Here is a 105,000-nt window from a genome sequence, read left to right as displayed (position 1 = left end):
TAACCACACCCAAAACTAACCTGGCCACACCCTTTTCAACAGAGTAAATTTTACTAATACTACTTCGGCACAATACCTTGGTCTCCAGTTCTCCTATACTTGTTCTCATCAAGGTCGTCGAGTCGCCCTTATTCAGCAAGATAAGAGTTTGAGCTGACAATCTAATTAGCAAATAATTTTTTTGTTCAAGAATAGCGCACTCAGACTCCGCTTGATTTTTCCTTTATTGCATTAAATGGAGAAGGAGGAGAGTTATGTACATGTTGAATGAATGAATGAATTCCTTATTTATATTGCGCCCTTTCTATACAATATTCAAAGGCGCAATACCCCCCATCAATTTGATAGACACTACACAAAGATAGACCACAACACCGGGCACTACGGGCATGGTCAAATAGAACAGGATAACAGCGAGAGGAAACTGTGCCATTGGTCAAAGCTGATCAAGATTTGTGTAATTCAAAGCACAAAGGTGAAACAATGTAAGAAAGAGAAGAGAGAACACTTATCAATATATGTCCTGATCACCTCTCGTCGGAGGAATACGTTAATGAAGATAAGATATTAACCAGGAGTCAGCCTTTTTTAATCGCCACGATCATCATAATACCCACAGTGTAATCTCTCAAGTCAAATTTATTCTATGTTTTTCTCACGGAGTCAACCATGTTACTAGTCGTCAATTATGTCATAAAATGGCATTTTTTTTTCCGTTCTTTCTATTGCCTCTATTCTGTGGAAACAGTATAAATGAAAAGCGGTCAACCTGTATTAGGCGGTAATCCGGCCATTCTCCGTATGTGATCGCTAAATACGGGTTGGACTATACTAATGAAAGACGGAAATCAACAGATTTTGACTAAAAATAGCGTATAGATATTTCAAAACCATTTACTCCAATTCACATGGCAAGCTACAGTGGTGGAAAGCCACTGGGTGACAATGTGCTTGTCGCAATATCCTATGAAACGCTTCTGTTGCCTCATTAAATTACTCCTATGATTTATTCTTGAAAGATTTCTTTTCATATCAACGATAACCAGGCAGCTCTGTAGATTCTAAATACCAATTCCTGAAGGATAAAAATTTTCACCAAGAGAAATTCTTTCCTGGTGTACTTCCATCACATGAAACTAATTATGGAAAACATCATTACGTAATCAAGGTATTGCATAATCCTTGAAAGGTAGATCCATTAGTTTATTTGTCCTTACGAAGCAGAGAATGAAAAGAACTGAGCGTTGACTAATCTCGTGATGTATCTTTTTCCTTTTTTTAGTCTGAAAAACAGGTTTGAACAAAATTCGGAGAAATGCTAAGGGAAGTCGGGAAAATGATCATCTATATAAGACTCGTTGTATCAGAGGCTATTTAAAAATCTCTGAGATACCTGTGACTCTTGCACAATGTTTACATACATTTGGATGTCAAACTGATAATGCTTGAGTGCTTAATGTTGAGTGGTTTGGGAAAGAAACACCTTGCGATGTCAGTTTATGTCAGACTTGTTTGTGGTTCAGATATATCCTACATTACTCAGCAAGCATAGAGACAAGGTAACAGCGATTGTGGGTAGAATTTGCTCAGCTGGTTTGCAACGTGTGAATCCCTGACCTGAAAAAAGCATCAGTTATTAATTTGTATTGACTTTCCGCCAGTGAAACTGGTGATATCAAATTTGTTTTAGTCATGACTTCAAAAGGTCTATCTTGTAAATCATGTAAACTGGGGAGGCGTAACTGATGCTAAAACTAAAATAACATTCCATACGAATCCCTTTTCTTTCCGTATGTCAAACGCAAGATTCGGAGGTGACGTAACTCACAGTCTAAAGTCCACGGATTAAATTAAGAACAAGATATTACCCTTGCTCTCGATCTTGTCCCATTAGACTCACTGAGGAATGCGTTAGAGTATCTTAAGGGTGGAATCTTAGACGGCACCTTAATTACGACGAAGACATAACAGAGCTAAAAAAAAACTCTCTTATATCTTGGATTACTAATCCATGCTGTTAAGTCAAATATTGAGCAATTTAATCTCAAAAGCCTTAAGCAGTGTTTGACAAGCTGATCTCAATCTGGCTAAAACATTTTGACTAAAAATACACACCTGGGAAATTGAAAAAAAAAAAACAAATGGGAGAGTAGTAAACACTTTGAAGTGCTTAATGTAGTTTATAATTATCGACATTAAATCATTTGGTTCAACTTTTCCTTTGGAAATCATAAAGAACTTTACCAAATCGAAAGAGCATTTAAGGTGGCTCGTACCGGTTTTCATCTTTTTGATGGTTTGTAACTTTGAAAGAATACAACAGAAAGACTGACCAAGGCCAGTTGAACACTTTTACGGGGTTGAATTACATAATCATTGGTTATCCAAAAAAAAAGGGTCATTTCGTCACTAGCAGTTTCCATGGCAACGCTTTCATAGGCTTATTCAGACGCATTTTTTAGCTTGTGGCTTAAATAATTCGAAAACTAACCCGGTGACCCCCTGATTTTTTTCAGTGATTGCTTTTGGCACTTGAAAAGGAAAATGCACGAAGATTTTTAAAAAATTCTACCGAGCGGAGTTTCACAAATTTCGCAAATTTCGCAAATTTCCTTCCGTAGAATTTTATAGTTTTTTTTCTGATGATTCCTTTCGACGTTATTATCATATTGGAACAATAAAAAGACGGGGTCACCGGACTTGTTTTCGTGCAATAGCTTTCGTGAGTTTAGCAATTTCCACGCGCGCTCTCGCGCATTTAAAAATCTGGATTCTATAAGATCGACATTTGCTCATGATCTGTTTTAGCTACCGCTGACAAATGCGTGTGCTCGCGCGAGCACCTATGATCTGATGTTTACAGACGTTTACTGCTAAGAAAATCATTAAACAGCCGTTAAAGACAGCCTCCCGAGCTCATCTTAAAAATCCTACACATGACTTCTGGCTATATCATATTATCTTCCTTGAAGTTTCAAAGTCTTCTTCCACTTAAGGTAGATTATCCTTCACTTGAGTTCTCCTTTTTTCGCCGTCGCAAGATTTCATATCGGTTGAATACTTCTTTTAAATGTGAAGTGAAGCAACCTTCAAAGGTCAACAAAGGTACCACCCAAGGAAGTGTCAGCGGGCCGCACTTGTTCAATGTCTTTCTCAGTGATTTAGAGATACACTTGGACAATAAGAGCGTGCTTGTAAAATATGCAGATGATACAACCATTATCTCGCCTGTGATAGGTGATAATGACAATTCTATCGCACTGATTAATCAGTTTTCCCAGTGGTCTAGAAGTAATGGTATGTGTAGCAATCCATCTAAGTGCAAGGAAATCATTTTCCGCAAGAAAGGTTGTACAATAGAGTTTCCGATTGTGTCTGGAATACCACAGACAAAAGAGCTCACTATTTTAGGGGTAACATTTCAGGAAGATAGTAGGTTTATAACACATATTCTGGAAAAACTAATCAAAGCAAACAAGTGCCTGTTCATTTTAAGATCTTTAAGGAAAGAAGGGTACAATCAGGCCGAAGTAGACCATCTGTTTCTAAATCTAGTTCTACCAAATATATTATACGGGCTGTCCGTGTTTGGCGCTGTAAATTCCGAATTAACAACAATCCAATGTTTCTTAGATCGATGTTATAAGCGCAAGTATACAACCGACCACATTAATGTTTATGAATTGTTAGATCAACAGGACACACGTATCTTCAAGAATGTTTTTAATAATACAATACACCCTTTAAGAGCTATAATGCCAAAAAAGAAATCAACCAAGTACAATCTGAGGAAAGAGACAAGTCACTATCCTAAAATAAACACTGATAGGTTCAAAAACACGTTTGTCAATCGCTTAATTTTTAAACATAATCTAGTCTTATAATTTTTATCTTGATTTTCTCTGTAATTTATATATATAGCTTCTTTTAATGTTGTAACATAGGATATGTGATTATTTATCTTATGACTTAATAAAGATTCAATTCAATTCAAATTCAATTCAATTCTCCGAAAATCGTCTTCGTTATCTTAGTTTCTATCTCCTGCATTCACAGTGGCCGCTCAACACATCAAATGCAAGCTCTTAGGTAAACTTCCCACAAAAGTAGAAAAAATTCCCCGCGCTGCCATCTTTGTTTTGAATTTTCATCTTTTGATCACGCGCTTTTTTCCCACGTTTTTCTCGCGCGCGTCACGCAAGAGTGACCTGTTCCCCGCGCGAGGAAACTGGTACGAGCCACCTTAAGAAGAGCAAGAAGGTAAGTGTTTGTCAGTTATTACCATGTGGTAAATCTTCATTGAATGTTCACAAAGATCTAGTCGTTTCCGTTCTTTGAAATAGCTAGAGCAAAAGCAGGTACTGATAGATAGCGCGCCGTATCTAAATAGTGTAAAAAAAATTTACTCCCGTTTTCATTCCTTGGATTGGTCAGATCAAAAACACGGCGTTATGAAAAATAGGAAGACAGAGTTTAATGCAAACTTGCTTTCTTTTTTTCTTGTAAATAAGAGGAATTATTTCTAGTGTATTGAATCGCTTACCTTTTCAACAACTATATAATGTATACAATACAAACTGAGGGGCAAATAACATATAACAGTTAACAGTCTGCAACGTTTGGTATTTTGAACAAAATCCCCCCCCCCCCCCTGTACTAATTGTACCCGAAAGTTAAACACTGAGGACTTGTGGGAAAACGCACGCCTCCAAAGCGGTTATTATTCCCTCCAAATTGACAAAAAGGATGAAAACCAAACATATTGGATACTCACAGGATTTTTACTCATATATATATACAAAGGCTCAAAAAAATGCAGACAAGCTAAAATAACGCATCCGGCCTCACCGTATTGTTCTCACTTATTAGTCACGCATTAAAAGTCCGTCTCCGACAGACTAGGTGATCGATTCCGAGAACACCTTCGCAACTTATAAAGGAATGACAAGGGGGCATCAAAACCAGTCGCTAGACACCTAAGTCTCCCCAATCATCCTACGTAACATATGGCAGTCTGTGGCCTTTCCTTACTTTTAGTTTGTTCTGAAAGCTGCAAAGCTATAGCGAGGAAGTTTAATTTTCAAATCGGCACTCTTAATCCCCACGGTATCAACGAACGCTTTTCATTCAACCAGTTTAAACTTGTTTTTCTCCTTACCATGTTCTGACCAACAGCGCAGCTACGTGTCATGCATATAAACAGACACAAAATCCAAAAGAAGAACAATTTTGTGAATCAAATGCACTCATCGTAAAATTTTTATAATTGTATAAATTGCATTGCAAAAACAACCTCTCTATATTTCTCATCTAAGTATTTCTCCTACTGCTACTACTGTTGTTGTTGTTGTTGTTTTAAGATAGAATTAATGTTTTGTCATAATTCGTGTCGTGAAGACTTAATTGTTAGCCATTACAGCTTTCTCATTTTTAATTCTCCTCTTTTACAATTACATCTTGGAATATAACTTGCAGCCATATGTACTTATTGAATGGAACGGTTCAATAAGTATTTTATCATAGTACCACTGAATAAGTCTTCAAAATTCGAAAAGTTTGTTTTGACGTAGTCTGGCACGCGATGGAAAACCACCAAAAAACTTTTCCTTAATTTTTTCGAGTCGGATGAAGAAATTCACAATTCATCGAAAAACGTGACGCATTTTCTCATTTTTGTTCACTGCTATCAATCATGTTTTGCGCAACAGAAGATGACGGGTCTCTGTCTTTTTGCAACAAAGCCGTACCATTGACGGCTTTCGGATTATATGATAACTTTCTATTTCTCATCTTCGCGGCAGTGATCTAAATGTTTCTGTTTTTCATGGATTTTTTCCATATCATTTACTTTTCAATTAAAACTGTTGACGTAAAATAATTATTACAGGAATGCTTGTTCACCAAGCTTCGCGATGATACAGCTATCCGTGTTTCATGGAATGGAGCCCTTCGCGTGCATGGCTGCACAGGATGTTGCAAACGCTGGTATTTCACTTTCAACGGTGCTGAATGCTCGGGTCCCTTGCCAATTGATGGTTTTGTGTACCTGGGTGGAGTGTCAAAGCACGCAGATCCCCATCGTATCCGCCATATCGAGGGACACTGTACAAACGTTCATAAAGGCAAAGTGCGGGTGGGATTCTGTGTCGGTGATTGTAAAGGTTATGGAGACGCAGACGCTTACAGTGGCTGGAATTCAGCGTCCCGCATCTATGTTGCAGAAGTTCCAAAACCTCAGGAGTACTGATTCCAAAGCAATAGAAACTAGCCACTTGATTAAGGGAAGAGAATTCTCGAAATCTCTAAAGTCATTGCAGTTGCTGAACAAAATGTCAAATAATCAAAAAAGTTAAAAAAAAATTTTTTTCTTTCAGTTTTGTTTTTTTTCAGGGAAAAGGTAAATATTATTCGCCATTACCTTTATTTAACAACGCATAAGCTTTACCTCTTAAGCCCAAGCTAGAGGATAACGAATTTTTGCCGCGCAGTTTTTCTATCGTTTTCCGTTTGTTTTTCAGCCCTATTAGTTGATATTAAACGCAAAATTTTTGCTTTAAGACCACAAATTTTTTTTCACTTTGATTGTCACGGCAGAATAACGCACTCTGTTCAGTCACTTTCTTATTTGATTTTTATGGTGTTTTTTTGTGGTGTTTGGGATTTTTATACTGTGTTTCCTTTTCTCCGCTTCATCAAAACTATACGAAAATTCTCGAACATGATTGGTTTATCGCGAGACGGTGCACGCGTCGCGCTTGTAATGAGCAGTTGACGAGTCACACCCGAGGAATAGGCCTTTTGCAACACCATACTGGAGAGCAAGCACTCCAGTGATCTCAGACAAAATAGAGATCACAGAGGTCTGCATTCAAATAAAGAATACAGCGGATAACAAGTTAAAGGTATCCCAATTCGAGAAATCTTGTAAGTTTTAATCAACAGCTTCCTTGGAGTGTATCAGCGAAAAACGAATTCTGGTGTGATTTTGCTGCTGATACACTCCAGGGAAGCTATTAATTACTTCTTACTGGATTTCTCGAATTGGGATACCTTTTGACCTGTTATCAAATGTATTCTTTGTTTGAATGCAGACCTCTGTGACCTCTATATTGTCTGAGATCACTGAAGTGCTTGCTCTCCAGTATGGCGTTGCTATACGGTATCTAAGCACGTGATCTCTGACTGCAAAAGGCCTATTGGACAGTACGCGTCGTGTATGCGCGCTGTTGTTGTGTATTTCGCCGAGTTAACCATTTTTATGATTTTATGAAAACGTATAACTGATGGCTAGTTTGTTTCTCAAATGCTGTCATAGTTGTGATCTATTGGCAACAGGACTTTGTGGCGTCCAATTCTTTCGGGAGTGGTCGTTCGCCACTAAGTGGTCGTCTGATTTTGTTACTCACTGGTATGATTATTATACGTTATCGCATGATTTCGAGCGCAATTTGGGATAACTCAACACAAGTAAATTCTTCAAAGGCAAATTGCACAAGCCCAAAAGGCGAGTACAACTTTTTGTCTTTGAAAAACGTACGAGTGTTGATTTATTCCAAAATTACACGAGAAAGACTTGTGTGATTGTTTTTCAAAAATAAAGTTGGAAAAATTGACTCTGTTTTCCCCTAACAGCACTTGGTGCGACCGCTTGCCTTCGTATTGTTGCTGGAGTCGACGGGGTTTCCCGCATGAGTTCGCCTCGAGCTTTAAAACTTTCCGTCAGGAATAACTGACTACTTGTATTCGTTCTCAGTTAGGCTTTACTCAAGAGCGGTAACTGGTAAACGAAGGCAATCAAGTCCTTAAACTCCGAGAGAAGTTTGTTCAGGGCCTCCGGTTCCTTCGTTACTTCTACGCCAGTTTGCTTTCCTTTTGCTTTCGCGACTTTCCTGCCAGTCAATTTGATTTCAACTATCTGCACTGTTTGGGATAAATTGACACGTCCTTAACCAATGAGCAAGCTGAAATTTTTGCATGCATATTATAAGAGACCGAGTCCTATTTGCATTACTCCATTTTGTTACTCTAGTATCTCGTACACTGGTTCTTTCCGTTGCTGCTTGCTTGTACGTTGGTATCATGTGCACTTTTTCTATCACGTCTGTTTGATTGTTACGTTAGCATCTCGTGCACTGTTTCCTTCCTTTTCTCTTTGTTTGTTACGTTAGTATCTCGTGCTCTGTTTTTTCTTTTTCTCTTTGTTTATGTTTGCATCTCGTGTACTGTTTCTGTCCATACCTGTTTGACTGTTACGTAAGCATCTCGCGCACTGTTTCCCTTCCTTTTCTCTTTGTTTGTTACGTTAGCATCTCGTACACGGTTTTCTCTTTTTCTCTGTGTTTATTATGTTAATGTCTCGTGGACTGCTGTTTCTATCCATACCTGTGAGACTGTTACACTAATACCTCACAAACTGTTTCTTCCTTTTCTGTTTATTTGTCGAGTTAGTATCTCGTACACGGGTTTTATTTATTTACTTATTTATTACACTGTCATCGCACGCACTATTTGTCAAGGATTGTGAGGATCAAGGTATCTATGTATAAATTTTACTAACTCGTTCATCAGTATGAGAGAAACTTTTCATTGTACTGAGGTTGTTTTGGCAGTTTGGCCGTGATTAATTAATAAATTTTATTTTTATTGAGGGATGGCCTCAGCAGATAGATTACACCAAAAGTGAATTTATGGACCTTTTACCAGGAAAGGGAAAAGTGGCCGCTGTAGGGAGCTAGATTCAAGTGCATTATAGTACTGAACCTAAAACTAAAAAAAAAAGTCTTCCTTCATGATATAACAGCAAAAAATCTCATCACTTGGGTCAACACCTCGTTGAATATCCAAAAAATATTTCGCAGCAAATTGGGCGATGGGAAGATAGCTTTCGTTTGTTCACGCCTGGACAACCGCTATATAATCCAGGAGTAGAGAACGCATGAGCAGGTCGTCAACAACTCGGAGTTATCTGAATTTCCAGTGACTAGTATCTTTTACACAGCAAGAGGAGATCGATCGAGAGAGCAATTTGTGGAGTGAGGTTTCAGGTATGTCCCTGTTATGTCTGTCTTACAGTCAGGCTTTCTTTGCCTCCTGTAAAGTAGCGACATCAAACAAACGTTCAACCTTAAAAATTGTCTGAAGTTAGCTCGAAATGATTCTGCTAAAATTTGACACTAATTCTTTGTCGGTGCCTAAATTTTTCGGTTTCTTTCCTCAGAAAAGTTAACAGAAAAATACTCGATCACTTCTAAAAAAAAGTTCTGAATTTACATTTTATTTACGGTTACCATAGCACCGCTCCTTCCTCTGAAAACTCAACAAACAGTCCGCTGAACCCCTTTTTCTTTGTTGGATCGCAATCGAGATTCCATATCGAGTTTTTGACATAAAGCCTTTTGCAAAGTTTAACAAAATTCTGTACTGCTGATGCAGGGCCATCTTATAAGGCTACATCATACATTTTTATTATTGAAGGTTGCTCCGTATCTTCAAAGAATCTATAGCGAGGTAATTTTGTGCCACACCTCAACACCGACTGTGCATATACTTCAAATTTGAAACGAAGACATGATCACAAGTCAAATGTATAGAAACCAGAGCGAGCCTTTCTATTGCTACATCACTGTCGGTTAACTACTCGTAAAATATTGACACACCCAACTGCGCTTGCAAAAAGAATTAATAAGCGCTTTTGAAGGAAACTTGATTCCAAATCCACTGAGCGGGAGAAAAGTGATAAATCTTCTATTTCCTTTTTCAGCTTCTATAGAAATGTTTTTGGACAGTCATTCAGAGGCAACCTGTGTGGCCCTTAGAAACATACTTTATTAGATCCCACTCTCTGGCTAGAGTAATAACCACACTTTCCACAGAACTACAATAATGAAACTTAAGAATCTCCAAAAAAATCTATGTAAATCTGATCTATTAAGTGTCAATGATGAACGCCGCTACTTCATCAGTCCTCAGGAAATGTCAGCGTCGTGAAATAATCATCGTATGTCTCAGCTTTACGAATCACCTCATAGCAATCATCAGCCACACGCAAAATTTCTGCGTGTCTTAATATCCCGTTAAAATTGAAACTCAGTGCACGGCCGTACGCTCCTACGCTGTGAATGATGCACAGGTCACCAATCTCTGGATTTTCATTCAGATCTCGGTCGATGGCAATCTTGTCATAGTTCGCGCACAAGGAACCCACCACGTCGAACATTTTTCCTCTCTTGTTACCTTGGTAATTCGGGCATGCGTACAAAGGATCGTTCACAACCGTCTTGTAGTCAGGAAGATCTTTTCTCAAATGACTCGGAAGGACTTGATCCTTTACAATGGTGATGTAGTTGTACGCGCCAAGCAGGGGTGGCAACAGGATGTCTACAATGGAAGCATCCACGCCTAGGAAACGTTTGTACGTGTCCTTCATGTTTATTACACGTGAAACTAACCAGCCACAGTCACCAGTTAGCAATCCTCCACATTCGTACTTGATCTGTAGCGGGTGAAGATCACTTTGCGGCAACACAATTTGTTCGTACAAATGTTTCACACGGAGCCCGAGATCTTTCAGGTCGACAGGTTTCTCTTCGGGATGATTATTCACACCGATGCCACCACCCAAGTTGACAAACTCAACTGCGATTCCTGTCTCCTTCTTGATTTCCACTGCCAGTGAAAACATCATCCGAGCAATCTCGGCCAGATCCATGGCATTCAGAGAATGTGACACGATCATGGTGTGTAGACCGAAGCGTTCCACACCGTATGCCTTGCATTTCTTGAAGGCGGAGAACAACTGGGCTTTCGTCAGGCCAAACTTCGCCTCAGCAGGATCGCCGACACGCGTGTTGAATGAAATCTTGTGATGAGGACCTGGATTGTACCTGAATGCAACCACTTTGGGCATCTTTCCTTCTAACGCCTTCTTTAGGTTGTCGATTTGGGAAAAGTCGTCCAAGTTGACAATGGCTCCCAGGTCAACCGCCTTTCGGTAGGCATCAAATGCGGTGTTATTGGATGTAAACATGATGTCTTCGCCTTCAATTCCCAGTTTTTCACAGAGAATAAGTTCTGTCAGTGAGCTGCAATCCATTCCCATCCTACATTCCTCGTGCAGCATCTTCAAAATTATTGGGGTCGGCGTCGCTTTTACAGCAAAGTGATTCTTAAAACTCGATCCGGTCATCAATCGCACCCAAGCAAAGCTGTCGTTGAAGACCTTGGTTCCAGTCAGTATTTTCTCTTTGTCGTAGAGATAAAACGGGGTTTTATACTGAGAGGCCACTTTTCTGAGCTCGACCTCGCTGCAGGGCAAAGGTTTCTTACTCAGCTCTCCGATCTCATTGCTAAGGTTTTCCATCTCTGAGTCAAGTCTACATGGACAAGAAAGGTACACGTTAATTTGACATATATATAATCATGTAATATTTTACAACTGTTCATCCCATGTTGAGAGGTCAATTATTAGAAATGAAAGGTCTTAAGTTTGTTGGGACTTTAAAAATTACTTTTTGGAAAATGAAGAGTTGGCGAGGATGAATTTCAAACCGCATTTTTAAATTAATACTCGAAAACTGTGATTAATGACTGTAAATGTTCCTTTTCAAGTTAGAATTTGCTATTCTCGGGTTGATACACGCGCATGCGTTAAACACCAAACCAATATACCATAGTTTCTTGGTTATAAGGCGCACTCGGTTAAAAGACGCACCCCAAACTTGGCAACTTAGTCAAGCTAAGTTCCCAAACTGAAAATTACGTGAAAATACTCGGTTATAAGGCGCACCAAAAGGTTGAGAGCTAAAAAAAGGTGTGATGGATCTGAAAAAGTTTCATGGTTGCTCTGGCGATGAAAGCAAACGGCGAAAAACTCTCACCGAAAGTCGGCATCAAAGGTGATCGACAGCTGAATATCAACACGCCACTGAGAAAGTTTCACGGTTGCTCTCATTATCAACACGCCACCGAGAAAGTTTCACGGTTGCTCTGGTGATGAAAGCAAATGGCGAAAAACTCTCACCGAAAGTCATCTTCAAAGGTGTTCAACAGCTGAATATCAACACGCCACCGAGAATGCAAGTTTCTGTGCACAAAAAAGGCTGAATGGACGAAGAAGGTAGGTTTTATCTCCACGTCGTTTATTCAGAGAAGGAACTATTCGAGCGCGCGACAGAAACACAATTTTTGGAATTTAAAACGAGGTTCGAACGATTGTCTTGTTGTCATGGATATCATGTCACTGAACTTGTGCTATTAAAAACGTATGCGAATTTCCGGTTGTTTGCTTTTATATGGAAGTCGATTAGTGTTCTAAAGAAGTATTCCTTTATAATTCATAAGAATAAAGGATAGGATTCTACACAATCTTCGCTACACCTCAGACTGTAATGTATTTACTGCACGCTGGAATGTTATTTCACGAAGCGGTTTATTGATTTTAGCACAAAGAAGAGAATTGAAACAAAGAATGCTTTTGAAAAAGATTTCTTCAAACTTATGAATAACGGTGTACTTTTGGAAAAACAATGGAAAATTTGCGAAAGCGCGTGGACGTGAAACTAATCACAAACAAAAATATGCTCGCAAAGTATTGCCCGAAACCGACAAACATTGGAAGTAAAATCTTTGGTGAGAATCTTGTGGCTCCTCATAAGATCAAAGAAACGCTCGCTTTCAACAGACCGGCATATGCTGGGATGTGTATCCCTCGATTTGAGCAAGACGTTGGTGTATGATTTTTATTTTAATTACATACACCTTTAGTTGTTCGTTACTGTAACGTGTTCGCTAAGACAGACAGTGAAACACCAGAGAGTTGGTTATAACACAACATTTAATCTTGTAAGCCGAGTGCACATCAAGCGAGGCGAACGAATACATCCGGGAACTCAGATGTAAGGTAAACTGTATAAATTAAATCGAAATACATAAATTAACATCGTTACATCTTCCCCCGTTATTCAAAGAGGAAAGAATAAACAAGGAAAGAAAACTAAATCGTTTGTTAGAGTCATTGTTCGGAGAATATAAACAACATAGGTAAGTGTCAGCATGTATAGTCACGGAGGTATGCTGGTCTACGTAGGACTCTTCCCCGAGCGCTACGTCTTTCTGGACTCGTTACGTCATCAGCTGGAGGATTCGGTGTTGCTTGTGGCTTGACCATCTCTTGGGGGTTTGATTAAACGACTGGTGGTACCTGTTCCACTTTGGTCAGGGGCAGGGGACCATGACCTGAGTTAGGTATCTCTATGTCAAGAGGTGATTGTTTAGGGAGTTCGGCTGTGAGACGCAGGTGTCGGCGGTTCCTACGATACACCCGTCCGTCGTCAGTAGTAACTTGGTATGAGCGTATACCAACTTGTTTGGCAACCGTTGCTTGGGTCCATTGTTGTTTATATTTGGGTGGATGGATACGTACGGTGCTCCCTGGCTGAAGTGGCTGGAGTTCTTTGGTGCCATTGTTGTAATAGAAGGCTTGTTTGTTCTTCTGGGCCTGAAGAAGCTGGGAAGTGGTGTCAAATTCAGGTTGTGCTAGTAGTCGCCCAGAGGTAGGTAGGAGGGTTTTGGTACGGCGGCCAAAGAGGCGCTGAGCTGGAGACGCTCCTAGCCCTTCTGTGGGGGTGTTGCGAAAGTCAAGGAATCCCAAGTAGGGATCACTGCCAGCCTCTGAGGCTTTGAGCATGATTCGCTGCACAGTCTTCACCTCGTTTTCCGCCTTGCCATTTGACTGCGGGTAGGTGGGGGAGCTTGTTACATGATCAAACTCGTATAAATCTTTGAACGTCTGAAATTCCTGTGAGCTGAATTGGGGGCCATTGTCGCTTACTATCTTGTCCGGAATTCCATGTCTTGCCATATGAGGCTTGAGCTTTTCAATTACTTCTTTTGATGTCTTCCTCGCAAGTTTGTCCACTTCAAAGAAATGTGAGTAATAATCAGTGGTGACAAGGTAATCCTGGCCCTGGAGCTCAAAGAGATCAACGGCAAGGACCTGCCACGGTCTTGATGGTACTGGGTGTGAGATCATGGGCTCCCTCTGCTGCCCTTGGTGGTATGAATTGCAGACTTGGCAGTTGGAGACATGTTCTTCAATCTCTTTGTTCATACCAGGCCAGTAGAACGCTTCCCGTGCCCGTCTTAGGCATGCTTGTATTCCCAGATGACTGGAGTGTAGCTTTCTTTTGAGTTCAGCTCTCATCTGAAACGGTATGACAACACGGTCTCCTTTGAAAATGACTCCATTTTGGAGAGCAAGTTCTTCTTTGAATGGAAAGTAGTCTTGAACTTCCAGTGGGAGATAGAGCTTACTTTCTGGCCAGCCTTGTTTGATGACGCAAGCAAGGGTCTTGAGGATAGCGTCTTCTTGAGTAAGGTTTTGGATTTGGCGAAGAGTTTCGTCTTTGACCGGAAGATACTGTAGCATGTTCACTTGCTCTGCTTCTATCTCTGTTGGAGATCTAGTATCTGAGACTGTCATGACATCTTCCTGATCCTCAGTAGCTTCCTTAGGCGTCAGATACGCGCGACTCAGGGAATCAGCCATAAGAAGGGAGGTTCCCTTTTTGTAGGATACTTCAAACTCGTAGCGTTGGAGTCTAAGGAGCATTCGTTGTAGCCTTTTGGATGCGTTCAGGAGGCTTTTCTTGAAGATTGCCTCCAAGGGCTTGTGATCAGATTCGACCAGCACTTTCCTTCCATACAGGTAGGTTTCAAACTTCTCCATTCCGAATACTATGGCCAGTAACTCTTTTTCGATTTGCGCATACTGGACCCCTGTGGGGGTCAGGGACCTGGATGCATATGCGACCGGATGTCCGTCTTGCATGAGACATGCTCCCAGGCCATGCATAGAGGCATCACATTGTAGTGTGGGTGTGGCACTTGGGTCAAAGTATTTTAGGACTGGAGTCGTAGAAAGGATCTTCTTTGTCTCATCCAGGGCTGCACCATGAACCTGTTCATCCCATTGGAACTCGTTCTCGTTTTTGGTGGGCTCGCGTAGAGGAGTCGTGACCTCTGAAAGTCTTGGAGCAAACTTTTGCATGTAGTTAGTCATCCCTAAGAGACGTTGGATGCTCTGTTTGTCAGTCGGTGCTGGCATCTCTTTGATTGCCTTGACTTTTTCAGGGTCAGGTTGTAGCCCATCTGCAGAGAGCATGTGGCCCATGTAGGCCACTTCCTTAAGCCTAAGCTGCAGTTTTCCCCTGTTTAGCTTCACACCTTTTTCTCGGCATCGTTGGAGGAGAACAGTAAGCTTGTCGTCGTGGTCTTTTACTGCTTCATCATCGTTAGCTCCACATCCAAATACGAGGATGTCATCAGCGATCGCCTTGCATCCATTTAGCCCTGCTAATGCCTGATCCAGTCTTCGCTGGAATTCTTCAGTGGCCGGTGAGATCCCAAATGGCATTCGAAGCCATCTGTATCTTCCCCATGGAGTGCCAAATGTGGTTGCGTAACTACTTTCCTCGTCTAAGGACACGTGCCAAAACCCATTTTTAGCGTCTAACACAGTAAAGCATCTTGCGTTTGAGAGCTCAGGAAGGACATCCTCGATTGTCGGCAGAGAGTAGTGAATCCGTTTGAGGGCTCGGTTAAGTGGTTTGGGATCAACACACAGTCGAACATTGCCATTCTTCTTCATGGTGACGACAGTTGCTGATATCCAAGGGGTAGGGACATTTACTGGCGTGATGATATTAAGGTCTTCCAAGCGATTCATTTCCTCTTTTAGCTTTTCTTTAATGGCGATCGGCACCTTTCTTGTTGGGAGTTGGACTGGTGGTACGTTCGGGTCAATTTCCAGGTGGAGGTCACCTTCTAACTTTCCTTCTCCTCTGAATACATCGGCATATTCTTCGAGAATAGATTCCCTCGTAAGTGGTGTTTTGCTCTGCGATGGTTCTTCCGCTTGAAGAGCCATAATGTTTTGTCGGACCACAGATATGAGTTGCATTTGTTCACTGGCTCGTAAACCAAGCAGCGGCTTCCCTTTCCCCTTTACGACTACGAATCCACGCTATATTTTTTCCATTTCTGGGGTTCACAACTTGAACACGTTTCATGCCAATTGGCTTTTCCTCCGTTTTGTTATACATAACAAGAGTTACTTCTGTATTGTCCAGCAGGGGTAGGCTGTCTTCACCATATACTTCTTTGAAGGATTCTTCGGGTAAGATGTTCACTGTGGCACCAGTGTCCAGTTGGAATGGGACTTGGTGACCATTTAACAGCATTACCGCAAGCAGTTTGTCTTTATGATAAGGCTTTTCCACAGCACAGACTTGTTTCTTGACGTCGACACAAGTAACATATTCATCCAAGTCAGAATCTTCCACTGCATGCACTGGCCTGCGGACATGTCTTGGTGTGGGGCGTTTAGAGGACGTGGCCAAAGCGGATGGAGACAGTTTGGTTTTGCAGGCCACCGCAAAGTGGTTTTGAATTCCACATTTAGAGCATGTCTTACCCCATGCAGGACATTTAAGCTTGTTCCAAACATGTGTTTTGGCGCAGAACTTGCAGCGGATTTCTCTCTCTCTTATGGGGGGCGGAGGTGTCTTCTCGTTGGCCTGACTAATAGCGCTGACTTCCTCCTGATGAATCTCTTTCAGTTGTTGGCTTGCGGTCTCATATGATCTACAGATGTCAATGCATTCTTTCAGTGTGAGTTTGGAGACTTGTAGAAGCTTCTTGCGTGCTTGATAATCTCTTACTCCAATGACAATTCTGTCTCTTATTAGACTGTTTTCTAAAACTCCGAAGTTACATGTCTTAGCCAACGTGCGCAGTGCCGTGACGTAAGCATCCAGAGATTCGTTAGGCTCCTGGTCCCTTTTGTTAAATCGATATCTCTCGTATATTTCGTTTGTCTCTCCTATGCAATAATACTGTAGCTTTTGGAGAACAACATCAATGTCCTCCTTATCAGCTTCATCTGCAAATTCTAAGCCTTCGTACACATCTAGAGCATCTGAGCCAATACAGGTTAGTAGTGTGGCAGTCCTCAGATATTTGTTTGCGGTAGGGTTTTCAGGATCTTTTAAACGTGCAGCAATTTCATAGTTATTCCAGGCACGGTGGAATTTCTTCCAATTCGTCGCCAAATCCCCTGTAAGCTCCAATTTTGAGAGCAATGGGATGTTTATTGGGATTTCTACCAGACTTGGTTGTGCGACGGCTTCTTGCGCTTGTACAGAAGCGCCGCTACCCTCGGCCATACTTTGTATTTAGAAGTTAATAAGTTAGATTTCTTCAGCTGGGATTTCCTTCCGAAGACACAAGACAATTCCACTTACCGTTGTCTTTCGCTATTCTTTGTGACGAAGTTGTCGGGTGGCTATTGCGGAATACAGTAGAGACCGGAGACTATCCTTTAGAACTTGATAACAGTTCAGAGTTGTTCGACCACGTGTGTGCGAGTAGATTTCTCTCAAGAACGTTTTCCAGTGCACTGAGCGGTAATTCCTCTATGGCAACGGATTTAGGAACCAGGATCCCACTCCTGACACCATGTAACGTGTTCGCTAAGACAGACAGTGAAACACCAGAGACTCTAAACACAACATTTAATCTTGTAAGCCGAGTGCACATCAAGCGAGGCGAACGAATCCATCCGGGAACTCAGATGTAAGGTAAACTGTATAAATTAACTCGACATACATAAATTAACATCGTTACAGTTACGAGAAAATACGCATTCATTTGCGCTAAAAGGCGAACAGTTGCGTGAAAATACCATCATTATAAGAGACAGAAAAACATCATTTGCGGGTAAATCAGATTCAATAATGATTTTTGCATTTTAATCGACATTCTTATGCGTCATTGGTCAAACTAAAGAGAAAAAATATAATTTTATTTGGGTGTGGACAAAACCTGGCGTAGACCATGGCCTACCCTGTGGCCTACCCCTTGGCCTACCGGTGGTCAGATTTTTAAGAACATAAAAATAAAATCAGTAAGAGTCGAACGAATACGCTGGTGTACAATTATCTGTCTCTCAAAAGGGTATACTAAGAGGTAGCTGAAACGATTTTCAACGTCCGAGGGAACGAAACACTGCAAATATCACAGCACTCAACCATAACGGTAGGTTAAGGGGGAGGGGATTGGAGGGGCCAATATTGCGTGGTCGCAGAAGATATGCAAAATGGCGGCTTTATGATGCAGGCTGTCAGTAGTAGGCCCAGGGCGGGTTCTAGCGGATTTTGAAAATCGCCAGAATTACAGTCAAAATCCCAGTCAAAAATTCTAGTCAAATATTTTGACTGAATTGCCCCAGTCAAAAATTTCATATCACACCGATTCCAGCTCATTTCGGCGTACCTCTATCAAATCTCAGTCAAATTTACAGTCGAGATTTTTGACTGTAATTCTGGCGGAAATGGCCTAGAATAGCCTCTAAAATTTCTAGTCAAAATTCTGACGGAAATGCGTCAGAATTACAGTCAAATATTTTTAGAGGCTATTCTAGGCCATTTTGGCGCATCTCTGTCAAATCTCAGTCAAATCCTGATAATATCCTATTGCGTGTGTGTTTATTTTGTCTGGAAGAACGATTCGCTTGTCATCATCGGCGGACAAGACGACTTTGATGATCTCTTTCCTCGAAAAGCGTGTCTCATATGGCTTGTGTACTTTGTTGATCTCTTCCCTCGAAAAGCGTGTCTCATATTGCTTGAGTACTTTGGTTGATTGAAGGATTGGACACAGATCAATGATTGTCTCATCGATAAGTCTTACTTCATTGAGAAACGATGCATTGTCGAACGGTCTTCCTCTCAGATAAGACCGCAGTTCAGTCAAGATCTTCTCATAGGTTGTGAAGGCGAATTTGCTCATATCAATCTTTCCGTCAAACTTTTTTACATCGGTAAATGTTTTGAGAAGGAGACCAGCACCTGATATTGTAGCAAGCGGGATTGGATTCATGGTTACCCCTCCAGCTATCCCTCCGATAACAATTAGTAAAGTGCTTCCCAAGTTACAGAGAAGACTCTTTCGTTTAAAGTTCTTGAAGATCTTTCTCGAACACCACCACTTCTTGTGATAGTTTTTTTAAAGAGCTTTGAGTTCATCGATCTTCTCATCTCCTATAGAATAGTCAATGTGGTTAAAGTTGAAAATAGATACTTCAGTCATTTTATTATGAACACATCATAATAAAAAAAATTAGTAATTTTCACATCAAGGGGGAGCTCGAGGGGGTTTACCCTCTCGAATCAATCCTGCTTCACAATCATCAGATAGCTGTAATCCAGTCCATCGAGTTGTGTATTGCTGTTATCTGTCGCTATGCTCAGCGATGTGTTTGCTTGGAAATACAACAGAACGGTATTAGTCGTATTAGTCCAAGCACTTCTTGTGTTGGGCAGCGCCACCAATATACCGTTTGCTGTGTTCACGAACGAATTGCTCAAGATAAACTTGAGATGTGATAGATGTTGAGACTTGACACCGTCGATGTATGTAATCAGATAAGCACCAGCGTTATTGATTATGAGTTTTGTATTGTCTGATCTGTTCACTGTGAAATCAGCGTTATCACTCTGTGATACATTTGTGGTATGATCTGATGTTCCATTTACGTAAAATGTTACCTGTGATGCATTGTTATGAGCGCAGTTTCCTCGATACCAGATCTTTTTTGTTGCGTTTGTCAGCGCCGTCTTTGTCGCTTTCAAATCGATCTTTGTCTGTAAAGATGTTTGAATATCATCAACATATTTTTTCGTTACCGCTGAAGTGGCGACAGACGGTTGTTTTGCGAGAGTAAGCGCAGAATTTATTTGAACCCCACCACTCACAAAGCTGTACCAACTTGTCCAAACAGATTTCGGTACGCTGTTGTGATAACCCTTTGATCCATAGACTATCACCCAGATGGGAAGTTTCTGGTCGTAAGACTGGCCAGATTTGTTTTTGATCACTACGTCAAACATCAAATAATTAGGTGTTGCGTTACTCCATTTAGTCATGTGAATCAAGGCGACGATGTGATTTTCAAATCGATTGCTGCGCTGAGTAGAGATTGTTTCAACAGAAGATGTTGCTGTCAATGTCACACTGCTTGAATCGACTTTACTCGATTGCCAACAGAGTTCACAGACGACAGTGTATTCTGCCCGATCCGCTGGATACATATTTACACCAAAACGTGATGAATAATAACCCTTGGAAGTGTCGAGACTTAAATCAAACGGTTTTGTTCTGGGATTCGTGGGGTATAGAACAAGCTGGTCAGTGATCGGTTTTCCTGTTATATCATCTTCGTCAGAGAACTGACCGTTGCGACTCATGATGTAAGAGAGGTCGTTACTCAGCTGAGCTGGAGTTAAGTTGTGAGCCAATCGATCTTCGACGAATTTTTTGTTCACAAGATCGCTGTCGGCTGCGGCTGTATGACTAGAAGTGACTTTGTTGGCACCCATTGCAAGGTTTCCTGTCATTGTACCACCTGCCTTGCTCAGCTTTGTATCTGAATACTTTTTGCTCACAGCTTCATCATTATCTGAGAAGGTGTCTGGAAGGTTCACGATTTTACGTTTTCTAGCGTCTAAGATTTGTTTGTCGTCTATATTTTTAAAGCTTGGCACCGTCTTTTTCACATTGTCAACGTATTGTTGATTTGCATTCGAGAGAGTGGTAATATCGAGTAGACCTTTTAGATGTCTCTTTATTGACCCCGCTTCATATCGAGAAACGAGTGTGTTTGAATTTTCATAAGCAGCTTGTTGAGCAGTAGTCATACCCAGATATAGTTCTCTCTCTTTGAGTTAATCACATCGTTACCGTTTAGATCAATGTTGCTTGTCATCTTTTTACTCCCATCCAATAGCAAAACGGATGATGTATCTGCTTTACCGCTCAAACCGTTAATTACAGTCGATGAATCAGCTTTTTTCGCCAATTCGGTGTTCAGTTTGTTGAGATTTATCGCAGCTGTACCATTGAGAGGTTGATCAGACAGACCGCTGACCTGTCTATCGGCTCCATGTGAGCTGACGAATTTCAAAGCCTTGTGTAAATTGCCACCCTTTGTTTTGTCGAGATAGTTTGAAAGATCAATGTTTGAGCCGCCAGGTCCGGTAGGTCCTCTTGGCCCTCGTGCCCCTGTATCACCCTTTGGTCCTTGCGACCCTTGAGGTCCAACATCACCTTTATCACCTTTATCACCTTTATCACCTTTATCTCCCTTTGGACCAGCAGACCCTCTCAGCCCTTGCAGTCCTCTTGGTCCTCTTGGCCCTTGCGATCCTGTATCACCCTTTGGCCCTTGCGATCCTGTATCACCCTTTTCTCCTTTTGGTCCTACATCACCCTTTGATCCAGCAGGTCCTTGTGATCCTGTATCACCCTTTTCTCCTTTTGGTCCTTGCGACCTTGCGACCTCCAGCCACCACTTTGCCTCTTTGTTGGTTTCATTTTCAAGTCACCACCAGAGTGAAGAGCATTTGCAAGGTCTTGTTTCTGCTTTTTTGAAAGAGCGTCTACATACGGCAAAAGTTTCAGAATATTTGAATTTGGAATTATCATACCACCCGACTGACCGGCTCCAAGAATCTTATCGGTAGCAAAATTGCCCAGACTTGATAATGCTCCTGTAGCCAATCCTGGAAGAGCCTTTGTGGCAAGATTCATCGCTTTTGGAAGAAGTTTTGTACCAAGAGCGAGAAGTGAAGAGAAGAGACTGCCACCTTTTTGAGCAACTTTTGTCATTTGCGTCTTGCTGATTTTCAAATCAACTCCTTTCCCTGAATTTATTGCTTTTTTGATCTTCTTGATCTGTGTCTGTGTCAACATCATCTCGTCAGAACCGACCAATTCATCGTGTGAGAGACGTATAGTTATTGCCGATTTTTCGTTAAAAGCCTTGGCAAGTTTTCTTTTCTGATTATCAGAAAGAGTTACTCCATATGAGTAGTAGTTTGACATTTTTATTATGAATACTACATAATAAAAAAATTTTTTAAAAAATACAACTTTGCGTTTGCGTTTGCAAATTTTTCGAGGGGTTAGCCTCTCGATCTTTCCTCCCGCCTCATCCTTGAACATTCCAATAACTTTCTTGTTTACCCCACTCGGTATTCCAGAAGGGTGTTCTTTTGAAATGTTGCTCGTGTCAAACAGACGATCCACATCATTGATAATATCTTTGTAAAAATCTTCAGTCTGAATCTCATAGCAGAGAGAATCTGTGTCGGTGAAGAGAAGCTTTGCTTTGTCTTCATACTTGATTTTGATGTAGTTGTAATGAAAGTCGTACATCAATGTCTTGCTGATATCGAGGATGCACATTCCGAGATAGAGAGGTTTGTTGAAGGTAACTTGTGTCTTTCTCATTTCTATCGCACAGAGATTCTCAGAGAATATGGTGCAATGTTTGAAGTTCACTTTATTTGCCAACTTCTTCGCCTTATCTTCTGAGTTGACAAGTCTCACATCAACTCGGTTCCGAATGTTCTCCATCGTCTTGCCATATACAGAATTGTTCATGAGTTTGAAAAAGTCCTTCTCGAAATCATTATCGGCCTTGGTTCTCAAAGATGTATTCAAATCGATATACTTTTTCATCCAAGGACTTTCATTGAATCTAATGACGCGGTGAATCTTTCCAATCTTTATTCCAAGACTTCTATAAAGCTTCAAGGTTTCATGGTGAATGATGTACTTCTTCTTTTCATTCAAGGTGCAGACCAGCTTTTTCACTTTACCAATCAACAAGTTCTCAGGAGCGAGAGGGTAGTGGTCAAAGTAATCGTATAAATCTTTCTCAATGGGGAGTAAATCAACCTCAAGAATGCAGGGAAAATTCTCCCACCCCCCAAAGTCTTTTTCATCAACCCATTCGAAACCACCTGTCGGCAGACTCTTACTCATCGCCCAACCGTAGAGGTTGTTTGCATCGAGATACGTGATGAACTTTGAAGGTTGGGTGGAGTCAAATTTCTCTCCCATGTATTTGTTGTTGGCTTTTGAATGTCGTGTTGGAATCATTGAAATCCCACCACGAATACCTTTCTCAAACATATGCAACATGTTAACATCGCTCAACAACTCAAGCTTTATCTCAGTCATCTTGAGACAAGCATCCCAAGCCAAACCTGGTGCAGTGTAGTACCAACAAGGATCGAGATCGTAGTTTTTCTTGCAAACCTTCCGAAAGTTCTCAAACACATCACACAACAATAGAACATCACTTTTATTGTAAAGATTGTGATAGTCTCGCATCGTCTTCATTCCGAAGGTTTTCCACACTTTCAGCGCATGACAATAGTCTTCTTCAGAGATACCCCGACCACTTAACACAGAGAAGAAAGCTTCAATCTGTGGAAGTTGTGTTTCATTCATTTTAAAAATAGAATCCATCCATTCATAAGGATAGACACCCTTTCTCTTCAACAGTTCAAGCTTCTCTCCATCATAGTATTTTCCTGTATTCACTAAAGTGTCATCTTTTTTGACTAGGTTGTTGACAAGCTTGTCAAGACTAGAAGCCATGAATTTGAAGCTGTCAATAAATCTCAACTCTCTCTTAACCTCAACGACTTTTTCTTTCTTTTTGTCGAAAAACGTGTCAACCACAATGTTTTTTGTAAAGCTAATGTACTTTTCTTCGTTGTTGGGAATACAATTAATATCACCTTCTGAAACACCAAGATTTCTGACAAAGAGATGTGCATCATACCCCGCCAAGTTGTGAAAGACGACAGGAGTGAATTTTGGCCGTCGGAATCTCAGGTTGCAGCTGTTATGTGCTGCTCCTCGAAATTTACCGGTGTAATGACAATGATCACGAACTTTTTCCTCTCCCTCCTTGAAATCTTCTTCGCATAACCAACAACATGTTGCTTTTTCAAAGATTTCAACATCACTGTCTGTGAAGATCATCTCTTTTGAAGGATGGTTTTTGTATATTGCCTTAACCTCTTTTTCAAGCATGTTGACAAATATCTGTGCAACATCTTCATCCTCAGATGCTGCTGTGTACTCAACCAGTTTCGAATGTCTATCATCAAATGAACACTTAATATAGTAGCAAAAAGACACTGGAATATGTTGTTGCTTCTTCTCGGTGTAACACTCTTTAGGATTCGGTTGAACGGAGTGCAAAGGTTTAATGATCGATTCAAAATCGGCATAGATGACAAACGGCGTGTCCATCTTTTTGTGATGGTTTTTGAAAGAGAGAAAAGTTCCCTTCTTTGGCATCCTCTCTCTCACAGCCTCATGTTCTCCACAAAGTTCAATATGTGTATCAAGTAGTTTCTGAGAACCGAAATAATTGAGACATCTCCGACAAAAGAACTTTTTGTTCTTCTTCTTCGACAATTCACTCGATATGAGTCGACTCAAATCTTTGATGAGACAGTAATGCTTTTTCTCACCATCAGAGATCAAAAGAAGATCAATATGAATCTTGCTACTCTCGACCTTGCTCACTCTCAAGGGTTGGAGTCCTCCCTCATACAGGTAGACGTTGACGGCAATACCTGGATTCAATGTTTCAAAGCGGTGAATATCTTTCACCTCCATCGGAAACTCAATCCCACCCCATTTCAATTTTTCTGCCTGCTTTCTCAAAATCTTTGTGATACGCTCTTGGTCCTTTTTCACAGGATTCAAAGCTCTCGTAACACACCATTTGAAACATTCATCATCTTCATTCTTCATGTTTACGATGGCCTTCTTTTTTGCGAGATATGGTGATAGCTTAATGTATGAAGAGCCTTCCAAAGGAGTGTATTCCACCGTGTGCAAATCCAACCCCGCAATCGAATGTACAACCCAACCGCTTCCCTCTCTTGTAAACTTTGCCAAACTCTCCATCATTTTATCAACACATTTCTGATAAAGCTCTTCTCGATCGGTCTCTTGAAAGACAATCTCTACGAAAGATTTAAAATACGCAAGCTGTAGCACAGTCTCGCCCGTCGCAATGTTTGTCTTTGACATATTACACCTCAGAACGAGCGTCATCTTGATATTTTTCTGCGTTAATAGAAACTTGATAACGGTCGGTTTTACAGCCTGAAGAAAAGCTATCGGTCCATAACCCTCCACCCCATCAATTATGTACTGATTTGCAAACTTTTTCAATGAAGACTTGCTCTCAACAAGATTGAATTGGTGTTGGTCTCTTTGTTCATTGAGTTTGTTGATGTGTGTTTTGAAATCTTTCAACTTGTCATCAACCACCGCTCGTGGTGCAACCAACCCCTTCAACCATTTTCCCCAATTCCCTACCTTTTTCTTTCCCCATTCAACAACCTTTTCAATCTTTTTTCTCAGGTTGTTCTCAGACTTTTTGGGTTCATCGGTGTGTGATGCTTCACTCAAATGTGAATAACCTCTCAATCTTAGGTTTCTTTGAAGTGTATTCAAATGACGTCTTGCTATTGAATTCATTTTTTTATCTTAGTAAAGATTTTATTTAATTATCTTTTTTTTCCTCTTTAAATTCAATTTTTTTTTGATGATCCAGACTTTTATCAGGATTTGACTGAGATTTGACAGAGATGCGCCAAAATGGCCTAGAATAGCCTCTAAAATATTTGACTGTAATTCTGACGCATTTCCGCCAGAATTTTGACTAGAAATTTTAGAGGCTATTCTAGGCCATTTCCGCCAGAATTACAGTCAAAAATTTCGACTGTAAATTTGACTGAGATTTGATAGAGGTACGCCGAAATGAGCTGGAATCGGTGTGATATGAAATTTTTGACTGGGGCAATTCAGTCAAAATATTTGACTAGAATTTTTGACTGGGATTTTGACTGTAATTCTGGCGATTTTCAAAATCCGCTAGAACCCGCCAAGGCCCTACTGTCAGTTGGTAACATATAGTGGAGTGCTGGTGTAAAAATGTAATGAACGGCGTTATATCGGAGAGCATAAATATCCAGGTAAGAAAATGCACGCTAGAACCCGCCAAGGCCCTGCTGTCAGTTGGTAACATATAGTGGAGTGCTGGTGTAAAAATGTAATGAACGGCGTTATATCGGAGAGCATAAATATCCAGGTAAGAAAATGCAAACATTACGTGCCAGGCCAACTTTTTAAGTGCCCTCAAGTGCTGTAGAGTACTGAATTTGCAACGAGCACTCCGGGACACGCACACATCGCTGTCGTAAACATTACGCAAACTTTACTTGCTTTTCCAAAGAAAGGGTCAGTATTGCACTAATTTGAAAGGAGAGCTGACATGATGATGTTTGCCCAAAAGTTGCATTTAATTGGCATCTGTTCCTCGATTTCCTTATTCTTTCAGAAGGTTAAGAAATTTTGATCGGAATGTGGCCGCCAAAACAGCAGAAGAAAGTCGTTGGTAAGACAGTACTCAGGAAAACGTTGAAAGGCTTCCAGCAATGCTATCCTTTTAAAAATCTGACCACCGGTAGGCCATAGAGTAGGCCATAGGATAGGCCATGGCCTAGGCCAGGTTTTGTCCACACCCATTTCATTTGCGCTTAAGCTTACTTCCCACCTTCGCGGGTGTCCTTCGGGAAAATATTCGTACGCGCGCTAGTTTCAAGAAAACCCCAACAAACTATACATCAAAAGAAAGCTTAATACATGCAGTTTACGATAAAAATATATAATTTAGGCGATTTTTTTTTATTACGAGACTATCAGGAGCCGGTAAGGCGTGAAACGACCGAGGGTCCTTTCATTGAATTTATCGGGTATCGGATCTCGCTGTACGAGCAATATGGCTGCACAGTCTTATTCACGAGGCATCAATCAACAACTGTGTGTCAGGCTTTTCCGATATTCTGATTGGTTGTCCAGATATCCGTATCTAAAGTTAGAGTAGCTTAAAAAATGCGAGACGTGTTGCGTAAATGGACACCACGCTGAAAAATATTTGAAAACTGTTTTGGCAAAATTTCACGAAAATCGGTCCAATCTACCTACCCTATAAATTCGCTCAAAGTGGATGTATTCCTCTCAAAATCAAATGCGAGATTTTAGTTCTTAAAGGTTTGTAATCTACTAGCGCCACACCAAGAGATTATCTTGCCTCCTGAAACCGCGAACCAATGGGAACACAGGACCTCCTCACGTCAATGACAATGCATCAAGATTTTCCCGGGAAAAGTATCGCCTAGCAGTCACGTTTTTTTTTTTTTTTTTTTTATCTCACTCTGTTAAACGTTGAGTAATGGGCAAAACTGGCAAAGAAAAAACCCGCGGCAAAAAAGGTAAAGCTCGAGAACCTGATGAAAAGCAAAACAGCTAATACCCTTATCGCTGACAGGAGTTCTCTCGGGTAGGTTCATTCATGATTTCATACGATTTGAGGCGATTGGCTATGTTCTGTATGAGGGGGACTTCGGGATTTTCGGTTTTGCGGTTTTGAGTGCGGCTTTTTGGATCGGTTTTTCGGTTTTGGGGCCAAAAAGGTTCGGTTTTTCGGTTTTGATGTTCAGAGCGGTTTGCGAACTTTACGTGTTTTTGCATTCGGTTTTCGGTTTCCACGAAAACTCTGATGCGGTTTTCGGTTTTTGCTTTTTAACCCCTCTAAAGGTGAAAATGTAGCGGTTTTGTCAGGTTTGCATGCGGTTTTCGGTTTTGCGGCTTATTTTCGTGGGTTTTTCGGTTTTGGAGGTTTTTTTTCTCCGGTTTCGCGGTTTCCCAGAGGCCCCAATGCCCCCACCTGTATCAAGACCGGTACTTGCTTATTGAAAGGAAACTTCGTTTTTACCTCATGTTATGACGTAAGTCGTGCTATGGGGTTTAGGGTTTGGGGGCGAAATTCAATTAAAAGCTACTCACCCGCTTTGTTAGACATTAATTTACGCATAAACCTGGATTAAACACTTTTACTCCCCCTCCCCGTCAAGTTTACCTGTTCAAGGTCACGGTGTACGTATATTTGGGGGGTGGTACAAAGGCGAGAATATCAATGCTTTCAATAAGATTTGAAATAGGTGGCTACCTCGGTACAACACCCGCCGGAAAGAGACTTGATTGCGACTTAGCGTGGTGACTGTGACTTGAGCGCGGTGAAATATACCCCGTGATTCACAACAGAATACCCGCCGGAGCTCCGGCGGGTGCCGGGTCTTATTGAAAGCACTGCTGAATATGCCGAAGTACTTAAACAGATTCAAAATGGCATCCTGGCCTTTGAAGCGTGATGGTTTTTTGATACCAAACTTGATCAAAACATAAGTTTACCTGTTCAAAGTCCATCCCCATCCTTGATGATCACGTTTGCAGTGCTGCTGCAGGTCCTATCTGACTTTCGCATCTTGAGGTTACAATTGAGACACCGTAAGTGCACTTTTCTCGTCAATGTCACCTATCTTAGATTTGCAGTTGATGCAAATAAAAGATTTTCTAACATCAGCAGCAAAAACAGTTCCATCCCTCAAATTTGGACAATGCAAACCAGTGCCGGTATCTTAACTAATTCTTCACACATTCGCAATTTAAGACAATTTTTCTCCATCAAAACGATTGCAAACACAATAATTGTGCCAGCACGTGTTCCCCACGATCAAAAAAACTTTCCAAAGAAAGCCAGATCGCAGGTTACGTCAAGGGCGCCAAAAATTTATACCATGAGGTTGGTCAAAGGAGCCTTTGACTAACCTTATGTACGGCAAAGATAGATTTGATGGCGACCTCTTTGTTTGTAATTTGGATGCCAGCGTGGAGGAGTGCTAGGACTTGTTTTTTTTCTTGACTGGAATGGTGTCATTTTCTCTCCTCTTTGGGCCTGTTTTTTTCTTTTTCTTTGCCCGGGGACTCCTCTCTAATTTTGATTTCTGTTTTTTATCCATGAAAAAATACTTTGCACTAGCAGAGAACTTTCACGTCTGAATTTTGTCAGGTGCGCGATGTAAGCAAAATATGCAAATAACATGAAACTGCCGCGAACATTCCCCAATGGGGTTCAATGTCACCTATGTACGAGATGTCGCCCATGTACGAGATTATGACAACCTCCTCATTTATTAACTTTTATTTCAAAATACGTTTTCCTAAATAAGTCGGACGCTTTTTGAGATTTTAAAATTTTTCTTTTTGTAAACGTTAGGTAAAATGTCTAACTTCAATCTAGTCCAATAAATGACATTTATTACAGTGCGTTGAGTTCTCACTCGATGGGTGTTTGCCATCACCCGTTGCTGGGATTAGGTTTTTATTTCCCGCTTTACTGTAATTTGATTTGGTATTAAAAATAAACGGCCACTCAACTGAGTGGCCAAATTACGGCAAATAAAGGTTGTCCGTTTAATTCTCCCAGCAAACCGAGCTCACCCCTGGCAATGCACAGCGTACAACACTCGGTTATTGGCAAGCGAGCAAGAGGCATAAAAGAAAAAACGAATTTTTCAGCCTCTGAGGGTGGAAAGTAACCTTACATATTCAAGTCATTTACACCATCTTGAAAGTCAGTAGAGAAAAGACACAAACAAAATGGTGCATAAAGCATTCATTAACATTTTTCTCACACTCGGTTTGCAATTCAATGGCATTACTGGATGGCATTAGTATGAATAAGACAATTATTAATGCACTTGAACAAACAATTCAGTATTTTTTACATTCAATATGCAAGCAGCGATTTTCAATTGAACACCGAGTTTACCTGAATTTACATTCAGTAAATTTCGTTCAGTTTATTCGCTTTTTGAAGGTTTACTGACCTCGGGCAAAATGCCACGAATAAACAAAATATCACTCGAACACAAAGACAGAATCGTGAGAGGATTTGAGGATGAGGAAGAAGATTATCTTGGGGTATCTTGGAGTCACAGACGCCCTCTGAGTAAACCGATAAACGGCAAGAGGCTTTGTGGCGCGTTACATCAGAGAGGACAGGATTCAGGAAAGACCACGAGGAAGTAGAAACAACGTGCGCGTGGATGATGTGATGAGAGATTGCCCAGAGGAAATCCACCCGCTTGTTCATCACATCAAGTTTTTCAGTGTGTCCGCAGGGAGGGGCCTTGCAAGTTTCATTCAGAAGAGCATTCCGTCTAATGTCCTCGCCGCGGTGCGGTCATGGATCTGGGGTTTTAGTGGTAGTCGTCTCCTGAGTTCACTGTTCATCCGAGCAAGTGCGAGTAAACAGTTTTCGTTTATGATTTCCTTTAGGCAATCTCTCATCTCTTCGTCCACGCGCACTTTGTTTCTAACTCCTCGTGGTCTTTCCTGGATCCTGCCATCTCTGATGTAGCGCGCCACAAACGAATGAAATTTACTGAATATAAATTCAGGTAAACTCAGTGTTTAATTAAAAATCGCTACTTGAATGTTAGTTGAATGTTAGCGCAAATGAAAGAATATTTTTCTCTTTTGTTTGACGAATGACGCATAAAAATGCCCAAAACTGTCATTGAATGCTGATTAAATGTATTAATAGTTAATGAATCTGATTTACATGCAAATGATGTTTTTTGTCTCGAATGGTTATATTTTCACACAATTGTTCACCTTTGAACGTAAATTAATGTGTTTCTTCTTGTAATGAACAGCAAAAGGTGTAAAACATGGATAAGTACAATGACAAAGCCAAATTGTTATCCACAGACACCGACAGTATGACTCATGAAGTCGAAACAGATTGCTGATGGAATAAAGATAAATTCGAGAACAGTGATTATCCTGAGGATTCCAAATATTTCGACAAGACAAACAAGAAGGTGATCGGTAAGTTTAAAGACGAGGCTGCTTCAGTACCAATTGCTGAATTCTTCGGTTTGAGATCGAAAATGTGCAATTATTTGAAAGATGATAATAAAATTGGCAAGACCGCTAAAGGAATATAGAAGTAGGTAATCGATAAAGACATCAAACACACTGATTACAAAAATACCTTGTTCAACAGTACATAAATGTATCCCAAAATGAAGACCATCAGAAGCAACAAACATCAACTCGGAAGTTATGAACTGAACAAAGTATCATTGTCTCGCTTAGATTATAAACGGTTCATACATAGTGATGGCGTTTCAAGTTACGCCTCCGGACATTATCAGATATGTCATGTACAAAGCTCTCGCAATCCTGAGGCAATTAGAAATAAAGGTTTTAATGTAGTTTCCTTCGCGTAGGAAACCACACTTAGTATAGGCAGGAGCCCATTCTCCTGGTATAGGGAAAGTCCCGCAACAGTTTAACAAAGACGTTAATGTAGTTTCTTACGCGTAGGAAACCACACTCAGTTTTAAGTCATTGACATCAATTTGAAAATACAGTTCCATACATATTGTTTACAATGATCTTTCTTTTATTTCTTCAACAAAGTATTCAAAAAGTTTGTTGATTTCTTTTTATTATAAAGACACTGCTGAAATACCAGGATTTTTCCTATTACTAAAAAAATCATACCTTCATCGCGCGCAGTGAAGATACTATTTTTATCTTTCACGTGTGAGGATATTGGTGTCGCCATGGTTACTACCATGACAGGAGCCCATTACTTCCTGCCATGATTAGCTAATTACAAGAGAGCTTCTTACAAGAGAGATACTTACAGCACTCGAAGATAAAATTCGTATCCCCGCGCGGCCATGTAATATCCTGTATTTCTATTTTTTTTTTTCAATTATTTTAAGAAATTCATTGAGGATGAAATCTTCACAAACATGTACTCCTTTCTGAAATACTTCATCCTCTTCATTTTCATAGATGACGTCTTTTTTATCAAAATCGAAGAATTCTTTCACACACAATTATTGAAAGATGTTTTTACATCATCAATGAAAAAGTTTTTGAAATCATAAAGATAATCACAAGTGGTATTTGCAGAATAGAAAAATAGACCTTTATCATTCATAACCATTATATATTAGTTATATTGATTTTTAATATTCTATCCTATGAAAGAACTTGTAATGGCTCAAAAGTGTCTCTTCTGTTTTGAATGAGCATTTGCAGTTTCACAAGGTATTCTGCAGTTTTCCATAAAAAGAACAAATTCTTTTACACATTCATCATAATCATTTGAAAGAAGAGTGTTTGTAACCAAATTGTTTTTATTTCTTTAACAAATCTTTTTGAGCATCTGAGACAACACATCTATACTCTTTCGTGTAGCATTGTTCATGCAACACGAAAGAGCATACATTCAAGATTAAGTAAGATCGTTGATTTTAAAGATTTTCATTTTAAGGTAACATTTGCCTCAACAGTTAATTTTTGTGATCAAGAATATCTTTATTTTTAATGATATCTTATGCAGATTATATCACATATATTTCAAAAAATTTTATGATTATTAATTATTAGTAATCTTATTTTTATTTTGCCTTTATGTAAGTTAGTAATAGATATTAGTTTTAGGACTAGATTAAATGCACGACCCCATAAGCGCGAAGCTTTAAATACTTATCGTGTTAAAATAAAGTTGATGTTATGTTATGTTATGTTACAATTGTTATTAGGATTTTTAAATTCTTTTACAAAACCTTTGAAATCTTTATGGCAACAATTAATGATCAAATCAGGATTGCCTTTTGTATATCCTTTTTTATAAGAATCTATTCTTTTTTTAGAAGTATCTTGGTTTTCTCCACAAGCTGAAACTACTCTAACTTTGTTGTTATATTATTTTCTGATAAAATCGACAACTTTGTAGTGCAATTTTGTTTCATTTGTTATTTTCAACATATTGTTGTTAGGATTATCACACATTGAATTCACCATATTTTCTGATGGATGCAAGAACATCTTTAAAAACCCATTATTGAAAAGATTTTGCAGATTCATGTTTTCTTATTGCTTGTTTATAATCTTTATATCCTAATATTTTTGCAACATCTTTGCCAACAGACCGCAACAAACTTTGATCTCGCTGCATGAGCTGCATGCAACAGTAACCTGGTATCCGCTTCTTCTTGAGATGAGTCGAGATCAGTCAGACGTTCAACCACTCCGGATGACAACTGTTAGGTTTCTCTGCCACAGGTGACCGCGGGCGTCTTCCCTGATAATTTGTCTGTATACTTTTCCTTCTGCCATTCCTTAGTTACAAAGACTATCAATGCTTGCTTGTTACGTGAACGGCACAGGAATTTTCGGCATTGTTTGACCTTGTGATCAGCTTGGAGGTTATGAAACGCGCTTCCTGAACCTTCCCCTTTGTTCTCTCGTTCCGCGTTTTTTATTGAGTCGTCTCGGTAATCATCGAATACGACATCGAATCTGTCGCTCGAAGTGTCTTCGTTTAACGCCATGCTAAGTAGAGACTCGAAAATCTCAGCAAATGTTTTCTGGTCACCCTTTAGACGCTGAACTAAAGCCGTGCCATCTATCAAGCATGCTGAGGGTTAGGGAATAACATCTGCTGCTTGTACATTCTTCTGGAGTTCCTTTGCCAAGGAGGCTTTATTCGTCTTGCGCAACGTGCCATCTGGCTTAGCCAGTGTCCATGGGAGTGGTCCGAGAGGATGGGCGAGGACTTCATTCATCTACAAATTTATGCTCTCTGCGATAACAATCATTTGTGCAAACAATCTCCTCTCGGCTTTAAGAACAACTTCCTGGTTGCTAGAAGCTTTAACCTTTATCTTCTTGTTGAGATCAGTAAAGGTCTTGAGCTTGGCTTTCTTCAAGGTGTCGTGGAATTTTACATTTGGCGGATCACATTCGAGACGCTGTTTTCTGAAAGCTTTGTAAGCCTCTTCACCGACCTCTTTCGCTCGTAGCAGATCATCCTCTACTTCAGAAGAGGCGACTTTTCCGGTCGATAGACAGACAAGATCTTGAAGGTCGGGGTTGAAGGGATTTAGCCGCGTATCTTGTAGTAATAAAATTATGTTCTTAACGTCAGTTTCATCGCGCTTGATCCTTGAGCGCTGTAAGTCATTCTGTTTCGAAGAAGAGCTGTTGATATGCAGCATGTCCTTAAGTTGTCTGACGAACGTGCTTCGATATTCCACCACCAAACAGTACTTGCTTTTTGAAATGTCAAAACGACTTATTATAAGAAACAAGAAAATTCGAGCAGGTATCCTTCATTAGCCTACACTGGGTGCCATAGGCTCCATTATTCAAAGCCTGGTTGGGATAGTTTGAAAATGCTCTGACTGGTGAAAGTGAGTTTATTTAATGATCGAACCTCCATTCACCTCTCAAATTTTATTGCCAAAATTAAAAGCATCCTTAAGATATTAATAGTCATTTATTAATGTGCAATAATAATTGTTTTTTCTAGTTTCGATTTCTTTGTTAAAAAAAGATAATAAAATAGCGATAAACAAACACTCACAGTGACCTGCCTCAGTTGCAGTCGACATCTTGATTTTATCCATGATGCATTGCGATTACAGGCTCACACAACAAATTATTTCTTTGTTGTCGTTTTTCGAAAAATATCCAAATCTAACACAATAAAACTATAAAAAAAAACTTCTTTCTTATATTTTGATACCATAAATAAAGTTTTTACTTAGGCTCCATCATTCAAAGCCTGGTTGGTATAGTTTGAAAATGCTCTGACTGGTGAGCGAGTGAGTTTATTCAATGATCGAACCTCCATTCACCTCTCAAATGATTGTAATTTTTGGAAATATGTTTACTCTTTATTGCCAAAATTAAAAGCATCCTTAAGATATTAATAGTCATTTATTAATGTGAAATAATAATTGTTCCTTCTAGTTTCGATTTCTTTGTTAAAAAAGATAATAAAATAGCGATAGACAAACACTCACATGCCTCAGTTGCAGTCGGCATCTTGAATTTTACCCCTGATGCATTGCGATTACAAGCTCACACAACAAATTATTTCTTATGTTGTCGTTTTTTGAAAAATATCCAAATCTAACACAATAAAACTGTGAAAAGAGCTTCTTTCTTATATTTTGATACCATAAATAAAGTTTTTACTTCGAAAAATAAATTCCATAGCACTCTTAAAATTTAGCCTAGTTTTCATGCAAAACCGGGCTTTGAAGATATTTCAATGCTTCAAAAATACAAAAAAGCCACCAATTTTAGATTGATATCATGACTTTTTGGAATCACCGTTGGACAAGCTAAGCTTCAAATCCTTACCACTCTCGGCTGGTCCCTCGAATCGGTCCATTTGAGGGGTTCTGGCCCATGGACTACTAGTTTCTGTTTGCTATTTATATCAAATCTGTTGTTTGTCCCCATTTTGGCATCTCATCATATGGAATCTCATCAAGAGTTTTCACCATCTTTCTGTCACAATCACCTTTGTTATTTCCCCTGTCATAGTAGATGTCATGTTTTGCGACAATCTCATTGACCTTGTTCTACAGTTTCACGTGCCATTTTGTCACCTCTCTTTTTTTTTTTTTTCTAACTGTTCGTCAAGTGGATTGTATGGCCCCTTGTATTTTTGTTTACCAGGTATAAAACCAGCTTTTGGTCTTGGCAGCTTTCCTATCACTTTATGTATGTCCTATGCTCCTCCTCTCTGATAAAGTGGATTTGTTGGATCATTAACTGAACTTTGTCTCCAGAAAAGAAGCCTCATTCAGGCTTCGATGAGATTCAGCATTTATTTCATTAAAAAAGTGTGATCAGATTCCTCCACAGGAAAGAAGAAGCCTCTGAAATCTGCCGAATTCACGAAGTATGACTTTGTTGCCGAGTTGGTCGTGGTGTCCAACCTCTATTCGTGAAGAACAGTGTTCTCGTCTCTAATTCAAAAATCCCCCTTTCTTTCTTATTTGGTATATTTTTGTGGCAAAGTTGAGATTATTACAATTTGTGTCAGGATGTTGCTGCAAATTCCATTAATCGATCATTATTACAATATACCGAAGCCTTTAGTAAAAAATGCTCCAATACTTATTACAAAAATGCCGCAGCCGTTGTTACAAAATGCGCAAACTTTTAAAAAATTCTTCGTCACACACTGATATGGATCTCGTCGAAGCGTAAACCTTTTTCAGGCTTCTTTACTGAAATTACTACAACTGCAGCTCATCTGCGAAAGTCATTGCTTTACTTGTTCTTCCTCGTGGCTCCCAAAAAAATTAACAGCGAAGACGACTATATGAGCTTAATGCTGATATTCACATTTGGAATACCTAGAATCTTCCGAGAAACTCATTTTTTTTTTTCAATATCCATGTCGTACAATGCGTAGGATTGTAAAATTAATACTAAGAACAACATATCATGATATTCTGGGGATGAAGGTTCTCTTTCAGTTTTTCCTGTTTATACTCTCAGTTTTTTGTTTTGTTTTATTTTTATTACAACCGGGTAAATGTCGGGTTCTTTAGAAATCCATATTCACTTATTACAAAGTTTAGCGAGCCGTATCTCCTTGTTAGACAGACAGACAGTTTTTTTAACGTGGAGAAACACTTAGCTAGAAGCTAGTTTACAGGTTTGCCACCAAACAACTGAAAGAAATAATTCAAATTGAAAATAACATTATTAAGAATCCCAACTGGCCGAAGGCAAACCAGTTGGCTATATTACAAGCATGGCCGAGGATTTGAAACTCGGGGCTACCGTGAAACAAATCCAAGTAGTGGCCAGGGCGAGACTTGAACCCGGGAGCGGCGGATCGCAAGTCCGACACGCTGACCACTCGACCACGCTGCCTTCGCCAGCTGTTGATGAGAATACCTGTTATTATATTGCCCGCAATCGCTCTATCAAATTTCCAAGTATTTTATATCATATGTGAAGGCCGTCACCATCAGAAATGTTTAGCTTCTTTACTATATAAAGCAAATAGATTCCGTATTGCCGTTTGTTTGTTCGGTAACAAATCACGGATGACATCAGAATGTGGTAAAAATTTAAGTGGCTTTTTCTTTTTACCAGACGCGCGGAAACACAGTATTTGTTAAATGGAACACACCTGAACTCGCAGCGAAGCCGTACCGCATCAAAACACCTCTTCCCCGGTGCCACTTATAACAGACTATTTCACATTCTTAGTGACTAAATATGTTCTACATGTGTTTTAATAACAAAAAGGTTTTGATCCACCTCAGCCCAATTTTTCACACGTGGGAGTTGAAGAAATGCGTGAGAGACTGTTCTCTTCATGATATTGTGGAGGTAGAACACAGGCAGCCCAAGCTCACTACGAGAAAAGCGGACGTGACTCTTACCGTGTTGCGTAACGTTTTATATTTATAAAGATTTGTATGGGATGTTATCGGTTTGCCTTAAAAGAGAGAAAAAATGTCTTGTTTTGAAATAAAATGGGCTCACCTTATTGCCTTGTTGTTTTCTCTGTTGATTCCGAGCGTCTCAGGCCATTTTGAAGCGTTTTCGGCGAGTTAGCGCTATGTTGGTGTTCAACTGCTAAAAGAAAGACAAGGCAGGAAACCTATTTTAGAAGCGTCCGTCGCCCGAAGCGAATAATTCCGCCAAAAAATTTCCACCAGTCTCGATTCCTCCAGAAAATCAAAGCAGAGATGTTGCAGTTCCATTTTCCATTCACTCGATTCACAATTCCTCCCACAGATCTTTCACTAGCGATACTTTTATCTCCAGATCGATAGGCTTTCCAATTTCGAATTTGGCTGCTTGAAACGATCGCTGCCCGTTCGCCGATCGCACAGTATGTTGGGTAACAAAAATAAGCCCGGCGAGGGTAGCCAGCGGCCTGCAGTCCAAAAACAAACCCGTTAGCTCCCCTGGTCCCCTCGAGAGGTTTTGTCAAGACCGCATTGTTTTGATCGACCAATCAACATCGAATGGAAATGTGTTTACTAATTTAAATGTTACTTTGCTTTGATGACGTTGCTGTTTTGATCGTTGCTTTGATCTCGAATACAGACTCGTGAATACAGGATGGATCGTCATTGTTGATCTCATCCTCGAATTCGAATTCGCCGAAGTCATTATTTTTTTTGTTCCTGTTCTTTTTAACGTGATGACTTTATCGCTGGCATGGAAGGCATGGTAAGCTTTTAAAAATATAACTAACGAGGAAGACTAACTACGATACGTTCGAATTCTATCACGGATACAATAAAATATTACGAATACATGTACAATATGAACATATTTTGTTGTAGGTTGCTGCGGAACTTTGAACACTGTGAGGGAGGTCTCTTACGAATCAACGACATATTTTCTGATGCAGAGCAAGTGAAAGAAAATTTTTCCCGCCCTCCTAACTCGACATTTTTCGGGTTTGTAGGTTGTGTGTGCTTTTAAAGGCAGAAAATGGAGCTACGTTATTGGTGGAAACATGGCAACGAGAAAAACAAGAATAAATTAGTGGAATGAAAAGCGTTCGTTGATCCCTGTGGGATTTAGACTGCCGGTTTGAAAGATGAGCTTTTGTTCAAGAGTTTTACGGCTTTCCGTGCTACCTAAGTGTAAGGAAAGACCGCTGATTGCCATATGTTGCTTAGAATGATTAGGTAAATTAAAATGTCTAGCGACTGGTTTCGATGTGTCCTTGTCATTCTTTTCCACGTCTCGAAGGTGTTCTCGGAATCGGTCACTTAGTCTTCTGCCTGTTTCGCCGATGTCTATCTTTTTGCAATAAGTGCAAGTTATGCAATAGATTACATTGGCGGAGGTGCACGTGAAGTTCCCACTAATAACGTAGCTCCATTTTCTGCCTTTAAAAGCACACACAACCCACAATTCCTCTATTCGCTCCGACGAAGGGCTAACGCTCGAAACGTCAGCTTTTGTAATCGTTACGGTGGCCAATTTACCATTTCAACTTTGTTGATATATCCAAATTATTTGTTTAGTTAACAGTTATTCACGGGAAGTGGAGATGAAATAGAGGATATTACATGGCCGCTTGGGGATACGAATTTTATCTTCTCGTGCTGAAAGTATCTCTCACGAGTGAGCGCAGCTCACTCGTGAGAGATACTTTCAGCACGAGAAGATAAAATTCGTATCCCCAAGCGGTCATGTAATGCTCTGTTTATTATATAGATACTGATGAAATTTCCACATAAAAGACAACTTTTTTTATTCATTTTCGAAACAGCAATTGGGTAATTATGTTGGTAACCATGGCCACACCAATACACGTGAAAGATAAAAATAGTATCTTCGCTGCGCGCGGTGAAGATATTTTTTAGTAAAAGGAGAAATCCTGGTATTTCATCAGTATCTATATAATAAGTAGTAGATATTTACCGAGCTGCCAAGCGGCAAGTTAAATATACACCACTTTCAACGTCACTGAGGTGAGTAACTGCTTTAGCATATATCACACGGCTACCAAAAATTTAGTTTCATTTCTTCGATGTACCGAAAAATGGCCGAAAATTAAACTTTTGACGCGCGATTCTGTCTCTTCGGCTGCTCGGAGGTGAATAATACTTGCTATTCACTTCCGAGCCAGCCAATCAGCGTACGCGAAAAGCGATGTTCATTTGTTCGGTATATACTCTAAGTACGATACTGACGACATTCGGTTCTGATTCACAGAAACTAACCTTGCTATTCCTGAGCAAAGCTCTCGCCATACAGATCAACTGGCGTTCACCCACGGAGAAGTTTTCGCCATTTTCAGACACTGGTGCCATGAGCTGAGCAGGCAAACTGTCCACCTGAAATAGACGATCAAACAAAAACTGATGCATTTGCAGTAAATTACATCAACGTTCAACATGAATACAAACAGATACACCACAATAAGCGTGGCACATAAAACATATGTTAGGATGTCAGTTGAAACTATACTGTCAGTAAACCAAACAAGTTTAAGGTTAAAAATTAAAGTGGCAGTGTGCCACTGAACTGGGAAAATGTTGCCGGGGTAAGAGGCCGAGGCCACTGAACTGACATCGTATTTTTAAACTCCTAGTTAAGGAAGGTCACGCTTTATAGATATGGGCGACTCCTGGAAAGCACATACGCGGTGCATACGTGGCGGAATGGATAGTGTTTCACCTCTCAAGCGAAAGACGCTTGGATTTCGCTGTCGGATGATTTGCCAACTGAGCTACAGAGAACTCGTTGCTCACTGAGCCATAAATAATTCAGAATCGTCCTGTATACTGATAGCAATAGCAATCTTGAAATAATCTTTTGCGTGAATAGATTAAGGAAGATCGTAAATTTTAAGCTCACCTGTAGTACATCTTTCTTCAAGTTTCACAAAGTTAGAAAGAGACTACAAGAGCAATAGATGCCTAGAGGTAAAAGAAGCTCTTCGGAAAAAAAAAATCTGCCGGTTGCTTTTCAAGTGTTGTTGCTGTCTTAAGTAAAACAAACTGCCATCAAAGCCAATTATTTTCGGCTAAGTGCTCCATTTTCGATCAGCTCATGCAAATATTCGGACACTCAGCCGCTTCATTCTTTTACTCATAAACTCTGTTTGCAGAAAGGACCTACCATTTCTCGGAGATGTGCTCTCTCGAGGGCAGTCCATAGTTCACTGTCACTATGTTCCTTAAATGGATCCAAGTTGTACCTGAAAAGAAAAAAAATTGAATTTAAAAAGGAAAAAGTGAATGCTAAAACAGCGAAGGAAGGTATATTTTACCACAATTGGCATAATGTCGCAATCTCATTGGCCAATTCGCCGTTGTCGATGAGAGTCAGACAACGCTGCTCGCGTCAACATGTCACGCAACTTGTCATGCACTGAAAGAATCGTTTCATTTGACGTCGATTTTGTGGTAAAAAATTTGTCCACGACATTTTGACCATTGTGATGACGAATATCGTTGTCGATAAGAGTACAGACCATGCTAAACCACTGCAGATTTGTTCAATTTACCTGACAGTACCAACAAATAGCACCGGGTCCTGAGGGATAATTGATATCCTGGAGCGAAGATCTTCCAAACCTGGAAAAACACAAATCCAAGATGGTTTAAATATTTTGGGTTTTTCTGAGAGTCTGCAAGCCACTTAAAAGTGGTTATTTTCATTTCGTATCGTCTCTAAACTTAAAACTTTAATAATCAAAATGACAAACCCAATAGCTGTGCAACTTTCATAAAAGTTTACTAAAAGCCAAACAAGTCGTTTATTTAGTTCACCCAAACGCAATCCGTTCTTCTTTTTCCAATAGAACAACAATGAAAAAATACGAGCCCCACGCAAAATCGAACAAGTACAACGACCTCAACAAATTGCCGGATGATTTAAACCAGAGGTAGACAACGGAAGCATGACCTCAAAATATAAGCCAATACAAAAAACGCTGCAATTAAACCCTGACCAAACCTCTAGTTTATGGCGACTGAATAATTTACACTGTGTAATACCACTATTTAGACTTTTTTCATAAATGGCCGGCCTAACTGCTATCCTTGACAACAATTCAATTTTCACTCAAAAGCAAGGTCAAAGAGGGGGTTTTTTTGCATGCATGCATGCATGCACATATAAAAACAACAATCGTGTTCATTAGGAAAGAGGTTAAAGAAGACGAAGGGATCTACCGCTGACCGAGAAAAAGAAGGACATTTTTACGTTTTTCTACAACAAAAGTCATAATACGGTTTACAAATGTTCCACAAACCTATCTGACGTACGTCAACATCATCAATATGCATGCTGCCCTCTTCAGGCTCAACTAATCGCCATAGCAACACCCCGAGAGAGGATTTACCAGAACCTGTTCGTCCGACAATGCCAATCTTCTCACACTTCCGGATTTCAAAGTTGATGTCGTCCAACACCAGAGGCAAACCATCGCGATATCGCATCTGTTCAACATAAAACCTATCCTCAGTTTCATGGTGTTTTATAAAGGTAACAGAGTTACAAAGGCATTAGTCAGACGTTGTGTCATATGACTGAGCTCTTTCTGAAAATCGGGCCCTGGTAGTTCGAAGGTTGGATAACGTTAAAACTCTCTCCGATAGATAACGTTATACGTTTTTCTATCACTTGTCGTCCGGATAGCGATTTATCCGCCGGATAGCGTCATCCGCGCTTTACACAACTGGGCCCAGGTGATCAGTTGCCTACTGACAGAGAAATCTGTTATTGTAGACCTATTTTCCCATAAAGGTAAGGGGATGCCTGTCCAACGGAATGAATTTCTCTGTGTTGTTAGATTTCTAGACTATACCTGAGTATTGTGATACCCATTAATATCATATTATATCATATTGTACACCCATTTCGATCGGTTCTTACGCATGATCTATTGGAGGTTAGACGCATAGATAACGTCACCATTACCAAAATTGCTTTTTCATCACATGAAACAAATAGATTCCATGTTCCCGCAGGTCCGTCTAAAGTAATAAATATATCTTATTGACCAAGCGCGAGGGCCGTACTGGGAGAATATTGGCCCGAGGTCTTGACAGTACTGACCGAGCGCAGCGAGGTCCGTACAAAAAAGACCGAGGGCCGATATTCTTCCAGTACGGTCCCGAGCAAGCTTGGTTAATAAGAGATTTATTATACGAGTGAAGTTCGAAGGGACACAAGTGCGGTATCATTCGGGACCATTCGGGACAGTGCCCGGTCCAATACTGAGAGAATATTGACCGGCAATTGAGCATTTTGATTAGTTATTGGCCCTCTGACTTCTCGAGTCGTGTAATAAAACACGTTATCCATTTGACCATCAGATTTTCATTGCATTCTCTTTTGTGTTGATTTTAATTTGAGATTAGGCCTTATCCAGTTTTGGCTGTCTTAAGAATTTTTTTTCATCCAATTATTTCCAAATTGGACAGCGTGTAGTCCTTTTACATTTTACTAATAGAGGATACAAAAGGAGATGTATATTTTTCTGTAAATAGTTTGGCAGTAACACAGCGGGCCTCACTGAATTTACCAACCTCCGGCAGACTTCATGTAGGTTTTGTAAGTTTGAAATGTCACTGCTCCTTTAGCTCGATCTTCTTGTTGAATAAGTTTGCCAGCTGTGAAAGAAGGAAAAATGTTTAACAATTGTCACTATCGTAGTACAGAAAAATTGAGACTACGAAAATATTGGAATCTCAATCAATTCCCATTTCACGGGCTAATGCTCTCTGCGTGGCTGTTTCATACTTCTATTTGCTTACCTGCACAGAGAGAGGCATCATGCAAAAAATGCAGCGAAAACACTAAAGAGAACCCATCGCAGTACAAAAACTAAATTGGACAGTCTATTTTCGACGACCATAAAACCGTGCACTGAGTGAAAAGCCATGCAAGGCGATCATTCATTTCGAAACTCGTGATTTTATCTTTATCTAATGCTACCACAAGCAACCGGTTACCTTGCTCACGTCTCGCCTTTTCCTCCTCCTCTCTCCTAACAACTGCCTCAGCCTCCAGTCCACTCTTCTTCGAGCTTCGCCGTTTGGCACTGCCACGAGAACGTTTGCTAACTCGATTGTTCAGTTTGAAGGGTTCAAAGTTGCCATCGGTAAAACTGTCCCGAGTAGAAGTGTGTCTTTGACCTACTGAGAGTGTTCGTTCAACAAGTTTGCGGATGTCATCTGGTGATAATGGCGTGGTTGGACTATCTGCTTTTCGTTGCGCGTCAGGAATGGGAAGAAATGCGTCCTCTTCGTCTTCAAGCTCTTCTTCGACTTCTCTAATGAACAGGCGAATCAAAGTGGCAAATTCCTTTAAAAAGAAGAAGAAAAAATCAGTACTTACGTTAAGATTATTGTTTTTAGTCATCTGTTCCCACGAGTAGCTATTTGTAACTTTAATGGACACACTTAAAAACTATAATCACGAAAAAGCACTACTGAATTTGAAAACTGCTTAGTATTTGTGTGCGAGCAGAAGAGCTGTTACCCCATTGTTGCGTATAAGTTCCTCATAGGACCCTCTTTCAGCAATCTTGCCATTTTTCATGTATAACACGACATCGCACTGACTCAAGTACTGCAAACAAAGAATAAAACATGTAGTTAATATCGTAACACGATAACAGAACTAACTGAGGCTAACAAATGCCAACCTTTTCACAGAAAGTTCCCCACAGGCATATAAGTCAAAATCTTTATCTAAAGATTCTCTCTGTGTTTCAGTCCAGGGCTCTCAGTCGTTCTTGCGAGCAAAATTCAAGACTTATTTCAAGAAAATGGTTTCTTTTTCTGCCCACGCACTTTGAACACATAGAGAGAGCGATGCAATGTATACCTTACTTGAATATTTTATGGATTAACTCAATTTTGACTCTAACACATTTTATGTGAGATTCGACTTACTGATAAAAATTGTACTCTGAAATAAAGCAGTTGAAAATTTCCAACCAATTTTCCATTCCTCTCCAGTTCTGGAAAACCATATATGACAATCCCGTGACCTGCTTTGCCACATATGACAACACTGCAAAGTGACAGCCTAGAGTACCTGTAGCTGATGTGTTGCAAAAAGAATGGTTTTATTCCAAAGGGCTCCTTTGATACAGTGCTTGAAAATGTGCTGTCCAACATGCGCATCAACTGCACTCAGTGGATCATCCAACAAATATATATCCTGCATGGACACAAATAAGTCACAACCATAAATAAATATATCTTACTGGACGTTTTGTTGTGTAGTATCGCTGAGTATTTTTACGGGTCAAAATACTAATAACGAGTAAAATTTCTCAGCGATATGACACACCAAAACGTTTAATAAGTTATTTATTGTCCAACACGCCAAATTGTTACTTCAGTACGGGCGAATTTCGGGCTATTTATTAACGAAGAGTGCGTGGTAGATGTAAAGCGGAACGGAGCGTTGTCGTGTTAATGTTCCTAATTTCTTCAATAAATGATGGAATTTCATTTTCGTTCAACTGCTTTTCTTCGTTCGATTTATCTAATAAACTTGGATCAATATTCGCCAGCCATTCCGACTCTTTGTCGTCTGAAAAATAATTTCAACTGTCCGCCATTTTTTTCTTTTTTTGGACAAATACTGCGTGATATTTTCCCGGGGGGGGGGGGGAGGACTCCCATATGAAACACACGTGGATGCTCGTCGTCTCGCTTAGGGGTGTAAATTTTAGATTTTGGTCTCGCTTAGGTTGTTCCGGGCAAAGCGCCAATATTTTAAGTCGCCAAGGTCTCGTTTAGGGTTCCGCGAAGAAACACAGAATTATGCGAAGAGAAACAGAAGTCAAATTTTCTTTTTAACTTGTTTTGTTTACCGTATTACCTCTGTGATTTTAAATCAAAGATATCTACAAATAGTAGAGAGAATTATAATCCGATTAATGAGGTCTCTTATAGGGGTCGAAATTTGCTTAAGCCACGCCCAGATTGGTCTCCCTTAGGGGTCACAAAAAGCTTGAGCCACGCCCAGATGGTCTCCTTTAGGGGTCACAAAAAGCTTGAGCCACGCCCAGATGGTCTCCCTTAGGGGTCACAAAAAGCTTGAGCCATGCTCAGATGGTCTCCTTTAGGGGTCACAAAAAGCTTGAGCCACGCCCAGATGGTCTCCTTTAGGGGTTAAATTCAAAATTTCCGACGAGCATCCCTGTCTGTCTCATATGGGAGTCCCCTCCCCCCCCCCCCGGGGATATTTGTACTCGTCTTCGGCGTTATTTGTACTCTACGGAGTGTAATTGGATGACGAAAACTATACAAGTTTCACTTTTCAAAACAGAATGAACAGCTCACCATGTCATAGTATAGGGCTCTTGCTAAACTGATTCTCTGCTTCTGGCCTCCACTCAGGTTAATTCCGCGTTCCCCGATCTACAGCATGAAACAATGAAAAATCATCACAGGCGAGTGAAATTTGTTTGAGAGTCAAACATCAAAACCAAAGGTTATCACAACAACAGCACTAATCAAAGGAAAATGTCTAAACGAGGTAATTCTAACTCAAAGGAAACAAAAGCGAAGCGGTTTAAGGCGTGGGAAAACGCCGGGAACCGTTCAAATCTTGCGTCTGGTTGGTTGAGGGGTAACAAGAGGTTTAAAGACTAATCACAAAGCGAAATAAACATCATTTACAACGGATCATGATCACTTTCGCAATTTTGCTGTCAATTGAGCTACTACTCGTCACTTTATCTATCTCTTTGGGTTAAGTATCCATATCCCAAACTAAAAATCTCTTCCTTTCGACGTCCAACAAACTGGAGCCTACGCTTTTCAGAAAAGCCAGAAAAGCCTTTGAGGCAGCGGTCGTAAAACTTTATCACCTGTTAAAAAAATATTACCGAAACATTATAAAACACGGGAAGAAAGTAATTTTCACCTCCGTTTCATCACCATTGGGTAATATTTTAAGGTCCTGCTCCAAACTACAGGCAAAACGGGCCGTTTTATATCTGAAAGAAAAACGTGAAATAAAAATAAAATCGTCATCATCGCAGAACATTCATAAAACGAAGTCAGTTGGCGGTCACTTGAATTACTTTTTACTGAAAGCTGGAAAAAAAAGAGAGAAAAAAAAGGAACCAAATATCATATACCAATAATAAGGTTGTCTTTGTGGCTTGTAAGAACGCGATATCAAGTCGGTTCACTAACCTTGCATCATTATAAGGTTTACCCAACAAAATGTTCTCCTTCACTGTGGCATTCATGATCCACGCCTGTAACGCAAGCAATGAGCATGTTAGGTGCAATACCTCGGATAAGAAGCGAGTCAACTCTAGAATATAACATATCGTGAAAGATCACACATGTTTACGATTTTCCCCTGTGAGTGTCTCACAAATTATGAAAGTCTTTTACAAAAATCTAGTCACGTTACTCACGATGCACTAAACTGATGGTGGACTGAACCATCGCAAGAGTTATAAGACCGAATTAAGTTACGAGATGACTAGAAAGTACCGTAGAAGTAGATTGAGATATTAGATGGACAGGTTTATTGTTTTTACCCGCCAACCTTCACGTTAATGTAAAGGCTGGAGGTCAAACGGCACTGTTCTGTATTGGATGTACAGTCAGACGGTACTAACCTGTTCGGAAGGTACAGTCACATGGTACTCTTCTCAGTGTAGAGTACATACAATCACTTGGTACTCTTCTGCACAGTAGGTACAGTCACATGGTACTAACCTGTACAGGAGGTATAGTCAGACGGTACTAACCTGTTCAGAAGGTACAGTCACATGGTACTCTTCTCAGTGTAGAGTACATACAGTCACTTGGTACTCTTCTGTACAGTAGGTACAGCCACATGGTACTAACCTGTACAGGAGGTATAGTCAGACGGTACTAACCTGTTCAGAAGGTACAGTCACATAGTACTCTTCTCAGTGTAGAGTACATACAGTCACTTGGTACTCTTCTGTACAGTAGGTACAGCCACATGGTACTAACCTGTACGGGAGGTATAGTCAGACGGTACTAACCTGTTCAGAAGGTACAGTCACATGGTACTCTTCTCAGTGTAGAGTACATACAGTCACTTGGTACTCTTCTGTACAGTAGGTACAGCCACATGGTACTAACCTGTACAGGAGGTACAGTCAGACGGTACTAACCTGTTCAGAAGGTACAGTCACATGGTACTCTTCTCAGTGTAGAGTACATACAGTCACTTGGTACTCTTCTGTACAGTAGGTACAGTCACATGGTACTAACCTGTACAGGAGGTACAGTCAGACGGTACTAACCTGTTGAGCAACGTATGCAACGGATCCACCAATGGTTACATTCCCCTTCTGAATCCTCATCTGAAAAAGCAGCATGCATTAGATCCATGCATCTTGGACTATGTGATAACTAAGCGGTGCAATGAATTAGTACAACTTTATTTCATGCACTACAGCAGTTAAGACAAGGACCCCTTCCATTGAATGATCGAAAAAGCCCATCAGGTCTTATGTGTTAAGAGACACCCTCGGGTTTGGGTAAGTAATTTGGTTCGACGTCGATAATCTGTTTCACGAAGCTCATAAAGGGAAAATAAAAAATATCCTTTGGGTATTCCCTCGCAATATGTGACTACATTCTTCTGCAAGTAGATGAATGTTTAATCATGGAGAAGGAAGTGCTTCCTCTTTCGGGGCTCGATCTCGTTTGCCGTGATAGTCAATTTTAAACAGAGAGGAGTGGTGGACTAACGCTTAAGTCAAAGTAGCAATTCAACGAATGAAACAGACAGTGAAAGATTTTCTTGTCATCTTCTCCGGCTACTGGCAAGACTAACCTGGCCAAGGAGAGCTTGTAAAAGGGAGCTTTTACCACTTCCCACGCTTCCGCAAATACCAATCAATGTTTTCTGCAAAAAATAAGCATAAGCGAAAAATGGCTAAAAAAAAACGCAAAATAAGCCTGACGAGTCGGTAATTAAAACTTCGTAAAACGAATCCCGTGAAAGAGGTTATCAAGATACTGAAATAATAGAATGTCGGATACACAAAGATACCTTGTTGACAGTGAGATCGATGTCAAACAACGCTGGCTCTAATGTGGTCTGCACTTCAACAGGACCAGGACCACGCCCACGCCCACGGGGTCCACCCCGTGTAGTCACTTTCTTTCCATCATTGCTACGCCCTTCTTCAAGAAGCTTCAAACCTGCGTTTTCTGTAAATTATGCACCAATTTCAAGAAGTCAATTTTCAAACTTAAAAAAGGGTTCTTCAAGACCAGAGTTTCGAAAAACACAAAGTACTTTGCTCGAACTGGAACAGGCAATGCAGACATCAGTGATAACCGTTACCATAAATTATTTAATTTACTTAACGGAACATAGGAAATGACAGCAAAATCAATGTAACTGTCTCTTCTAAGGTGCATTCCTTTAATGGACTGAGTTTCTAATCCCTATGCTTCTTTTTATTGAGTGAACATGAAATACCGTTTTCTGCAATTTATTTCGGTTCCAAATTCCTTTCTTAGGCCCAGAAAATTTTCAAATTCAGAAATATGGGCTAAAGAACCAGGAAATTTTGTGCAGAAATGTTATGTCAACTTATCATCCTGACCGGTTTTTTCAGCACCTTCTCCGTTCTGTTCCTTAACCCCATTAGCATGCACCTATAATCCACAAACACGTATTTGACAAAGATTTCTTTGGGTAATGGAGCCCTCTACAAGACCCTATTTAAGACACGTCTTTTCTTAAATCCCAAACACTTCTTTTCATATCAATCAAACGGTACCTTGTCCCAGGCAAAGGTAGCTCCGGTTATTGACAGAGATACTTGAGGGTCTTTCAACAAAAGGCTGAAGTTCTTCCATTATCATCAAACTCTATAAATTTAATCAAACAACGAGTAAGCATTTGGTACGTAATGACTGGAATGGTGATGTGATTACACTCATCAGAAGGGCAAGAACATAAAAACAGTTAACTTTGCATTGTTGATTGTGCGTTTAACTTAATCGGGGTTTGTTTCGCTCTCTACATTTCCATGACATCGTTACATTTTTGGGATTAAACAATGAGCATGCTGATATTTTCATGTTCACTCAATAAAAACCTTCCAGTTCGATGTGAATAAAATAGATCATACTAGATTATCTGAGTGAGCTTACAAAAGATTATTTCCGATGCGCCCTTTGATAACATTGGATTACATTTACAACACTATGATGCATACCCGAAGTCTTTTCAGTGCAATCCTCCCTTCAGCCAGAGATCTTATCCCAAATGGTAAAATAGCCAAAGAAAATACCAAAATATTGAAGAGCGTCGTCACTGTGAATGCCTGGAGAAATGCACGTTATCGTAGTATCAATAAAATCTACGCTGTGGTAAAAGTGAAAAGTAATTCCCTCATACTAACCGCCATTCATTTTGACATATTATGGTGGAAGCTATACTTTTAAATAACGGCAGCAAAAACAGCCCAGCAATTGGGAAGGTACTGTAAGGAAAGCACTGTCTCTCAGGCGATGGGCTCCTTAAGCAAGAAAGATAAAACCCTTCCTGTGTTCTGATTGGCTGCCCCAGAAGATGAAATGGGTCTACTTATTTTTCTCCCCGATAGACATTTCTAACATCGCACTTCTAAGTAACCCTTTTTAAAGAAAAATTTTTCAGGCAGTTTCATCAGCAAAGGCGTCAACAAACTCGTCATTCCTTCATCTTATGTAGTGCAAATAATGAAAGGTGCGAATGCGTTTTGTAATTCACTATTATCAAAAAGTCTAATGCTTTGTTACTAAGCCTATTCAGTGATAATAGGAGGCTGTTGGCCAAATACAATTTTTTTTTAATCTTGATGTCTTAGTGGTGTCACACAAATGCAATATTGAGCACTTGCTTGGAACCTTTAAACAAACCCATGTAAGCAAGAAAACCAACACTTGTGAAGTAGTGAGATTAAATTAGTCAATTGTGAAGATTAATAATTAAATAATTATTAATTACTTGTGAAGTAGTGAGATTCTTGCCAGTAGCAACATGTACACTGAATGTTGCTACAGTGGCAATAGTTGGGACAATCAATGCCATGGCGATGTTTAATCTTTGAAGAAAAGCACCCTTCATGAGGTGCTCTCTTTCTTTATTACGAATACCTACAAAAACAAAGAATAAAAAGAAAATTGAGGATTTTTTAAATTCTTCAACCACATGTACATTATTGTACAGTATTGTACAGGGTCTGTATAGTGGCATCAACCGTTTTAATGTAATTTTCACTTTTATCGTTATTTGAGTTGCATTATTGTTAAATTGAGTAAGGTTTGTTTAAATGCTTTTTGATCTGACATGTCTGACGTGAAGGTACAGGTGTACCTGTAGGTTAAGTTATTGAGGATGACCAGCTATTTGAAAAATGTCCACATACATACCACTTATTGCTTTAGCAAATGACTTCTCCCAAGCATACATCTTGATAAGTTTGATACAATTCAATATTTCATTCATCATTCGGACCTAAAGATGAATAAAAAATAACATAGTTAAACCACTTCTGAATAGTCAAACTTAGAGACAAAGAAAATGTGCAGTAAGTTGGCAGTAGCACAAAAAGGCTACATAAATTGCTCTCTTCCTCAGGAATAAAATTAATGCAGGACAGGTTCATGCTTAAAGTAATTTTATATTCACAATCACTTTAAATCAGATGACTTGATATTTGATGAAATATAGAATTTTGCACTTACCCTCTGATCTGACACTTTCACTACTTTGGTGCGAAATTTTCCCTGAAGTTTACCAATAACAGCCTGAAAAGTAAAATTAACATATACATGTGACATTTTGTATTTCTTACCGAAAAAGCTGTCTCAACTTTCAGACAATATGCAACCACTTGCAGTCTAATGAGGGGAGTCAAAGACATAGGGGACACCTATATTATTTCATACTGCACCATACATCGAATGCAAATATGGCGTCCAATTTGAATTGCCATTGTTCTGGACTGACTAGCCTCGTCTTGACATCGAAATACAAAAGGATTATTACATGTGTGAGAGGCTAGCCTGTCCAGAACAATGGCAATTCAAATTGGACGCCATATTTGCACCCGGTGTATTAATTGTTTGATATTTTTTTTATTTTACCTGGACAGGAAAAAATAGAAGAAATATACCACATCCTATCAAAGCTGATGGCCCAATGTAAATAACTGTGTAGATGATTGTACAAGTGATAAGGACTGGAAAACCTGAAAAATTTAAAACCAAGAGTGTCTTGTCACAGCTGTAAATTTTAGTCAGCTTACAAGCTTGAAAGCTCATTGTCAGGCATATTATTCTGATTAAAGTATCAAAGGAGCAACTGGAAGTATAACAATTCCTCATAGGGTGGGATTCCAAAGGTTTCCCCCCCCCCCCCCATCCACTTCCACATTAGCATTTCATCCCGACAATTCTCTGACATACACCCATTTGTACTCATGAGCGGAGAGATATTGCCAGAGTAAGGTATCCTTACCAAGGACAGGGCACAGTGACTCAGCTTAAAGCTTGGATCTACTAAGTCAGCATGTTTCATACAATATCAACAACAGCAGCCCTGATTACATGGATCATAATCAATGAAAATAATTGTTAGGAGTCAAACTATAAATATTCGTCATGATAGATAATGCTTTCAGTAATTTTTATGACTTTCATGACCCAAACTTTAACTCCAAGGCCGAATTGTTCAAAGGTTGATTAGCACTAACCCAGGTTTCTTTATTTCTCTATTCAAGAGCCTTTTTAACATATTTGTCCCTATTCTTTTGAGACCATCCAATCATCAAATTGCAGGCAAAACTAATTGTACTGGATTTTTATTTTAAGCTTTAATATCTCAAATCAGATTTCACACTAACCCTGAGTTATCTTAGCCTAGTTTTGAACAACTCTCTCCCAGGAGTTACCAAGCATTAAAAATGCTGTTGTGAAAATTCAACCCAGCCCTTATATAAATGGCACACAAAAAAGTAGCAACTCAAAGCTTGAAATATTATTTTTACAGTTTGTGTAAAACAATGACCTATCATGATGGCACTAAATAATAAAGCAGTCATATCCAAATTAAACAATATACATTCTCACCAAAAACAAAGCTGCATAAGGTTACACCTTGATGGACTCTGTCTGCATCAGACGCACACAAGTTCACAAACTATATAACAAGGAGGAGTTATATGAATAAATAATCCTACACTTTTTTAAACATGCTTATGGTTGAAATGTAATTTTTGTGATTTGCAACAGAGAGATAATGTAGAGTGATTTTATTAGCCAATAAGCAAACCAACTAATATTTCTTAAGAATTCCTCAGATCATGTCTTTACTCCTGTGCAAATCTGTGGGATTAAGAAACGTCTTTTCTGATATTGATTCTCATTTATAACAAAATCTTTTTATTCCAGTAAAAAGAAACAACTATGGAAAGACTCAAGAAGTCATTCTTAGATTCACAGGGTAGGAATGTTTTCTTTTCACTTGTTTGTAGAAAAATAATAATAAAAAATAGGACTGTGGTTGTAAAATTAATGAGACAATATTTTTTCTCACACCTCTCCAATGGACCTGTCTCCTACGTTCCTCAGTTTTGACACCTTGTTGTAAACCATTGTTAGAATCATAGCCCTGGCTCTGGTTCCAGTGCGAGTATTTGTGAAAAATGACATTGACAAGAATACACTCCTTCCTACCTCTGCCAATAGGAGCCCAATAACCTACATGTAGACAACACACCTCATTGATATAAAAATGACAAAAAAATGGTAAAACTGTCTAGTTTATAGTCTGCTAAAACATTTGTGTTGGGTGATCACCTTACAATCGCTATGGACAGCTTTCTATTCTAATTAAGTTAAAGAGTTTACTTAAGTCTTAATTTTAAACTTTTTCCTTTTTTCCTTTTTTGCACTGTTGGCAAATATCCCAAACAAAAAAAGAATTAAAATTGAAATCCAGACTATTGTTAATGATCTAAGTACAACAAAACTATAATAATTATAAGAACTATATGTCACTGGACACCATGCATTCATGTAATTCTATTTTGGAGTGCTCAGCTCCATGATGGCCATTTTAGAACAGTCTAATTTCAGGCTTGTATGTCCATTTTCATCCACAAGAAGAAAAAGAAAAAGTCAGACTGGTCTTATAACCTACCCAACCAATTCCTTCTAGTTTTGATGATGAATCTTTTTCTTCTATATATTCCAGAATTTTACGCACAAAGATGGCCTACAGAATATAATTTTAAGGGGTTAGAATTCTATTTTAACAAAATGTAAACCATTTTCAAAAGCATAAGAATTATTTGAATCTAGGGCAAGCAAAAAAGAAAAGGGATATCAACATTTTTTGGGAAACTACAATCAAATTCAGTTACAAGGTTCTTTATATACACATAACTGGAGGCAGATATGTGAGAGTCCTCATTTTATTAAACTGCATTAGAAACTGTAAATAGTGTACATACACCAGAAAAGCTATTAATTTCTAATACCCTTCAAAGTATTCATAAAATAAATTAAAGCAGTTTTACTTACTGGGCCAAGGAAGCTGATAAGTTGGGAGAAAATTAGAAAGAAAATGCCAAAGAAGATCCTTGTTTTCACTCCTTTTCCAACAACTCTGACCATACTAGCATTATTAAGTCCCCTTTGTTTGACTTTTTCATCCCACAATCTCATCCCTCGCTAAAAGTTAACTTCTGCAGATTCATATGGGGAGATTTTATCAAAATCGTCCAACTGTAAAGATCCCTTGAATCCTCTGCGAATAACTGGAGTGGCCCATGTCAAGAACATCAATGACAAAAAGCCTGCTTCATCAATTGCTGGTTTAGAAGGATCCCTGAAACAAAAACAAGATCAACCAAATACTGTTTAACATCGATGTTCAGCCTACTCTCTACCAACTTTGTTTTTAACCCTTTGACTTTTAAGAATCTAATTTCTCCCTTCAATATCACCCTGAATCACATATTAAGGTCATGAGAATAAAGCAAATGATCAGTAACTAAAGAAGCTCTTGACTGTTAAACAAATTCTCCTTGTCAGCACCATAGGAAATGTATAGAGAACAGTATGGAGAATATGCATACTGATGTTAAGGTGAAAAGCATTTAAACTACAGGGGAATAAACTGGACTTTCAATCATTCACACAGCTTACACAGTGAGCCTTTACATATGCATGTTGTTAAAAAAATTGTGATGTCCATTTAGTTACTACACCTTATATCTTTTGCTCATTGTAAGCAATGTTCTTCCTCAATTTCAGCCCAACAGGTGAAGTGGTTTTCAAATGCAGGGTATAATTATACACAATAATAATAGGTCAACTTTCAATTATTCTAAGCACTTCCAGTTGTTCTGGTTCCAACCAGTAATTTTTGTTGTCATAATAATAACCAGCAATATTCAGCTAGTCCCCATTAAGAGCTTATTAAGGAAGCAGCTTTCATGATGTGACATCACAAGGTTAACCCGAATTACACCCTTACATCAGCATGCATATTCGCCATACTTTTCTCAATACACTTCCTTTGGTACTGACGAGGAGATTTTGTTCAACAATCAAAGCTTGTTAGGCTTGTAATCATTTCCTTTATTCTCATGGTCTTAATAAATGATTCTGCTGCATTACAGCAAGGAGAAATTACATGCCGGTCACTCAGGGTTTAAAAGGTTAATCCATAACATCAGGGTTTTGCTTTTGATGTACATGTCATTTTTGCCAGGTTTAGTAGCCAGCACCAGGTACAAAACATCAGCACAACTTTGGCCATAATAGTAAATTTCAACATGAAAAGAGTTTTAGGGGCTGGTAACTAGTGGTAATATTATCATGCTATATGCTTCAACAGAATGAAAATATTTGCAAGCCTGACTGACTTAAAATGGGAAAAACTATGCCCTCTGCTTTCCAAATGTGGCCTCTACTTTGAACTTACGATTAAAGGAGTATAGTTTTCTAATAACTAGACAAGACCTCCCACTATGAAATAAGTAAAATAAATGTAAATCTTTTGATCTTGTCACGCGAACATTACGACAAAGTGCAGATAATTCCAATGACGGTTTTTTTTTTTTTTTTGGGTATTGTGGGTTGCCTATTGATCGAAAAAAATGGGTTCTTTGTGAATCAGTTGCGATGAATTTTAGTATTGTTCAAAAGTATAAATCTATAGTAGATATTTACACCATTCACTCCCTTAAAGATAGAAAATATTCTACATGGTGTAACAGTAGTCATACGAGAGACATCGATATCGACAATATCAACACAAACATATACACAAACGAAAATGAAAAGATATTCAGTCAACCGGCAATTGATCCCTAATACATCGAAGAGATAAGGATATACTGTTCTTCAGTTGTTATGGGTTAGGACGTATTTTTACCTGCGAGCGAAGGGCAAGAAATGTTTCCAATTATACTTGGAAAGCCCTGTTTTCCTACAGGGTTCTTCATCGGGGTCATTTCCGCTCTGATTTCCTTCGCTGGTTCTGCCATCAACAACGGGTTCAATGCTGATCAACTCAACCGGTTTGTTTTGTTTCGCAGTGTCGTTGGTAAATTGAACCGCGGGCACCATGGGTTCTTCAGGTGAGTGTGTGTTCGAGGGACTTTGTCCTAGATCTTTGCTAAGATATGAGTCATTAGTTTCCTCAGAAGCCATGCTACTGGTTCCCAGAGATCACTCATAAATCATCGTCCAAATGTCTCATACTAACTGAAAATTTGCTGGTCCATCGATCGAACCTTTATGCTTTGCAGGCATTTTTGACCTAACCTGCTTGTCCCCGGCCACAGACATGTGGCTGATTAAATTCTGGAACGGAATGGAACGGTGATGAACACGATGGAACCGGGCGGACGGAATAGAAAGGTCGGGCGGAAAAAGTTTCGCGCATAAATAAAAGGGTGGTTTCCTGTTTAGAAAATTGTAATAAGGGAACTAGGGGTGACTTTGTGGGTCAAAAGGCGGATCCTTATCAGTGATTTGAGACGTAACTCAGTTGAGAAGTTCATTTAATTCATTGAATAACTGTAAATTTGGAAAACAACAACTTTGTGTTTCCTTTCTGAGGGCATGGTCATACTAGACGAAATTCAAATTTTTCCAATTTTTCTCAGATCGAGCTAATATCCTTTAATAGACCAAAAATTCACTGATTGGCAAATTCATTTATCACAAACCCATCTCGCTCTTACCTCTGTGGCAGATATGTCAGTTTCGACCAACATAAAGTGATGAACAACAACACGATAAGTGAACTGGTAAGAACAAGAACTTGGGCTTATGAAAATATTATGAAAAACAATTTGTCTCACAAGTGTTAATTGTTTTGAAAGATTTTACCGGTTTTGATATTCTCAATCGTTCAGCGTTCAATTTACTCGATAAAGTGAACTTTAACACTACTCTGGTATTGCTTGAACACTAATTGAAATATAAACGACGATTCTTTTCACTTATAAGAATGGTAAACATTACTGACTATGGTTTGGCGGGCGCATTACGACGATGAGTGTCGGGGGACGGCAAAGTATGAAATCCAACTGCACGTCAGTTATTTGCAGGTAAGAGAATTTTTCTCCATAATGTCGGATGCATGTTTTGATTATGCACAATTTTGTCGTTAAGAAAAAAACTTATCTCTGATCTTGCTTGTCCTGAGTTTTGATGAACTGATTTTAAAATTCCTTTGAGGAAACTGCTCACGGTTTCTAAGAGTTCAAACTGATTTTTTTATGGCCGATCTCTACATGTTCTTCATTGACGCAATGGTGAAAGCAAAATATTTTCACCCAGAAAGCAAAATATTTTCAAACAAGTAGTTTCAGTGGTCAGTTTGGGGAAATCCGTACAAATCCAAACAACTATTCGCTTCAGAACTATATTTCAAGACGTTTGAGTAATTTCTATGCATTTACTTGATCGCTTTCTTGTCTCATCGAGGGCGACTTTGCCAATTCTTTCCCACTTGGTAACCACTTTGATCGAGGGCTTTGATTGTGTCGTTAAAGGCCTCTCTGCTTTAATTCATATCTGTATATGGTTCTGTGTTGAAGCGTATATTACAGTTTCTTCCATCGCCAAAACCACGAAAATTATTGAAATGTTTATCAAATTTGACTACATAGCTACTGAAAATTACTAAATTTCTCCCTTGTTATTTTCCTGATCCGGCTAAAACAAAAGAAAAGAACTCGTCAAAGTCCATGTTTCGCATTTATTTCACTGGATTCGTTCAAACATCCTTTTTTTATATTTTTGTTGAACTAAAATGATTGAAAAAAATTGTTTGCCAGATCATGAGCCTTGCATGATATCAAGAAGAAAGAATTCTCTTTTTGTTTACTGGTGTAATTTACTTGGACAGTTGACGACGACACATTCAAATTAGGTCAATTAGTTTCAGTTTGACAGTTTGTTAACAGGAATTAATTCGCTTTCGAAATTGATTCGCCTGAACCAATTTTTTTATCAGTTTACCAGCCAGTGAAAATTTCTCAGTAGCTTGTCTGATCCAATCATTTAATTTTGTTTTCCATACCAACAAACGGACAAACTCTTGTTAACACGAACTGAATTCGTGACTTCTAAATCAGTTCTTAGAGACACCTTACTAACACCCAAAAACTCTTGTTGATAGGCAAGCGGGGTGAAAAGAGCAAACTGATTTATACAGCTAGCGATCAATAAACGTGATAAACTTCTTTGGACAACGGATCGGTTGAAAAAAAACACACACAGCTCATCGTTGAATCCAACGAGATTCATTGAAATTGTTGGGCTTTTGGAATTTATTACAAGTGAACTCCGTAAACTTATTGTGACGAAGAATTCCTTTGACAAGATGAGAAATGACGGAGCGACACGCAGTCAGTGAGCAAACAAACGAGCTATCGCAAGCTAAAAAATATATATATTTCAGGGAGGGTTATGAACTAGATGGCTTTTTTCTCAACCCTTCTCCCATTTTTATCAATGCTTAATTCGATGTTCGCTCTCGTTCTTCTCCAATTTGCTCTCAGGCGACTCAGGTGCATGGATCTTCCATAGCAGTACTCATTTTGGGTCAGGACAAGTTTTTAAGCTTTATTTTGAACAGAAATATTTATTGAACAGCAGAAGCTGAATACAGTATAATTTCTTATGCGGTAAGGCTACATAGTGGATGATATAATTGAAGTTAAAGCCTTTATATAACGATAAACACTTTGTGTTCGCTACAACTTAGTAAATTGTTTTCACCACCTCTGCTCATGACGAGTTCGAGATCTTTGAAACGCAAAGCCGAGGGACTGGATTAATAACAAGGCTGCGTTATGGCCCACATTACGGAATCAGTCCACAGAATTTCACAGGTGGAGATGAACTTTTTTTCTCTAGTCGAGAGTATCTTAGTCTCGTGATCGTGCCTTGGTTGTAAAATAGTTCAGTTGACTTTTAATTCTCAAGCCAGGTTATTGGGCCTCAGTTGATATTCAGCAGATTGAAAAGGGAACTTGGATCATATTAGGTCGATTACGTTTGCTTGGCGTTGCAACGGTTTGCACAAACACTTGGGGTCATAGATAATGGCGTCCTCTGGGCTTTCTGCTCACTTCTTAAGTCACTAATACTTCAGCCCTATGGAAGACTCTTGACTTGATAAATCAGTGGAGACCTTTCTAACACAGTTCCGTTTGAGTGTTTTCCCAATTTAACAGCAGCTTAAGTCAGCTGTTTCCGTTGGAGCGAAACCACTTCAGTCAAACAATTTGCATAGTAAAATACTCATTTAGTTATCTCTTTATGGCGTGATAAACTGAACCTTTATTTCATAGGTAATGAAAACAGCTGAAGAGTAATGATGTTAAAAAAAGAACGCTGTGTCAATACGACTAACTTAATGTTCGAGTCTACTCCATTCTATAAACATGTGGTAGTGACCTTTTGACATATAACAAGAATAAATTCTCTTTTCAAAAAAAGTCAGGATAAACAAGTATACTATACTGCGAGAGATTTTCATTTTCACTGTTTTAAAATTAACGTATATTCTGATCCTATCACTTCCTAGTTTTCACGGCGGAGAACAAAAACAAAACACACTAAATTTTTAGTTACCCTGATGAATATTTCTAAGTTTTTAGAATCAAGAAGGACAGTACAAGTGAGAACAGGTGTTTTGACAATGAAAACAACCAGCGAAAATAAATTAGAAACTGTTATATTAAAACCTGGGTACACAATTAAATTTTAATGGTAGAAAATTCAACAAACAACACACGCTTCTCGGTTTGTCCCTCAAGTTTCCTAAAATTTGGTCTCAGGCAACAAAGGAATTGTAAACGATGCCAACATGATAATTAGCATAGTGAAATATTCCTAGTTATCTTTTATTACTCTTAATTTGATCCTGATCGACAGACAGAAACCTTATTTCGTAGCTGAAAAAAACTGTGGAATGTTAACTATTTGTTCAAACTTGAGAGTAGTGTGGTAAATTGAACCATGATAATAAAACGAACGTGACTTTGATTTCACGAACATATGGAAGTGACCCTTAGTCAGATAACAGGAATTATTATCCAAATGTGCTTCGTGGGGTACAAATAACGCGCGAGACGAGTACAAATATCACGCGATATTTGTACTCCAGAAATATCCGCGAAACTCGCTCGCAATGAAATAACAATTTGGCGTGTTGAATAATAAATCTCTCATTAGACGTTTTGTTGTGTAGTATCGCTGAGTATTTTTACCCGGCGCAACTCGTAAAAATTGTCACGTTGCTGTACAAATTTTTTTACCGCAAGTGTTGTAACAAGTCAGCTAGCCTGTTTACATGATTTTAGTCCAATAAACGTGTGTAAGAGTCTGCTGTCCGTCATGTACTTCACTGTGGTTGACCTGGCGAACCTAGTTACGCTACACCCAGTGTCTGGCGTGCTGGGAACGCGACAAAAATACTCAACGATACTGCACAACAAAACGTCAAATAAGATATATTTAGTTCGCTTTTGTGCAAATGAAGTTAGGATAAACAAGTAATCTATGCTAAGAAAGATTTCTATTTCCAAAAAAAAATTTTCAACTAAGTAAAGAGACTTCAATTATAATCAAAATACACTGATGAACGTCAGTTTCTAAGTTTTTAAAATCAAGACATGAAGGCAGGTACAAGTGAGAATAGAAGTTGTTTTAACAGTAAGATGAAACAGCCAGCGTAAAACAGATACAAACTGGTATATTACTAACTAGACATAAAAATGACTTTTAATCCGGTAATACATTCCACAACCGAAAGAATAATAGATCGTGTACTCAGGATAATTTCAGTCTAAAGGTTGCTGCATTCATGTCACTTTTTAATTCGCCTCGATAATCTTTAACTTTAATTCTGTTCCTATCATTTCCTAGTTTTTACAGTTGCAAATGAACAAAAACTCTTTTTTAACTAGTTAGTAAAGAGACTTCAATTGTAATTGAATTACACCGTGATGAATGTTTCTAAGTTTCTAGAATCAAAACATAAAGGCAGGCACAAACGAGAACAGAATTTGTCTAATCAATGAAAACAGCCAAAAGAAAACAAATATAAACTATCATATCACAAACTGCACATAATAGTAATTTAATTTTAAGGTATGAAATTCTACAAAGGACAGAATAATAGACTCTCTATTCAGAGTAACATCAGTCGAGAGGTCATGATAGACTATTCATGACTTTTTCATCCGCCTCGATAATTTAAGCTTCGACAGAGGTCAGCAATTCCAACACTTTATCGCTAACCAAGAATTAAGAGAAAACCCTCCTAGTTAACTTTGCTTCGTATTTTTTGTTTTGCGATGATTAACGTCCGTTACGTCTGCATAATTAATTTACTGTTTCGAGATCTTGTTTTGACGAGAACGCCCTCAAACAACTGAAGGGAAAGAAAATACTGACCGTCTGAGAAAAAAACGAGTTATCACTGACAACTGAATTGACTTATGGAGGATCGGGTTAGCAGCCCTTTTCTCGACTTTAATCGATTGTAAATCATTTTCAAAAGTAAAAAAAAGTAGATTAAAAATTAAAAAAATAACACCAAACGAGAGAATGTAAATGAAACGTTACGTAAGATCATATTCCTCAATAAACTTTACGTTTTTCTTGTACCAGTAGTAATGCTTACACGCATCTTTGATCGAATAATTTCTGAAAGGAATTGTGTTATGATTATCTTTATAAAATGCCTTTACATAAAGGTATGTTCCAAATTACTCCACTTTAATTTTACACCTGCCGCAGGGCATTTCAAGGGCATTTCAAGACCAATTCATATCGCAAACTACAAGAAGTGTTTTGTAAACATTTTCGGTAAACCTTTTGGCCTAAAAACGATCTGAAGAGATCTCCGACAAAATTTTAGAAGGAATTTATTGGCTTCAAAATAAGACCATTGAATATATTGAGTTTTTATTAGGGAGCGCCGAAAGTCAAGAAATCATGATACTGATAATGAAATTAAAAAAGAAAAATATTCCACAACCCATCTTTTTAAAGAGTCGAAAACAATAAAACTTATCATTTTTAACCAAAAGTACGATATTAAATATGATTTTCCTCCAAAAATCAGCTCAAATCCCAGCGCGTAGCAAATTTTTCTTCGAGGCACACTGTTACACGATAATGCGTTCAAACTCGAAATTTAAGGTGTTGTCTGGTTGGTGGAATTGATGTTGATCTAACCAATCAGATTTCATGTCTTATTCTATGCATACGACGGTTAGTCGTGTTGTAAACATGTTTTTACGACCGTCAACTTGACAATGACCTTATAAAATGCATCGCTAAGAATAGGTGTAATATATTTTCGTCTGCTACAAGCCATTCGAGCTCTCTCCGCTGATCTTATATTTTAAGGAACGAGGAAAGTTCTCTATTTCTCTAATTCAGCGCACAGTTTCGAGTGATATTGTTGATTCTTTTGTCATAGTTTTACCTCTGTTGATAGCCGCAAGAACAAGGTAAGAGCTCTCTTCACAAAGCGTTCCCTAAGCGAATAATTGAGCTGTTCTTGTTAATTGTGGTGTGTATAAACAAACAGTTTTTCTTTCCACCTTTTCTCTCCGCTTATCAGTCAGTCCATTGCTCTTCAGAGAATCACTTTCAACTGCTTACAATTCCTTAGAGCCTTTTTAAAATACCAGAACGAGAGAACAGTTGTATTTTCGTCACTTTTTGTGACACTGATAACACCAGAAACAAACTGAGAATACTAACTCTTGCAGCCCTTCCGTATTTAATGTGCTTTGTTTTAATTTCACGTCCTTTGCTGCTAAAGGATAAACAACATACGAGCTGGTGTGAACATGTCGCCCAACATTAAGATATTTTGGCAGATTTTACCCCTGATTGCCTTTTGCTATGCAGCAAAAAACAACAGCAGCGGTGGCAAATCCAATTGTAACATGATAAGTTTATTTTTTCAAATATGTCCAAACATTGTCATTATCATCATTTCGTCTCAGTCAATGTCATTCCAAAATAGAACAGAAAAGGAGAAACTCACTGGAAAAATTGATACAGAACAATGATTTAATGAGCGAACACTTTATTCTTAGAAAAATGAATTTGTCGTAATGAATGTGCACAAGGAAGGAAGTCATATTTCTGACAGCGCACGAAACAAATGTTATCGCTTGTGTTTTTTTTTTCTTTACACATGTACAGGGCACTCACCCATATCCACCATATGGACCCTGTGCTTATGGTGCTCCCTTTGGCGCTCCAGGGATACCAGGTATTCCCGGGAGTCCAGGACCCGCGGGACCCACGGGCATCGCAGGACCACCCGGTCCTCGAGGTTCTACGGGACCACAAGGAGACAAGGGCGACGCAGGAAAGCCGGGAAACCAAGGCCTCCCAGGGCAACAGGGACCCCCAGGGAAAATGGGACCTCAAGGGTTCACAGGACGACAGGGTCCACGAGGAACCAAAGGTGACGTAGGGGATAAAGGAAGCAAAGGAACCCCAGGCCTCCGCGGACCTCCTGGAGCTCCGGGAGGTCATTGGAAACAGTGCGTTTTCAAAAATCTGAACGATGGAAAAGACACTGGTTTGATAAAGGTTTTTTTTTTCTTTTCATTAATTGTAATTCTACAAAACCGTATTTGACATTATTGCTTTGAATAAACGTTTCCTATTAATTTTGATTCAAAGAAATTTGAGTCATGCTATAAGCCAAAGTAATTTTTTTGTTGTAGAAGGTCGAAACTGTGGAGATGAACCAAAACTAACCAAAGGGTCCGTTGAATGCACTTGATTTAAGACTTTTTTCCATCAGGAGTATTTTGAATTCGTATCGCTCACATTTGGTAATCATTTCTTTCTCCAGGAATGCCTTTTCGCCAAAAAGTCGGCCAAAACAGCTCTGCGCGTTTTCTGGAGTGGCAACCTGCGTCTCTCCAACTGCCATAATTGCTGCAGACGATGGTATTTCACCTTCAACGGTGTAGAGTGCTCAGCTCCTGCTGCAATTGATGGCATAGTCTACATGGTACATGGAAATGGCGGCAAGAAAAATTTACACCGCCCCCGTCATATCGAGGGTGTGTGCGAGAAACTCCACAAAGGTGTTGTGCGCGTGGGATTCTGGGTCGGTAATTGTAATGGTTACGGATCTTCTGACGCACACACAGGCTGGAACTCAGTGTCTCGAATCTACGTGGAAGAAGTACCACCCCCACAGGCATAATGTCTTAAATAACCATGGCTGTATTGTGGGAAAATTAAGATAACGCGCTTTTGATCGCTCAATATCTAACAGCAAAATAGGAGAAATAGAATGATAAGAACCTTAGATTCAACATTCGAGATAAATTGACGCAAAGGTGTGAAACTAGGCATTTTAAGGTTGCACCTCTGAGGTATGTAGGGATGCTGTCCATAACAACTTACAAATAAAATGAAGGTTTTCATTAAATGTCCAGGAGTGTTTGGAGAGTGTTAGGGTAGAACAAAACACCCACGAGCGAGTCCTGCCACGAACCACCTTCCTGACGGAATATTTTCCGAAATATTCAGAGTTTTCGGTTCTGTGTATATCGACAACGTTAAGCTTCGAATCCGAAGCACGCACAGCTGATCCTTTCAGGAAGAGTACGTTAAGCTGTTGCTTCTCCGACATGGAACCGTAGTCTTTACTCGTTCTACCCTTGTTATAAAATCGTGGATATCGAATTATTCCTTTAAAACAAATTATCAGAACTCACTCATCACCATTAAAGAATAGAAAAATCAGGATAATTTTGAAAGATTCATTCGTTTGGAAATCATATGCTCATCATCCAATAATAGTCCTCTTGTTTGACCGAAAGGATAACTCTATCGTCTTTCCTTGAACGTGCAAACGAGGCTGTAGAAACAAACACCCGCTGCATCGTAATACAGTCGAAGCTCTCACAAGCGGACACCCTCGGGACGGGATAAAAATGTCCGTAACTGGAGCTGGCCACTTACGAGAATGGTTCTCGTAAGCGGCCACTAGGGGTGTAGGAGATAGATGGCCGCTTACGGAGGCTTGCCCAGCTAACAATAAATATTGGTATACAAAAAAAATACAGCGGTATTATATGACACTTTTATTTTGTTGCGCCCTATACAATCCTACGATAATGACGATTACTGAACAGTATTACAGTACTGTATACTGCAGTACTAGGAATGCATCTCAGTGATTTTCAAAAATAACAAATCATAATTGTAACCAACGTCAAGATATCCAACATTTACAGCCTCAGGAAAGACTGATGTAAGGGGAAAGCGAATAAACAGAGGAGCCGGATACGGCTTAGAAATTCCTTGCCAGTATATTTTTTAATGGTGACACTAAAATGTCTCTGCCTTGGCTAAAATCGAAACTTGAGTGCCTTGGCTACAATGTGCTGACAACGTTGTAATATTCCAGTCACAAGCGCATATGCTTCGAAATGAAACCAGACGTGAATGACGACAAAACAAACATTGAAATATGGTACTGCAATTACTGTAAAATCATTGTGACGAACGGTAATGTAAAATGGTCGATTGATAAAAACAAGATACTGTACGGAGGTTGTTGATTTTCTTTCGGGTGTCCGCTTACGAGGGCTTACTGGCCCATTTCCATCCGAGATCCTTTGCAGTCGTTTGTTTTTGTTTTGGAATCGCGCTATTGTTAAATGGCAAACTCTGATAGTCATTCACAAACACTATTAAAAAGAAAAACAAAGATTTGGTGAAGAACACAGTAAACAAATTTGCAGTTAAATATTTGAGACTGAAAAGTCATAAATCGAGTCTGTGTTTAAGACTTGTACAAAGCTTACTCGATGTTGAAGGAAATTGTTCGGCCTCAACACTAAATAAAATATAAACTAATAACCAATATTGGCCAAAACTGATTTACTTTACGCATTTCAATTATAGAGTAATGACTTGTACAAATGAGATCGCTTACATACATATCTCAGGATCTCAAGTAAAAATCAGTCAAATAACTATTCTCACCTCGAAAAAATCTCCCCGGAGTCTCTAGTTCCATCGTAGGAACAATGCAACAACATTTCTGCAAAAGTACAGTCTGTAGTGTTATCGAAACCCATGGTTGTTTTCCTTGCCCTCCATAAATCATACACAGACTCTCGAAGTCGAATAACCTTTGCCGAGCCGGGCAGACTCGGCCTTCCTCTAGACCGCTTCTTCGGCGGCATCAACTTTTCAGATGACGTTTTTCACCGTCATACATGTAAGAATTAAAAACTATTTACTGATATGGATACTACGATAGTTTGTTGTTCGCACATGATTCAAGATGGAACTTTGAAAGCCCTAATTATTAAGATGGAAGAAGATATCAAAGCGATTCCGCAACTACGAGGAAAATAGCGTATTTTTCATATATGAAAATGATCCGGACGCGCAAGGCATCTCGGATGGAAATGGGCCTTTAAAAACAAAGAAAAAGTCTAAGTCGTAATCCCTGAAAGTAACGGCGGCCGCTTACGGGAATGTCCGCTTACGAGAATGTAAAAATACAGAGTTTGTATGGGAGTTAAAACGGGGTTTCAAACAAGGCGGCCGTAAGTAGAGCTGTCCGCTTACGAGAGTGTCCGTTAAGAGAGCTTCGACTGTACTAAGAAACATTACCAAGCAGATCAGTTTCTTATTGTATTATTGCATTTGAGATAACTATAGACCACTTTCATAAATGGCTGCCAAATTAATATTCTTTTGTTTAAGTTTAAATTAGCCTTTCTGGCCTCGTTCTCCAGAACAAAATTCAAGACAATACATTATCTCAAGTCTGGCGCATTTTGTATTCGTATTTATTCGGACGTCAACATACTTATGGCTCAATGGAATGTTATTCCCAAGACAGACATCTTTAGAGGGAGCGAAAAGGGTCCACACCAACCCACGTGATTTTTCTTGTATCTCTGTCTAGAGGAGGGGAAAGAAATGAACGTGGATATGCTACAAGACTGGTTAATTTGCCGATAGAATTAGTTAACAAATCAACAGTGGTTCAGTGTGGTTTGTACTCCTATCGACAACGATATTTGTCATCGCAGCGATCAAAACGTTGTGAGTCAGCAACAATTGCAGTTGTCGATAAGAATATCGACGTCAAATAAAACGATTCTTTCAGTACGTGACACGTTACGTGACACTTTGACGCGATCAGCGTTGTCTTTACCCTTATAATTACCAACAACCGCAAATTGACCAATCAGATTGCAACATTACTGCCTGTTGTGGTAAAATTGGAAAATTAAACGAAACTTACCTGTAAGTTGAAGTTTGATAGAGATTCTACCGCAGCATTTGCAGGAATGAGGAGGTCACGTGAGATAGCAAGCATGCCTATCCGAGCTCAGTCTTTAAAGTATTTGGGATGACTTTGTAGAATGTAGTTGAAGGCATACACCTAGGCCCAGGGTACTATGAGGTATAGGGAGGGATGTGACCTCCTCATTCCTGCAAATGCTACGGTAGATCTCTATCAAACTTCAACTTAAAGGTAAGTTTCGTTTAATTTTCCAATTGTACCTCGCATTTGCATACAATAGGAGGTCACGTGAGATTTTAGAGCTCAAAGTCTCCCAAAATCAGCCCTCAAATGAAAAATGATATACATAAACTTTTACACAGTGGTCAATAGATTTTATGGGTAAAGCCATACTGAACATGTGCAATAACAGTAAAATAACACTGAATGTTATTTGCTGGCAAGCACAGCTTCTGCAAAATTGTTATGCTTCACAACTGGTCTATTATAGAACCGTGCAAAGACTGAATCTGATCTCCAGCCAGCTGTAGCCATAATATCTTAAATAGGGACATCTGCCACTTTGGCTGCAGAGGTTGAAGCTGATCGTGTGCTATGACTTTAAAAACACTAGTGTCAATGCCTGCAGATTTCATGCTTTGTTTAATCCATCTAGCAATGGTGTCTCTAGAAACTGGTCCATGAGGCTTAGCATAGGAAATAAGCAATTGACGACAGTCCTTTCGGAGGGAGGAAGTTCTTTCAATATAAACATTTAAGAAAGTAAACACGCAGAGTTTTTTATCCAGAGCGTAACGTTTGAATATAATGGGAGACAAAGGTCTGTTCTTCCCCCCGCTGCTTCTGGTTTGTTTAAGACAAGAAGTTATGGTACATGATATGTGTTCTGACTGTACATTCATGCTATCCAAAGATAATAACTGTAGTGTTTGTGTTCTTTGAGCAGACACCAGGGCCATGATTATGACTAGTTTTTGCGTGAGAAGTTTCAGTGTGATATCGTGAACATCGGGGAAATCTTTTAGATAAGCAAGTACTTGTTGTGGGTCCCATGTTGTTTCATATCTGGGTAATGCAGGTTTGATGTTGAATAAACCTGCCATGAATCTGGAGACAACAGGATGGCTGCCCAGCTTAATACCGTCAATAACAATGAAACTTGATAATGCACTTCTAGCTCTTCCCACAGTACTGTATCCGGTACACTTAGATAAGTGAGGCAAGAACTGAAGAACACTTTGAAGGCTTGGATTGATCTGGTGTACAGTATGCTCCTCACAGAATTTCACCCATGCGGTAACGTATGTTTGGTATTGTTTGCGGGTCCCTGTTCTCCACGACTGGAGTATAATATCAAGTGGCTCACCTGTAATGCCTTGTTTTGTCAGGGCTAGCCTGACCCAAGACAGCCAAGGAGTTGTAGTTTTGGGTAAAGAGGGTGTATTTCCTCGGGATTGTGAGGTAGCGTCAGTGTTTTCCCGTTGTTTATTATCTTTATTGGCTTGTCCTGAAGCATGTGAAGTAGGCGCGGGTACCAAAACTGAGTTTCCCAATAGGGAACTATCAGGATTGCAGACACCTTGTTGAACTGAAGTTTCTGAAGGACTTTCCCTATGGGACTAAAAGGTGGGAAGCAGTATATTAGTTGATATTGTGACCAGTCAATTGTAAAGGGATCAATCGCTATGGCACCTGGGTCAGGTTTCCAGGCTACATATTTCTGGACTTTGTGGTTTAGTCTAGAGGCAAACATGTCTATTTGCGGCATTCCCCATATGTTTGTAAGGTGTTGAAAGGAGACTAGAGCAAGAGACCACTCAGTGTTGCTGTCATGTTGCCGGCTTGCTTGGTCAGCCTCAGTGTTAAGAATGCAGGGTAAATGGGAAACAGACAGTTTTAAGCTTCGTTCTTTACACCAGAGCATGATCTCCCTTGCCATATCATTACATTGTGGGGAATGAGTACCTCCATATCTTGGAGGTAGGAGACTGATGTAGTATTATCACATAAAATTTTGATAACCTTGTCATGCAAATGATTGCATAAGGATTTCAGTGATAGAAACACGGCTTTCAGTTCTAGAAAATTAATGTGGTTTTGCGATTCATCTGGTGACCACCGTCCTTTTGCTATGGAATCAGTGCCTTCAATCACGCCATCCCAACCCGAAAGCGAACTATCTGTCTTTACGGTTAGTTCAGGTAGCTGTAAGGCTAATGGGCAGGGAAAAAGGTCACTTTCCCTTATCCACCATTCTAGATCTTTCTGAGCAAGAGGTGAGATAGTCATTGCCCCATCCAGATTCCATTCTTGTGATTTAAGTGCATTAGTTTTATCAGTCTCTAAAGACCTGTAGAAAAGGGGTCCATAATACACTCCAGAGAATGAGGCAACCATGAGGCCTGCCACAGAAGCAATTTCTCTGATGGGTACAGGTCTGTGATATTTTAAAAGACTTCTACATGCATTTTTTAATTTATCAACTTTATCAGGGACCATGGTGATATCCATTGTAACAGAGTTTAGAATAAATCCCAGAAACTTGACTTGTTGTGATGGTTTTGTCACTGATTTAGTGTCATGGACAGTAAAACCTAGGGATTTTAGCAATTTAATGGTATCGCTAACTTGTTTATCAAGCTTCTGAGGTGTATCAGCTAGCAAGAGGATGACATCAATGTAACCCACCAGGTGGAAGCCTCTTGATCTAAGGGAGGCGTAAACTGGTTTCACAAGTTTAGCGAAGGACCTTGGGGCACTAGATAGCCCATTGGGTAAACAAGTAAATTCATACAAGTTGTTTTTGAAAATTAATCTGAGATATTTTCTATGATCAGTTACTATAGGAACTGAGTAGTACGCATCCTTGAGGTCGAGAACTGCCATCCATGAGCCTTGTTTAATCAATTGGGCAGCGCTGTTTGCAGTGACTCCATCTTAAAGTGTTTATAGGTCACTTGTTCATTTGGCCTTTTCAAGTTTAGAATTAACCTATATGATCCATCTTTCTTGGGTCGTGTGAAAACCGTGGAGATGAATTCGGCTTCACAATGAGTGGCTTCCACGATAACATTTTTAGTTAACAATTTAGAAATCTCTGTTTCAATAATTTCTTCTTCTCCTCTGGAGAAGTGAATTTGGGGAACGACAGTTTGAAAAGGCTCTGAAACAAAGGCTATACAATAGCCAGTTACCATCTCAAGGATAGTACTATCAGAGGTCATCAGCCTCCAGGTAGCTACAAATTTAGATATATTACAAACTGTAAAGATTTTAACATGGATGTCGCTTACCAGGTCATTAGAGCTCTCTAGGTCGATTTCGACTGTTGTCGATGTTTTGTGCCCTGTTTTTGACCGTCTTTCCTTTTCCAGGGCCTAAAGCCCTGGCCTCTCAAGTTTTTTGAATTCCTGTGAGAGTACTTGCTACCAAAAGAATTGTAGTTACTGCTGTGGTAGTCTTTGGGTTGGATTTTGGCACCAATCTTGTTCTGGTCACCAATATCCTTCAGTTGCTTATGGAGGTCATCTCCAAAGAGCATGTCAGAGAAAGGAATCTGAGAGGAGCATAGGTATGTATAATCCTTCCCTATGTCTGACTTCATAAGTTGTTTCCTCTGCACATTAATCTCATAATTTGCATGTGATAGCAGAGATAGGGCTTGAAGGCCCATTTTCTTCATTGTTTGAAGTTGGTCATTGCTCAGATTCCCCGTCATGGACAGGTCAGTCATACGTAACACTGGTATAATGCCTTTTATAAGGGCTTGTTGAATTTTATACATTTGTGCATCACTTTTCTTAGTGTGATCCCTGAGCTTTCGCCAGATGCCCGGGTTAACCCTGGTAGGCTTAGCATTATTGCAGTTTTCTGGCCTTTCTTGGCGATCCAGCTTGTCTTTTAATGCTTTATCAGACATACGATGTCTAAGCATTTTGTCAGTTAGCTTAGCAAGCTGATTGTGCTGGAGCTTGGCTCCAGGGGTGTCATCTGACTCGTACTCTTTTTGGAGTTCAGCCAACGTTTCATCCACATCTGGGTCATCAGAGTCGAGCTCTTTGTCAGAAGGATCTGAACCATTGTTTTCATCAATGATCTCATTCATCAATTCTTCAGGGTCGCGGTCATCGTCGTCAACATGCTCTTTGCTCGAGGAGCAAACATGGCGCCGTTTTTTGGCGGGAAGATCTGTCTGGGTTGCATGTCGTTTGACCGGCCCTGGTCCGTTTCCCTTCACGGAAGGGGTTTTCGAAGTCTTTTGTTGATGGAGAGCCGTTGTTAGGAGGGCTATCTCGTTGATTGAGGTGGTGGTTTGCTCGGGTGGCACGGCCGATCCCGAGGCTCTTTGATCGTCATTCACGAAGATCTTCTTTGGAGGGTTTTCAGGTTGTTTTCCTTCATCGTCTGAATCAAGGTTGACTTCTTCAGTAGGTTTAGACATTTTCATGCCGATTTTACGTGATAGCAGAGGTTAAAAGACCGATTTTTAAACAGATTTTGAACTGGTGAACTAAAGCGTGACTGTTTACTCGGACAACAAACTCGCACTGAGCTCGGATACGCATGCCTGCTATCTCACGTGACCTCCGATTGTATGCAAATGCGAGGTAGAGTTAGAATCTCCAACCTGCATCTGATGATGAAAGGAGGGTAAATACCTCAACTGAGGAGGGGAAGGGAACGGGGACTCAGTTCTCAAGAAAGTCTTTATGGGGGGTAGTGTGAGGCATAATTGAAAATGGGGAACTGGTCTGACAACATATTACGTCTCTGAGCGGGGGTAGGGGTTGCCGAGACGAAACAATAACCTTTTAAGTAATTTATCGAGATTCCTTCAGAAATCGAAGGAAAAATGGAAAGTAACTTATATCTCATAACGAGTCCTCAGTTTAAGCATTGATTGCACCGACAGGTTTTTGTTATTGTCTTACAGTACTCTTCAAGTTTTATGATTACAATAGCTTTGGTTGATGGTTGATCGCGAGCACATAGTGCATCACTGATAAATATTATTTAACAATTATTCGCCGAAAGCGAGGTAAATATCGTCGAATAATCCCCGAGACGAAGTCGAGGGGATTATTCGACAATATTCACCGAGCCTGAGGCGAATAACGGTTTTAGTGTAATTTCAGAGCTGAACAAAAGAGAAATTTCTAAAATCATAACATTTTAGTAACATTTATTAACATTTTATTTTAACATTTTATATAAACCGCGTGGAGCGGTTTATATCGCGTCGTATAAGGAACCGCTCCACCAATCAGATTGCTGGAAACTCTTTGCTCAGCTCTGAAATTATACTAATATCGGATAGTAAATCAACACGAGATCTGTTTGAAGGAGTAGAAATTCATTCACAGTCAGTCTAAAAGTTATGCATTCATATGACTTTTTCATCTACTTCGATCAATTCCAACACTTTAGTAGAATTAAACAGAAAAACCAAGAATTAAACAGAAAACCTTGCCAGTTATCTTTGTTTCGTATTTTTTGTTTTGCGATGATTAACGTCCGTTAATTAGTTAATTTATTGTTTCGCGATCTTGTTTTGACGAGAACGCCTTCAAACAACAGAAGAGAAGGAAAACACTGAACAGTCTCAGAGGAAAACGAGTTATCACTGACAACTATGGAGGATCGGGTTGGTAGCCCTTTTCTCGACTTTGCATTGTCCCGTCTCTAGAAATTTTTTTTCGCTTCTTAGTTGTTTTTGTCGCGTTCAGCTTCCCACAATGTGCGATACAGACGATCAAGTGATCCACTGTAAATCATTTTCAAAAGTCAAGAAAAGTAGATTAAAAAAATTTTCAAATACCGCCAAACAAGAGAATGTAAATGAAACGTTACGTACCATCATATTCCTTAATACATTTTACGTTTTTCATGTACCAGAAATTAGATTCACACGCATATTTGATCGCCTAATTTCTGTAAGGAATTATGTTATAATTATATCTTTAAAATTTCCTTTACAATGCGTCCATAAAGATATCTTCCAAATGACTCCACTTTAATTTCACTCCAGTCGGAAGAATTTCAAGACAAATCCATATCACGAACTTCAAATTATTTTTTGCGAAGTGTTCTGCAAACATTTTCGGAAAACCTTTTGGCCTATAAACGAGCTCAAGAAGTATCTGACAAAATCGATTTGAGAAGGAATTTACTTACTTAAGCCCATCGCTCCTCCTGGAGCATAGGCCGCCGACAACATTCCGCCAGAGTGCTCTGGCTTTGGCTGCTCTTTCAAGTTGTCTCCAGGTCTTGATGTCGGCGTCGGGGTCACGGCGCCAAGTGTTTCTTGGCCTTACTCTCTTTCGCTCTTTCGCTTCCCCTGGGGATTCCACTTCAGCGCCTGCCTTGTGATGTTGTTGGCTGGCTTTCTCAGGGTGTGCCCGATCCATCCCCATCTTCTACGCCGGATCTCTTCGTCAGCTGGCAGCTGGTTGGCACGCTGCCACAGGCTTGCATTGCTGATGGTGTCGGGCCAGCGTATCTGGAGGATCCTTCTCAGGCAGCTGTTGATGGAGGTCTCCACTTTCCTGATGGTGGTCTTCGTGGTCTTTTATGTCTTCGCTCTATACAGAACTACTGACTTGACGTTAGAGTTGAACCTTCGATAGAAGGGGGGTCGGCCTTGTGGCTTCTTTCGACTCACGGCTTTTACCACACGGCGTCATATGTCATCTTGACGAGGTCCATTCCCCTCTCAGGGCAGTAGTCTTTTGGTCCGTTGTTGGCGTTTCTGTAGTATGCAAAATTTTTACGGTGTGAGGTTGCTAGCCCCACACCCAACCCTCCTCCTTTCTCATCCGGGCTTGGGACCGGCCATGGCGGAGTTAGAAGGAGTTTACTGGCTTCAAAATATAACCATTCAATATATTGAGTTTATTTCTACGGAAAGCCGAAAGCCGAGAATTCGTGATACAGATCATGAAATTAAAAAATCCATCGTTGTAAAGAGTCGACAACAGTAAATCTCTTTATTTTTTAACAAAATATACAATATTCGCCTCCCGGTTAGCTCAATGGACAGAGCGCTGGACTGTTGTGCGGGAGGTCGAGGGTTCGAGCCCCGGCTGGACCAACACTCAGGGTCTTAAAATAATTGAGAAGAATTTACTACCTTGCTATAACATCAAGAAATGGTTAGATATTCTAGTCTTCTCGGATAGGGACGAATAAATGGAGGTCCCGTCTCCTGCAGGGTTGGGGTAGGAGACGTTAATTTCCCACACACGAGATTACTGTGTGATGGATGTCCTCCCCTGGGGTGGGATTGGTGGGATATAGGGCGCACTTAATTTGGAGCCTCGCTCTGTTGTGCGACCCTCACCACACTCTGGTGAAAGTGATTAAATAAATATTCAGTCTGATTTTCCTCCAAAAATCAGCTTAAATTCCAGCGCATAGCAAATTTTTCTTCGAGGCCTATTGTCACACGATAATGCATTCAAACTCGAAATTTAAGGTGTTGTCTGCTTTGTGGAATCGGATATTGATCTAACCAATCAGATTTGATGTCTTATTCTATGCATTCGACATTAAGTCAGGTTGTAGACATGTTTTTAGGACCGTCAACTTGATGGCCTGATAAAACGCACGGCTAAGAATAGGTGTAATATATTTTCGTCTGCTACAAGCCCCTTTAAAAGGGTAAGAGCTCTCTCCGCTGATCTTTTATTTTAAGGAACGGGGAGAGTTCTCTATTTCTCTAATTCAGCACACAATTTCAGGTAATATTGTTGATTCTTTTTTCATAGTTTTACCTCTGTTTATAGCCGCGAGAACAAGGTAAGAGCTCTCTTTACAAAGCGTTTCCTAAACAGCGAATAATTGAGCTCTTCTTGTTAATTGTGGTATAAATAAACAAACAATTTTCCTTTTCGCCTTTCCTCTCTTATCAGTCAGTGCAGTGCCAAGTTTAAAAATCAAATATCTCTCGGAGTTATTCAGAGAATAACTTTCAATTGCTTACAACTCCTATGATCCTTTTTAAATTACCAAAACGAGAGAACAGTTGTGTTTTTGTCACTTTCTTTGTGATACTTAAGAGACCAAGAACAAACCGAAAATACTAACTCTTGTAGCCCTTCTGCAATTAATGTGCTTTGTTTTAATTTCGCGTCATTTACAACTGAAGGATAAACATACATACACACTGGTGTAAACATGTCGCCCAACTTTAAGATATTTTGGCAGGTTTTACCACTGATTGCCCTTTGCTATGCAGCAAAAAACAACAGCAGCGGTGGCAAATGCAATGGTAAGATGGTAAATTAATTTTTTTTATATATATCCAGACATTCTTATTTTCAACATTTCGTCTCAGTCAGTGTCATTCCAAAATAGAACAGAAAAGGAGAAATTCACTGAAAGATTGATACAGGACGATGATTACATGAGCGAACACATTATTCTTAATTAGAAAGATGAATTTGTTATAATGAATATGCACAAGAAAAGAAGTCATATTTCTGACAGCGTATGAAACAAGTGATATCGGTTGTGTATTTTTCTTCTTGACACAGGGCACTGAACCATATCCACCTTATGGACCCCTTTGGCGCACCATGGATTCCCGGGAGTCCAGGAACCGTGGGACCCACGGGCATCGCAGGAGCACCCGGTCCTCGAGGTTCTACGGGACCACAAGGAGAAAAGGGCGACGCAGGAAAGCCGGGAAACCAGGGCCTCCCAGGGCAACGGGGACCTCCAGGAAAAATGGGACCTCAACGGTTCACAGGACGACAGGGTCTACAAGTAACCAAAGGTGACGGAGGAGATAAAGGGAGCCAAGGAACCCCAGGCCTCCGGGGACCTCCAGGAGCTCTGGGAATTAATTCAAAACAGAGTGTTTTCAAAACTTTGAACGATGGAAAGGACACTGGCTTGATAAAGGTATTTTTTTTCTATTGATCAATTCTAATTCTACAATAATTTTTCTTTTGTGGAAGGTAAAAATGTGAAGATTAACCTCAAAGTAACAATAGGATCCGTTGACTGCACTTAAAGAAATTGATTTGGAAATTATTTCTTTCAGGATTATTTTGAATTCATTTTGCTCATATTTTTCCTCATTTCTTTAACCAGGAATGCCTTTTCATAAAAAAGTCGGCCAAAACAGCTCTGCGCGTTTTCTGGAGTGGCAACTTGCGTATCTACAACTGCCATGCTTGCTGTAGACGATGGCATTTCACCTTCAACGCTGCGGAGTGCTCGGCTCCTGCTGCAATGGATGGCGTAGTCTACACGAGTTTTTTATTGCATTTGGAAAAAGCATGGTCACGTGATACTTATCGGGCTTAATCATAACCGCCACAGCTGTCAAAAATAGAAGGCATTGCCCAATGAAATACTTTGAACTTTCCCACTAGTTTGGCGCATTTTGATATTTGTATTCGTATCGATTCTTTTAAGTGTCCTGCCCTAACATACTCGTACCTCAGTGGAATGTTATTCCGAAGAAAGTCGTCTTTAGAGGAAGCGAAAAGGGTCCACACCAACCCTTATATCTCTATCTAGAGAAGAGGAAAGAAGTTAGCATGGATATACTTCAAGACTCTGGTTAGTTTTGTCGGTAAATAAGGATTTCCAAGCTGCATCTGATGGTAATAATAGGATAAATGATTCAACCGAGGATAAGAAACATTCAGGGAAGGGGGACACAATTCAAAAGAAAGTCTTTAGAAGGGGTGGTAGGTGTGAGGCATAGTCAAAAATGGGGAACTGGCCTGGTCTTACCACATATGACCTCTCTGAGGGGATATGGGGATTACCAAGAAAAGGAAAACAACCTGTTAAGCAGAAATCTCCGTATGCCTTTAGAAATCGTGGGACAGATGGAAAGTAACATTTTTCATAGCGAATCCGCAGTGATTGCAGTGATTGCACCCACAGGTGCTATCGATGTGGTCTTACCAGGTTTAAATACCTTTGATTGATGCGAGCAAACACTGCATTGCTAATGAATATTATTGTCGGACAGTGAATCAGCATGAGATCTGTTTGAAGGGGTACGAATTCATTCACAGTGCTACACGTGGTTGGCCAGGCCTTAAATGTCCTTAGCCGCTAAACTAACCATTGGTTACATGGCTATGTTACTTCGCTCTGTGGAAACAGACAACGGCGCTTTTGAGGAGCAGGAAACTTTCTTCCATTCGAAATTATTTGTTTCTCAAGACCGTGTCCAAGTGTTTTCTTAGAATAGCAGGAGACACTAGATATCTTGATTTTATTAGGATGTTCCTCCAAAGTTCTCCTTTGTGACGCACTTCAACCGGTTTAGCTTTCGATGGTAGACATCTTGGTGCTTGTTATTCATTAAAAAATGAACGGCTCAACTTAAATTAATTCGGGAAACGATGGTTTACATCGACTGAGAACATCTTTTTAGTCACCACAAAAAAAAACCCTTCAAATCAATTTATGCCACTATTACTCGCTTAGGTTTGATAAATAGACATCCTATAGGTTCGTATTCATGTCATCGGTGTATCATTTTTGCTTGTATGTGAACACCAAAATAAATTGTTTCTATTACCTGAATGTTTCAGCGTTGCCAAAAGAAAATTTATTTATATTGCAAATATTTCTACACTTCCTTGACCCTGGACTCCGAAATCTACTTCAACGTTACATACATACATAGGTTTATTGACCACTCCCCAAAAGGGCCAACACCCACCCATCCCACCCAGGGGAGGATATCCATCACACAGTAATTTCGTGCGTGGGAAATTAACGTCTCCTACCCCTAACCCTGCCAGGAGACGGGGCCCACGGTTTATTCGTCCTTATCTGAGAAGACTAGATTATCTATCCATTTCTTGATTATAAAGTAGGGTAGCAAATTCTCCTCACTTATTTTAAGACCATGAGTATTGGTCCGACCGGGGCTCGAACCCTCGACCTCCCGCACAACACAATCCGGCGCTCTAACCAATTGAGCGAACCGGGAGGCGGTTTTACTTTATCAACGTTAAATGTTATTTTCCATGTTCAAGTCTTTAAGTAACGAGGGACGCTTTGTGTTTATAAGGCGAAAATGAAGTTCGATTCCATCAACAAGAGCAAGGTAAAGATAATTTGTTAACATGAATAATTTCGTTTTTCAAATGGAATAAAAAACACTCGACTTCAATCAAGGGAAAATAGTAGAACATTACTTTCTCTTGATTCATTCAATCAAGGGAGAGTTTTTGTCCGTGATCATTACGTGTACATGCTTGTTGTACCAGAATGTGAAGCGTCAAGCTGAGGGACTGGATTAATCAAAAGGCTGTGTTTTGGCCAACATCATGGAATTAGTCAACTACATTTTACAGGTAGAGATCAATTTTGTGCTTGTCGCAATAATTTCAGTGTCACGAACCTTCCCCAGTTGCAACATAGTCCAGTTGACCTTAATTCTTAAGCCAGGTTATTTGGGTTTCTGGTGATATTCAGAACGTTGAAAAAGGAAAAGCGGATCAAATTTAGGCACATCACGTTTGCGTGGCCCTTTAAAAGCCGTTAGCAGAACAAAATGGAGTCATAGTTAGCCCAATGGATAGTGCGCTGGACTGTTGTGCGGGAGGTCGAGGGTTCGAGGTCTTAAAATAATTGAGAAGAATTTGCTACCTTTCTGTAACATCAAGAAATGGTTGGATATTCTAGTTTTCTCGGAAAGGGACGAATAAATGGAGGTCCCGTCTCCTGCAGGGTTCGGGTAGGAGAAGTTAATTTCCCACCGGCACGAGATTACTGTGTGATGGATGTCCTCCCCTGGGGTGGGATGGGTGGGAAGGTGAGATTGAAATGGACTGAAGCGGCTGTCAGAGGCGCCTGAGAAAATGCCGACGTCTGTTCTCAACCTCAACAACATCTCATTGTAACAAACCTGTAATTCAGCTCTCTGCAAAAGGTTTGAATAAACATCATATTAGTATCATATTAGTATAGATGATTGCGTCCCCTTGACCTTCTGTTCATTTCTTATTCTTCCGGTATACTTCATATACGGAGACTTTTCTGCCTTATTTGTGAGCGTGTTTCTTAATTTGCAGAAACTAAATTTAAGTGTTTTTGTTAGAGCAAAACGACAATGGTCAAATAAACGAAACTGTGAACGACGCCATCATGACAATTTGCACTGTAAAATCTCATTTTGTTTATCTTTTTTTACTCAACTTGATCATTACAAACTGAAACCTTATTACATAGCAAATGAGAACAATTGAATGTTTTCTTTTTGCAACTTGCTTTAGAGTAGTAGAGTAAACTATGTGGTGATAAACCGGCTGACGAACGTGACTTTCAAATATATTCGATTTTTGTTAACACGTACTGAGCGGTGCCCTTCTGTTACAGATGACGGGAATAATCAGTTTGCTGTTCGGCGATTGAATTCAGGATAAACAAATACGCTATAATGAGACAGACTTTTGTTTTCCCTGGTTCTACTGTTATTTAAATTTTTCAGTAGAAAACGAACAAAAACAAGGTGATTAAGACCCCAATTGTAATTCAATAAAACTAAGGAATATTTTTAAGTTCCTGAACTCAAGACATGATGCGGGGAAGCAGGCCAGACCTGAAGGTATTTAAACAATGAAGACAGCAAACTAGACAGAAAACAAATTTTGATGTTAAGAAATTCAACAAAGTACGGAACGATGGATTGTTTATTCAGGTTCTTAATTATGCGTCTCATTGCTAAACAAGAATTAGAGAGAAAACCTTGTCAGTGAACTTTGTTTTGTTTTGTTTTAATGAAGAGGTTAAATCTGCACGGTTAATTAATTGTTACGAGAACTTGTTTTGACGAGAACGCCTTAAAATAACTGAATAGGGAAGGAAAACAATGCACAGTGATAGGTAATCATGATTTATGGGGGTAATTTGTTAATATCAACTAAGTTGAAATTGTGAATTGGCCACCGTAAAGAGTTAAAAAGCTGACGTTTCGAGCGTTAGCCCTTCGTCAGAGCGAATGACGAATTCTTATGAAATATTGTGAAAAAATGTTTTCTTTGAAAATGGGCACTTTGATCAATAATTGTACCGAAATATTTTCACCAGGTTTTATATTCCCAGTAGCTCTAAATTCACCTGTGAGTAAATTGTAACGCTGCAGTGCCCTTGGCCGCTATATTGATGGCGAAATAACAGACATGACTTCGCTCTTGCATGAAATATTCTTGACTGTGGTTTGGCGGGCATGTTCCAACAGTATACGGTGGAAGTCGACACATCACCCAAACTTTGATAATTTGTCGGTTCATTTTAAAGAATGGAATCAGGCCGAGCATAACCTACAGGTAAGAGAATTTTCGTTCATTTTGCTTGAATGGTTTAATTATGTTCAAGTTTTCGTCAGTTTAAACTTTTATCGGTTTTAAATAGGTGTATCTGTTTGTTGAAAACGAAAAGTGCAACAAAAACAGATGAATTTGTCAAAAATGACTTCATATCGACGCATGCTTAAAAACAACTGAACCCTTTACTGTTGACTCCTCCCTGGTCCAGTCCGCAACCTGGGCGCATGTATTTCTCAGGATTAATACAAAATCTTCTAAAGTATTTCGTAAAACTAAAATTCGTAAAAGTAATAATACGAATTTTTTTGTCTATCTGTACCTTGTACGATATCAAGTAGAAAGAACACCTTGAGTTTTTCAGCGTATTTCATTCCATTAGAGAGCGAACGACGACATATTGAATTTAGTGACGTTCGATAGTTTATGAACAGGAATTATTTCGTCTTTTCAATTCATCTGCAGGAAACAAGTCTTTTATCAGTCTACAGATTAACGAATTTGTGCCGGCCTTTCCTATTGAAAACTACACTTTTAAACAGGTTACGAATCATTTTTAGTCAGATCTTACCGTTTAACTTAATTTTTCATGGCAGAAAACGAACAATGCACAATCTCTTTGTCAAACATGTAGGTGGCGTACATTGATTTAATGCCTTCAATTAATTCAAAAGTTTTGATAGACATTTTGCTGACCCAAAAAAAAAAATTAATGACAGACAAACAGAGTTATACGAGCAGAATTATTTTGAAAATGTACACAAAATAACAATGCAGGCGCGTAGCGTCCTCTACGCATATACGCATATACGCACGTGCGTACTTGAAGTGACCAGAAAAATTTGAAAACAATGTTGTGTTGGCGCCAAGTTTGCTCCAAATAAGGACAAGACGCTTTGTTCTTTGCTTGTATTCACACAACTATTTCAAACAAGAAATAAAGAACGCAGTATTTTTCGCTCAGTTTACTTAGGTTTCTAGATCATATGTGCTTGTGCGTACTTGAAAAAATGACCACGCTACGCGCCTGCCGAATGGATAGATATGATGTCCAGTGATAAAGTGGACTCGAAATGAGTGCAAAATCGCACAATCCATCGATGACTCAAACGAAGTACACGAAATGGTACCGGTGTTAGCAGAATATTTTTCGGGAAAAATTAAAAGGAAATAGATTATTTCAAAAAGATTTGAATGGAAACTCTAAGTAACCAAACAATAAAATCGGCACTTTTTTTTTTTTTTTTCAGTTTCAGATGAATCACCTAAAAAATAGGGTAAAATCATAAGCTCTGGGCCTATACAAATTAATGAGCGGGTCTAAGTAAGCTCATGGACCGGAGTTGGTTTGATATTTACATCCTTGAAGGCTTCACTGAGATGACAAAGAAAACAAATGGCTGCAGAATGTAAAGAAAATGAACTAAATTCATGAAGGAGAAGTATCTTCCTCCAATTTATTCACCGTTAGAAGCGACGCAGACAAACTCCAATTGTTTTTATGTCAGAACAAGTTTTTCGGCCGAAATTATCGCTCGCGAAACGTAAGGAGCTGAATATTATTTGAAAAATAATATCTTGTGAAGCAGCAATTTACTCCCAGTTTGAGATATGTTATTTTTTTGGAATTCTTGTTCAATTCCTCTCTGGGAGAAGAATACGTCCTTCCTTCTGATATGGGGTCATCCCGCAGAATGAGATGATTTTAAAAGGGACTTGTCAAATTCCGTCGAAAAGAATTTAGGAACTATGTTTAGGATAGCCTCGCTAAAAATCGAAATAGTTCTCTCGAAACTTAGCAAAAATTCATTTTCTGGAAACCAAGATTATTTTTAGCGAAGTGATGTGTTTTAAAACCAGTGGAGGAAAAAGGCGCTCCAACTACTTCCCCTGATTATCTTAGAGGTAGCTTTAAATGTCGCGGTGACTACGATATGAAATGATATCTTCTGAAGAAGTAATCTTTCTTAACTGATTGAAGCACATCGAAAACAAAAATGATTTTTCTCCCGCCCCCTTGAAGAAAAGAAGTTCAACTCGAATAATTTGCTACTCGAGAACCTTTTCTCTGAGAATGAGAGAGAATTTAAGAGACAACAGCATTGTTTATGGAACATGAGTTCTCATGGCGTCGTTATACAATGCAATCTTTGTGATCTTGCTCTGACGAGAACTTGTTAAAACAAATAAGGAAGGAAGACAGAGCACAGTCTGAAAAAGAAAACGAGCTACAATTGAAAAAGTGCAAATTCCAGAAAATTCGGCCATGAGGTTTCAGTTTCTCAATCTGTCCTTTTTTTAACAGAATGTTGATTTTATTTTTCCTTTTTCGTTCCTTTATAGCTTCATGCCATTCGCTGTCGAGTAAGGGAGACATTGAAGAACTTCAAAGTGAATAAGTTTTGTAAGTCAGGACAAGTTTATTAGCTGACAGTGCTAAAAATTCTTCGCGGATCAACAACTTTGTTATTCATCTACTGAGTTATAGATAACAAATTCGGACTGCAATATATATAGGTCAGGAAAGCCATTTTCCAGATACCTTCATTAGAATCTGGTAGTGACGCATTTTACAAAAATGCATCTTCTTAGTTGTAATCTTTGAGTTACGCACAAGGCCCACTTATTTTTTAAACAGAACTACATTTTAGCTTTTCCCTATTATAAAAACAAAAACAAGGTCTTACACTGGTATCTTGACTTGAACTTCAATGTTAAAAAATAGTTTTCTGAGATTTTGGAATTACATAAAGACATTAAGAATGAGATTCCCCATATTAAAAAAAAAGGACAAAGAAATTTTCTCGAGGTTTGAAATAGATATTTCAAGGAAACTCTTCAAACATTAGTTAACAGAAAAAAATGGACTGACTGACTTCCCAAATCATGTATATCATAAGTCATAAGTTGAAAAATTGGATCTTTTCCTTTTCCACCTTGATACAGATGTTTTCTCTCGAAACCAATTTTTTTTCTGAATGCTAGTAATTTAAATTATCCTTTTTGTATTCAATGCAGTGGAGCTACATGCAAAACAATTTTACAAGATCGTTTTTGCCGTTCAAAAAGTGAAGCTTTGACTGGCGCAAAGGAGTCTTAGGAAGACCTCAGTCGTGAGTTCAAAACAAGTTTCATGATCTTGTTTCACGTGGATTATTTTGTGGTTTTAATCAGTTCTTAATACTAATTATTAACCCTACCAATCTCGGCGAAAAAGTTATCACATTGTTCATGATTGAATTAGTAATATTAGTGGGCTTCGGCAGCACTGTATTCTCAAAAAAGTAAAAAAAAAAAGTGAAAAACAAAACGGAAATGGTAGGTTTAACCTCACTGGACAGATCATGACTGACCAAACATTATGATTTGATGAATAATTCTTTCTTGTACTGCTTCCACGTGGTTTCGCAATCTTGTTCTAACGAGTTCTTTAAACAATAAGAATGAGAACCTTGTTCGTGCTTTGTGCCAACCAAACAAAACTTGAATAACTGCGATTTAAGAGTGATCTGGTAAGTTATTGAAATTTTCAATCCTTTTCCTCCTTCTACTATTGTGAATTTCACGCTCGTTTTCTTCCTTTCTTTCTCAGCCTCCTCCAATAGGCTTGGCTTTCAAATAACTTAATAATTATGGACGAAGATAAATCAATACAGTAAGTCAATTAAAGTTAGTAATCCAAGTTTGCAAGAGATTAGATCCCCTAAGCTCATTATGGTATCGTCTTTTACATGTTAGAGCTTAAGGTTCATCGTTTTTCGTTCTGCAACTGACTCTTCTCATGGACATCAAATCCTATTTACAAGCCTGATAAGATGATATTACAAAAGAATACGAAAGATTTTTAATTTTGAGCTTGGTCTTTGGTAAAGAAAGTTCAGCCTTATTTATTTCTTTCGTCACGAGCGTGGGACAAAAGAAAAAGTAATCGTCGTCTACGAGCGATGCTTTTCACTTTGCTGATCTAAACTGCGAGGTCTGTAGTTATAGGGTGCGATTCCCGCTGGGAACTGCTTTTTCACTCATCAAAGAATTTACTCCCCGCGAGGGGGAGTAAATCAATCGATATTCAAATTAGCTACACGTTTGATTTCTGACTACCCCATTTTATGTGCAAAATGAATTATTTTTGATTGAAAGATTTTTTAGCAAATTAATCTGCTTGATCTCTGAGTTGCAAAAGAAGATCCTGGTTGTGCTATGATCTGAAAATGTAGCCTCATCACTCGTCGAGCCTTGAACATTTGCATTTTTGTTATTGGTATCAATCTTGTTCTATCAAAGAAGACAGATACGCGAAAAAAGAAACTCTATGTTCGGCTTCTTCCAACAAATCGTACACAACTCGAATATGTTTTTGTCAGTCTAGCTTTGTTCGAAAGGGCAGAAATGTAATAAGGCACAGATTTTATCAGTTTTAATATCCAAAGGTTTATTTACATCTAATTCGGTTTATCTTCAAGAAAGCCATTTCAAACCCCAAACGTGCAAATCGTGCTTGTAGTTTATTTACTTATAAGTGTTAGTGAATCAGTGGTACAAGAATATTTTTACTTGTTACTACACTTAAACAAATATGCAAGAAACCACGTCATTGTTTGAATTAATGTTAATCTAACAATATGACGCACTGTTTTATTTCAAGCATATGACAAGTAGCTTGTCGTTTTCAAAACGCGTTTTTACGAAAACTCTCCGACCAGAGGAATGAAAAACCCGTTCCGCTGTATCCGCCATATCATTCCTCTCTGTTGATAGCCACGGTAACAAGGTAAGAAAACTTTCTACTGCGTTTCGTTATCTAATGAGCGAATTATTGTACTATTTTCTTCAACTGAGGGTAAGGCAGTTAACGACTTTAGACTAAAATTTTCAGACGTTGCACATTTGTTCAACGAAGCTTTCTTTTCATTTTAATCATCGTTTTGTCTTCGCGTAAAAGAGAAATCTTCTTTAAATGCGTAATTGAACGAATTTCATAGCAAATTTTATCAAATTGAAAACACTAGTGGCAAATCTTAATTCACTATTTGATTTCTTCATCGTTCGCTTTCATTTTCCTTAAAGCTGAAGGATAACCAGCGACAAAACGAGCTCGTGAGAACATGTCCCCCAACATCAAGATATTTTGGCTGATTTTACAGTTAATTACTCTCTGTTTTGCGGTGAGAAACAACAGCAGTGGTGGAAAACAAAATGGTAACATGGTAAGCCCATTTTTATTCTCAATTGCTTTTCCATTTTCGTAATTAAAAATTGAGCAGTTATCGTCCCGAGAAGAAGAAGACAAAATGGAGGAGAATCTCTAAAACTTGTTAAAGCAACGTGATTACAAAAAAAAATTAAAAGAAACACAAAATTAATAATTTGTGCGCTCTTGCGACAAAGGGTACTCATGCATATCCTCCATATGGAGCCTGTGCCTATGGCGCTCCCTTCGGCGCACAAGGTATCCCAGGTATCCCAGGTATTCCCGGGAGTCCGGGACCAGCGGGACCTTTTGGCATAGCGGGACCGCCCGGACCTCGAGGATCTACGGGACCTCAAGGGGACAAAGGAGAAGCCGGTAAACCAGGAAGTCAAGGCCACCCTGGTTCTCAAGGACCTCCTGGGAAAATGGGACCTCAAGGGTCCACAGGCCGACAGGGTCCACGAGGAACCAAAGGTGACGCAGGTGATAAGGGAAGTCAAGGAGCCCCAGGCCACAAGGGACCTCCAGGAGCACTGGGAAGTAACTGGATACAATGCGTTTTCAAAAATTTGAACGATGGAAAGGACACTGGCATGATCAAGGTACAGATGAAAGAAAATGCTTTTAAAAACGAACAGAACTGTGCATATTACTCATCTGTCTGATTAATCTTTTCAGAAACATATTTTTATCCAAAAAAGCCATCACCCCGTTGAGACCCTCTCCTTAACAAAATGAAGGGAAAAGAAAAAAATTTACAACATTTTTGCGACAAGTTAGGGACTGAGATCCAGTAAAGTTAATAGAAATATTACACTATTATACTTCTTTTATATGGATATTTCCTTCACCAGGAATGCCTTTTCATCAAAAAGTCGGCCAAAACAGCTCTGCGCGTCTTCTGGAGTGGCCCTCTCCGTATTTACAACTGTCATGGTTGCTGCAGGCGATGGTATTTCACCTTCAACGGTGCAGAGTGCTCGACTCCTGCTGCCATTGAAGGTGTTGTGTATATGGTACATGGAAATGGCGCCAAGAAGGATTTACATCGCGTGCGACAAATCGAAGGAGTCTGTGAAAAAGTCCGCAAAGGAGTTGTGCGCGTGGGATTCTGGGTCGGTAACTGTCATGGTTACGGATCTGCTGACGCATACACAGGCTGGAACTCAGTGTCCCGGATCTACGTGGAAGAAGTACCACCCCCACAGGCATAGTGCCTTATCCCACCATGGTTGCATCATGTGAAGTTTAAAATAACGCGCTCTCATTGCTCAATATCTAACAGAAAAATAAGAAAAATAGCAAAGGAAATTAGATTTAACAGTCAGGATAAATTGAAGCAAGTTGTGAAATCGGGCATTTTAAGGTTTCACCTGTGAGGTATGTAGAATAGGGATGCTTTCATGGCAACTCGCAAATAAAAGGAAGGTTTTCACGTAAATGTCCAGGAGTGTTTGGTAAAAGTCTCGTATTTTAAAAGATAAAATTTTTGAGGTTATCCCATTAGATCAGTTATATTAGGATAGAGCAAAACACCCATGAGCAATTCCTGCTTCAAACTGCTTTCCTGACGGAATTCTTTCCGAAATACCAAGAAGAGATTTAGGTCCTGTATATACCGAAAACTATAAGCTTCGAATCCGAAGTACACGCAGCTGATCCTTTCAGGAAAAGCACGTTGAACTGTTGCTTCTCCGTCATGGAACCGTAGTCCTTAATCGTTCTATACTTATTATAATTATGGATGTCGAATTGTTTCTTTAAAGCAAATTCTCAGAAGTCGCCTCATTTTATCGCATTTAAAGAATAGAAAATCAGGATGATTTTGAAAGATTCCTTCGTTTGCAAATCATATATTCATCTCCCGATAATATTCCTCTTATTTGACCGAAAGGGTAACTCTATCATCTTTCCTTAACTATGCAAATGACTAGAGAAACAGACTCCTGATGGAGGCAATATCATAGTATTGCCAAGAAACATTACAACGCAGTTCAGTTCGCACAAGCTTTTGATTGCATCTGGGAAAAGCATAGTTCTGTGATACTTTTCGGGCTTAATCGTAATCGTTATAACTGTCATGAATAGAGGACATCACCCAATGAAATTCTTTGAACTGTCCCACTAGTTTGGTGCATTTTGTACTTTTATAAATTCGGACTATTAGATGTCTTGCGTTAACACATACTCGTGCCCCTGTGGAAATTATTCCAAAGAGAGACATCTTTGGGGGAAGCAAAAAGGGTCTACGACAACCCAAGTAATTATTCTCAAATCTCTGTCTAGAGAAGGGGAAGAAATGAAAAGGATACACCTTAAGACTCTGGTTAATTTGTCGGTAAAATGAACAAATCGACAGTGGTTTGGCGTGGTCTGTACTCTTATCGACAACGATATTCGTCATCACAGTGGTCGACATGTTGCGGACTCACAAGAGGCTGCGGAGTGAGTACGCAACAAATTTTGACCACAATATCGACGTTAAAGTTTTTCCCAAGTTTTTCCAAGTTTTATTAATTAGGACTTCCAAAACAATTACTTACAATGAACACCGCCTGCAAATAGCGAGCTAATCTAGGCGGGCGATGTTAACAACAAACAAACACGAATTACTCATTGAAGGCGTTAAAAAAAAAAAAGTCGTTTTTGACACATTATTTGTCAAAAGAGGAAAGAAAAAGTGATAAAATGTTAAGAAAAATATTATAATTTATGATTTAATTGTAATTAAGATGCCTTTTTTATTTCAGAAATAAGAGTACTAGTGTCAGCATAACTGTCCAGAGTTTCTAGAGTTTCTAGAGTTTCAAATAGTAATGCATGAATTTTAATTTCTTTTTGAACATGTGCTTTGGTAATTTTCGATAGCTTTCGGGACTGCTGTTCCAAATTTTAGCACCAACAATGGAAAAAGAGTTTTTTGTGATGATTGAGCCTAGAATGATTAATATAGTAGCTACCAGAAGATGATGAGCGAGTATTATACTGATGTATGTCTTGTGCAAAATAGATTACAGATATTTTGACGTGCAGAGTTAGCGGTTATATCAGACATGAAGAATGACAGAATGTTAGATTGGGCGAAATATGGAATCGTATGCGTTCTGAAAGTCAGAAAATTGATGAGGCGAACGGCTCTCTTTTGGAGTATAAAATTTTTTATAAATGAGATTTGGAAGCTTGGCCCCAGGCGATGAGACCGTACAATATATAGGGAGATAAAACGTTTCTTCTGGTGTGTGACACGTTGTGTGACACGTTGACGCGAGCAATCAGATTGCGACATTACTACCAATTGTGGTAAAATTAGAATTCTAACCTGTAAAGCAGAAATATCTGTGATGCCTTCAGAAATCGAAGGAAAAATTGAAGTAACGCATATTTCTTATAGCGATTCATCAGTTTAAGCTGTGATTGAACCGGTTATCGTTAATCTTACAGTACTCACCAGGTTTTATGATTATAGCGGTAGCTTTGGTTGATGCTCGATCGCGAGCAAATACTGCATATCTAATGAATATAGTTACCGAACAGTGAACCAATTAACTTGACATCTGTTTGGAGGAGTCTGAATTCATTCACAGTGTTACACGTGGTTGGCCAGGCCTTAAATGTCATTAACCGAAAAAATAGCCAGTGGTGAAAAGGCTGTGTTACTGTCGCTTCGTGGAAACAGATAGAGACGCTCTAAAGGAGCAGTACGCTTTCTCCCTTTCAAACTTATCTTTTTCTCAGAATAGTAGGATTCATCGTATATATTATGTTTCCTTACTTTATTATGATCTATATCGTTAAAGTTCTCTTATGTGATACACGTATACCGGTTTAGGTTTCAATAGTTGACATCCGCTCTGCTCGTCGTTTGTGAAAAAATGAAAGGCTCAGCTCAAATTAATTCGAGCCACCAAGGTTTACAACAATTGAGAAAATCTTTTTTAATCACCACAGAAACCCCTAAAATCGATTTATGCTATAATCATTCACCTGGAATATTAAATTCTAGTCAATTCTATACATCCTGGACTTGTTCAGGTTGTCATTCATTTAGATAAGTGTTATTTTTCACGATCAAGCCCAGTTACATCAACGAGAAACGCTTTGTGTTCGTAGAGCGAAAATGATGTTAAAATAGATGTTCGCATCCATCAACACGAGCAAAGCAGATACCGCTATTAACATGAATAATTTCACTATTCAAATGGAGTCAAAACATTCGAAAATATTTCATACTATATTATTTGATTCAACAGGAGAGTTTTGTTTCCGCGACAAATTGGTAAAGTATGATCACCTCACCATGTGATCATAAAGAGTACATGGTCTGTTCTACCTAAATGTGAAATGCCAAGCTGAGAGACTGGATTGATAATAACGCTGTATGATTTTAAACATTATGGCATCAACATCATGGAATCAGTCAACTACATTTCACAGGTAGTGATCAATTTTCTTCTTGTCGCAATAATTTCAGTGTCATGATATTGCCCAATTAATAACATGGTCCAGTTGATCTTAATTCTCAAGCCAGGTTATTGCAACCGTTTGCACAACCACTTGGCGTCTTCAATGCCTTCTGCTTACTTATTTGAGTCAGTAATACTTCAGCCCTGTGGTGCTGGACTCAGTTATCATGTTATGATAGACTTGACAGATGGAGACTTTTCCAACTCAGCTCCGTTATGAGTTTTTCATAAATATCAGAAACTTAAGTCAGCTGTTCCCGTTAAAGCGAAACGATTCCGGTCAATATGATAAAAGATGTCAACGATGCCAACAGGACAATTTGCATAGAGAAATACTCATTCGGTTATCTCTTTTAAGTTTATCCTGATAAACTGAAACTTTCTTTCATAAGTGATGAAGACAGTTGAATGTTTCCTTTGTACGAGCTTTGGAGCAGTGATATTTAACAAAGAACACTATATGTGCTGATAAAACGAACGTGACGTTCAAATCTGCTGAATTTTATTCACGTGCGGGTAGTGACCTCTTGACAGATGACAAGTATAAATTCGCTTTTCTACTGAAGTCAGGAGAAACAAGTACACTAGAGAGAAATGTTTATTTTCGCCTTTTCAAAGCTAACGTGGGGTCTTCGCTCCGACGAAGGGCTAACGCTCGAAACGTCAGCTTTTGTAATCGTTACGGTGGTCAATTTACCATTTCAACTTTGTCGATATATCCAAATTAAAACGTGGGGTCTGCCCTACAAATGAGAGCTTTTATTCTAGTATTATCATTTCCTAGTTTTTACGTTCGAAACGACAAAGAAACAAAATTGATAAGAGATCTCAATCAAAATTCACTTACACTGGTGAATATTTCGAATTGGACTTAAGACATACAGTAAGGTAGAAGAGAGACGAGAAAGTGTTTCAACAATAAAAGTAGCCAGCGAAAATAAATGAGAAACTGTTTTACCTCAGATAAATTCAAATGATATGACATTCAACAAACGACGACGCTTCTCAGTTTTTTCCTGTTCAGCTTCTCACAACTTGCCCTCGGGCAACGTAGACGCTAAAAATGATCCAATTTTACTCATTTTTAAAGGCCAGGAACAGTAGATTAGCTGCGTATTCCATGAAACACTTCCGCCAAACAAGAGAATACGAATGAAAAGTTACTTACAATCATATTTATTATGGCAGTTCTGAAGAATTCGTTGAATTTCCGACTTTGCTGGTTCTTATTCTTTTTCCTGGCTTATTCATTCATTAATCAACGTATCTTTTTCTTGAACATGCCCAAGGTGATGATTACACGTATGCTTTTGCCATGCTTGATTGGATAATTCTAGAAATGAATCGTGTTGTATCGATCAGTAAAATGTCGTCTACAAAACGTCAATAAAGGAGTGTTCCAAATGACTTCACCTTGAATTCTACATCTCAGTTATTAGATCGCACAATACAATTTATTCATTGCGAAGTATTCAATCATCTGAGTGCAAAAACAATGTGTCATACTTCATGACCGTAAGACGGTGCAGAAATATTGTCCCGTTATCCAGAATTGAGACGTGATTTCCAATTAATAAATGCCAGATACGATTAATTTTGTGTATATGGCTTCAAAGAGATTGCTCTGAACGTTTTCCGAAAAATTTTCAGCCCATAAATACGCTTAAGAGATATGTGAAGAAAGCTACTAGTTTATCTGCAACTAAAATTAGCAAGTGATTGTCAACGATGACAACATGACAATTTGCAAATACGCTTTTAGTTATCTCTCATTATGCTTAACTTGATCTTGACAGACTGAGACCCTATTTCAAAGCAAGTAAAAATGGTTGAATGTTTATTTTGTACCAGCTGTAGATCATTGCGGTAACCTGTGTTGGCAAAACAAACATGACGTTCAAGTCTATTCGCGGATTTTATTAACACTTGATAGCGACCTTTTCTCAAATAACAGGAATAACTTCGCTATTCGACAGAAGTATTTGTATTTGTATTTACGATATTTAGACAGGCCAGCCCAATTCAGCCTGAAGCTGGTTTAAATGGGAGTCTGTACATCCCACCCTCCCACCCCAGGGGAGGACATCCATCACACAGTAATCTCGTGTGTAGGAAATTAACGTCAGAATAAATAAGTGCGCTATACCGGGAGAGATGTTTTAAAGAATTTTAATGGTAAAAAATTCCATAAAGGACAGAATGATAGAATGTGTATTTAAGATAACATCAGTCTAAAAATCTTTGAATTCATGTGACTTTTTAATCTGCTTAGATAATTAGCTTCGACAGCGTTCAGACATTCCAATACTTAACTGATAACTAATAATTAAAGAGGAAACCTCGTTTGTTAACTTTGTTTCGTATTTTTTGTTTCGTGATGAGTAATTTCCCTTGATTTTGCATAGTTAATTATTTTTTTCGAGATCTTGTTTTGACGAGAACGCCTTCAAACAACTGAATAAGGAAGCGAGACAATGAAAGGTGTGAGAAGAAAACGAATTTATCACTGACAACTAATTTATGATTTATGGAGGATCGGGTTAGTGACCCTCTACTCGACTTTTTCCCGTTTCTAGAATCTCATTATTTCCTCTTCAGCTTCCGACAATTTTCTCTCAGGCAACACAAACGCTAAAATTATCCATGATGTAAATCATTTTCAAAAGTCAGGAAAAGTAGATTGGCTGCGTACTCCATAATACCGCCAAACGAGAGAATGACAATAAAATGTTATTTAAAATCATATCAATTACGTTTTCTTGTACCAGAAATGATACTTACATGCATGATTGGTTGCACAATTTCTGATAAGAATCGTGTTGAATAAAATCTCTTGCATAAATCTCGAATTGTGGGAAATAGTTTGCCAAAAAAGTAGATTGTAGCAGCCTGACGCGCTCGTCGATGTTTTTCTACACTCATGTAACCGGTCAGATGTCAAGAAATCAAAGATTTCTAGAACATCAAACAAATGTTTTACCTCGACACGATTGACATCATGAAAAGTAACATTGTTAGCATTTTAACTTTTCAGTCATGACCGCTTCAAGGTCGTGAGTTAACATCAAGTTACTGTACTTGCTACATATAGAATTTTACCCGTAACTTTACGTTACTTGCGTTGAAATCACTCACAACACTTTCTAATCACATTTGAATGTCTGAATCCTTTGCGATTCCTGATGCACGCTTTTAGATTTTTCAAATTCATCTTATTAAGAAAAATTTGATACTTAAGGGGGCATTCTGGTCTAAAACTAGGACGATTGTGACCACAACTTTTAAAATTCATAAAAAATTCAAAATTTAGCCTAAATGGCTCACATTTTCACCAAAGAGGCACCTGATTATGTTTTCTTCAATATTGATCTTAAATTGCTGACCATGCATTTCTGAAGTTAATTATTAACCCTATAACATAAAATATTATTGTTAGACTTGATACACTGCCCCCTTTTGTTTCTAATGAAAATGCAGTCAAATAAACTTATGTTTGGCACATCAACTCTATATAAAAGGGACTACAACTTAATGGGGCAAAATTTGGTTACGGCGGATATTGTTGTCATGGCAACCAAATGAACATTTACTTTATGTTTTTTCCTGTAAATATGCTCCTATTTTATATGGTCTAATTTTGTCCCATTAAGTTGTAGTAGTCTATATGTTAAACACTTGAGCCAAGTTTGACTAACATACCTTAAATCTAAGAAACAAAAAATAGGGGGCAGTACTGGCAGTAGGAAAAATGGCCATTTTTCAGAAAATAGCCTTAAACATTTGTAAAAGAGAAAAAACAATGAAAATGACTTCCATTCTCTCAACTACTGATTTGCTTTGATATTTCACCATAATACTATATCAAACAGCAGTAAATGTCACCAGGGAATGGCTTTTATGTCTGTTCATTTTTTTTTTCTCTTTCTTGATGGTCCACTGTTCAGTCCAAGATCATTGAAGCCTCCCGCCTCATATGTCACACCTTCCCGGTTGGACCTCAGCTCTTCATCCCTTTGTTTTGCCTGCCTCCTCATGATTCTGTAGTTCTTGTACTGTTTGTCCACTCTTGTCTCAGCCTGTTTTACTCTTTTAGAATCTCTCCTCTTAACGACATCAGTGTGGGCTTCTAAGAGAGCATCCTCATGTCTATACCATGTATCAATTGAAATACTGAAAGGCATATCTAACACTTCGCACAGTTTGGCTATTCCTTCCCTTCCTAAACCCATTTCAAAGGCACCATAAACAACTCTCCGATTTAAATCTTTTCCTTGGATAGTATTCGGTAATGTGGCATCAGATTTGTGGTATCCAGTAGCAAGTAGTTCTGACATTCCACATTCATCACACCTGGCATAGATGGAACTGCTCAAGCCAAATCTACTTGTACAGTCTTCTTCTAACTCAACATGGCCTAAAACAGCCAAAACAAAATAAACAGTTAAGAAACTTCATAACATAGCTATTAAGTTAAGCAGATTGTAGGTAGAAAGATAGATACGTTACATACAGATTACACGTGTATGTGATAAAGCTCTAGACTCACCTGAAGAGCATGTAGAGTGTGAATGAATCCTGTTACAAAATTTCCTTAAGCTATCCATGCTAACAAGGCGATAACCATTTGCTGACTCGAAAGCGTTATAGGAATTCTCGTCTGAGAGGCTTTCGGTCTCAGAGACTTGAATCTTTCTGGAAGATGCAGGCACAGCTGGTGGTGGAATTAGCTCGCTGACCACATCGTCTTCATCGACGAAAGTAACTCCTACTGTTGGAGGTTTCTCTTTATTCTGGCGCTTTAAATCATGGACTGAAGTGCCTCTGAAACCACTTTTTCGCTTTTTCGAAACATTTTTCCTTAAAACAGCTTGTTTGCGTCCTTCTTTTGGCATTGTAATTCGAAAATATTATGGAGCAATGCGAAAGTATTATGGAGCAATGCGGAGTTTTGGCCGAGAGCTGAATTGGCTTAGTAACCTAGCTTAGAACCGAAAAGATTGTACCTGTGGAACGGACTCTGGTCACACCAGACCGTAGGAACGTGTTTTAACAAGTTATAACGCATCGATGGCAAAAATAACGCAAAATTTGAAACCGTTGCTATGGAAACCGAAAAAAAACAAAAAAACAAGGCTAAGAAAACCTCATTTTTTACTGACTCGCAAACTGGAAGTGGAAAAACTGACATCAAAACTTTAAACTAGACAGATTTGCCCAACTAAAGAGGCCATCAAAACATTTTCGAAAAAAATAAAGATTTTTATTTTTTTTTGACCAGAATGCCCCCTTAAGGAAGTCAATTAGGTTGAAAATGTATAGTTATGTGGTCGATATTTCATTTTCGTCCTTTGTTGGTGTGATTCTTATATTGATTGATTATATTGAATGATCATAAAGTTCAAAATCATAAAGCTCAGGATGTAATTACACAGGTCTGAGGTAGGTTATTTATTTAAAGCAGCTGCCTTACAACTTTTACGCATGTCATTTTGTTTTCAGTTATCTTGGCTTGTTTTACAAAGTTGTTTTTGAAAGACATTCAGGGCATAAATTCACTATTGTATGAACGTTTTCCTTCAATACAATCACGAATTCCGAATAGGGTGCACTTATCTCCGAACGCCAGTTCATCCTTTTCTACGTCGTGCATCATCAATGCAAAAACTTTGATAGTACGTTTCGGATCGTGGAGCATATGCATTTGAAAGGAAAGAAGCAGCTATCATGAATTACAGAGGGAACTATAATATAATAAACCTTTGTGGCACTGAGATGTGTCAGTTTTGATCAACCCAAAGAGATTAACAACAATGAGATAAACGAACTGGTATGAACAAGAACCTAGGCTCATTAAATATTGTGAAAAATGTTTTATTTAAAAATGGACAGTTTGATCAATAATTGTACCGAAACATTTTCACCATGTTTTATATTCCCAGTTACTCTAAAGACATTAGGAAAGAGATTACCCTATTAAAAAAAAGGACGAAGAAAGTTTCTTAGGAAAACCTCAGTCGTGAGTCAAAAACTGAGTTAATGATTTTGTTTCACTTGGATTATTTAAGTGGTTTTAAACTGTTTTTAATACCAATCACTAACCTTAAGTTAACACTGGGATAAGATTCAGGTGTGTTTACCTATATCGACAAAAAAGTTATCGCATTGTTATTGAGTTAGTGGGCTTCGGTAGCTCCAAAAAGCAGTGAAAAGCAAAGCGGAAATGATAGGTTCAACCACATTGGACAGATCACGACTGACCAAACAATGAGATTTGACGATTTAATATTTCTTGTATTGCTTCCACGTGGTTTGGTCTTTAACAAAAATAGTTCAGTGTTATTCATCATTTCTTTGGTCGCAGTGAAGGACAAATAAGAAAAAAGGTAATCGTCGTCTGCGAGCGGTGCTTTTGACAATTGCTTCTCCAGATTGCAAGGTCTGAAGACATAGGGTACGATTCCTGCACCATTTTATTCATAAAAGTATTTTCGCGAGTGGCAGTGAAACAATCGACATTTAATTAGCCACACTTTTGATTTCCGACTACCGTATTATATCCGCAAAAAAATATTCATTTTTTGATTGAAAGTTGTTTTAGTAAATTAATCTGCTTGATCTCTGAGTTGCAAAAAAAGAATCCTGGTTGTGTTGTGATCCGAAAATATAGCCACATCGTTTGTCGAACCTTGAACATTTGCATTTTTGATATTGAATCCATATTGTTCTATAAAAGAAGACATAAAGGAAAAAACTTTGCCTTCGCCTTCTTCCGGCAAATCAAACAAACCTCAAATATGTTTTTGTTTAGTTTTGTTCAGAAGGGCAGAAATGTAAAGGCAAATGTAATGATTTTATCAGTTTTAATATCTTAAAGTTGATATACATCTAATTCCGTTCATCTTCAAGAAAGCCATTTCAAACCCCAAACGTGCAAATCGTGCTTGTAGTTTATTTCCTTATTAACACTTGGTAATTAGTGGTACAAGAATGTTTTTACATGTCACTACACTCAAACAAATATACAAGACGCCACGTCATTGGTTGAGTTAATATTGGTCTACAGACGGAGACGCACTGTTTTATTTCAACCACATGATAGTTTGTCCTGTTCAAAACGCGTTTTCACGAGAACTCTCTGACCAGATACAGGGGCGGATACAGGGGGGGGTGGATAGGGTGGATATCCACCCCCCCATTTTTCAGTAAGAAAAAATTCGAAATGTCACTTTATTTGAAATAGAAAATAAATAAAGAAAGAAAAATTAGCTCTCGCTCATGTCTGGTTGTTGTTACGCCACGTTTCGTCGTCTGCCGCCACTTTTGTACAACATCTGGACTGTATTTGGAAATTAAAAAACCCGGCGTAAACAAGTACAAGTAAAATTGTTTCCTATTTTTTTAGTCAGGGCATTTTCTCTACCACCCCTCAATAAATATGGTCTGCCATCCATCCCCCCTTTTGAAATCCTGGATCCGCCCCTGAGATAAATGAAAAACCCGTCTCACTGTAACTGCCGGATCATTTCTCTCTGTTCATAGCCACAGTAACAAGGTAAGAGAAATTTCTACCGCATTTTAATATCTGATGAGGGAATCCTTGTACTATTCTCTCTGTTCATAGCCACAGTAACAAGGTAAGAGAAATTTCTACCGCATTTTAATATCTGATGAGGGAATCATTGTACTATTTTCTTCAGCTGAGGGTAAAGCAGTCAACGACTTTAGACTGAAATTTTGAGACGTTGCATATTTGTTCGACGACGCTTTCTTTTCATTTTAATCATCGTTTTAATTCGCGTAAAAGAGAAATCTCCTCTGAGTGCGTAATTGAACGAGTCATAGCCGGAAAATTTTATCGAAATGAAACAATTACTACCAATCTAAAGTTCACTCTTTGATTTGATTATTTCTCTTTCATTTTTTCTACAGCTAAATGATAACCAAGGACAAAACAAGCTCGTGAAGACATGTCGCCCAACATCAAGATATTTTGGCTGATGTCACCGCTGATTACTCTCTGTTTTGCGGCAAAAAACAACGGCAGTGGTGGAAAACAAAATGGTAACATGGTAAGCTCATTTTTAAAACTATACTCTCAATTATTTTCCATTATCGCAATTAAAAATTTAGCGACTTTTGTTACCAAAAAAGGGAGAAAATAATAGAATCTGTAAAGGAAGGAGAAAAACGAGATCTACTTTAAAAGAAAAGTGTGACATAATAATTGCAGCGTGAAACGAAAACAAATTTGAGAACAATAAAGTTAATTCCTAATGCGCTCTTGTACTTAGGGCGCTCATTCAGGCCCACCATATGGACCTTGTGCTTATGGTCCACAAGGTATCTCAGGTATCCCAGGTATTCCCGGGAGCCCAGGACCCGCAGGACCCACGGGCAGAGCGGGACCACCCGGACCTCGAGGATCTACGGGACCACAAGGGAACAAAGGTGACGAAGGTAAACCAGGAAGTCAAGGTCTCCCTGGTTCGCAAGGAGCTCCTGGGAAATTAGGATCTTAAGGGTCCACAGGCCGACAGGGGCCACGAGGAACCAAGGGTGAAACGGGTGATAAGGGAAACCCAGGAGCCCCAGGCCTTCAGGGACCTCCAGGAGCACTGGGAAGTAACTGGAAACAATGCGTTTTCAAAGATTTGAACGAAAATAGGGACACTGGCTTGATTAAGGTACAGGTGTAAGAACCTTCATTTAGATTTAAATTCACCGTGCAGCGTACGCGTCATCTCAGTTGTATTAAGCACATTTTAATCAGGAAGTCCGCCACAATATCAAAAGGGATTGGCGAGTTAATTTTCTTTTAGATTTACACTCTCAGCAGTAGCGAAAAAGAGGAAATTACAAATCTTTCTATTTTTCATTAATAAAAAATTAAAGACATATTTGGATCTGAGTAAACCATTTGATAAAGCAGCAAACATACAGTTGAAGGTTGTTCGCTAAGTTTTAAGTTTTGTTACTCGGTAAAGAGATTAACCAAACTCTTCAAAACGGCCATTAAAGGAGCGACAGTAGCCACTTTCTTCATTTCACGAAACTGGTAGCAGTGAATGAACAGGGCAGTTCACTTAGGCGAAGAATGCAGAAAGGCTGTCATCAACATAGCGTTAAGAATTCAAAAATTTGATCATTCCATTTATTGTCCGTGATACAGAGCAGTAGAGTTTGATTGTTAAGTTAACCGAACGGAAAAAAGAAAACTGACGGTAAATTCTGTATCTACCCTCAATTGAAAAAAAAAAACACCAAAACTGTGTTCCACGCTGGTATGCTAAATGACACCAAGACTGTGTTCCACGCTGGTATGCTAAATGACACCAAGACTGTGTTCCACGCTGGTATGCTAAATGACTGCGTTAGTTCGCTATGTGGAGACAGACCAATAGTCTGACTATAAAGTTCACGTTTTCCTCGTCAAAACTGAGTAATTCGAAAGCATCAAATTATAGGTTTTGCCTCTTCAGTCTTCTTTATAAATTCTCTTTGAAGTCTTGGTATCGTTATATTCATTTTATTAAGTCGTTCTTTCGGACTCTGATTAGTTTCTTGCACTTTTTATTAGGTTTCCCAAGAGTCGATAACTTGATCGCAAATCGATGAGAAAGTTAGTTTCTTCTCTGATTAACGCCAACTCCAATTAAGTCATCAAATGAAACTGCTGTAAATAAAGGGCGTCACTCAATGAGGGTCCAACTGAAAACCATCGATCTTGACCTGGTGGGTCCCCTCTTTAAATATTATTGTAATTACTATTATTAGTATTATTAGTATCATCATTATAATTATAATCATTATCAGTAGCAATATTAATATCATTATCATATGTCACATACAGGGACGTTTTCAACTTTGGTAGGATCGAACTGTATCAAGAACAGGGTGCTTGTAACTGAAATTCCATTTAACGACATCTCGGGAATACATTAAAATTAAAGAAAATGTTAGACTGAATTTGGCTAAATTCAGCTATATGACATTGTTCGGCTACTTTAAAATAGACGTTTCCTTCTCCAGGAATGCCTTTTCTTCAAAAAGTCGGCCAAAACAGCTCTGCGCGTTTTCTGGAATGGCAACCTGCGTCTCTACAACTGCCGTGCTTGCTGCAGAAGATGGTATTTCACCTTCAACGGTGCAGAGTGCTCGACTCCTGCTGCAATTGATGGCGTAGTCTACATGGTAGATGGAAGTGACGGTAAAAAGAATTTACACCGCCCCCGTCATATCGAGGGTGTGTGCGAGAAACTCCACAAAGGTGTTGTGCGCGTGGGATTCTGGGTCGGTAGCTGTAAAGGACTCGGATCTGCTGACGCAATGACAGGCTGGAACTCAGTGTCCCGGATCAATGTGGAAGAAGTACCACCCCCACAGGCATAATTTCTTATACTACCAGTGCTTGCATTTTGTGCAATTGGGAAATTTAAACTAATGAGCTTTCTTTGCTGAATATCTGACAGCAAAATAGGAACAATAGCATGATAAGGAATCTTAGATTCAAAAAGTCGGGATAAATTGAAGCAAAGTTGTTAAATCAGGCATTTTAAAGTTGCAACTCTGAGGTATGTAGAGTAGGGATGCTGTTATAACAACTCACAAATAAAAGAAGGTTTTCACTAAATGTCCAGGAGTGTTTGGTGCGTGTTTCGTATTTGGGCTCTTGCCATTTACTTATCGAAATTTCGAGTTCTTGACATTTGACCAGTTATGTTGGTGTAGGAAAACACAAACAAGAAAGTCTACAAACTGCTTTCCTTACGAAATTCTTTCCGAAAGACTGAGATTTATGCAAAGACATCGCCAGAAATCGAGGACATTTCGCGACCGCATTCATTGGTCAGCGGATTGCAGTCGGATGAAAACAAAGATGGCGGTCAAGACAAATTCCATATAAAATATTGAACGATTTAAGTTCTGTGGACCTTCTTTATGGAGAAAAAAGCAAAAGAAAACAACTTTGAACTGATCTCTTGGTATTTTTAAGGCAGAGCGACTTATAGCAATTTGCCGTCTGATGTAATGCAAGGGACACTCTGTACTAAGCTTCAATGTCCACTCAAACCGGCTTTTTTTGTAATTGTCTAAGATGTCAGACATTTTGGAAATTGTAGCTTAAACCCCTTTCATTAAATAATGGGAAGATCTAGGAAAATCGTACTTGAAAAGAGCTTTTTCTCCCAGTTGAAAACACAGTTCAACGAACGTACTAATACAGATCTCTCTGATCTGCTTCTTAATTGTCGCACGAGAAAATTTTTATTCAAGGCTCTACTTTAGTATGAGGGGTCTGTATAGAGTTTATTTCCCGTCAAACATTGCTGAATTATAAAAACAAATATGGCGACAGTTTGAAGGTTTCGCAGAGGGTTTTTCTTTTAACGCTTTCCCTTCTGGTGCGTCATCAAGGATGGTCTCAGATCACAGACTCCACAGAGCAAAAATAGCAATTTGCAAGCTCTTTTGACAGTATCCCATTGTCAAGAAATGTCTCTTTTTATGAACGATTTACTTACTTCGAACTTCCCTTTATTTAATGCGAGTCGGAGCTAGTTGACTCCCTGGAGGGTTTCTCCTCAAATTGGCGATCCTTTGCAATGGATTACGCTATATTTGAAATAGCCTCGAATATCGAACATTGCTGACTTTGCTGGAAGTAAGTAGACAAACAGCTTTTGAATTATTTTTATGTCAGAAGTACAGCTTAATCTCTACTGAACATGTTTCGAGTCGGAGCTAAAGAATAATCTTACTCGTATTTGTGGTATTTTGGATTTTTGTGAAAATCCCATACATTTCCTTACACGATTTCGCCGCCATTAACTTCTCAATACGTACGCGCGTCCGGCATTTTGACCCAGATTTCTTGCAATGAAGAGATTTCAGTTCTGTATAGATCAAGAACGCTAAGCTTTGAATCCAAAGTAGACATGACAGAACCCTTCAGACAGATCGTGTCGAATTGTTGCTACCTGTAGATGATGTTATGCTGCACTCCTTATTTGTTCTAATTCCGTAATGATCATGGATATCAAATTCTGCTTCGATACTCTTTAATTTGTAAATGACCTGTACCTGAAAGAGAAGCGTGCTCAGACTTCAATTAATCTCATTCCGTCGCCTTCAAAGAATCGCAAAATCAGGATTATTTTGAAATAGTCATACATTTGGAAGGCCACAAGTTAATCATGGAATAGTTTTCGTCTTGCCTACACGAAACGATTACTCTATCCTCTGTAAAAGTATCGATGACCAGACAGCCGGTGGACACATTGTCAAGTCTCGGGTTTGCATCACTTTCTCGAGTCTACGTAACCCCCCCTCTTCCTTCGTGTTTAGATACGGATAAAAGTTATCTATTGCTTAATTATTTCCGGGGAGGAGAGTAAGGCACTGTGTGGGGCACTTTTCTGACAACATATGACCTCTCTTAGTAGGGTGGAAGGTTGACGAGGCCAAATCAAATGATCAGAGTGGAGCTGGGGCGAGGCTGCATACAATGAAAGGGAGGAGACAGAGATTATGGGGTGTAGGTCATTCACGTGAGGGTCAAATGGAATGAATTGGCAGTGAAAAATAGCTGCAAAATCGTAGTGAGTCACAACCATCTGGATCATTTAACTCAACAAAAAAATGTGTTTTGGTGATTAAGAATGAGAGAAACAATTTAAATGACAGTACTCCTAATTTAGATAAGCAAACTTGACTTTGAAAAGAGTGCATCGTAAAATAAAAACCGCAATATCTGCGGCTCAAAAGAATCTATCTTATAATCTGTTGAGCAGAAGTCTCCGCGATGCCTTCAGAAACTGAAGTACATACCAATATTTCTGTCTACTCCTCTTAACGAGGCCGTTATTTTCAGCAAAACCAGGTTTTCGTTATTGTCTCACTTAGGCTTGTTTGATGATTGTTTGATGGTCGAACCCGAGGAAATACTGCATGTTTGCAAAATATTATCGGACGGAAAAACAACATGCACTCTGTTTGAAAGAGTGCGAAATATGGTACATGTAGTTGGCCAGGCCTTAAAAACCTCTAGGCCTACTCTGGGGCCTTAAGTCGCCGTAACTTTGGGCGACTTTGGTCGATTTAAGGCGATTTAAGGCGAAATTGGCAGAAGAAACATTGCGACTTTAGGCGATTTAAGGCAACTTAAGGCGACTTAAGGCGACTTAAGGCAACTTATGGCGACATAAAGTGATTTTGGTATATCAACTCAGTTGAAATTGTAAATTGGCCACCGTAACGAATAAAAAAGCTGACGTTTCAAGCGTTAACCCTTCGTCAGAGCGGGTGATTTTATTTGACTGAAGTGCTAAAATCAAAGTTAGCAAAAGTCTCTCCATAAACCTTAAAAATATTTACAGAATCCCTTGCAATAAACACCATAGTCAATTTGGCTACTTTTCTATGCTCATAAGTCACCATAGTCTAAAATTTCCAGATTTCAAGCCAATTTAGCTAAAAATAATTAAACATACACTTTCGTCATGGGACAAAACTTAAGTCACGTGAACAAATATTTCGGGCGGCCGTGTTTGCCCTAAAAGGCTTTTCTTGGCTTAGAAGTGGTTAATGTATGTTTATCATCAAACTAACAAATATGAAATGTACAAACACACTATCAAAGTCTCAAGATAGATAAATATTTACACCTTTAGTAGGTTCGTCGAGCTACAAAGTTCAAATGTTTTCAGTTGGTCGAATAACATGTGGGAAGTAGCTAGTACAGATTAATGGGTTTATGCTGGAGAAACGGCCCACTTTTGTCATTCTTTTACTCTGGGTAAGTTAAGTGCGCATATAATTTAGCTTCAGTTAAGTATAGTTGACCTTTAATAATGTTGTTTATACTGCTCAAGGTATAAGTGAGTGGCAAGAATTGAGCCTTTCTACAAAATACCTTTCTATAGTTTTATCTTGATGATCTGGTACTGCAGGTTTTGTGTCATTCAATATTTATTATATCCTGATGGTAATACAAAGTGTCAACCCTTTTATCAACCTTTTCATCATGAAATACAAGACAGAAATTTTGTTGAAACAGATAGCTGTTTTAGTAAGAAAATGGAAGAGTATACAATGTCATACTCCTACATCAGTATTGTTTACATGCAGGAATTATCCGTGCCAGCATAGGAGCTAGACAGGTGCATGACTATTTTCACATGGAGTTTCTATGTATATGGAAGCCATTGCCCACCTCACAACTACGATAATTAAACTCATAGTCCATTTCAGGGTTACCTCCCCCCTGCCAACCAGTACCCATATTTACACCTAGAAAAGGTGAGGCACTTTGAGCTTACAGTATATTTCCCGAGAACAAACTGCAATCCTCCAACACTAGACACCAAAACTGGACTAGTGTCGAGTCCAGTGCACTAACCATTCAGCCACCATACCTCCTTATCTGATCCTTATGATTAAAGTGGGGTGAATGGGGTCAGTTGGGATTAGGGTGGAACCCTTATAACATTGTGTAACCAATAGTGACTTAAGGAAACTTAAGGCAACTTAAGGCAACTTTAGGCGACTTAAGGCAACTTAAGGTCCCAGAGTAGGCCTAACCTCTTTAGGAACTATAATAGCCATCGGTTGCGAGGCTGTGTTACTTTCGCTTTATGGAAACAAACAACGGCGTTTTCAAGATAAAGAACAATTTTTTTCTTTGGAAAGAATTCGTTTCTAAGAGCTGTGCTCTATTTTTCTTTCTCGTAGCAGGGAGGGATTCATTAGATATACGTATAATTATATGTCCCACGTGATGCGCTTGAGCCGATTCAGGTTCAAGGGTACACATTTTGGTGCGCGTCATTTATGAGAAAGTGAAAGTTCAAATACCCTCGGGCCATCAAGGTTTAAAACAATTCATGACATCTATTTAACCACCGCAAACACTTTAAATCGATTTCTGCCATCAGCCAATTTACATATGATGCACGATCCTCGCAGTAGATAGCGCTATTTAAGCAATAGCGAAAATCAGACCTGAAAAAAAAAAAAAAAAAAAAAATCAGGCCTGTACGGGATTCGA

General features: G+C 39.1%; 7 protein-coding genes and 3 pseudogenes across 14 annotated transcripts; 4 read left to right on the top strand and 6 right to left on the bottom strand.

Moving 5' to 3' along the window:
• Positions 1-9,803: 9,803 nt before the first annotated feature.
• Positions 9,804-39,428, bottom strand: LOC148734222 (uncharacterized). 4 transcript variants are annotated; one of them, XM_088754538.1, is made up of 3 exons: positions 39,381-39,428; positions 37,174-37,266; positions 9,804-11,372 (listed from the first exon to the last, which is right to left on the bottom strand). In XM_088754538.1, exon 3 carries the CDS (start codon positions 11,357-11,359, stop codon positions 9,959-9,961), a length of 1,401 nt encoding a protein of 466 aa, XP_088610664.1. In that variant the 5' UTR covers positions 11,360-11,372; positions 37,174-37,266; positions 39,381-39,428; the 3' UTR covers positions 9,804-9,958. The 4 variants fall into 4 exon arrangements, with proteins under 4 accessions (XP_088610664.1, XP_088610667.1, XP_088610665.1 ...); XM_088754541.1 differs by lacking the exon at positions 39,381-39,428 and adding an exon at positions 36,946-37,042 and having other exon boundaries at positions 37,174-37,208; XM_088754539.1 differs by lacking the exons at positions 37,174-37,266; positions 39,381-39,428 and adding an exon at positions 30,839-31,267.
• LOC148734223 (uncharacterized) lies at positions 15,957-17,848 on the bottom strand. Its single transcript, XM_088754546.1, has one exon. The coding sequence runs from the start codon at positions 17,220-17,222 to the stop codon at positions 15,963-15,965; it is 1,260 nt and encodes a 419-aa protein (XP_088610672.1). The 5' UTR covers positions 17,223-17,848; the 3' UTR covers positions 15,957-15,962.
• On the bottom strand, positions 34,090-55,981 carry LOC111338443 (ATP-binding cassette sub-family C member 5). The gene is given in 30 exon segments (XM_088752739.1): positions 34,090-36,347; positions 37,174-37,570; positions 39,381-39,494; positions 40,282-40,360; positions 40,670-40,739; positions 41,420-41,606; positions 42,088-42,143; positions 42,699-42,782; positions 43,125-43,476; positions 43,654-43,743; positions 44,215-44,340; positions 45,474-45,551; positions 46,060-46,132; positions 46,335-46,399; positions 47,432-47,491; positions 47,968-48,039; positions 48,187-48,339; positions 48,741-48,800; positions 48,926-48,977; positions 48,979-49,016; positions 49,367-49,474; positions 50,140-50,288; positions 50,565-50,649; positions 50,880-50,942; positions 51,282-51,385; positions 52,266-52,335; positions 52,734-52,895; positions 53,338-53,412; positions 53,721-54,027; positions 55,582-55,981. Coding segments are annotated over 29 exon segments (3,489 nt in total). The 5' UTR covers positions 55,860-55,981; the 3' UTR covers positions 34,090-36,347; positions 37,174-37,291.
• A 506-nt stretch (positions 55,982-56,487) lies between these two features.
• LOC148734221 (uncharacterized) lies at positions 56,488-64,149 on the top strand. Of its 2 annotated transcripts, XM_088754555.1 has the most exons (4): positions 56,488-56,764; positions 62,509-62,637; positions 62,897-63,293; positions 63,562-64,149. In XM_088754555.1, the coding sequence occupies exons 1-4, from the start codon at positions 56,709-56,711 to the stop codon at positions 63,919-63,921; spliced, it is 942 nt and encodes a 313-aa protein (XP_088610681.1). In that variant the 5' UTR covers positions 56,488-56,708; the 3' UTR covers positions 63,922-64,149. The 2 variants fall into 2 exon arrangements, with proteins under 2 accessions (XP_088610681.1, XP_088610680.1); XM_088754554.1 differs by lacking the exon at positions 62,509-62,637 and having other exon boundaries at positions 62,898-63,293.
• A 3,232-nt stretch (positions 64,150-67,381) lies between these two features.
• Positions 67,382-69,882, bottom strand: LOC148734220 (uncharacterized; annotated as a pseudogene).
• LOC148734219 (uncharacterized) lies at positions 69,450-71,601 on the bottom strand. The gene has a single exon (XM_088754949.1). The coding sequence runs from the start codon at positions 71,441-71,443 to the stop codon at positions 70,307-70,309; it is 1,137 nt and encodes a 378-aa protein (XP_088611075.1). The 5' UTR covers positions 71,444-71,601; the 3' UTR covers positions 69,450-70,306.
• Positions 71,602-75,159: 3,558 nt separating this feature from the next.
• LOC148734218 (uncharacterized) lies at positions 75,160-76,468 on the top strand (annotated as a pseudogene).
• Positions 76,469-83,939: 7,471 nt separating this feature from the next.
• LOC148734217 (uncharacterized) lies at positions 83,940-86,932 on the top strand. 3 transcript variants are annotated; one of them, XM_088754522.1, is made up of 5 exons: positions 83,940-83,955; positions 84,946-85,071; positions 85,368-85,507; positions 85,689-86,093; positions 86,346-86,932. In XM_088754522.1, the coding sequence occupies exons 3-5, from the start codon at positions 85,406-85,408 to the stop codon at positions 86,703-86,705; spliced, it is 867 nt and encodes a 288-aa protein (XP_088610648.1). In that variant the 5' UTR covers positions 83,940-83,955; positions 84,946-85,071; positions 85,368-85,405; the 3' UTR covers positions 86,706-86,932. The 3 variants fall into 3 exon arrangements, with proteins under 3 accessions (XP_088610648.1, XP_088610649.1, XP_088610650.1); XM_088754523.1 differs by lacking the exon at positions 83,940-83,955 and having other exon boundaries at positions 84,932-85,071; XM_088754524.1 differs by lacking the exons at positions 83,940-83,955; positions 84,946-85,071 and adding an exon at positions 85,092-85,140.
• Positions 86,933-93,233: 6,301 nt separating this feature from the next.
• Positions 93,234-95,023, bottom strand: LOC148734216 (uncharacterized). Its single transcript, XM_088755060.1, has 2 exons — positions 94,501-95,023; positions 93,234-94,368 (listed from the first exon to the last, which is right to left on the bottom strand). Exons 1-2 carry the CDS (start codon positions 94,844-94,846, stop codon positions 93,860-93,862), a joined length of 855 nt encoding a protein of 284 aa, XP_088611186.1. The 5' UTR covers positions 94,847-95,023; the 3' UTR covers positions 93,234-93,859.
• A 2,871-nt stretch (positions 95,024-97,894) lies between these two features.
• LOC148734215 (uncharacterized) lies at positions 97,895-100,534 on the top strand (annotated as a pseudogene). The gene is made up of 3 exons (XR_015999067.1): positions 97,895-98,023; positions 98,246-98,638; positions 99,984-100,534. The product of XR_015999067.1 is annotated as an uncharacterized LOC148734215 (transcript).
• The last annotated feature ends 4,466 nt before the right edge of the window (positions 100,535-105,000 follow it).

The sequence above is a fragment of the Stylophora pistillata genome, chromosome 3 (genome assembly GCF_964205215.1).
Source record: "Stylophora pistillata chromosome 3, jaStyPist1.2, whole genome shotgun sequence".
NCBI lineage: Eukaryota > Metazoa > Cnidaria > Anthozoa > Scleractinia > Pocilloporidae > Stylophora > Stylophora pistillata.
This window is presented reverse-complemented; position numbering and strand designations above follow the sequence as displayed.

Coding starts and splice junctions, on each gene's coding strand:
- LOC148734223 (XM_088754546.1), bottom strand. CDS start 17,222: ATGGCCGAGGGTAGCGGCGCTTCTGTACAAGCGCAAGAAGCCGTCGCA.
- LOC148734217 (XM_088754522.1), top strand. CDS start 85,406: ATGTCCCCCAACATCAAGATATTTTGGCTGATTTTACAGTTAATTACT. Junction 85,508..85,688: donor GAAAACAAAATGGTAACATG/GTAAGCCCATTT, acceptor CTTGCGACAAAG/GGTACTCATGCATATCCTCC. Junction 86,094..86,345: donor AGGACACTGGCATGATCAAG/GTACAGATGAAA, acceptor TTCCTTCACCAG/GAATGCCTTTTCATCAAAAA.
- LOC148734222 (XM_088754538.1), bottom strand. CDS start 11,359: ATGGAAAACCTTAGCAATGAGATCGGAGAGCTGAGTAAGAAACCTTTG.
- LOC148734219 (XM_088754949.1), bottom strand. CDS start 71,443: ATGAAAATGTCTAAACCTACTGAAGAAGTCAACCTTGATTCAGACGAT.
- LOC148734221 (XM_088754555.1), top strand. CDS start 56,709: ATGAGTGTCGGGGGACGGCAAAGTATGAAATCCAACTGCACGTCAGTT. Junction 62,638..62,896: donor GGCAAATCCAATTGTAACAT/GATAAGTTTATT, acceptor TACACATGTACA/GGGCACTCACCCATATCCAC. Junction 63,294..63,561: donor AAGACACTGGTTTGATAAAG/GTTTTTTTTTTC, acceptor TTCTTTCTCCAG/GAATGCCTTTTCGCCAAAAA.
- LOC148734216 (XM_088755060.1), bottom strand. CDS start 94,846: ATGCCAAAAGAAGGACGCAAACAAGCTGTTTTAAGGAAAAATGTTTCG. Junction 94,369..94,500: donor ACACTCTACATGCTCTTCAG/GTGAGTCTAGAG, acceptor TGGCTGTTTTAG/GCCATGTTGAGTTAGAAGAA.